Below are 144179 nucleotides of genomic sequence, written 5' to 3' on the forward strand. Positions count from 1 at the left end.
GTGATGGTTCCAAACCACATAGGGCTTGAAGGTCAATCCCAGCAACTTGAATTGTATGAAACAGATTGGGAATCAGTGTGGATAGGCCAAGACTGGAGTGATATGGTCCCTGCATCCTACTCCAGTCACCATCCTGCACCAATTGAAGTTTCTAAACACTTTTCAAGGGTAGCCCCATGTAGAGCACATTGCAGTAATCTAATCTAGATGTAACCAGGGCATACACCACAGCACCAGACCTTTTCTGCTCAGGAAAGTCTGCAGCCGGCTAACCAGTTAAAGCTGGTAAAAAGGCAGTTCTTGCCATAGCTGCCACTAGTTTATCTAGCAGTATCCAAGAGCACCCTCAGACTATGAAATTGTTTCTTCATGAGGAGTTTGTCCTCATCCACCTTAAATCCTGAGCTGGTCCTTCCACTTACCAGTAGCATCTCCATCTTGTTGGGATTAAATTTTATTTTATTAGTCTACATCCGCTTCAAAACTGCTTCCAGGTACCAATTCAAAGTTTCTACAGCCTTCCTGGAATCAGCCAGAACTGCAAGATGGAGCTGAATGTCATCCTTATATTGCTGACAACCCAGGCCATATCTCAACTCGTTTCAGTGCTGACAAATGAGTTTACCTTACTCAGGAGTTTCATGTAGAAGTTAAGAGCATAAGGGAGAAAATGGAACCTTGTGGCTCCCAAAGGTCAAAGCCAAGGGTGTGAGCAGCAGTCCTCCAGCACCCCTTTCTGAATCTATCCCGCACTGCAAAACGGTGTCTCCCAATCCCAGACCAGAGAGGCAGTCCAGAAGGATATCATTGTCATAGGTATCAAAAGCCCCTGAGAGAGTCAGGAGGATCAACTGAGTCTCATTCTCTGTCTTCAGCTCAGATCATGCACCAGAGGGGCCAAGACAGTTTCAGTCCCATAAGGCCTGGAACCAGATTGAGAAGGAGCCAAACAATCCTCTTCATTCAGGAAAGCTTGAAGTTGTCCAGCTTTGAAATTGAGTTCTGGAGGACAAAGATCTGGGAAACGCCTAGGTTGGGAAGGGTTCTTTAAGGAAAATTCTGTAAATATGTCAAGTCATTAAAGTAGTCATGCTGTTAAAACTGGTAATGAGGCAAAAAATGACATACAAAAAGAGAATTTAGAAAGGGATGTAAGTTTCTAGTCTTTTCCACACTGGGCGTTTCTGTCGGTTCTGGCCCCATAGTGCATTGATTTCTCTCTTGAGTTCTGCATGCATGGTCAAAATACCCCGATTCAATCTCTAAACTGCTTTTCAGATGTTTTTGTGGTCTGCACAGTGAAAAGCTGCAGAGGTGATTTGTCCCTGGGTTTTCTGCCTCTTTCTTTTCTTTTCCAACCATGTTATATAATTGGCATTTATAGATAAATAACATTCAAAATGTCAGAGTTTTGTGGCACCTTTAAGATTAACACATTTACAGTACTATCCTATGGACAGTTACTCCTGTCTAAGTCCATTGATTTCAATGGGCTTAGACGGGAGTAACTCTGCATAGGATTGAGCCGTTGATGTGACATAATCATGATGAGACAGAGCCCACTACATCTATATATTTCATGGGCAAGTTTCAATACCAGGAAACGTTAAATGGCATGAAAATGAAGAAACATAGGTCAGATTTTCTCAAGAAAGAAGCAAAATTTTAATGGCGCTCATTGAGTCAAAAAAGCAGGTGAGAGAAATTCAGAATCATCCCTAGTTTCCACAGATCCAAGCTGCTTTTTTATGCTTTAAGTTGCATCTCAGTGATTCCACCAAGAAATATGCAGTACCAAGTTCAAACAGCTCTTTAGCAATGCTACGGAAAACCTTTTTTCCCATCATTAAACTTCAAGGAAGATGAATCAGAGATACTGTTGTTACCCACTAAGTGCCAGGCATGTTTCTACTAGAGAAGCACTAAAGTATTTAAGTGAAGAGTTTCACAAGTACTGTGTGGCAGCTATTTAGCATTCATGGTCTGCACAAATGAAATACTTTGAATAGAGTACTTCAGATGGTGTCCACAATACATTTAGATCTCCACAGTCTGTTTAAAACTATGAAAAACAAGTGGAAGCAAGAGGAACCTTTTGGAAGATACAATGTACAACAACTACAATGAATGCTGAAAAGAATTCTTTATATCCAAACAGATCACAAGTTCACACACTGTGACATATGCTGGAGAAATGTCAATTCTCCGAGAAGATAAAGGATTTTTTTTCACATATAATCCATAAATATTCCCTGTCAGAAAATGTTTTTATATGCAGCTTTTGTTGATGTGTCATCAATTTTCCTCTCCATAAATAGGGAGTGGCTGTGATTCTAACTTTTGTGTCTGAACATTGGCCACAAGCTACTCTTCTGTATGTTTTTATGAGGGTCTATTTGGACCAAGAACAAATATTTGGCAAACATTATTCCTGCCATAGTGGTGTCAGCTGCTTTGCTCTGACTGCTTTAAATTGTGTCAGTTTTTGGATTAACTATTAATTGAGTATTTCTGGAAAAACTATTAATTGTTATGGAAAGAACCAATAATTATCTTTTTAATGGTTAATATTATCTTTTTTCTGCATTGAGATTGCTATAATTTTTGGTTTTGAAAAAAAAATAAATCAGCAATCTACAAACATGTTAGCTGTAGGTATATGTCTTCCATAAGGTGGTTAACAGCAAAGATAAATGGACTAACAATTGAAATATGCTTAGTACATAGGTGAATATTACAGAAATAATAGTAATAGCCATGACAGTAAATTCAGACATTACTGCAGTCATTCAAAAAGTGGTAAAGTAGACTGCAGTTACTGACCTTGCTTCTAAAAAAAAACCTTCTGAAAATTATTATATGAGACATGTTTCTTCAGGTTGACAGGGGCACATACAGTCTGTACCTTGCTCAGTCAGCATCCTTGCCCATGGCCTGTGAGCAGTGAAGAGCCCTGTAGCAATGACTTTTCCATTAAAGTTACACAATCAACACCCAGCTAATTACTTGGAGTGAAATGAAAAATAAGTAGGTTTACTATGTGATCTAACTTTCCATAATTCTTGTCTGACATAAATAGAGCAAGATTTACTGCTGTGTTTTCTCATTGTTATATAGATTGACCTTCTTTGAAAATTGAGATATCTACAGTGCAAACTGAGGGGAGTTGAGATTAAACTATGAGTAAAGTGAAAATGTAAGAAGCCTCGTGGCTCAGAGCCAAGCTACAAGTGATGCCTTACACAGGTTGGACACGCGTCAGCTTACCTCAAGTTTTGATGGGAAATGTAGGCGTCCTGGTTTTACAGCTTGGCTCTCCATTACAGCTGCAAGACCGGGATGCCTACATTTCCCATCAAAACTTGAGGGAAGCTGACACGTGTCCAACCTTTGTCGGGCGTCACTTGTAGCTTGGCTCTCAGAGTGGTAAGCTGCAGTACTGCAGCCCAAACTCTGCTCACCTGAGTTCTATCCTGGGTTCTGGTAGCTGGCTCAAGATTGAGTCAGCCTTCCATCCTTCCAAGGGTGGTAAAATGAGTACTCAGTTTCCTGAGGGTAAAGTGTAGATGATTGGGGAAGGCACCCCATAAAAAGTCTGCCAAGAAAACGTGATGCGACGTCCCCTCATGGGTCAGTAATGACTCGGTGCTTGCACCTTTACCTTTTACCTTTTAAACCTTTTAAAGTGAAAATGTATGGAATGTTCCACATATATGTACAATGCATTAACATGGCAATTTTAAGTTACTTGTGATCTCATAAAAAATGTTCGACATCTTAGCGTGCATGAATGACGTATATGCTCTGAGCCCTGGAATGGCACCTTTGCCATCCCATTAGCATATCCGGATTTAAATATAAATGAACTTCTGGAAGGAATCACAAATTCTTTTTTCTAGCCTTTGTATTCTACCAGATTCTTAGCCTGTAGTCTTAACAACCATTAGGCAGTAAGCACCATAGAATTGAATTGGACTTACTTCTGAGTAGACCTACTTAGGATTGCTTTTTTTTAGCTGTTTCCAGGAACAGCTGAAGGTATGCAAAGTGATTTCTAATTGTCTGCAAGCTCACCAGATGGTGAGGTCTCTCTGAAGTATCAAATATAAAGAAAGGAGCATACCAAATATTTTCCTAGTGGCATCCATCTGATTTTTTTAAAATTTCAAGTTTTGTTTTTCATTTACAATACTGTCAAACACCTCCCGTATAGCCATATACCAATGCTTTCCTCTAGCCCTCAAAAGAAGGGGAAAGATTCATTGTATCTGATCAATTAAATATTATTATCCCCCCACCCTTCACTGATCAATCCAGTAATTCTGCTGTCCAAGTGTCTACATGTGGTGGAGTTTTAGCTTCCCAGTAGTGAAGAATGACACTAAAGGCAGCCTTTAAAATTCAAGGTTTCTGGTAGTCTTGTGCATTTCTTTCCATCTAGGCCATTCCTTGCTTGTCTGTCATCCTGGCATCTCACCTGAGCCACTACAAATTCATTGCAGTGCCTTTTAAGACTGAGAAGGCATCCCCACCCCCACCCAATCTGTTAGGCGTGGTGGTTTCTTATACGCTATTTTTGATATTTTGCCATTTCGTACTCTCCATATAAATTTATGAAATGTGGAATCTGAATGGTGCGATACAAATTGGAAGTCCCCAGATAATGGTCTCTTCCACGTGGAGCTTTTTTTATGGATTCTGGACATATACTGCATTGATTTTTCTCCAGAGTTCTGCACGCACAGTCAAAATACCCAATTCAGTCTCCAATCTGTTTTCCAGACTTTTTTTTGCATTCTGGGCAGTGCATCAGCCACAGAGTTGGTTTTTCCCTAGATTTTTCTCCCAGTTTTTCTCCCTGCACACATACCCTGATCCTCCCCCCCCCCAGCAAAGTCAAACCAGGGCTTTTTTGAAGAGCAGAATGTTTTCTTTCGTGTAAGGCTTGGCCCTGATCCTGCCTTTTACCCTCCCCTTTATTCACCTGCATCCTGATTGGTTGAATAACAACCAAGCCGGGTTTTTTCCCCTGACTTAAAAAAATAAATAAACAGAAATATTTCAATGTTGGTGCCTTAAAAAAAACAACTTGCAGCTGATGGGAAATGCTGTAATATGTTTATACAAAAACCCTGCAGGGACCCCTGAATCCCACTTAATATTTTAAAGTTTCGCTCCAGAACACTTCAGCCAATCAACACGCAGAAATATGGCTATTTTTTATATGTGTTGTGTGTGCATGCTAACCTTGGCAGTATGAAATGAATCATCTAATGAATTACTAACACAAGGAATGTAGGATGACATTTTGTACAGGAGTCTCTGTGTTTCCTGAACTTTTTAGGTTTTTTTTCCCCCTTGCTGTTAAAAGACATTAAAAGTGACTATGTTGCAAGGTTGGTGTCCTAAAAAAAAATCTTGCCAATTACCACAGTGGATCAATTGATGAAACTGACATGTCCTCTTTCCTCAGAAAATGTGCAGCAGAAATGAGGCAATTTTCTCGTGCAGAAGAAATAAACACTTTCATTCATTTCCCTCAAATGCCCCAAATGGATCTTAGGGCCAAGCTACAAGTGACGAATGACACTTGAATGGCAAGTGGATTGAGTGGAGGGCAAGTGAACAGGGAGAAATACACTTGCCGTTCAAGTGTCATTTGTCACTTGTAGCTTGGCCCTTATCTTCACAGATCAAATACCCAGAAAACCCAGTGGAAGTGAAAATGTTAATAAAATCAGAGAATAACATTCATTTTCTTATGTTAATAAGATTTAGGGCAGGGGTTACCAATTTCTTCTTTAACAAGAACTACTTCAGCTAAGCAGAGCTATCAGCTAAGCAGCACTATGAAATATTGTTTTTTTAAATAACCTAGAGCAAATCTCTTCATACTTTTTCCTGAGTCTTTTAGGGGAAACACAAGCTATTCTGCAGCAGCCAGTGTGCTACTGGTAGTTCATGAACCACTTGTTGGAGACCTCAAGCTCACACATATTTAGCTGCCTTCACTAGGCTATTCTGCCTTCAACTTCTGATTTAGGTTATTCATCCAGTATTTTGTAGTACACATTAGGGGTATGAACCTCTCAAAAAAATCCCAAAAAGCAGATTCAGCCTGCTTTTCTTACTCAATTGTTCTGAATTTTCCTCTCTTCTATGGGCCCCATTTAGAGATGAGCATGAACCAGAATAAAACCAAATGATGTGGTTTGTGGTTCATCAAATTTCATGAACCACAAACAACAAATTTTCACAAATCTGCCTCTGGATCATGAACCGGTTCGTTTGGTTCATGAAAACGTCACATCCAGGTCAGAAAATCATCACTTCTGGGTCAGCAGGAGGTCTGCAGGAAGTCCATCCCCCTGTTGCCTAGGAAACTGATTGATTGGCACCAGGCTGTCTGCAGCGATGAACCAAAAAACGAACCAAACAAACCAACTTAAAATTCATGGCGGTTCATCAGAAATGGGATCTGACGAACCGCTGTTTTGCAAACCACGAACCGGCCTGGTTTGTGCTTAATTTTGGTTCGTATTTCAGTTCGTGCCCATCTCTAGTCCCATTCCACATAATTTTGTACTTGCAGGTTCCACGATCCTTAGCATAGTTTTGGTTCCACGATCCATCCTATCTTTTTCATAAGCAAAAAGTTGACTGGATCCAACACAGTAGTTTGTAAACCCTCATATATACACAACACAGTTATCAACAGATAGTAATTTGGAACTACTTTTTTTTTGCAGATGAGCAAAATGCTCTACTAGAGTTTCTTAATAGCAAGAATTACATTCTTCCCTGCCCTACATTTTTTATATAAGCAGGTTTTTTCTGTTGATGATATAAAACTAGGAATTTTATTCTGTTGGACATTCATGTTTTGGTTTTCATGTGGTGATTGAACTACTTTAACACTTGAGTGCTTTACAAGATGTCCCTTCAAAGTACAAATGATATAAAGTGAGCCCAAAGTCAAAAGGTCTCTGGAATAGAACAATACTATATACTACATTGAAGTGGATTTTGTCTTATTCAGAGAGAACATGAAATTCTTTAACACAAAACATTGCCTGAGAGTACAAAACAATCACTTATGTACTTATTTTGTAAAAGAATAAATGTAAACTGTTGATATTTTTGAGCAATGTGTACTTTAAAGAATGCTGCGTTCTCTCCCTTCCCTCCCCACAGCTGATTCATTTCACTTTTGCTTTTCTGTGTTTGCTATGCTTGATACAAATATATGTTCAGGGATAAATTATATGAGACATGGACATTTCATGGTTGGAACGCCAGATGGGTCATTTGGCCCTGAAAAGCAACCCTGGGGAGACTCATCCTGGATGAGGTCTGCAGCACCTTGTGTTATTCTCCCAATCAGAAATGCTTCCCTGGGTCAAACAGGTACACATATTCTGTTTGTATCATTTCTTCTTACTGAGGTTTAAAGCAGCCTAGGGAAGGCAATTTCTGGTCAGGGAAATTTCAAGACTGTGTGTGTTAAACCACCTTCTCCAGCTCCATGGTTCTAATAGCCCCCAGTCATTTAAGATTACTTACAATGCAATGCAATTTGGTTTAGAATTGTTCTGCCAGTCTTGGATCGATTAAACTCCCACCTAAGTCACCCTTTTCATTATTTCCCACCATTTCCTTTTCATAATTTATTATATCAGTGTATGACTGACACCTGTCTGCTCACCACTGGAACTTCTTCAGTTTCTACTAAGGACAACTTCTGATGTTGAAGAAAGGAGAACAGGAAGTGTTTTTACTTCTCCATATCTTCCCATGTCTTTCCCTATGTTCATGCAATAGGAACATGCATCTCAACACAGGCAGACAAGCAAGGGTTTTGCTTTATAGAGAAGTCTTGTAGAACTTATAGAGAAGTCTTGTAGAAGACAGAAAATGTAAATTATATGTGGTTCTTTTTTTCCTATGTTTCATTATAGAAAGGACCATATATCGCTTGTATTTCCTGTATTTCCACAACTTACTTAACATCTAAAGCTTCCTGCACACAGGGCAACTCTCTTTAAATTGACTTACTGGAAAACCTTGCCTTCATCCTTATGGTTTTGGCATCTGTGCTTACTCTATAAGACCCCTTTCTACCCCATACCTGAGCAATCAGCAGCTTCTATCTCTTTCCCAACTATAATGTGCCCCAAAGGCACTTATGCAGTGTACTTGCCATGTGCAAGGTCTAACTAGTTACAGTCATGCTATTGTCTTGTTCTGACTATGCTATAGATGGGATCAAGTCCAATAATGACAAAGGACAAAGATATTTTCTCTCAGTTAGTACTTAAATGAAGAGGCCTGATGTTTAATAAACAAAAAGGTGCAAGTACAGTTATTATTTTTTTACTATGCTCATTCTTTCTCATATTTACATTACATAAAGTACTGGCAGGCAGCTTAGCTGAATGCGCTGTGTGTTTTGTGGGTTTTTTTTCATTGTGCATGCTTTTAATTCTTGATGGATCAAGGCAGTGTGGGAGTGTTTGTCTTTATATAGTATCTGCCTTTTAGTGGCAATGCTGTATCAGTGATTTTTAAGTTTTTAAAACCTGTTTTAGTGAAGATGGTTTATTCTCCTTACAATCTGCTGCATTTGTTTGATTTTGGGTAAAATATATTGTTCTAAAATGTAAAGTATTATGAATTTTTATCCTGCCCCTCTTCTAAAATGCTCTAGCTGATGCATATGATACTGCCTTATACTGAATATACTGGTCCATCAAGATCAGTGTTGCTTTCTCAGATGGGCTGCAGCTATAGGCAGAGGTATTTCATATCACCTACTACCCGATCCTTTTAAAACTGGAGATGCTGGGGATTCTGCATGCCAAACGGATGCTCTAAGACTGTACCAAGACTTGTATACTCTTGTATACGATACTTGTATACTCTTTCAGAAACACTGTGAGGTAGGTTAGGCTGGTTGTCAGTCACCACATGAAGTTCCCAACAGAGCCTGCATTTGACCATTTAAATGTGTGGTTTCCAATAAATACTCATTTCATTTTGTTCCTGATATAGATATCTGTGCAATCCAATGTTGATCTGAATCACTAGATTCCCATTTATTTTTATTCTCCATGTAATTAGTGTAGATTCCTCACAGTAAATTCTATCCGTATACAACTACTGTGCATGTAATGGGGTCTCTAGAATTACAGTTAATGATCTGGAATTATTTAGAACATTTAAATATAGATACATAACATGTAATTCTCAGGATATAGTCAAAGATCTGTTCTAAATTTTGCAAAAAAAATAGACTATTATAATTGTAATATAGAATTTTATTTGTAACTGAGAATTCAAAATCAGTTAAGGGAATTTTAAATATATACTTCAGTATGTTTCCATTGTCTTTAATGGACCTTGAAAGAAATGTAAAGCTCTGATCATGTATGGAATAAGCTATGGTAAAGACTTGCATGTAAGGGCATCTTTGAAGACCACTGAAATCCCCAGCTGATTCAAAATCCTGCAGATAAGTCACTGAAAGGGAGATGTTGTATGAGCATGCAATACAGGGTTACAGCTCCGGGTTGAGAAATTACTGGAGATTTGGGGGTGGATGTTGGTGAAGGAAGGTTTTGGAGAGGAAAGGGAGATCAGCAGGGTATAATGCCATACAGTCCACCCTCTGAAGCAGCCGTTTTCTCCAGGGGAACTGATCTCTGTAGTCTAGAAATGAGTTGTAATTCCTGGAGATCTCCGAGCCCTAATACAATGCTCATTTTGACTTTGGTTTTAAATACCATTTGAAGCCCTGGGTTTTATCCTCTGTAGGCCTAACTGCTGTTGGTTTAAATTGTCTGACTGGAACATCTCTTGCCCCTCTTAAATCAGCTACATTGGCTACCAGTGTAAGCTGCAAGCATTTTAAGGGGGAGTTATTTCAGGTTTTATTGTAGCCTGTGTGTTTTACATTTAAATTCATAATCCATTTTGAGCCATGGGCAAAAAAAGGTATAAGTATTTTAATTAATAAATAAATACAAGGTACCTTGGACCAGGAGGGAAGACTGCCATGTGAGTCTGCCTGTCTACTCAAATCTTCACAGACAGCCTGTCTCTGGATCCCATTATCCTTGGAGATGAGGCAGGTAAGTGATGAGAAAGAAGGCATTTTCTCTCACGGTGCTGAATCTTTACAATACTCCCCCAAAGAAGTCTGCCAAGTACATTTGTTGCATTCATTCAAACAACATGAAAATGACCTGTTTATTTTCTAGTGTCTTTGGTTAATTCTTATTTCTGCTCTCACTGGAGAGTCTTCTATTATTCCTTTCATGGTCTTGTAATGTTTATGAAGAGATTTATTGTATTGTATTCTATAGATATCATTGTCATTGTATTGTTTGCCACTTTGAACATTTTGAGGGGAGCATAATTTATTGTTAATAATAATAATAAGAGTAAATTTAATCTAGAACGTACAGATGACTACATTTTGTAATATGAGTTTATTAATAAGAGTTCTATACTAATTGATGGAAATAGTGAATGTAAAAAAGGTTTCAAATTGTCATTTAGTTGCTTATTATGATTGGATGCTATCACCCATGTGGTGGCTTCACACACACTTGTTTGACTTGCTGAAACATGTGGTGCAGTGTTAACACTATACTACAATCTGCCAATAGTTTAAAATTCCCAGTGGTGTACAATACATCATGCTTAGAAACTAGATTTATTTGTAAATATATTAGTCCAATTAATTTTAAGTAGGAAAAATCACAATCAAGAAACAACAGTGGCAAAAAAGACAAAATTATGCTACCATCTTGATCACTTTCCATAATATATTTCCCACAAAAAAAGATTTAAGGTTGAACTAAGGTAACCATAAAGCACAGTTACTTTTAAACTAAATAAACACTACTTTAGCTGCTGAGTCAGTAATATGAATTTCTCTTCAGTATGTATGGTCGTCTGGCTTTGTTCACATGTAACTGCCGTTTCAGAATGTAAGGAGTTTTTCTCTTCATCAGGTCTTTATCTTGACTTGAATTCTCTGGATCATAAATATCTTGCTGAAGTAACTGTTGGTAGTAAGAAGAGAATATGGAAGTTTTGTTTTCCAGTGAAATGGTGCTATGTAGGGAGCAGCACATCCTAACCCTTTCAAACCTTTTAAAGTTTTGACACTCTCTCTTCTATAATGAACAAATTATTACCTCTTAACCACCCCCTTCCAAATACTTGATTCTCAGGTGTCCAGCTTGTTCAGAAGGACCATGAGTCCATTCTGTTTGCTCCAAACAGTAGTTATAAAGTCCATAGCAATGTGAGTAGAATATAAAAATATTCTTTAAAACAGATGATCTAAACATGAAAGCTAGCAATATAATGATAATAATATTTAGCATTTATATAGTGCGCTGATATTTTACATACACTGGTTTAGTAGCTATCATGAAAAGTAGAGAAGAATGCAAATGTACAAAAGGAACTGCAGTGTATTCTTCAAACAAGCAGATTTCATTGCCTGCTTTCCCAGTTGTACTGACCAACAAGAACATTAACAAACTGAACACTGGGTCAAGTTGTCAATCTTTCCCTCCCATTCTCAGTGATACCCCCTTTTGTGGCTCTGTCTGAGGAAATGGCACTCTTGCCTGCAGAGTTAATGTTTGTCTGTTGGAGATGGACAAGATGGAGGAGTGTCTAGCAAACAAAAGGTGAAATATCTTTTCCCCTGAAATTGCTACTAAGTGCAGTAAATTGGGGGGGGGGAGGAGGGGAGGCATGGCATATTTTGTTTGCTTTTGTTTGCTAATTACAATCTCCTACCACTGAACTTGGTTGGGAAAGTGTTCTCTTCCTCCATCGTCCAATTTTACAGCCCTATCCAAACCAGGCCTTCTCCCATGGCTACTATTTTTACCCCCCCCCCCAAAAAATACTTTGGGATATCCTACTTAATGTGTTGTTTGACCCATTTGTTCAATATCTAAAAGAATTTTGTCCAGATGTCACACCCTTTTCCTCAGACATTTTTGTACCTGTTCTATATATTTAGGGATTATCTTTGGTTACTCAGAAGAAAGCATGTCATATTTATTTAATGCCTTGTACAGCAGTATTTCCTGTTGGACAGATGGCCAGCAATACACAAACAATTTCATAAGATTTAGGTTCCTTTTAAGTCCCATGAAGTATCTCTAATACTTTAGATTTAAAACTACAAAATTCCTGTGAGCATTAAAAATGTATTGTCGAAGGCTTTCACGGCCAGAGAACGATGGTTGTTGTGGGTTTTCTGGGCTGTATTGCCGTGGTCATTAAAAATTTAGTTCTGGTAAAACTACGGAATATATTTTGCAATACATTCCTATGTATAATCTAAATGAAATAGAAAATATTTTTCTAATATATTCTTTCCAAATAGCTCAAAATGTTCTTCTATAGTAATATAGGAACACAGTAATATAAGACAAAACTTGTGTGATAAGTATCCTAGCTAGATTTTACCTCCCAGTGCTGAAAGTTTCTGCTCTGGCAAACTTTTTGAAGCTGATATAGTGTCAACATTGCTTCCATACTGAAGCCATCAAGAGTAGCAGGGAACTGCCTTCTGGAAAGGAGGTCCTCTTCTGTGGCCTCACCTGCTTCCTCGTCTTGGTTGTTTATGTTGCTTATAAGGTCACAAATATTTAGAAGGGTCATTTTCCACTGAGGAAGCTTTGCCTTGTTTATCTGAAAGATTCAAAATGCACAGTATATAAAAGGACCATCATTGTTTATTACCAATTAAATGGCAGTCATATTGTCAAGATAGAGGCTACAGCTGCTAGCAAACAAGGGGTGGAATGGCAGTCCTGCACAGGAGAAGAGGTCACATGGATTCTTGTAGCACAGGATGTGCTAAATGGAGATCACCTATGGATACTGCGATGCTTCATTAATGTTGCCAAAAATATTAACCCTGCAAATAACAATCGTAGGGGAGGGGCTGATAACAGTTAATTTGCTAAGTAATTCCTCTAAGTCCTCTAAAAAAGAATAAAAGCCAGGCAATGCATACTAAGTGGCCCAGCTCTTACTGTACAGAAGTCTGAAGGCTTTCTCTCTACAATCAAAAAACTATGAACAGATTGAAACAGTGGCTAGTGGTTAATTTTCTGTGTTCCTTCCATAACAGAGACAAAGAGGGAGCGAGCGAAGCAAGAAGTCAACCAGTTTTTCCTTCCATAAATGCAACTGAAAGGAGCGCAAGCACTTTGAGCCCTTCCATTATTATTTATCTATAGATAGGAAGTCCACAGGTATACCCAACCCAACAATGAGTTGTCAATCAAAATCTAGTGATTCCATGTGCCATTATGTAGATTCCATTTCTTTATATTTCAATCCTTTTGAGCTTACAGGCAAGCCTGGTGATGGACATTTGAGAAACCTGCACAAAACAAAGCCAGGAAGAATATTAATTTTTGAATCATATTTTTGAACATAGTTGCTATGAAGGTGAAACTCTATTTTTCCCAGTGCATTCTGTCTTTGTTGCCCTTTTTTTTGCATTAAGACACATCTGTTACTGTATTCAGTGATATAATTAAACTGTCAAATTATCTTGCAAGGCTACAACAAGTTTAATACCAAATTAACCTTTGTTTGAAATGTCTTTCTTAATTATTGAAAATTGCCACAACATGGGCAGAGAATCTGAATAAGATGTCTACTGTAATTTCAAGCCTCAACTTCGTTTCTGAACATTAGTCAAATGAAAAGGTGAGGGCAAATGAGCCGTATCGATTCATGATACATTCAGGGGGGAAAATTCATACATTGTGATTAAACGCAGTGGGGAAATTATTCAGCAGGTGCATTCATGTCTGCAGAATGGGTAACAGTACATTCCAAGCCTTTGCCCAATCAAGGACAAGTAAACAGGCAAGAAATGTTGTCTGTGGGAAGCTATGCTGGTGATTCACTGGGGAGAGGCCTTGGATGCAGTGCACCTTTTCCCAAATCTGTCTGCTTCCAGTGTAATCGTGGATTACGTGTACAAAAACAAGTAAGAAGAACATAAGAGCAGGCATGTTGGATCACAATAACATCCCATCTAATCAAGAATCCTATTTTACACAGTGGGTCAATCAGATGCCTCGGGTGGGAGGGGGTCCACAAGCAGGGCAGAGAGCCCAAAGCTTTCACATGTTGTTTTCTACCAGCACTGGAATCCAAAAAATTTCTGCTTCTGGAGGCATGTACCTTACCTTAGGAATTTCCTCCAGCCTAAATTGTTCTTCCATTGGATTAAGAGACATTTACATTGGAGGAAGGCTCCTTAGGCTTTGCTTAGTTGACTAGCAGGATACATGCCAGAGGTTCTGTTTAGTTAACATAGCTCATAGCCATTGATGGGTCTTTCCTACATGAACATGTCTGATAATGCCCTTCTAAACCAATTGATTTCAACAGAATAGTGTAATTCTTAGGATAGCACTGCAATAACCTTTTAAAGCCAAATGAACTAGTGGCCACCTCTACATCCTGAAGCAGTGAATTTCAAAAGTTAATTACTTTTTGAATGGAGAAATATTTCCTTTTATCTGTCCTAAAGTACAGGCAATATATAATTAATTCATTCCCCTCCCATAAAATGTTTATCAAAACAAGCAACAGAACCAACTATTGTAGTCACCTTTCCATCCCTCCTCTATCACCATACGCATATTAAAAGCAGGCTTTGTTTTAATCTGTATAAAAATCAAAATATTCCCTTAAAATTTTCCAGTGTTGTTCCACATGCTGAGTTCACACAAAAATTCTAGAATACTTCCCTAATATTGTTTTGGCTTTCTTTACCTTTACTTTTATGTTTGCCCCCAAGGCAAATAGCAGCTTCATAGAGCCAATTCAAGTCAGGGAATGGCTTAATCCTCCTTCCCTCGTTTTATGGCCCTGATTTGAACTAAGCATGCACATACCCTCTACTTAAAGAAAAAGCAAACTAACACAAGTGCTGCCTTCACAGAACTTCTTCTGTCTAGTTTGACACCCAGGGGAATGTATGATATAAAAGATATTTTTCATCAAACAATAAGCAATGTTACCTTTCTTTGAAGAAATATGTTTTTGTTATTTAACTTTTTTTTCTTTCCCGAGATTCAGACTGACTGTATATGAGTGTACAAGAGAACCCAAAGAAGGGGTGTCAAGAAATTGTTGAAAGTTCTTGGAGAGGGAAAGATTTATATTCAAAGATTTGGAGATACTTTATCTTTGCCCATATCTTCTTTGTTAAAACTCTTTGTTAGGAAGGTCTTGAAATATCAAATATTAAATTATGTCGGTAAAGTATTCCGCTCTCCACCTCCCAGATGAAGAAGGAGTTTGCTTGGACCTCTAGGAAATGCATGTGGTCACATCCAATGACCTATGGAGCATTTAAAGTGAAGTGTCCCTTTGCAATAAGGCCCACACAGTACAGAAGAGACACCTAAGAGAATTGGAGCTCCATAATTCTGTTGTGTGCATGGAGTATGATTCAACTACATTGCAGTTCTTTTAAAGTTGTGCCCTTGTTCAGCCCAAGCTCATGTGTCATGTAATCCTTCTGGGATCTAGAAGCAAATGTGAATCCTCAAACTATCCTGCTTTTCCAGGACATTACCTCACTCTACACAACAGCACACCATTTCAATAACTCCTTCCTTTTGGTCATTTTCTGAGGACCAACCACACATGAAGTTGGAGCTCCCAATTTAAAAACAAAAATCAGGAATGCAATATGAACAGAGTGTGTGGCACAAGGAACAACAGTTCAGTTCTTTCTATTGTACAATTTCCATGATAGAAAATGCTGCCCCCAGATTCCCCCCTCCATGCCAAATCAAAAATGAGCACAGGACAGGGTTGAGCTTTTCTCTCCTGATACTGTAGCCCCAGTCCCTATTACAGCAGTCCCATTTTTTGTGACTAAAATACCTGTGGGACCCTATCATGAATCCCCTACATTCTCAGTGTCTAATTTCACTTGCAGTGTGTAATCCACCTTGGATCTCAGTGAGAAAGGTGGATTATAAATAAATAAATAATCTGATAAAGAATGAAATCAACAGTTCACTGCAAAGGGTTTTGGGAAGGTAAAACAAAGTACAAGAAACCCAAATCATTGCTTAATTTTCCTTTTAATAACAGTGTGCTTATATACCACCCTTCTGGATGGATTAGTGCCACATTCAGAGTGGAAAACCAAGTCAGTGTTGTTATTATCCCCACAATACAGCTGGGGAACTGGGCTGAGAAGAGTGGCTTGCCCAAGGCCACCTGCAGATTTCATGACACTAGTAGGAATCGAACTAGCAGAGTGCTGATTTGTCATCCTTAACCACTTAACTACTATGCTACAGCAGCTTTCAAAATGTACTGTGGCAGTTTTCACCCTTTAATGAATAAACACTCTCGGTTTAAATCAGGAATGGAAATCATGTTTTTTAAATGAAATTACATCAATTAAACAAGTGCTGATTATCTAATACAGTAGCACTAAAATCCAGAACAAAGGGCCTTGGTTGGAATAAGCATGTTGCAATCTATTACAATGACATACAAGAATCACACAATACCCTTAGGTCCCATGTGTTAAAAGTTTGAAATTTCTCAAATCATATATTCATTTGTGTGAAATGAGTAAAGGGGATTGGAGAAACCACCAGCAAAGAGCTCTTGTACTATACTTTAGCACTGCATGAAGTAACTAGAAAGTGCGGTGACTTACCATCATAACTGAGCTATAAATGTATTAAAAGCACATTTTGACTAAGGGTCAGATCAGATGAGATGCTGAAAGTACCATGATTAGATCCAGATCTTTTTCAGCTTCCTCACAGATTCATGTGAGAACCTATCTGCTCTCTGCTTTTATTGCTGAAAGCAAACTGGATTAGTCCTATGAAAAATCATAATAATTACTGCACAACTGCCAAAGCTTGCAAAATCCAGAGAGATCATGTTGCATTCAGGGGAGCAACACAAAAAGGACTTGCTCTCTTGAGAGCACCATCGGTGTCACAAGAATTGCAGGAGCTGGATGAGTGTTGTGCATTTTCTACAAAAAACTCACCCATATGATGTTGCATTTGGTGTATTCTATATTTTTGTATCTTTCAATGGAGCTTCTATGCCCTTCCCACTCACTATGCCTATGGTAAAAACAAAACTGTGAAACAATGGAAGCTGTAGACTGATTTTTTAAAAAAAATGTGCATTGCTCGTATCCACTATGGGATTTTCATACAACCTGGGTTGGATTCAAGGTAGTTACTTAATCCCGGAAAACAGCATTACCCTTGGGGGATGATAAGGCAACTATTTCTGTTGATTTTGTTGATTAAGATATGTATTCACAGCAGAATCATAAAAAATTACACTCTTAATATTGTTCTGTATGCATTATATTGCCCTGATTTAAGCCTGAGCAATTGTTTAAAACTTTATTTGTTTGAAAATGTAAGCTAGCTTTCTCTTGCAAAGTCTGTTATTTAATAGCAGAGTGGTAGTAGCATGTATATTGTCAAAGATGTTGACAGCTAGTAAAGAGTTTGTCTGTATTTAGAAGATAGTGGTCTGCAAACATTCTTGAAGGCCAAGACCAAAATGACCAAAATGTGCTAGATAAAAACCCAAGGGTTAGATAAAAACTGAAGTTCATTGCAAAATATCATTACTCCTAAATGCTTTGCAAATTGTTAATTGGTTTTCAAAAGCTTGCAGTGTATAGTCAGTAAGGTGTCTCTTTGATGCCAACAACTTGGTCTCCATGAAATGCCCATGACCTTGGTTAGAACACTTCTATGGGGGTGGTGCTGACCTGAACACAAAAGATGAAGATTAGCTCAAAGGGAGAGTCTCCCATGGAAAGTGAGATTCTGCATTTTGACAGTTGAGATACTGAATTGATTTACTTAACTGAGAATGCCTTCTCATCACAGAAGTTTTTTGGATAAGTTACTTTCGCTTTAAATAATCAAACTATTTTAACTCAAGTTCCTAGCAGGTTCTCCTCTTATTTACAAGGCATGAAGCTTTCCTAATACCATCCAAGCTATTATCAAGGTTTCCTGTGTCACTTACAATTGATTAATGTCAGTTAAAAAGAAACATTTTAGAAATAGTGTGGCTGTAACAATAACTAGCATTTTATATTTAGGTTGCATGCTGAAAAACAAAACAGAATGAAATGTAGCTTGGCCCAGTTGCTTACACCCAGTTCTGCTTTGTGAATTTCAAACTCTTCTTCAGTAATAGCAGAACATTTCTTTTTCATCATCAAACAATAAGAAAGTATTCCAGATTGAACCACTTTGATAGGATTGATGTGACTCTTCTGGATGTCTGCAAAGCTGTTCTAACCTGAATAATTAGAGGCCATCGTTGTTCTGGTCTGAAGTTTGAATCATCTTTTCTTAGTTCATTTTCCAGCAGCATCTCCATAACAGAGTTAGGCCCTTTCTGCTGTTGAATTCATAAGCTCACAAAGGTTTGTGAATAGAAGCAAGAGATTTCATCCAAAGAGCATACATATAAATAGGAGTGATTTGCCTCCTTAATGCCATCCTCAAGTATATTTTATTCCTGAGCTATTCCCAGTTTAATCAAAGAGCTAAAGGGAGAGTATGGAAGAGGTATCATTTGGTCATAACACACATGCTGTTCCCAGTGCCATTTTTACTGAATTTTGTACTTGTCCTTCAAAAATCTGATTAGAGGTGACAGTGGAGAAAAGTGAACACCTACACAGTAGGTAATAAGGCCTCTTTGATCCTACTTCCAATCTCTAAAAACATATAGTTCCCTTCTTCCCAATTCCTTCTTTATTATGAATCCACTACATTGCCTTGTGCCAGTGAAATTTCCTGTAGCAACACCAACCCCTGGATCGAAATGTATTATCGTAATCGAAATATTGTATTACTCCAATATACCTATACAAAAATACATCAAACTACTGTTATGCCTCTGTTATGCAGAGGAGAGGGAGACCCGTGTGGCTCTCACTCCGATGTGTTCTTCTCAATTATGAGAGATATTTACAAATAAACCATGAAGGAGTGTGCAAGGTGGTTACCCATAGGCAGTTGAATTTGCTTTGGAAAGACAACTTTCCACATGACTCCTTTAGTTGCATTGGGAGGATCATGGATTGCAGTGCATTGAGGAAACAACTTGGAAGAAAGACGAGCTACACACTCAAGTTTGAACAACTTCATTCAGATGTACTGTGAGACTATATATGGACTAAGAGGCAACACGGTCTAATATTTGTATAAGATGGTGGTATAGTTGTATACAATAATTGAGGATTTACATGTATGCTATGAATGGCACTTTACAAAATCTGAAGGAATATTTATACAATTTGAATGAATATTTTGGCATAACAGTAGTTTGATGTATTTTTGTATAGATATATTGGCATAATACATTTCGATCCAGGGGTTGGTGTTGCTACTGTTTGCATATTCTTCTGAGTCTGCCTCTCCCTCCCTTGTCTAGTGAAATTTCCTGGGCATCAATATATTTTTTCTGGTTTTCTGTAAATTTCATAATTTTCTTGGCATTTTATATACATTGGCTGTAAGTATCAAGCTATAAAGGCTTGAGCTTGTAAGATCTGGCCCAAGAGAAAAGCATGAATTCCCTTTCAGCTGATATTTGTTCATCTCCTCTAACAAGGATGAGTCTCAAACAAATATGGGAAATTCAGCCCTGTTTAATTGCCCAAATGTAGGTCTCGTCTGTCTTATCTGTCTAAAATTACAGTGATGACATCCTCTTTGAAATAATCTGTTCGAACAAGGTCACTTCCCCTGTGGGCTAGGTTAATGCCAAGAAAGTGAGGAATGCCCTTTTTTAACTCAAAGGACAGATATTATATTAAATAAATTAAATCTTTCGCCAACACTTCTGCCTCTTCAGATATTTGAAGAGATTGCTCAGCCGATGGTTTCCTATACATGTAGAATCATTGAGTGGCTGAAACCTTTCGGTTCTCAACAGATAGTGATGTGTTGATTAGACAAATGAATCAAGATACAGCCAAAACATTAAGACTTTTTAAATGCTTATAAAATTAAGACTGAACTTGAACATAACATATGAAAATGGTAGTGTTACACTGATTAGGCTCTATGACATCCATTTCTCACAGGGAAAGAAGTCTTTCTTGCTGTGAAAGTGCAGGTTATAAAATCCAAATGTCCTGACAATTTGTATGTCAGTGATCATGTTGAACAGCACAAAATACAAAAGGATGTGCAAAATGATGAGAATCTATGCTTTTCATTTAAGCATGTTCCAATCCTAATCCTCATAGCTGCAAATCAAATCATGGAAACGTGTTGAGGGATTCTGCTAAAAATCTTGGAAATAAAGAAAACCTCTGTTTATCTTCACAGGGGTGGAAGTGGTCCCTCCATGGTAGTTCTTTGCTTACCACAATAGTCAACACCTCCATTTGTGCCCATACTAACTCTTTTTCTTTCAGTCCTCTATGTTCCTATAAATTCTTACCAACCAAGCCCTCTCATTCAAAACTGTCTAAAACATATGAAAATGAACCAAAAACCTCCAAGCATAATGGTGCAGCTGTGCAATTATATGAACTAGGTACACCGGCTAAAATCATCAAGTGTATACACTAATAAGTGTCGATGACTGGGGAAGGCAATGGCAAACCACCCCATAACAAAAAGTCTGCCAAGAAAATGTTGTGATGTGATGTCCCCCCATGGGTCAGTAATGACTCAGTGCTTGCACGGGGGACTACATTTACCTTTTTTATATAGTAATAAGCAACACCACAGGAAGACGATGATGATCAACATCATCATCATGTTCATATATCACCCTTCTGGACAGATTAGTGTCACTTTCAGAGTGGTGAACAAAGTCAGTGTCATTATCCCTGTCTGGGAAACTGGGGCTGAAGGAGTGGCTTACTCACGGCTACCTGTACACTTTATGGCAGTAGTGGGAGTCAAACTAGCAGAGTGCTGATTCACATTCCAGCCTCTTAACCACTATGCTACAGCAGCTTTTATCTAGCATAAGTTCCAAAGCTGTATTAGGGTTTTACCATGATGAATTCTCCAAAATAATAAAGTACACAATAAAATGGTACACAACTCCCACTAAAGTACACAAAAAGTACACAACTCCCACTAAAAATTCCATTGCTTCATTAGTGGCTGGGGAAGATCCAACCATCCATCAAGAACAGCCTTCCTCCATCCTTAAAAAAGGGCATGCAGAAATTCAGGTGCCCCAAACCAAACTGATCCTTGAGCCATGAACACTCAAAGAAAGAAAGAAAGAAAGAAAGAAAGAAAGAAAGAAAGAAAGAAAGAAAGAAAGAAAGAAAGAAAGAAAGAAAGAAAGAAAGAGAGAGAGAGAGCGAGCGAGAGAGCGAGCGAGCGAGCGAGCGAGCAAGCAAGCAAGCAAGCAAGCAAGCCTGTGCGGAAAAGGCCCTCGAGTCACTTAAGTTGGAGGAAGGCTCCTTATGCTGGAGGAAGGCCTCATCCTTTGCTTATTAGGACAGGGTTAGGGCTCTACCCTGCTATATTTATACAGGGCTGCAAAAATATACCTCTGCAATGGCAGCAGGCAAAAGCAGTGTAGAAGAGGGTGGAAATGGCATTCACACAGATGTGACCATTATATGGGCCATTCCCCCTGAATCCCTCTTTCTCTCACTTTTCTTTTTCATATCAAGCCATGCTGTAGTAGTTGGGCCCTTTAAAGGGATAGGGGAGTACACGGTAGAGAGCTGTCTCACAGTAGAGATCCAGTTTGGTGTAGTGGTTAAGAGCACAGGACTCTAATCTGGAGAGCAGGGTTTGATTCCCCACTCCTCCACTTGAAGCCAGCTGGGTGACCTTGGGCTAGTCACGGCTCTCTGGAGCTCTCTCAGCCCCACCCACCTTACAGGGTGTTTTGTTGTGGGGATAATAATGACATATTTGTAAACTGCTCTGAGTGGGCATTAAATTGTCCTGAAGGGCGGTATATAAATCAAATATTATTATGTTATTATTTTGAAAGCAGAGATTAGCTCTGGCCCCTCCCTGTAGAGGAGTCAGACATGCCCACAGCTTATCTGAAGGTTCCCTATTAAAATTAAAAGGGAAATTTGTCTACAGTTTAAAAGAGAAAGCCCAAATAGAATGTCCCAAACAGAACCTTGAATGTGCATTGTCATGCAAGCTTTCTGCTTTCCGTGTGGGAACAATCCCTACATGGAACCAACTAGTATTACTTTACTACAAAGCATTTTGAAGAAGTTCACCATCAAGAGATACCAAGAGAAATGGCAAAATATGAAGAAAAGATTTCACATTACAAAGGGTTAGAGTTTTTTTCTCAAAATGTGAGATGAAACAAATAGGGTTTAATTTTCTGTGAACCATTCCTCTGGTATAATTTTGCTTGGGTCTCCAGTAAAGTACAAAGCCAGAAAAGTCTTACATCAATTTAGATGAAATTCAGGTCTTGACATTTCATGTATGGATTGTGCTGCCAAGCTGTTACATTCAAATATTATACTCTAGATATACAAAAAATCTTTCTAATTAGTCTAAAAATACTTTGCAAGCTATTTTTACTGTTTCATAAACTAATTTACATAATCTGGCTGTTTTAGAGTAAATAAAATGACAACAAGGGATTACTATTTATACCATGTCTTGATCAAGCCAGGATCCTCTTGCCTTTGGCTGGTGGACTCCAGAGTAGAGATGGGCATGAACAGCAATATGAACACACACAAAAAGCCACGAACAGCCCAATCTGCTGTTGACGAACAAGCTGTTTGTGAGGCCCTATTCTAAATGAACAGGTGGTCGTTGCAATCCTTGTTTGTTGCTGTTCATTGCTGTTTGTCAAGCCAGACAGTCTGGCACCTGCAATCAATTCCCTTGGCAACTTAGGCAGGGATTGTCTGAACTCTGTCTGAACTCCTGCTGTTGCCCTGGAAACCCCAATCTAAGTCCAATTTAGCTTGACAGGCAGGTCTTCCTTTCAAGTGTGGAGCTCCAAATTTGTTACAACAAGGGAGCAAAGAGCAGGGGTGAGGGGGCTCCCAGCTCTGACTTTGCAGACAGTGGAAAGACAGTTGATGTTGGCATTTTGATAGAGAGAGTACCTTGGAGCTTGAATTTTCTTTGTGTGTGGTGGGGTAGGGATCTACTCCTTCAAGTTCCATGGCTGCTGCCAGGCTCTGTGGCCAAGCTATTATTTATTATTGGTATCTTTCCTGCTGCCTGCTCAGGTAAAGTTTCTAGGAATGGTGCAGTAGGGATCTTGACTTGGATGATGGCTGGAGGAGAGCCTGCTGGCCCCCACGAACAGCCAACCACGAACATGTTCATGAACAGGGCTATGTTTGTGGTTGTTCATGAGTCCCTGTTCATGGATGGCAATGAACAACGAACATCACGTTCGGGTTTTTTTTCTGTTCGTGCCCATCTTTACTCCAGAGACCTTTGGTTTGATTTCAAAGTTCTATGGACTGGTCATATATCAGATGATGTCTTGAAAAATGATAATATTGAATATTGGTCTCCAAAACTTAAATTTATCTTTTCCTTGTTTCTAAATGTATCTGCTGAATATTAAGTATACCATATTTAGTCTGTGAAATAAATCCTTTGACAGCACAGTATTAGGTTTGTGCTTTCATTTCCACATATATAGGAGATATTTAGGTATGCATTTTGGCTACAAGCCTGTCATAGCATGTGTTCTACATTGTGACATGTTTCCTGTTGCATACTGAGATTGTGTATCAGAAATAAAATACAAAAGGATGCCTCATTCCCAGAATGAAGGAACCATACTTTACTGATCTGGTGCCTTTGGAACTATTCTTTCTGATGATTATTACACGTATGTTGTTATACAAGTAAAGTCAACTGATTTTGTGCACACTTTATTAGCTAAGTATGTACACTTTACATCTGGAAAAAGGATATTATGTGATTTGGCATTAGTTTAACATTCATCAGACTATTCAAGCTTGAAATATTTTTTCCTTTAACAGATTTACATAACTTAATACTTCCAGCACAGATGGGCATAGAAAAGTTATTTAAATAATCTCTTCCCCTAGATTTGTATTGTCTCCGAACTGGGGTACAATTTTGTAAAATTAGGAATATCTTGCAATAATGTTTAAGTTTTTGTTGCGTCTTACAACGGTGTGTCAAAGCAGTCATATATGCAGTAAGAATTCAAGCATTCTGTGGCTAAAGAGGGATTTGAGCATTACCTTTGATGTATACATATTGGTCAATAAATCTGCTTCTAAGGCTTTCATTTCCTCTTCTGAATCTGCAAGTTAATCAGAAGCACATGTTTACTATTTCATTATAAATCACCAACATTTGGATTTCAACACATAGGATTTAAAGATATCTTTTAGAGAGCTTTCAGGGTTAAGCACTGGCAACAATAAATGCTTGGCAAGTGTTTTGTTCTTTAATATATGTTCTCTGATTTATATACTCTCTTGGGGAAAATGCAGTTTAGCAATGAAAGTAGCTTATTATTGATCAACTTCACTATTCTAGGGCTTGAACATCAGCAACAGAGACCCAAAGGAACCTACTGGTTTTGTTGGGTAGGATTAGGTTTAGCGTTAATTATTTCAAGTTCCTACTGAGTTTAACCAGTGTATAAAGTGTTAAAGGCAACTTCTGGGGTTTTTTGTTTGTTTAATTTCAGTAGTTTGATTTATTTTGAAAGCATTTCAATGGATACCAGTGGGCATTTCTTCTCAGAGAAAATTTGGATTTTTTTTTTTAATGTGCAGATGCTTAATCTACTTAAGGAGATCCAAAATCATTTTTTTTATCAATGCATATGAACAAGATGGAAAGAGATTTACGATTGCTATGGGACTTATGTTTTTTTATTAGAATGTGTGACCCTTGATAGTCAGCATGTTAGCAAATCTTGAATTGTACTTCCCAAGGGAGGATCAGCCTGAAAAGGAAGAGCTGAATTGTAGAAGCAAGTTTTATTATATTTCAAGACCAAAAATCTAACTTTACTGGCCCAATTAAACCAAGAACAATTGTGATTAAGATTGCAATAGCATAAACATGTATTGGCAGTAAGTTAAATTTAAATCTTTGGGACATTATAAATATATAAGGATCAGATTTCATGTCATGTTAACAACTAGTTCATTCCATTAATTTCAATGTGGTAAGTGATGACTGACTTTAGCTAGATTGAGGCCAAAATGTGTAAATAAAATTAAACTGCTTAATGCATTATTTGTTGATACAGCTTTTCAAGATTATCAATCATTGCAAAGAACAGTCATTGTTTGCAGTAACCAAGACATATCTGACTATATCTTGGTTATATTTGCCTAGTTGTTAAGTTCACACAATTACTATGCATGGTATCTCGCAAAATTGTTATATGTTGGACTTTAATGTCAATAATGTGTAACATACAGATATCAACCTTTTTGATGCAATTTCCATGTCCTTGAACTCAACACAAACACTTTTATTGAATATAATGGTGATACATTGCTTAAGGAACAAATTCAGAAAGAACCCTCAAAGTATGAGAAATGGTCTTTATTGCCCATAGTAGATAGATAATCTTAGTGTCAGGAGTCAGAAAACATGGCATAGAATAATGGGAATTGTTTGAGGTTGCTGGTAGGACATAGTAAACAATTAAAGAATAATGTCTTTGAGACAATCATTTTGATCAGACCAATCAGACTAAGGGAAACAAAAATATAAGTGTAGGAAAAGTGAGGAGATGCTAAGGGAATGCAGCTCAAAAAGGCTCAAAATATGAAATTCATGATAAGTAAATAGGTATACAGCAAAAAAATTGACAAATTTGCCAATGATATCTAAGAAGGACACTTATATTTGCAATGCTCATTAAAAGAAAAGCAGAATAGTTCTTTCAGTCTTCATTGTCATGTTATTTTTTTGGATCACTTGTAGGATTTATTGAGAGAAATGATACTTTCAGTCATACTGGAACCTGGTTCTCATCTATTTAATCAAAAGTAATACTGCCACCAAGAAATTAGAAAAAGATGGAAACTTAGAAGGGCAGTCATAAATGAACCAGAAAATATCCTTAAGTGTAAGGAAGTGTTGCTGGATACCAAGATCAAGATAATTTATACTATGGTACTCTCCATTATGATACCACAAACCATGAAGAAAGACAAATAAACGTGTTCTAGATCAAATCAAGCCTGAATTCTCCCTAGAAGCTAAAATGACTAAACTGAGGCTATTGTATTTTAATGGCATCATGAGAAGACAAGACTCACTGGAAAAGACAATGATTCTGGGAAAGGTAGAAGGCAGTAGGAAAAGAAGAACATGAGATGGATTTATTCAATAAAAAAGCAATGGCCTTACATTTTCAAGACCTGAGTAAGGCTGTTAATGATAGGATCCCCATAATTCGCAAGCAACTTGATGGTACATAACACATACAGAAGTCCAGTTTACTTTTCCCCCTGATTCTGATCCAGACCCCAGTGAGGTCAATGGCAGTTGGTCCAAGATAACTTCTTATCATCCCGGTAATTCCAAAGAAAGATTTATCCATGTGCTGAATCTTGCCATTGGAATCAATAGCTGAAGAATGCTCAATGTGTGATCAGGAAGGAAGAACTACTAGATTCTCAGCATTCAAATATTGACGTGCCCTTAGAACATGGACAATTTCTCCTGTTTGCTCCAATCCCTGTCATTTTTATTGGATCCAGTCCTTTTTTCTTATGTAACTTGCTTTAACAATGCAATCTACATCACAGCTATTTTTAAAGCTGAGATTGTTTTATTAACATATGCAGAATGAAAAAAAGTTTTATATAAATACTTGCTTGGCATCAGTCTTCAGATAAGAGTACATGACACATTAATGATGTTTGATTAAGATAATTTCATATAATTTTGAGTTAGCAATACAATCCTAAAATACACATTTATTTTTGATGTCTCCTGTCCTGAGCCAAAGTTCAGTACAGAGTCTGATGTATCCTGTTTCAATCAAAGTGTTAGTAGTTATAATTGTATACCAAATTGTACGTTTTTTCTTCAGTGATACACTGCATATGTTATGGTGAAGATTATACTTCACAGCATAAACGTTTGAATTTGTGATGATACATAATTTTGCTCCTGAAAATGTACTACGAGTTTTTGAATTAGAGATGGTATTGTTGCATCTGAAAAAGTTGTAGCTTTGCTCCATTAAATGTTTTATGAATAGCAATAATGTATTTTGAAACACATGGAAGCCTGATTGGAACTAAATCCATTCCACACATGTAGCCACATGTATAATGTGTACAATAGGACCTATGTACACTATTTTACTATATTCAGTATGTGTCTCAAGAGAAATTATGTCCTAAGGGAATTTAAAAACAATTATTTGAACGTTACCTGCAGGAGATTGATTTTAAGAATTATCAAATTATAAATATCACTTAAATTGCTCTTTCTCTTACGTAATCTTCACCCACCTTTATTCCAACCAACAGCTTTTCATTCCCTTTTAGAATATTTGTCTCTGGTCCTTTAACTTCCCATGAAATAAAGGTCATTGATAGGTTTTCAAAACTGAAGCATGTGGAATAAACAGCTCAATGTTGCAATTAATCTTACTTGCCCACAGTTTTAGAAAGGATACTCACTTTTGTTTAGCATGGCAATATTCCTTACTCCTAAGCATAAATAGGTAATAGCACATTCCATATTATCCATTCCCACAATCATTTTTGAAGCAGAGTATTACTATTTTACAGTGAGGCAAGTGACTGTACAATCCAAAAAACACTTTCCTGGGATAGTTTAGGTGGGTAGTTGTGCAGGTCTGCAGTAGAACAGCAGGATTTAGTTCAGTGGCACCTTAGAGAACAACAAGATTTTCAGAGTGTAAGCTTTTGAGAGTCAGAGCTCTGAAGAAGGGACTAAATCCCTACTTTCCTGGAAGTAAGCCCTATAATATACCTGACCTGAGTAGCCCTGTTTAGGATTGCTGTTCTGGAAAAAGTATCTTTCTCCAGGCAAGTACAAAAAAGAGAGACGTAGACAGCAATCCAGAGAGAGTGAAAGTGTATATACATATACATATACATATACATATACATATACATATACATATACATATACATATACATATACATATACATATACATATACATATACATATATAGAGAACGAGCATTCCCTGTGCATGCCTGCGTGGGTTTGGTTGATATGGTTTATTTCATCCACAGAACTCTTTTTTGGGTTTGTAGATGTAGATGTGATTCATTTTCCTAGTCCTGTAATGATCTTCCTTGGCAGAATTAAAATAATAGGACTGTAGTGTAGTAGAAGGTTTTAGCGCAGTCAATCAGTTTTAAAGAGTTGCAGATAACTCATTTAAAGACTTGGTAAAGAAAATGCAGAAACACAGCAAGGAAAAATTTCTTGGGAAACTAGGAAAGAGAACCCAGTTCCTAAAAACTGCAGTTTTTTAAAAATGCACGAGGTAAATTGCTCCTTCCAGAGGACTCGGGAAAGGAACTGCAGATTGGAGTTCCTAACCTTTGAAATTGACAGCCACATCTCTTGTTCCTGACCGTACAAACTCCTCCCATTCTTCCAGCGCGTCCAGCTTAGCCAAATTGCTCAGCGTCCTCCTTAGCAAGACCTTCCTAATCAGCGGGGAAGCTGCAAAAGGAAGCTTACCTGAGCACAAGCTCCAAGAGGCGAACGCCAGCAGCATCGCGCACACCAGCTGCATCCTCATCTTTGTCATCCTCTCCCCTCTAGAAAGTAAAGTCCATACAAAGAAAGGAGAAGAGGTGTGTGTGTGTGTGTGTGCGTGTGTGTGTGTGTGTGTGTGAGAGAGAGAGAGAGAGAGAGAGAGAGAGAGAGAGAGAGACGATCAGAGGCGAAAGAGAGAGCAGAGGACTACTGCTGCTGCTTCCCGCTCTCAATAGCCAGGAGCTGATTTAGGAAGATCTGGACCATAAAGGAAGCACTGGCCCATTCCCGAAGTATATAAGCGAGGGGGCTGATGTCACAAGCGCACATCAGCCGCTTCCTTCTAATGAGACACCCACCCACACCCACCGCCTGCCCCTCCTCCCCTTCGCCTTCCCCCTTCTCGGAGTGAAACTGACGCGATTCACTAATTGCGCTGCGCTGCTTCGCTCTTCTTGACGCAGACCCCGAACCGGGCTGGCTGGGGGAGGCGTAAGTGTTTCCGCTGACTGAGAGAAACAGAGCCAGATGAGACTTTTCCAACAGCACTTAGCATCCTACCCCAAATCCATTCAGAGGGATTTCTTCCCAAGTTAAATTGAGGAGGATTGTGTTTATTAGTCTGGGATTGCAGATTTACAGTGCAGTCCTAAGCAAAATCCTGCTATTCTAAGCTCATTGACTTCAATGGGTTTACAAGAGGTAACTCTGTTTAGAATGGCACTGTTGGGGGAAATCGTACTACATTTTTGGCTGCTTCCTCCAAAGAGTTTGTGACAATGGGTGTAATCCTACTCAGAAGTAAGTTCTGTGTTATGCAATGAGGTTTACTCTCAGGAAAGTGTCCTTAGGATTGAAGCCTAAATCTCTTTCTTATTGTATTCTTATAACATCCCTGCGAAGTAGGTTAGGTTGATAGACGGTGGTATTCTTCGAATCTGAGACTTTGGGGTCCTAATCTAACTATTACATCCTATTGGTTTTATAAACTGCAGGTTATGTATTCTTCTTACAGAGTTAGATTATTGTTGTGCCTCCTTATGTGTGTATACACGTCCACATGCTCCCATATAATACATATGATATATTTCTGTATCTGTAAACTGGATGACTAAAAGAGGGATATGAAGAAAACAGCAAAGAAAATATACACTTAAAAAGAAAACATTTAGTTTCTGAAAAGATAACTGTTGGGCATCTGCCTTGCCTAGAGAACAAATACTGTTGGACCTAGAAGCTTCCTCCATCTCCAGACATCCCATCACTCAGGACATGCATTGCAGACATTCTCAGAGATACTTATATTCCAGAGTTAAATTCTAATGGGCATTCATTATAAGTATTCTGAACTTTAAAAAGAATGAATTTATAAAAGTCTGTATATGAAAGGTGTTTCTGAGCCTTTAGGCAAGCTAGAATTTCAAAGAAAGAAAAGCATGCCTCAGAGCTATTTCCCCTAAGCCTAGGTACTAATGGATTAGTTGTTTTACAGTGAAATCCTAAGCAGAGTTACTCCTAAGCAGAGTTGAAATCAATGGGCTTAGACTGGAGTAACTGCTTAGGATTTCATGGTTACTCAAGTATTAAGAAAAAATATACTCTGCACATGAACAGATGTAACCATCTTTTTGTATGTCCCTAAAGTACTCTGAACAGGTTCTATGAGTTGTAGTGTGATCCTGAACAGAGTTACACCATTGAAGTCCCTCTTGCTTCAGTGGACTTAGAATGATGTAATTATATTTAGGACTGCACTATCAGTTGCAGAAAGTTCCCAGTAATATTTCAAAGAGTCCAAGGCCATGTCACCAAAGGCAATTGAGAAGCTTATCTGAATATGCAGATCACAAACTGAAAATTCACCTCAAAGGTTGCTATTTATCTTCATTGTTAGAGGAAGCAAGAATGAAATGAGTTTGTGCAGTTAATGTATTAATCTCCTAATTAAAAAAAAAGTGGTGTAAGCATGGCTCTTCTGGAAAAGAAATAGGAGTCCATTTGATTATTTGTGTAATCAAACATCATTATTTAGCAAAAAAGTCTCTTAATAATAGTGAATGAAATAACAGAGAATATCGCAGAGAAACTCTATTTTTGCCTCACAAAAGTCTCACATTCTTAAGCAGAGACAATATTTCAATAAGGATAGTCTGTTGCAGCAAAACAGGGATCTTGTCCAATCATAAAGACAGACTAACAACATTTTATTCTAGCATTAGCTTTTGTATGTTGCAGTCCATGAACATTTATGTTGGAATACAATCTCGCCAGTCTTTAATGAGCCACAAGACTCCATTTAAGTAGCGGGATAGATATGCTTGTTTACGTTTTTCAGCCTTTCTACCTTTCATCCATTAGGGGGCATAGTGGAAATACAAGAAAAAAGTCTCCCATGTGTAGTTTTTTCTCCTGTTGTCTTTGTAAAAAAATTACACTAAAGATAATGAGATGCAGTTTGCAGTGGCTCATTTCCTGTGTTACGTTTCAGATGCTCCTTTATTCCTGTTTGCACTTTCTTAGAACTTATTTTAGAATCCACTTTGTGCTGGGTAAGATTATTTATAAGAACAAATCTTATAATGGTTGTTGTGGGTTTTCCGGGCTGTATTGCCATGGTCTTGGCATTGTAGTTCCTGACGTTTTGCCAGCAGCTGTGGCTGGCATCTTCAGAGGTGTAGCACCAACAGACAGAGATCTCTCAGTGTCACAGTGTGTCAGGAACTACAATGCCAAGACCACGACAATACAGCCCGGAAAACCCACAACAACCATCGTTCTCCGGCAGTGAAAGCCTTCGACAATACAACAAATCTTATAGTTTATTGCAGAAAAAAGGTAAAGGTAATCCCCTGTGCAAGCACCAAGTCATTACTGACCCATGGGGGGACATTGCATCACGATGTTTTCTTGGCAGACTTTTTGTTACTGGGTGGTTTGCCATTGCCTTCCCCAGTCATGTACACTTTACCCCCAGGAAACTTTGTACCCATTTTATAGACCTCAGAAGGATGGAAGGCTAAGTCAACCTTGGCTACCTGAACCCAGCTTCCACTAAGATTGAACTCAGGTCATGAGCAGAGCTTGGGCTGTAGTACTGTAGTTTACCACTCTGCACCACGGGGCTCTTTTATTGCAGAAAGGTCCCAATAATATTTAAAAGGATCTGAGGCCATATCACCAAAGGCAACTGAGGAACTCATCTGATAATTCATATCAAATGTTGTGCTCTAGAAAGAGGGTAGACTGAAAAAGACAATGAATGGATGGCATTTTTTCTCCAAAAGACTAACAGTGCCATCCTAAACAGATTTACACCCATCTAATTCCATTGACATCAGTGGCATAACTCTATTTAGGATTGTGCTGTAAGTGGAATCAAGTCCATGCATGGACAAAAATCTAGGACAAGGCCACAGAATCACAGCTACTGCTTGCCACCCCCTTCACACCGAACCCAAGCCTGGGGTCTTGCCTACCCCTAGAAGTCAGCTACCCATTCTGAGGTGGGGGCAGGTGCAAGCAGTGGCAGAAGCCTGCTCTCCTTCTCCTTTGGGTGGTGGGGCCATATACAGTCTGTGCCACAAAATGAGGCCTAGAGCAGCTGCCCGTGTTGTCCATTGGCTAAGACCACCCCTGAGTCCATAAAGGGTCTGAGAAGAGATCTGTTGTGCCAGGGTTATATGTGGGGTAGGAATAACACACAAGCCTGCCTACAGAGAAACTGTTGGCCTCAGAGGAATCACACCTTCATATGGAATCCAAGCAATAAAATCCTCTGGAGAGAAATCACTTCTATTTATGGTGATGGAGGGGGGGCAGTAGTGCATGGCATGATTGGTCAAAGGCTACTGTGATGGGAAGGGCCAGTACTGGACTGGGCACACCAAAATCCTTCTTTGGCGGGAACAAAGAGTTAAATATTCAGCTCACTCAGTGTGGCCAAGTCCAGGGGAATGAAGAGGGACAGAGGAAAGTTGGCACAAATGCTGAGATAGATGTGTGGGGAGGGGGGAGGGTGCCTTTTGCATCTACTTGGGGAAGACTGGGGATGTGCATCTAGAAAGTTTCAGTTTTGGTTCCAGGGTTTCCAGGAAAATCCTGTTTCATTACTAGTTTGTTCCAGCTGGACCAGTCCTGGCTTGGAACTGATCCTTTTGGATTTTTTCATTTCTGTCTATTTTGTGCACTTTGGTTGCACCTACGGAAACGCATGCTGTTCTTTTCAGTGGGGCTGAGGAAATGAGGCTCTGGGGCAGCTGTTTTCATGCTTAACAAAAAAAAGCATCAACCGTTAGTCCCCCTGCTAGTCTAATGATTGATCCACTGAGTTTTTCCTCAAGCACAATAACACATACACAACGCAATACAACAACAGACCCATAGAAAGCGAGTGTCAGTGGTTGGAGCAGCGGCAGCAGGGCATTCCCAAGTAGGAGAGTGCTGCGACAAGTGCAAAAAACTAGTCTGCTTCGTGTTCATTTTTTTCTTATTCTATAGTCCCAAATTACTTATTACCTTTGTATCCTGCTGTGCCTGTTGGTTTCATGTTTCCTTGTTCTTTGTTCTCACGAGGAGTGAATCCAAATCCTTCCTTTTGATGCTGTGCAAAACAGGGCATTCTCGCTACCAATCTTCTCCATCACCCAAGGGCAGGCAGGCAGGCAGGCAGAAAGAATGATTGGCTGAATCCATCCCCCAGACACACGTTTTCCCCATAAGTTTTTCTTTTGCTGTGGGGGCAGGTGGGATTGTTTTTGAAAGGGCAGAGCAGTCAAATGGCTCACAGGATGAGGGGGTGCAATCCCAAAGAGGTATACTCAGATGTAAGTCCCATGTTATTCAATAGTGCTTACTCCAAGGGAATTATCTTTTTAATTGCAGCCTCTGACTGAAGTCTCACTTCCAAATGTTTTCAAAAGTGATAGGCAGGGAAGGGAAGGGTCTCCTCTTGTGAGGATCTGATTGGCAGGGGGACATGCACTCAAACACATTGGTCTCATTCCCTCTTCCTGCCAACAGAGTTAATGAATAATGTAAAGTCTTTCTCCCCTTGGGATCTGATTGTTGCTGTTCAGGAAAACTAGCTGCTGTGCTGCCCTGCAATGCAAGTCTGCCCAGTGCCAGAGGTATGAAATGAAATGGAACACAGAAGAGTCAGTTTGGTACAGTGGTTAAGAGCTGCAGGACTCTAATTTGGAGAACTGGGTTTCATTCCTCATTCTTCCACATGAAGCCAGCTGAGAGCTCTGAGAAAGTCACAGCTTTCTCAGAGCTCTCAGCCCTGCCTTCCTCACAGTGTGTCTGTTGTGGGGAGAGGAAGGGAAAGTGATTGTAAGCCCCTCTGAGACTCTTTTGGGTAGTGATGGGTGGGGTATAAAACCAACTCTTCTTTTTTATTGGGAGGGATTCGTTTCAATTTAGTTCCCCATTTTTGGTTCAACGTTCTGGAAGCTGCTTTAATAAGCCAAACCAATGACTTCTGCGTAATTTCTGCTAATTTTTCTGTTATGCACATCTCTAGGCCAGACCCTTTCAGAAGTGAATGGAAAATATATGTGGACAACTGCCAAGATTATTCTTTTCTTTATTGTATGGTTTGCATTCATTTCCCCTAGGGGAATGCCAAAATAACTCACGAATCAATGAAACTTAGGATGCTGTTCTAACCTTTTATTTTTATAGTTGTCTGTAGTACCAATACTCTGTTATGATAGGTACATACAGTTTCAGATGGGTATTCATGTTGGTCTGCAGGAGAGCAAGATTTGAGTCCAGTAACACCTTAAAGACCAACAAGATTTCCAGGGTATAAGCTTTGGAGAGTCACGGTCCCTGACTACTATAGCACAGTGGTTAAGTGGTTCAGCTGCGAATCAGCACTCTACTGGTTCGAATCCCACTACTGCCATAAGCTCAGTAGGTGGCCTTGGGTAAGCCACTCCTCTCAGCCCCAGCTCCCCAGTTGTATTGTGGGGATAATAATAACACTAGAGATGGGCACGAACTGGAAAAAAATGAACTGTGCGGTTCGTGGTTCATTGCATTTCACAAACCATGAACCATGAACTTTCATGAATCTGCCCCAGTTCATGAACTGGTTCATTTAGTTTGTGAAAACGGCACATCCAGGTCAGCAAATCATCACTTCCAGGTCAGCAGAAGGTCACTTCTGGGCCAGCAGAAGGCCACTTCCAGGTCAGCAGTTCTGCAGGAAGTCCATCTCCTGTTGCCTAGGAAACTGATTGATTTGTGCCAGGCTGTCTGCAGTGACGAACCAAAAAATGAACCAAACAAACCAGCTTAAAGTTAATGGCAGTTCATCAGAAATGGGCTCTGACAAACCGCAAGTTCATGAACCACGAATTGGCCTGGTTCGTCACGAATTTTGGTTCATAATTCATTTCATGCCCATCTCTAAATAACACTAACTTGTTCACCGCTCTGGGTGAGGCACTAATCTGTCTAGAAGAGCAGTATATAAGCACAGTTGTTATCATCATCATCATCATCATCATCATCATCATCATCATCATCATTATTACTACAAAGGGTATATGACAAAGGGAGCCTTGACTTTTGAAAGCTTATACCCTGGAAATCTTGTTGGTCTTTAAAATGCTACTGGACTCAAATCTTGCTATACCTGTACAGATTTCCAACCTCTGTGCTATTAATCTGTAAAGAGCGTGTTTCTTAGTAATAAAAATCTTTTCTCCTGTAAAGATCTCAAACTGCTTTTAAACCCAAGAGCATAGCTGCTCATTCAGGCAGAGATAACAAACACTTAGCCAGGTTAGAGGGAATTTCTGGGGCTGGGAGGAGAGAGATTAACTATCCCACATGCATGCATGCACAGAAACCCTAATTTTGGTGAATTAGTCAACTGAAGGAGTTTGGGGTGATACACAAATGTCTGACTGATGGCAGTCTATGGAAAAGATAGAAAAGAGGAGTACTAGGGTTCCCCATCAGGGGTGCAAGTCACCTCACATACACTGACACCCCAGCCTCTCAGTCACGGATTGCCTGGAAGACTGGGGGAGGGGGGCAGGTAGAAAGTCAAGGAGTTGTAGGATCAGGAAAGGATCAAGTTGAGGGGAGGCAAAAAAGCACACATCCTAGATGATTGGAGCAAATGCATATCTTTACCTGTTTAGTTCCGCTTCCCTCCCTTCCTTTTGTTATCTCCCTTATGTCATATTTCCTATTGTAAACACGACTGGGAAGGATACTTTGTGTCATACTCTGTAAAGTACCAGGGAAGTAAGTCAAGATGGACAAATAGGTAAATAGAAGCAGATATAACACTTTTTGTGGCATATAGTTAGACTGTTTTGAGGTAAAAACAGTCCATTATCCTCTTTCTCTTAGTTTCTTCACTGCTGTCAAGAGGCTATTGCCAATTCACACCAATATATAAATGATATGATACAATACAATATGATATGATATGGTTTGGTTTCTTGGCTGAAGTCAGCATGAATTGATTTGTTCAGTGCATCACTCTTTTGAACTGTATGAAAACATTTCTAAAAGTAAGCTGTACACAAGTGAGGTTTCTGGTGGACACAACTATTCAGAACTCACAGTGTAGCTGGAAAAGATGGGGGGGTAACCTTTAGCACTTATGATCTTTTGATTCAATAAGTATCAGCTGACTATTGCTGGGTAGAGAGGGAAGTAAAGCCTGAATCTCTATTCTAGCAATATTCTTCCCATCCTAACTAGCACACGTGCAGTCCTAAATGCCAGAATCACTCAAGCAAACACGACTCATGAAGAATATTCTCCCAAACTCCTGACTCCCTGCTGTATGATAAAGGAAATGCTTGCTATGCACAGGAACACAAATTGGTACAATACTATTTGGATGAGGCTGGATGAGGTGCCTGTCTGGCATATGTCTGTTGAGTCACTCTCTCCTCTTGGTGACTTTCCTCCCCCATTGTCACCCCAAGGAAATGGAAAATTAAAGACTGCTTAGGAAAATGGAAAGTGAAGGTAGACACTGATAATGTTTGAATGCGGCCTATTCACTTCCTTCATGGAAACAAAGGCAATTCCATTTGGATTGGTTACTGCAGACCACATACATGTCTACATAGGCCTTGCCTATGTGATCTGTCCCCAATGGAAAGAGGATGAAGAAATTATATGAGCAAGGGCTATACATATGAGTTTGGCTTATATTCACAGTCCAGCAAAAGTTATGTCCTTTTGAGTTTCATTCGTTTGGGGCCGAAATCGGCCTGCTGCAAAGCACGAGAGCACTCCCAAACCCATTATGCCACCCTTGCAGCGCTCCCATGCTCCGCAGTGGGCCAATTTAGGCCCCAAATGGGACCAATTTGGCCCCAAACAGGCCAAAATCATCCCAGTACAGAGCATAGGAATGCTCCTGGGGTGGCACAAGGCACTACATGATGACATCACTTCCTGGAAGTGACGTCATCGTGCAGGCAGGGAGCATGTGTGAAGGCATCTACAAAGGTAAGTGCCAGGTCTCTTGCCTCCCACCTGGAGGGTGAGAGGACCATGCAACCTTAAAAGTTGCTCCCCCCCCCCCAATTTACCACCAGAGTTAATTGCCTCAGTTGGCTTCATGGTACAGCTGGCCCCTTCATAAAGTTTCATAAATCATACCTAAAACAAATAGTGTTTAGAGGACGCAATCTGTAGCTCATTCTCATGAATCTATTGGTTTATAAAATCAGATTACGTAGGCAAAGAAAGCCAAACTTTATCCCCATTGCTTTACGTCAGTGCTTAGTTGTTTAAAACTCTTCCTCCTTCCCCGAACCAATCTTCAAATGACTATTAATTCTGTCTAAAGTGAGAATGTGTTCTTCTATCTCTCTGAAAGCTGAAGGAAAGATTTATCATGAAAGGCATGATCCCTGATTATTTCATCCCAATTACTTAGGATGTAAACAAAGTTATATGAAGAAACGAATAAAAATTTCAGTAGCAATTTCAACCACTCACTGAACAGTATAGGATCCAAAATAAATTATCCAGATCAGAAAGAAATAAAAAGACTGTACCGATTCCTATTTTATGATCTCTCAAAAGACTTATTAATAACGGATGGTACGACTAAGAACCATCAATTCCCCCACTCCAAGCAAGCCAATACCGATTTCAATGACGCAAACACAGTCATCTGATACTCAAGTACAGACTCTCTTCCCCAGTTCTAGGTTAGCTTGGGCCTCCTCAGTCAAAAAAATTATTAGTGCACAACAAAAATGAGGTGTTCTGGGGACCATTCCAGCTGGACACTGAGCATGAAGGGAATCTGCAATACTCCTTAGATTATGACCTGCCCATATCCACAGACAATACCAATAGCATGACATTGGGGGGGGGTCATCTGGTGGGTCAATTTCAGCTATTTTTATTAGGTATTATTTATTAATAATATCCATGCTCTTGATCCAGCTACCCAGAACAAGTAATGATTCAGTCTATTACGTATTTCCTTTCAGCTATTATTTGGCCTTTTCTTCTATTTTTAGCCCATGCTTGGCAAATAAGTAGGCAAGGCCACTGATGATGAGTCCAAATCCAAAGCCATCGGCATCTTCACTGCTTGTTCAAAAATGTTCAATAGGTCATTGACATATTTACAAGGGCTTGGACGTGAGATGTGATTGATCCCTGAAGAAGTTTTATCTGTTCCAGCTTGAAATGGAAGAGTCTTTTTTTGCTTCTTAAAGCATTTCAATTTCTGTTATTTTTGTTGCTGTTGTACAGCCATTAAGAATACTCAAGGGTTTCTACTCTATACATGGACTGGTACTCTTTTAAAAAGCATCATGATTAAGCCAATGTTGCATAGTGGGCAGAATGGCAGACTAAGATCTAGGAGATCCAGATTCAAGTGCCTCGTCTGTCACAGAAATTTACCTTTGGTCAGTTATTTTTTCACAGTGCAAACCTACCTCACTGCCCCCTATGGGTATTTTTGCTATCAAAAGTAACATGGAATGGAAGAAAGGGAAGGCTGTAGCTCTTCCTGCCTCCTCACAATGCTCTGCAGCCAATATGCATCCTATTTTGAAGGCAAGTCCAGGTTAGATATGAAATGCAAATAAACCTGTCTCTCATTTCATGTCTCGTATAATGAGACCCTTGATTGGCTTTTCCTCCACCTAAGTTGGAGGAAGGCTCCTTAGACTGGAGAAAGGTTTCCTGAAGGATGGATGGATCCACCCCATTCCCTGGGCTGGATAACAGTGATTTATGTGTTGCATAGATGTATATGCATGTATGCCTTTTGGGTCACACTAAGCCCTTCTTCTCCACATTTGCACAGAAATATCTGTCCCTGGTCATATGTAGGGAAATCAGTTGTGCAACTCAGATATAGTTTTTTGAAGGGAAGCAGGATGACCAGGTATGCTGCTACCTGGAAACCTCATACTCTCTGTGACAACCTCCATGTGAATCCCTCCTAATCCAAAAGGCAGTCAAGGGAACCATAAGATTAATCCAAATCAGCAACCCTGACTGACTAGCTGGTACAGAAATAATATGCCCCCTTTACAAATCTGCACTAGTCATAGGGGAAACATCCATCTGCTTGCATGAAAAAAAAGGGGAAAGGGCACAAATGCAGTGAGAGACTAATATGGTACAAAGCCATTAGACCAAAGGACAAAAGCATTCCATCAGCAGAGAGTTCTACAGAGTCTCATATGTTTGGTGGAGAAAGAAATGGCAAGTATTGTTAAGCAAACAGAAAGTTTGGGTTACAACTCCAGACAGAATATCTGTGGAGGAGGAAGAAAACTAGAGCTCCCAGAAGTTCCTTTGCCTGGGGACTCAAAACACTTGGCACTGCCCGAAATAAAAATGGTTTGCTTTGGCAGGACAGTCTGAAGATCAGAGCCTTAATTTCACCATTTTTTTAAAACAACACTGCAGTATGCAAATCCTCAATGACTCATTCAGTAAGGGGTAAAGTTGCTCGGAATATATTCAAAATTTAGGCATGTTTTCTAAATAACTGTTTTGCACACTTATGATTTATTATTTCATTACTTGTTTGGAAGGGTGATTAGTCACACAAAGCACGTGTTATTTCTTGAATGCTCTTGATTAGATAAAGTTTTGCTGTTATAACTTAAAATAAGATAATGCCAAGTAATTACAATGAAAGTGAAATGCATCCTTGCCTTATTCTTGGTTTTAATATCCCACCTGTGTCAAGGCTGGGGAGGGGAAGAGTTTTTAAATACCAGCCACTGGATACATTTCACAATGTCAAATAGAATGGAGAGACATTCAAGTCACTCTGAAGCAGTCATAGGCTGAATGGATTAATTCAGCCTCCAAATATCACATAATCCAAATAAACAAGCACATGATGCTAATAAACCTTCCTCTGGCCATAATGGCACCCCACTTGGCTTTTTCTTGGTCAGTCTTTACTGAGCTGGCTGTGATGGATGCATCTTGAAAGGTGGGGTATGGGAACAAGGAATATGATCGCTCCTCCTGAAAGGTTCATTCATATCCATCACTTTTAATCTATTGATCCTTGCATAGCATGCATGCTTACTCTGAACAGGTAGTTGCATTTAGGGGAGATTTGAGTTCAAAATATCTCAGAAACAGAATAAGCCATGATGCAATTTGTGCAAGTAATGGGAGATAATTGGGAAGTGAGGAGCCCTTTGGAAATCTCACCTCTTAATCACAAATTTATTTTTATGTTTAGAAATGTATCCCCCACTTCTCTCACAAATGAGGACCCTAAGCAGCTTACAGCATCAGTATTCTCTCTTCCATTTGTGTGTGTGTGGGTGTGTGTGTGTTATGTTAGGCTGCAAGAATGATACCCCAAAGTCATGCAGCAAGCTTCCATGGCGGAGCAGGGATTCAAACATGTTTCCCAGATCCCAGAATGACACTCTAACCACTATTCCTCAAATAGGGGGCAGCCATGATTCAGGAAGAATGAAAGGGGGCAGGAATGCTCTCTCTGTGCATGCTTAAAGGCTGAAGCTTAGTTCTACTGAGTTTATCTCAGGCCATTCTGGCTTACCTAACCTGTATCCTGTCCAGTGAGGCCTCATTTTTCAAAAGAAGCACAATCATCATAATAGCCACTTATGGCTGCCAACACCTGGCCTTGAAGGATGTTCTGTATCCTTAGTAACTACAATGGAGAGGCATATCTGCAAGCATTGAGATGGGAGAGTACCACCTGGTAAACATTTCCATTGCAGGGGACTATTATTAGACATATAGGAACTTTCTTTGAAGCAACTCTGCAGCCAGTTAGTAAACAAGATTACCTCACAGAAAGTTGCGATTCATTTGTGAGAATTTTTGTCTTGAATCAAAATTCTGTGATTGTTGACAAATGAAAAATCTTTGATCATTCATGGCAGTATTTTTTCATATTCAATTATAATATGGTTGAGTTGGAATTTTTATTTTAAATATGTCATGATTCGTGGTAACTTAAATGATTAAAATTCAATTTCATGATTGTTTTGTGTAAGCTTTTAGCTAGAGTGTTTACCAAGTTTAATTAAATCAATTGGTAGCCTGGGGTAAAAAAGAGTCTATTTTCCTATTGGATAGATTTGTGATGTTCTATATTCTCTTACTACTCTAAAATGTTACTAACTTATGAACATACTAAAGCCAGAATGTACAGAAGTTGGCAATTCTCCCTTGGAAGCTGTGATTGCACATCCTTTCCAAAATTGCTGGTTATATCTTGGCAACCTCACTGTTACTTAAATGAGTACTAACATAAATTCCACAGCCTTTTAAATTATTACTGTTTCTCAGGCTAATTGTATGAAGAAATATGTTGTCTCACTCTGAAGGCTTCTCTGGCTTTGACCAGTGCCTTTGCACATACTGGTTCCAGATGGTATGGCTCAGGTTCAAGTCCTAGAGCAAAAGACTTAATTACTTTATGAATTAAATACTCATTGAAATCTCCTGGGTTTGAGCTACTGAAGCTATGACCAACAGACCAAAAAGAAAGGCTCAGAATTCACCCATATGTCTCAGGCATGTTACCATCTTGCTATGCAATGCCAAATGCTAATGGAGGTTCTCCTTTTTGCTTCATTAAACATATGGGGGATTATGTATTTAACGTATTGGACATGGACTGTTCCATGGCATAATAGCTGAAAATAATGTGCAAAGAGTGACTAGCTATGTCTATCATATATCAGCATAGATCTCATTTATTCAAGGGCCAGTTGGGATGTGCCTTTGAAATAAATGCATAGGAAAAGTAAAGGACTAGATGGTGTGTTCAGTTGCTTTCTCTCCCTCCAACATTTGTAAAAGGTAAGTTTGTTTGTAAGCTGATATCACATCAGATTTGTGATCCTGTCTTGGAATGTGGGTGCAACAAGCTTAAACTGTTTTGTCCAACTGTGCTGCCCTCCTTGGGCTCCATCCCAAATCTCCCAGATTTTCCCTACTTAGGTACTTTTCACACTCGGATTTTAAAGCATGTCTGTACCTGTTCCACGTCCCATGTTTGCAGGGGTTTCACACTTGCAAGCTAGTCATGGGACATGGTGCCGCTCTTTCCCCCCATTACCCCGATTTTTCTCCCTGTGAACATACCGCAATGTTAATTTTTAATCAGCTGCCCAGTTGGGGCTGGCCCAATTAATGCCAATGTGAACACTTTTGCAACGCTTCCCCCCTCTCCTTTTCCCTGGAGCTGATTAGTTTGTGTGGAATTAACCACACCAGCCCAAGTCAGCTCTCTGAACTCCTTTTCCGCCATTTTTTTGGCCACTCTGCAGCCCTCCTGGGCAAGTGGAACAGACTTGCTGCAGCTCAGCTGGGGCAGCTGCTCTCCTCTGCAGCCCTCCTGTCAACCACCCTCACCCCACTTTTCCCAGTGGTAAGGCAGGACTTACATTTGTACATCACCTTTTTAAAAAACTTTAAGCATGCGTAGTAACATCTCAACATTACTACATCTTCTGACTGACAAGCCTCCCCCATGCCCACCTTTCAACCACCCACCCCCGCCACACTCTTCCCAGGGGTAAGGCATGGGGGGGGGAGCAGACTCATACCGAGCCCCGGCTCAGCTGAGATGTGCTGAGTTGGGCTTCGCTGGGGCAGCCACTCTGCTGCTCCACAGCCCTCCCACAGCAGAGTGGCTGCCCCAGCCGAGCTCAGCTCAGTGCATCTCAGTGCTGGGTACAAGTCTGCTCTCCCCACCCCATTGTGCCTTACCCCTGGGAAGTCCTGCCTTACCACTGGGAACAGTGGGGTGGGGGTGGGTGGTTGAAGGGTGGGCATGGGGGGGCTTGTCGGTCAGAAGATGTAGTAACGTTGAAAGGTTACTACGCATGCTCAAAGTTTAAAAAATGGTGACATACACTTGAAAGCCTCTAAACACCACAACCAACTCTGGGCTTCCAAGCAAGTATGAAACAAAATGCAGGACACCAATTCAAAGCTTTAGCTAAAGTATGAAATGCACGGGTGCCAAGATGAATCTGCAGTGATCGTGGTGACTGCTTGGAAATGGCATGTTAAACCATGAGTGAGAAAAGTACCTTAAAGTTGGCAATCCTGCCTGAAGTATCTGTCTACTGTGATACGAACTTGCAGGGATTCTGAAGTGAACTGAGGGTGCCTTGGAGCAGGAATTGGCAGTATCTGAGGCCAGGCCCCATGGACTCTTACCACAGATTCTTGTTTTTTAAAAAAAGACTATAATTTTCCATGTCCCCCCAGGCTGCAATTAGCATAATTCCTACAGGCCTTCTGACATAATCTAAAAATATACTAGTTCTAGAAAGCTTTGAAAATTAATTATTTTATATGTTATCCCGAGTTTCATGGTGTTCTGTTATGTTTTAGTGATAGTTTTGTTTAGACTGATAAACAATATTTTAAATGGAATATTTGGTATGATTATTTATTGCTGCTGACTTGAATATTTCTATTAGAAAAAAAATAAAAGTAAATTCTTTAAATGAATAAATAAACTGAAGTTTGTCATTCCTTGCATAAATCATTAATTTTCTGATTAACTTTCACATCATATTCACATGATGGGAAAGGGAATGACTCTATCTTCCAAAGCTGTTAACAAGATAATTTACCGAGTAGTAATGCAATATTTTTGAAATGGAGCAGATTTTTTAAACACTATTTACTATATATATTAATTTTTGAGTAGCATATATGTATGCTGTAAACTGCCTCAAGCACTAAACATGGTAGAGAGGCAGTATATAAGTTAAATAAATATACAATAAATGTATTTTATTTGTTTAACAAAATGTATATTCCTCCTTTCTGCTCTCAAAAAGGCCACCAAGGTGACTAACAATTTTCTACTTTCTGCTTTCTGTTCAAATGCACACTCCAAGCAGCTTATAGTAAGAATTAAAATACAACGATCTGGACAAAATTTTTAAAAATATGTTATTGTGCAAATGAAAGGCTCTACCTGTCAAAAAAAAATCTGGCATTATTTATGTGTTACACAATAATGCAAAAACAGGAATGTTCAGTGTGTGAGTATTGATGATACTAGGCATACATTTACGTTGCAAATGTTGTTTTTAATGTCTGTTTTGGAGTACTTAATATTTGGGTATGTCCATTTTTTGCATCCATAGGCACAATGAATGTATGCATGTATGCAGAACTGTATTTTAACTTACCAAATCTAGCCACAATTCATAGGGAGAAAGTCTACTTGGAAGCAGAGGTAGGCACGGACCGGAAAAATCCCATTTACCATCAGCCTGTGGTCTATCATCATGGCCCCTTCGCACTCAGAGATACCAAACTCACAGTGAGGCTTCAGCAGGCTTTCCTCCAGCTACCCTCCAAGTTTGGCCTAGTTTGCATTTCAAAGGTCTGAGTTACAGACCCCCAAAGCAGCTGCCCCCAAGAAACTTCCAGTAGATACAAGGAATCGCAAATTCCAATTGACTTGCATTGGCTTGCAGCACCAAAAAGTTGCAGTGAAGCAAAATCAAACAGAAAAGGGTGGGGGGAAAGCCCCCTCACTCACCAGTCACCACACAGACACCTTCCCAGCCATTGCCTAGGGAATTAATTCTTGCTCCTTGCTCACATATAGAAGAATGGGAGCTCTCTGGTTGGCAGCCAGAGCTGCCTATCAAGTTTTTAAGGGGTGGGATTGGTGTGTTCCCAGGGCTGCTTCTGTTGCCTAGGGAATTAATTCTTGCTTCTTGCCTGCATAGAGAAGAATGGGAGCTCTCTGGTTGGCAGCCAGAGCTGCCTATCAAGGTATTGAGGGCTAGGATTGGTGTGTTCCAAGGGTTGTAGAAGGTCTGCAAACATCCATTCCATTTCCTAGGGAACTAAAATATTGGCACCAGGAGGTCTGGATTCATGGACCATGGACCGGCAGACCAGCCCAAATGGACTAGTTTGTGAAAAACGCGAGTCCCATGAACCGCTTGTTCGAACTGGCCTGGATCGTGTCAAATTTAGGTCCATTTTGAAGACCATTCCCACCTCTACTTGGAAGGAATCCCAGTGTTATTCAATGGGACTTATTCCCAAGAAAGTGTCATTAGGACTGCAACTATAGTATGATAAACAGTTAATAATATCTAGTATTAATAATATCTAGTTTTAGTGTTTCACATACATTACTGTAATTCTTACTTGTATAGTAGATTAGTATCATTAGCTCCATGTTGATGTTGAAGGTTTCAGATTGAGAGCTAGTTTTCGTTGATAAACTTGTTTTGGCTGTACTACTTCACAGTGCAGGAAACTTACAGTCAGCCCAATGAGAACTTGCATATTCTCCCCCAATGAGACAACTAGTAACTTCTTGGGGCCATTTGAGGCCAAGAAATCAATATGGGCATGGGAAGTGTTTCCTCTATATGTTAGCCCTGATTCAAACTGGGGCTCTGATCTATGGCTGTTGAGAGGAGGGATACTAGGAGAAAAAATTCCTGGGGTGGGGGCGCTAAGAGTTGCCAATTCCAGTTTAGGAAACTCCTGAAGATTTGGGGTGGAACCTGGGGAAGGCAGGATTTGGGGAGTGGAGGGACTTCAGCAAGGTATAATGGTACACCTTCCAAAGCTGCCATTTACTCCGGGGAAACTGATCTCTATAGTCAGGAGATCAGTTGTAATTCTGGAAGATCTCCAAGCCTCCCCTGGAGGCAAGCCTATCCATGGTGATGAGCAAGACATGTGATTTATCCTCATTACATGTTTGGGTCAGGATTGATGGTGTGAGGGTTGGCCCCAGATAGAATCTTCATCTGGAGGCCCTATGAATAGCTTTCCACCTATCACAATGGTGAGAAGTTGGCTTTGAAGAGCCAGTTACCAATCTCCTACCATTTTGATTCATTTGGCTCTCAGTATCTTAGCCACCAAGCTACATTAGCTCTTTCATTTCAATTTGTGTAGTAGCAACTGGCTAATTGTAAAAATGTAAGATAATCTGTAGGTATTGTAACATTATCATTCATCTTTGTAATGAGAGAAACAAAGTGCCATAAAGGAAAACTGCTGTTGAACCAATCTGCCTATAATTTTTAAGCCAGACAAAGAAAAAGTGTGTGTGGGGAGTTAATGTGTATTGGAGAAATTCCCAGCTGTGGAATGAGGCCTTTGTGCCAAGAAAAACTGGCAAGCATTTCAGATGGTTAGGAAATATTTGTCACCATTTAATGGAGAGGAAATTCCCTCAGGTTGAATTTAAGTTTTGCAATTCCAATAGAAAGATTTCTGTATGAATTATGAAGTGGAATGAATTGAGCAAAAGCTGGGTATAGGGGATCCATTTGGTTTTAATTTCTCAATCTATTCTTTAAAAATTATCTATTCACTTTGTTCAACCCCCTACCCCCCTTTTATTTTTTTAGTCAGAGAATTTATTGGCATGGGACTGGCAGAGAGTGAGCAGGGCATTCCCAGGACTTTACTAATAGGTAATCCATGGAATGAGCTTAAACATTGTTCCCTGAGGGTTAATGAGGAGCAACAAGAATGATTTCTGTTAGATGTATTAGACAACAGACACTTTCATGCACAAGTTAGATTCCTGTTATGATTTTATAGAAATGTGTGTGTGTGTTTACTTTAAAATACTCAAGATCAAGTTACACCATCAAATAATACGTTTTAAAAGAAGTCAATTAAAAAAAAACCTATAATGATGTAAGTTACCATACTCAAATATGAACTACATTCAGATTAAAGTATGTCAGAAATGGGAAAGGTCATGAAATTCTTAATCATTGTTTCCCAACTATGGAGCTACCACTAAGAAGGCCCTTGTCTGTGCATGTTTTTTTTTAAAGAACAATTCAGAGTAAGCATTCTCCTATGGAACTTGGTGCCGGAAGCTACTGTGAAAGGAGATGATCTCATGGGCACAATAGTCTGGCTTTTGTGGTCTAGTATATTCAATGCTGAGTTGAGTGTGGAAGTTCATATCTCATCTACAAACTCACTAAAAAGATCTGGGGAGGCACAGACCCTGCTTCTTTTCCCTTAATGTAAAAATAAAAATGGCAGTAACTATTCTCTCAGGATTGTTGAGGATAGATAATGATATCTGTGATCAGATCCATGGCATCATTGTACATTATCTGAACACCCTTGCACAACAGAATATACTCATGTGCTACATCTCTTGATTATTTAAAAGCTCAGGTGATAGGTCACTTTGTATGAGTAATATACAGTGTAATTCTTAGCTGAGATACACATCCTTGTAAGCCCATTGACTGCAATGGGCTTTGAAAGGTGTAACTCTGCTAAGGATTGCACTATTCATGCTGAATATACATGATCCTGCATACCAGCTTCCATGAGCTCATTTTCAGAACAAATCCTCCCTTGAAGCTTGCAGGAGAGAATATAATATACATAGCCATCGCTGCAAAATGGTCTCTCAGAAAATTTGTCCCATATCTGAGGGCTGCTTCATATGCTACAAAAATTCAACATGGAGGGTGCTTTTGTCTGATGTACAGTTCATTGTTAGATCATCATAATTGGCTACATTTTTGCACCCTAGTTATGTTATTTCCTATATGGAAATTTCTGCAATTCATGAAACAGTTCTCAGAGTTAAAGAGGTAAAATGTACCTCCTGACTCTCTTTTCATGTCACAAAAGCAACAATGGAAGAAGAAATGATGGAATCTAATTTCAAGCATTTTTTCAGTTTAAGTGCTAAAGAAGTCTATAAAAGTGACTATAATAATACCAACCAACAAAGCAAAAATTGGTCAAATCTGTGATATCTGCATGCCATTATAATTTTTATACTTCTGTTTTGCACACAGAGACATACAATTGTCTCAATTCTTATTGATTTTGCATCCATTGTGCAGTCCAGAACATTCAGTTTCCACAATGATCCTTAAAAGAGGCTTCAGTCCATGTTTGTCCCCACCATTTGGGATTTCTGTGTTGGCTTTGAAGAATGAACAACTGGTTTCCCAAAACAGATTTCCCTAGATAAACGGCACCTGGTTCAAGTTGATGACCTAGTGGCATGTGCAAATGTTTTTATTCCTTTTCATTTGTTTTTCTTTTCCCATTGGTTCCAGGGAAAAAAAACATGAGATTGAACTTGGGACTTTCTACATACAAAGCAGATACTGCCCCTTCCCCTAAATGTGATCACTTGTTCAGGAACTACAGCCATCACTGAAGGGAACATATCAGCCAACTTTAGGTGGATCCCCTTTTTAAAAAAAGACAATTTAAGTGGGAGGTTTATAACAACTTTACTTTCAAAGCAGGACAAAATTTTCAGTGGCTGTACTCCTTATTGTAGGATTGTCTCACAATTGAGTGTATTTCACTGGGGCAAGAGAGAAATTTGTGCTGGTTGCTAATCTTAGGATTTTCAGCAGGGGATCATCCAGTGTTTGCACAGGCTGAATCTTACAAGGGAGATGAGCGCTCAGGATGAACACTTCCCAAATCATTGTTGATGTCCTGTAAGCTATGCAGCCTGCTTAACAGTGCAGCACTGAGCCCCACGCCTGAAGCAGGGTGGTGATGACATGTGGTTTTGCTAGTAGCCCATCCCAAGTGATTGAGTTTCCTCAGCTGTGCCAGGGACTCCCTTAAGGGCTGTCTGCATGCTGTCCCCAAGTAAGGCTTGATCAGGGCCCCTGATTGTTATAGCTGTGCATTGCAGTTGCACGATGCCATTCTCTGCCGACTTCCTTGCCCTGGTATTTGTGTCTACTAGTTTTGCTGTGCTGTGTCTCACTCCAGTCTGTCAAGTTGAGTATGTAGTTAGATGATTGCTCTCAACTGAGTGTGATATGGGTTTCAGTCTACCTTGAGTGTGTGCTGATCAGCCTGCTGTTGGCCAGTAGGCATGCTCTTGCTAGCAGCATCCTGGATGGGAATTGAACCCATGGTCCCTGTTTCCCATATGGGTGCCTTCAACAATAACATCTTGCAGTTCCTACCCATATCAGCACCATTTTTCTTTCCTCCATCTCCTGTGACCACCATCCTCCATGCATACAAATGAAGGGCTGTTCAAAAAACAACTGTGATATGGCAATTATCATTTTTTAAAAAACCTGAAAAAGCTCTTGGACGGCAGCTGAAATGGACTGAAGCAAATTACCATGTTGATGGTCTATCAGCACTGCAAATGCCTCTGTATTCTTAGAGGTAATGGAAAAACAGTAAATCATTGTTGTGTGGAAGCAGACACTATCACATTTTTACACACATGCACAAGAGTGTACATAGAAGGGAAACCATAGCAAACTATGCTTGGTTTAGTTTTGTGACAAATTTTAGAAATTCTCTGAGTTTAATCAGAGCTACTGTTAGCTTCTGCCAACAGTAGAGAAGCAGAACCAAGGTAATCTACCCACCTGGAGAACTGTACTATGGGAGCCTTCTACATAACCGGAGGTGTCCTATATTATTGGCACATACCACAGAGGTTCCTAAGTAACTATCAATGTCAGGTGTCATCATCAGAGGGGGCCTAGAAGCGGCTCTGGATTTTAAAGATATGTGAAGGTACAGGGAGACTGAATGACTTCTGCTTCCTGTATTCACAATATCATTAATTTCCAAAGCCAGGACTCATACCACTTCCCTGGGAACAGATGAGCATGCTCTAAGTCTTAACCACATCAGAAGAAGAAGGAACTCCTCATTGTAACTGCCTGCATTTGCTCTATTAAAGTGAAATCCCAAGTACTGTTACACCCTTCTAAAGGGTTTAGAAGGGTGTAAAGCTCCTTAGGATAGCACAGTTAATGTCTGAAACTGCTCTACACTGAGAGATTCACTTACCCTCCTCATCTCTCTCTCTCTCTCTCTCTCTCTCTCTCTCTCACACACACACACACACACACACACACAGCCCAGGCAGGAAAAAAGTGCCTAATGAACATATGTATGATGCTTTATAATTTTTTATTTATTAAATACTTGATTTCATTTCTTTATCCATTAAAACTTTATTTTCAGTTAGGTTCGGTTTTAATGGGAAATCCATTTCTGACTGTTACTTTTCTCATATCTAATGGAGACAAAATTTTCAGGGTTTGTACCCCTTATCCAAGGGATCCTACCAAATATCAGTTACAGGGAAGGCATGTCTGTTTGCTAAGCAACAAATGAGGAATTTAACTAACAAGTGTAGAGCAGGTGAGGAATTTGACAATCTAAATGATGAACACCATGAATAACAAGTAGGAGACTATCAAGGACTTGTGGGGGATATCTCATTTCTTCTCTGCCACTATTTTCTTTCTGTTCCCTAAATGCCCCCATAGTTACTCTTCTTCTTCTGTTTCCTTCTCACCCCCAGTCAACCTACCTTTCTCTCCCCTCCTGTCTTATGCGCTCTCTCCTTCCCTCTCCTTGGTAGACCATACCTATGGCCCAGTTTCACAGTGCTGGCTGCCAGGCTAGCCCCAGTTGCACAATGGGGAACCTGCAAGAACCTGTGCATGTGATTTTCCTTATATCCCCTTCCCTACACTATTTCTTCTTACCCTCCTCCTGGAAACCTCCATATCCTCATCTTTCCCTATTTTCTTCTGTCCTTTCTACCCACCCACCAAGTTACGTTTTATCTGTCCCCTCATTTTCAGCTATATTTCTTATTTATTTACTTTGTTTACACTCTGCTTTTCTTCACAGCAGCGACCCAAATCAGCATGCCTCCTTCTCCTCTCCTCTCCTGTATTTTATCAATAACCCAGCAAGGTAGGTTAGGCTGAGAATGTGTAACCAGCCCAAGGTCACACACTAAGATTTCATGACATGCCAGGAATTCAAATGTGGGTCTCCCAAATCCTGTTTGGAAACTGCAACCACTTCACTACACTGGCTTTGTTGTACAAGCAAGTCCTGGGGGAGTTATATATGTTGTATAGTAGCAAGTTGCCTGGTAGTTGCTGCTGCACCTTACTCTCAAAGACCAAAACAGCCCTGGAAAGGGCCTTTTGCCCTGAGAGAAACCAAGCCTTGAAGGCTGACAAAATATTACCCCCGTGTTTGTTTCTTTGTAGATTTCAGATCTCCCCCTTGCAAACTTCGTACTTTTTTCAGATTCGTAGAAAGATCCGTCTTGTCTGTATACGGTTCCTGTCTCTGGATTTAAGTAGCCATGGAGTTGGTAATATTGAGAATTAAATATATTGATAAATACAGAGATCCTGTCCATGTGTTCACATGTAAAGAAAGTAGGTGTGACTGTGTGCTTTTAAATGGGTCGTGAAGGTGAGAGCAACTAACCTGTGTTCTGGTGCTTGGTGCAGTTTTATCCTAGCCTGAGTATGACACCAGCATTGATCTGGGCTGGGATAAAAATGCTGAAAAAAATAGAGCTCAGGGCGGAAAGGTGTAGGAGGAAGCAACGTTTAGTTCCCTCACTTCAATATTCCAGTTTTGTTTAAAAACACAGCCACAGACGTTTTTATTATACGTCTCTAGCTAATTTCTTTGTTGAGAAAGAAGGGGAAAGGCAAACCTTCAACAATAAAAGGGGGCAGAGACCTTTTTTTCTTTCTTTTTCTTTTTTAAAGCTGGGGATCATGAGGATTTGGTACTTAAATGATATCCTATTCCTTTTTTAAAAATACCTCTTCCCTACAAATTGCCCACGCCCACAAATTGCAGATGTGTTAGTCTGTTGCAGTATTTTTTTTAAAAAAGAATTTGAATTTTTCACCATAGTCGCAGCCCATAGTCCTTGCATTTTGTGGCCTTCGTTCTGACCGTTTACGTCTGCTTTCTTGCATGTGACCAAGTGGTCTCTACTCCTCGTGCCACTCTGAATCGTCCAGGCGCCACAAAACTGCTTTTCGTCTTCGCCCACGTCTCCTAAAGTGCCGCAGACAGAATGGGTGTAGCACGTGGCTGGCGCTGGCCTCCTTAACTTGACCTTGTAAACTTCCAACGAGAGTCCTCGGTAGGTTTCCAGGTGGACTGAAACGCGACCACCGCCCTTCTTCCGTCCGCGGGACCTCGCTTAGCGACAGCCTGGCAAACAATTTTTCAGCACAATCGCCCGACCTTTTCCCCCTCTTTAGGTTTGTTTCTAGCCCTCCCCTTTTGCCTGCTCATAAACGCCTCCTTCAAGACAGCAGCTGGGCAGGACTCCAAAAAAGCAACCAGGCAAAGAGCTGAAAGTTAGCCGCGAGTTGCACAACTTTTGACGCTGGGTGACTATGCACAGGCTCGCGTAGCAGCAGCGACTCCAGCAGCGGCAGGGAGAAGGGACTTACTCCAGCCTCCTCGGGTCGAAGGCGGTTGATGTAGGGCTTCACATTTGAGGACTTACCATGGCTCCCTTTGGAAAGAACCTCTTAAAGACCCGGCACAAAACTAGGTAAGCGATGAGTCGTGTGGATACACACACATGTATATTCGAAGGTACCTCTTTGATTGCCGCCCTTGGCGAGAAACAAGCAACCTCTCGCTGCTTCTTCCGAGGCTTTGGAGACTATTAATGTGGGGCTCCTGCTGTATGCTCAAAGTTTAGCTTCTGAAAAAAATCCCTACAAACTCATCGGCATGTGTCTCCTCCTCCCCTTCCCGCTTTTACCTGCCTTTTTGAGGCACATGAAGTCGCTTTCGTGGACGTTTCGTTTGCCTCCCCCCTTGAGTAAACACGTATGATCACGTTACGCTTCCTGCAGGCTGAGCGTGAAAGAGAATGACATTCCAGCGCAGATGGTTTCGTGGCTAGGAGTGGGGACGGGAGTAATTATATTATAGAGAGCTACAGCGCCCCTTCTCCGAAAAGAAAATTAGAAGTTGCAGCGTATATATGGGCTGCCTCCGCGCAAAGCAGTGGGCACTGGCTTATTGAAAGGGTTTGGGGTAAAGTGAAGTGACTCGTCGGCACCGGAGTGACTGAAGCTGCCCCTTTCCCAGCTCTCTCAGAAGTTTGGTTGCTGCTGAAAAGCTCTCGGGAATCAAATCTTGCTTCTACAGGCGGCCTTCCCTTTTCTCTGTAAGTTTCCTAGGCTAAAGGGAAACTTGAGGGTGTGGGGGATATCCATCTCTTCTAACGCTAGCTGGATTTTGAACTGGGATTCCGAATTTTGGGGGCTACTTTGTCAGGGAGTACGGGGTATTTTTGAGAGTTCTGCTTGGTTGCTATTAGGGGCAACTGTTGAGGTTTTTCAGGGGCTCCTTCCTCAAATAATTGTGCATGTGTCTGCATGTTCCTTACCAATATCATCAAGAGAAAATTATATGCTCTGGAATTGTGTAATTATTTTTAACTGCTAGTGTGTTGTTGCATTTTAAGTGTAAGCCTCCTTGAAGGGAACATGATATTTCCAGTCTCTTTGGGAATTACAGTGTCTCAGACAAGGCTTTTGAACTTGATATGGATGGCTAAAGTGACTTTAGGAGTTCTCTTTTGTTATACCAGTTTGTGCTTCTCTGATTTCTGGGATTGTGGTTACAGGTGTTTGTAGTCTTTTTAAAGTAATCAACTTTTAGTTTACAGCTCTCCAAAGCAAAAGATCCATTTCCCCCTTCCCGTTACTGTAATATTCCCATCATGGTTATGTGGCATGACTTATCTTACAAATCATGCTCATGCCTGCAAATTATAAAGCCAAACAACCTGAACCGTCCAAGGCCGCAAATATGAAGCATCACTGGCTGGTTATCAACCAGGATAGTATGGTGTTATTTAAAAACTGTGTTTAGGAAATCAGCTGAAGACCAAACAGAGTTCTTTGAGACAACAGTCTATTTTGATGTTGGAAAACTGTAACTGTTGCAGAAGCTGATCCAAAACACAAGGGTAGCGGGAGAGAAAGACCCTGCAAGATTTGAAGATCTAGACTTGGATACACCCCCAACTATCAGAATATACACATGCACATACATGATCCTAAACTGGTGGAGAAGAAAGGCAGAGGACTGCATCCCCTAAACAGTGTTTAAATTCCCTGGAAAAAGAGTGTTAATCAGAAAATCCACAGTGGATTTAGCTTGTTCTTACTGGTGCAGTGGGGTAATTGAAGTGGTGGAGAGCAAGTCCTGGCACAGGAACAAAGGGGAGAAACTGGAAAAGAGACAAAGCCACCCTTCATTACAGCATTGGAACCAAAGGGACAATTGTGCTAGTTTGCTCCTGGTGGAGATTTCCGTGTGACAACTCAAAGGCTGCTAAAAGAAATGGAAAAGTGATATTGTAAATCTGAAATTATGCAATGAGATAGGAATAATTATCTTGTACTTTCTCTGAATGCTTGCTATCTTTGCCAATGTACCTCAAATCGTGCCCTTAGTGCGGTCTGTCAAACTTTTAATTGGGACATAATACAGGAGGCTGGGAATTGCAATTTTTGCTTTCTTCTCCCAGCTCTATTGCTTGCACTCCAGAGTAATAGTGCCTGCTAGGCCTTCTTATAGTTCGGGACATGCTCACAACAAGCTCATTTGTAACCAAGGCCTGTTTGTTTCTGAAGCTGGAAGGCTCAAGGAACTGCTTTAAAATACTGAATAACAGTTCCTAGAAATGAGTAAGAAACACAATTTGAAGTGCTCTACAATGATAAAGTAGGTTTAAAAGAGTCCTTCAGAGTTGCCTTGGTGAGAATCTTCTTACCGTGACATGATTAACTTCATTGAAGACTGCATTGCTAAGCACACATTCTAATAAATTTTAGTAAATGGAGACATTTACTTCCGAATAAAACATGCTAGAATTCATTTAACTGGATGAGAAGAACATTTAGGGTTGGATCCAACCAACCTTTCTGCTAGAGGATAGGATCCCCTTTGATCATGTGACTTGCATGGACAAAAGCCATTAAGATGCTGAATTGCATGAGATTAAGTGAAAAAACTGACTGGATCCTCATCCAGCCATTAAAGAGGACTGCTGGATTGGAGCATCTAGCTCCGCATTTGGTTATTGACTGGCCAGCAATGGTTAGCCAAATAATTCCACGTTGGTTGTATTCAAGGCAGAAATACAACAGTTTTTCTCTCTTGTGGGCCCCCAACATCTTGTATTCCGAAGTGTACTATCTGTAACCATGTAACCATTTAGTTTTTACAGCTAATAAGCATTGTTGCTCGTGGCTGTACATGATATTAAAGAAAGGGTTAGAAATAGGATTGCCAACCTCCAGGTAGAGCCTGGAGATCTCCCACAATTACAACTGACCCCCCCCCCCACAGACAACAAAGATCAGTTTCCCTGGAGAGAATGGCTGCTTTAGAGGGTGGTCTCTTTGGCGTTATATGTGGTCCTTCCCTTCACCAAGCCCTGGCCTCCTCAGGTTCCAACCCCAAATCTCCAAGAATTTCCCAAATAAGAGTTGGCAACCCTAGTTGGAACTGAAGATTTGTTGCTTTCAGACCTGTGCTTAAACTAACATGGATATTAAGTGTTTTAATATGAAAATGCATTGGTGGTTTTGTAATGTGCTAAGAACAGTAGACACATAGTAAGGCTATTCCTTATATATCTCATCTCTTGAGTATACTTGTACCCTGGGAGCCTGCTTGCACATATGCACACAGCAGTGTGTATTGAAGCTTGGTTCAAATCATTTTCTAGACAGTTACAAACTGGGTTGGTTCAACTATGGCTGTTGCCAAATACAGCTTGGGAAATTCCTGGATATTTGTGAACAATGCCTGGGAGGGTGGAGGTTAGGGAGGGAGCTCAGCAGGGCTGTGGTGACATACAGTCCACCCTCCAAAACTGCCTTCAGAACTGGTCTCTGTAGTATAGAGGTCAGTTGTAATTCTTGGAGAGGTCCCATCTTGAGGCAGGTAGCCTAAATTGTGGCAGCCACTGGTGTTCTACAGAGATATTCATTGGATTTTGGTGAGTATGTAGTACTGGGGACAGACTATTTGGCATTCTTTCTTGAGGCTGAGATGGCCTTTGGTTAGAGCTCTTTTCCTGAAAGTGGAGTCCTGTTCACAGGGGTCATTTCGTAGAAAAAGAGCTGTGGAAACTCATTAGCATAACTCATTAGTATATGCTGCGCCTCTTGCCATCACTGGAAGTGTCATTGGCATAATTGATTTGCATATACTACACCCCCTGACACCTATCCTGGCTGTTTTGGACCCAATCCTGGCCATTCTGGGCCGAAATTGGGCTGAAAATAGCCAAAAAGGGGCCCACAATGGTCAGGATCGGGCCGCTGCTGAGTGGGAGAGTGATCCACCACCCATCAGAGGCCTGATCTGGGCTGTTTCAGCCCCAATCCAGGCTGAAACAGGCCCAAAATGGCTGAAAATCAGGTGGGCGGGGCCACCTGACATGTGACCTCTTGGGAGAACTGCCGGAACTGCATTCTTGCATGTTCCTCCTCAAAATGAGCCCTGCCTGTTCATGAATTCATTAATCAATGCCAGTTAATCTCTGCATCCAAGAGGGTGATAGCTAGGATATTTTGCCTTAATCAGCAGCATATGATATAACCAACTTGCTTGATCCATCTATTTATCTTCTTAGATGCATTCCTTGCCTGTAAGGCCTTGCTAACCTCCTGTACCTCTGTCTGTTTTCTGATGGCACACTGTAATTTAGATGATCATAGACTGTGTTCTTCTCTTGCATGGGCTAATCTGTTAGGAATGTTTGGTTATGGAGGAGTAGCCTCCTTATTGCAGTGGGTTGCACTGTAAAAATGATTTTTAATGTGACTCTTAGTCCTAGTTTTTAAGGCTTTGCTCATGCATATAAAGACAAACACAGCAAAAGGTAAATTGGTTCAGATGATCAAACAAAACTAATTGTTGTGCATTTGTGAAACTTCTGAGTCCCATTAAAAAGAATTCCACAGGAAAAAGTCATAAAGCAAAAAAGCAGCTGCCTTTCCACAAGTGGAAATAGCAGATGCAAAAAGAAAAGGGATAATACATGACCTGCATAATGATTGCACCAAGTTTGGGCCTGGGAATAGTGGCTTATTCTTGCCTGTAGGGGTTGCGCACTAGAGAGGAATGGAGATGCTTATAGCTTTCGTCTTGTTTACTTAAACCCTCACTATACATTGTACATAATGGTAGTGTAGCAACCTCTTCAGAACAAAATAGTCACACCCTGTGAGGCTGAACAATGCCATTTGAAACCTTATGAGAAAGAAATAGGTGACTTTCAGGGGGAAGGGGCATCTCTCCCTTCCTCTTGTACTCCTGATTTACTACACTTGAGTGAAAATGGTGTGTTGGTTTTATTTAGTTTTAAATTTTATTGTTTTGATTATGTCACATCAATTTTATTCAAACACATATTTCTGTTTTTATTCTTGTTATATGTGATTTGTAATGGCCTATGGCTAAACACAATAAACCTTTTACTTACTTTCTACTACACTTGAGATGAATTTTCCTGTTCTGAAAGCACTGTCAGATGATCAGTATGAGCATATCATGTGTAGAAGTAGGCCTCCATTTACCTGCTTGAGACAGCAAAATACCCGTCCCCAGCCCCAATTTCCCACCCCATGAGGAACTGAAGAGTGGAAGAAAAATGGCCTCCACATAGTGATGCTCTAAATCATCGCCCAGAAGTGACACAGCTTCCCAACTTCTATTCTCCTCAAGCACACCCCCACCCCAAATCTCCTGGTGCTCTAAGGTAGCATTAGAAACCTTAAGTAGAACTTGAAACAATGGAATTGGCATCTAGAACTTGCTGTTCAGAGTTTGTTTGTGTTTTCCTTAGAATATTTAGGATACAAATATTACTTATTATCTCCTTGCTTTTCTACTATTTCACATGTACATGAGAGAAAAAACAAGTTCTTGATCTCACACATACCAATAGAGTGGATACATCCATTGCCTGACCTTTCTCTGCTTCAATGCACTTCTTCAAATCAGGTACAGTAAGTATCCACACCTCTGTCTACTGTGCTGGTTCTTCTTTTCCACATCAAAAATAGCCCCTTCTAGACACTTCTAAAGGTGCTAGAAAGACAATAACAGAGTGTAGAAAGGTAGCCAATGCCTTATACTCTAAGAAAAAATAGGATTCTTTGGATGAGCCATATTTTCCTAACATGCTATCACTTTTTTTCATGGACTGCCATATGTGGGGGGGGGGGGCAGGCTGAGAGCCAGTATCTCACAGGCATTCTATCATTATTATCTGGTAGATGCAGGTAGAGGCAGTTGCAACAATGTGATCTTCATAACATGTAGCTGGGTATTTGGCAGGTGCAGTTAGAACAGCCTGTTAGCAATTATGGTCCAGTAATCTCTGGATACTGATTTGTAACCATGGGAAGAACTTTCTGTTTGTGGCAAAGAACAGAGATATTTCCCCAACAGTTAATTAGCTGCTGCACTGGGAATGTAGATAACAATTTCATTTGTGTGGTGTTAGATCAAGATGGGTAGCTGTGTTAGTCTGTCTGTTGCAGTAGAAAAGAGCAGGAGTCCAGTAGCACCTGTAAGTCTAACAAAATTTGTGGTAGGGTATGATTTTTTGTGAGTCACAGTATCTGAAGAAGTGGACTGTGACTCCTGAAAGCTCATACCCTGCCACACACTTTGTTAGTCTTATAGGAGCTACTGGACTCCTGCTCTTTTCATTTGAATGATATGATGAACAGTGTATCATACCGTGTATGGAAAAGAAAAAGAATTAACTAGGTTATTTGTTTTCTTTTCAGCAATATTTCATCTCTGTATTCCTATATTTAAATGTATGCTCCTTTATTCCTGAATTTGAATTTATGCTTCTTTTCAAATTTCTGCAGTTCATACTCTATTGTATTGTTTATTAAATGTCTCAGCTAGTGATCATATTGACTTATACTATGTAATTCGCCTTGAGTCTCAGAGAGAAAGGCAGATTATAAATAATAAATAAATAAATTTATAGTCCACTTTCTCAGTGAGGGCCAGGCTACAAGTCACAGATGACACAGGTTGGACACTTGTCATCTTCCCTCAAGTTTTGATGGGAAATGTAGGCATCCTGGTTTTACAGCTTGGCTCTCCGACCGCTGTCCAATGAACTTTTCAACTGTCACTTGTCCAACATTCCACCAAGCTGCCTACATTTCCCATCAAAACTTGAGGGAAGCTGACAAGTGTCCAACCTGTGTCATTCGTCACTTGTAGCCTGGCCGTGAGACTCAGAAGATTACACTGCACATAGGCTTTGCTAACATATAAACTTGCCTTCTGATGAATCAGACTACAGTCCATCTCACCTAGTAATAACTTTGCAGATTCTCCACGGTACAAATAACTTAAACATGGGACCTAGTGCATATCAAGCACGTGCTCCATCACTAACCTAATGGTTCTTTAGTGAGGTTTGTCTGGGATTTGAAATGAAGGTTCAAGCAGATGTGATGCTGGGAGTTCCATTCATGGTAGCAGGTAGTAGAAATCTGATTGGATTGGGACAGTAGTGTGAAGGGTAGGGGTTTAAGCCTCCCCCCACTGCACATTTGTAATCAATTTAAAGTGCTGTTTGTTCTATAGGAGTAAACTCACAGGTTATGGTACCTGTGCCCAATGGATCAGATAACAGCTCCTCAGATAACAGCTCTCCAGGGCCAATTTGGATCAGAGGAAAGCTTAGCCTTCCTTACCTTATGCTATAGTTCGACTCTGAATCAGGGTCCCATACACCTGATTTTTAGAGGAAAAGACGTAATGGGACTTCCATCCATGGGACTCTCAACATCATGTCTGTTTGAGAAACCAGACTAATGTTCCAATCTGAATTATGTTCAATCTTTGGAGAAAGGTTTCTTGCATTCCATATGACTTATTTTCAAGTAAACGTACATCTAAAAATGTTGTATGACTCCGACGCAAGAGAAATCTAAACTAAAAATAATTCTCAAATCAGTGAAACTTCCTATACATAGACACAATAAATGTGAAAAAGGCAGCAGAAATTTTCAGAAACTAATTTTGACAAAGATTACATAACCTACAAGCCATTTTTAATCTACAATGGAAGAAGTTAGTATGGCAAAAAGATAGGCCTTCTCTTCCCTTTCCAAACAGCATCAAGGACTGGAATAATTGTAGTACAAGTCTATTAATTTTTATATGAAAGATACTGCAGTTGAACATTCTCATACATTCTAACAGATAAGAGGAGAGAATCTGTTCTTCATGTATTGGAAAACCTTGTCCAAACACCTTTAACTGACTTTTTTTACAGAATTCATTACTAAGTTAGATTGGAGATTCTTACTCATGAAACACGAAATAGAATCTAGAGGTGAGCAATCTAGGTCTGGAAACCAGGAAAAAAGCCATATTTATGCTGATCTGTCTAAATCTAGCTTTCTGAGATCAGATTAGAGAATCCTGGATCCGATCTGGGAACCTGGATCAAGAAGTCCAGATAAATTTGAGTTAATCTGGGAAATGTGGCTTCAGCCTCTTGTAGCTGGTTCCTAGACTTCTCCATTTTTTTTCCAAGAAGAGGAGGAGGAATGAAGGCAGAGGCAGGAAGCAGTGTTCCTCCACTGGTCCTGGGTTCTTCCTGAGTTCTGTGATTGACACTGGTTCTGTTGGATTAAGTTACAATGGTTTCGTTTGGACGGAATTGGCTCGTTTGACATGATTCTCTGGTTTGACGTCAGTCCCCTTGCTTCATTTTGATTCTGGGTGGATTCCATTGCCTTGCTTCAGTTTGGTTCTGTTGGGCATTCTCTGAGCTGAGCTTGCATTTGGGAATGCCTTGCCCCTGTGATTGTTTTGCCTGAGAGCCAGCTTGGCTTTTCCCTACCATAGGAAACAATGGAGAGTGGCTGGGAGCATCCTGTTAAGCGGCCCATAGAACTGGACCCCAGGGTCCAACCTTTTTGAGCAGATTTCCAAACTAGAAGTGATACAGGAGAGCCAGTTTGGTGCAGTGGTTAAGAGCGTGGGACTCTAATCTGGAGAACCAGGTTTGATTCCCCACTCCTCTGTTTGAAGCCAGCTGGGTGACCTTGGGCTAGTCACGGCTCTCTGGAGCTCTCTCAGCCCCACCCACTTCACAGGGTGTTTTGTTGTGGGGATAATAATGGCATACTTTGTAAACTGCTCTGAGTGGGCATTAAGTTGTCCTGTATATAAATCAAATGTTGTTGTTATTGTTGTTCAAATCAAATTTTTTAAAAAGTTTCAGAAAATTATTGAATGCCCTAAATATGCTTATTGTATGTCCGCTCATCTGTTTCAACAGAATTCAGCTCTTCCACAGAGGTCACTGGGGTACCATGGAAATCTGCCAACTTTAATCCCCAGGTACCCAAATATGTCTTCCCTCAGCTGTTTCGTCAGTCTTGTACTCCTTCGTTTTCCTGCTACATTCTTAACAACCCAGATTTCCAATCACCTTCAACATTAGTTGGCATAGCTCAGTTCTGATCAGGACACACATCCAGTATCCCTATCAATTATCCTAGTTTACATATTATACATATACCTTTAGTATAAATGTAGCACCCCAACAGGTGCATACACCATTTTGTGTATGTGCATTTTGTAAATGTTTTCCTATTTTGCATGTCTTTGGAGGGTTTTTTTTACTTTACTATCCTGGTCTCATACTCTTCAGGATAGGTCATATGATTTATTGTAGTACCCACACTTACACACGTACCAGGAATTATAGGAATATCAGGTTCATCAAAGGAAGTCAATATTAGTACTGTTAGCAAAGTATGTGAATAGTTTCTGATCCTCTTTGATATGCAGTGCATACAAGTGAATTTTCCATTGTCGTGTAATGTGTTTTATTTTGTAATCTACCTCTTGGTTTGTGCCTGTGTAGCAGTTCCATTTTTGTTTATCTATTTTAATAAAACTCCTCTGTTGTGCTTGAATGTTCATTTTGCTGTTCCCCAAGTCTCAAGTCAATATAATCCAACCCTATCCCCATCACAATACTGGTAGCCCAACTCAGGGGACCCTGGTATATATAAGAAGAGATCTGATGTAAGTAAACCCTAGTGGTGCTGGTCTACAATCTGGATGTACTCAGAGGGATGCTCCTGGAGCCAGAGAGCAGACATGTGTAGCATTTAGGTAATTGTTAATTACCCAATTTGGGTAATTGTTAATTTTATGGAAAAAAAATCTTTAGAAATGGAAAATTTTCCATACAAAAATAAAGCACTGAATATTTTCCCCTACATCACTGTACCTTTCCTTGTTGCCACCAACCATCCCTGCAATAAAAGAGGGCTGGTTCACATGTCTCTCTCTGACAGCAATATTAGAAAATGACTTGCATCTGTGAATGGGCAGCCACTAGCAGAATTTCAATTTCACCTCACATACAATGCTTTTTAATGTAGTTCTCAGATTCTGCTGCCAGAAATCAAGTGAGGGAGATACATGTATGAACTGTGTGATGAGTTCCTTTGAAAAACAATACCTTCAAAGTAATAGGAAACTCCTTTCTGTTGTGGTGTTATACATATCCACTGTGTCCCATTCATACATCCCAGCCATCAAATAATCACATTCAGGTTAGTTTAATGTAATATGCTTGAGGAGGGGCTGCCTTTGAAAACCATCCGTAAACCTCACTTTGTCCAAAACAAGCTGGATGCAGGGATCTGCTATAGTGTACACTTCCTTGCTCACTGCTGGTCTGTGTGAGGTATATTTTTCCCTCCAAAATTGAAGAAGTTGTATACTGGGGCAGGGAAGCCTTAGGTAGCATGTATTTGGGTATAACTGTTGTCCCACACTTTCAGGACGTATATACAGTTGGATTATTGCTAACTCAGGTTTAAGTAGAGGAAAAGCAGAGTCCCATGACCCTTTAAAATGAAATGGCACTAGAGGCTAAGAAAAGTTTAAAAAGATAACAGCAGATTTATTCAACAAGCAGGATTGGTATAAAGATAGGCAGGAAAAGGAAAACTGAAGTAATTTTTTTTTTGTTGATCAGAGTACTTCAACAGCATGAGGCACAATAGTCTTCTTCAAGCTTAGTTTCAAATATTTACAGTACTTAGATATTAGAAGTTGGTATTTGGTGATTTTACATTCCAGTTTAGGTGTACGGACTTTTAGACACAGCACTCTTTTCCTTTTACTGCAGACCCACAGATTCCAAACTCTTTTTCCTGTCAGAACTGTGGCTAGATAATGTCCTTACTCCAGACTACCTTCTGCAATCAGACAAAAGCCCGTTGTTTTCAAAAGTTTACTGAAGAAAGAAAGCATTATAGTCCACGAGCCTGAATACAATATTCAGGATGGTACATGTGAATTGTTACCAATGACAGGCAAAGCATGAGGCACAAAGTAACAGATCCCAGCAGGCCCAACCTCATTGTTCTCATAACAATCCCTTTGAAGCTTGGAAAGCGAAAGTCCTTCGAGGCTGGAACAGCGGTAGCCAAAACATTCCTCCTCTGGGAGATAGGGGCAACCGGATGTGCCGAGTTGCCAAACCGAGTGCCAAATTGCCTTGGACACCAGAATGCCAAGCAGCATTCAACCACCTCAAAACACAGTTTGTTTCAGAACCCGTTCTGCAACACTCCGATGAGAATCGCCCCTTTGTGGTGCAGGTCGACGCCAGCGACACCGCAATTGGAGGCGTACTTTTGCAAAGGGGGGAGGACAGGAAACTCAAGCCCTGTGCCTTCCTATCCCGAAAATTTTCTGAAGCAGAAAGAAATTGGAATGTTTGGGGAAAGGAGGCTTTTGCTGTAAAAGCAGCTCTCACTACCTGGAGATATTGGTTAGAAGGAGCCCGTCATCCTTTCGAGGTTTGGACGGACCATAAGAATTTAGAGGCCCTATGCAGCCCCCGAAGACTTAATGCCAAGCAGCTGCGGTGGGCGGAGTACTTTTCTAAATTCAATTTCACGTTGAACTTTCTACCGGGCAAGACTAACTTTCTAGCCGATGCTCTATCACGCATGCCCCAGCACAAAAGCAAAAGGGAGGAGACAGTAGACACCGTCTTTTCGCCTACGCAATTAGGGGGTGTGGTGACCACTCGCAGCCGCACAACCCAATCCCCTCAACCCGATCAGGGGTGGAGACAAAAACTGAAAGCTGAAGTGGAAAAGGAGGGGGGGGAACATGCCCAAAGACAAACTGCAACAATCCAAACAAGGGGAATGGCTTTGGGGAGACCGCTTCTATGTACCCAAAAGTTTAAGAAAGGAAGTTTTACAACGCTGTCACGATGCCCCTACGGCAGGACACTATGGGTACTTAAAAACACTTCATTTAGTGCAACGTCAATTTTGGTGGCCAGGCATGCGCAAAGACATTTCCCAATATGTAGCGTCCTGCCCCGTTTGCCTCAGTGCCAAATCCCGCAAAGGCAAACCACCAGGACTCTTGCAACCTTTAGAAACGCCAAACAGACCGTGGGAAGTAATATCTATGGACTTTATTACTGATTTACCCCCCTCCAAGGGGCACAACTGTATTTTAGTCGTAGTGGATTTATTCTCCAAGCAAGCTCATTTTATACCTTGCACCACTATACCTTCCGCTCGAAAACTAGCTGATATCTTTCTAAAGCACATTGTAAAAATACATTCTTTTCCGTCAAAGGTGATTTCGGATCGCGGCAGACAATTCGTTGCCAACTTCTGGCGGGAGCTTTTACAAATGCTGGGTATTGAACAAGGTTTAAGTTCAAGTCATCATCCTCAAACCGACGGACAATCAGAAAAAACTAATCAAATATTAGAACAATTCCTCCGCTATTATATCAATTTCCAGCAAGACAACTGGGTCGATTTGCTCCAAATGGCAGAATTCTCCTACAATAACAGTGTGCACGCCTCCACAGGAGAGACTCCTTTCAAAGTAGTTTATGGCTTCCACTTCAAACCCTTCCCGTTTGAAGCGCTCCCTCCTCCTACTTCAGCATCCCAAGACGTCACCGAATGGTGGGGGGAAGCGGCTCAACAATGGACTCAAATTAGAAAACACCTCGACAAAGCCAAACAGGATTACAAAAAGTATGCCGACCGCCACCGTGCGGCTGAGTGGGATTTACAACCCGGTGATCTTGTCTATCTTTCCACAAAGAATCTGAAAGTAACCCAGACCAGCCGCAAATTGGCTCTGAAATTCCTAGGACCTTTTCCTGTTGGTAAAGTAATTAACAAAGTGACTGTTGCCCTAGATTTACCAAAGAATTTACGCTACGTTCATGATACTTTCCATGTCAGCTTGCTGAAACGAGCTCCTCCAGCAGACCAATGGCACACCCGTGCCCCTCCTATTCCAACTCTGATTGATGATCAGACCCATTATGAAGTACAACAAATTTTGGACTCTAAATTAAAACGAAATCAGCTCTTTTACCTCATCAGGTGGAAGGACTTTGACTCTGGGTTTGATGAGTGGGTGAATTCTGTGCACGTACATGCTCCTAGGCTAGTCAGGGCATTCCATAAGCGCTATCCCCATAAACCTGGGGGGGGAGCATCTTAGAGGGGGCAGAATGTCATGTTCAGGTTTGCTAGTGCCAAAGAGACTCCATTTTAATCCTTTCAGTATTATGAGTGCTTTCTTCACAGGTGCCAGGATGTTCCCAGGCAGCTATCTCCCAGAGGAGGAATGTTTTGGCTACCGCTGTTCCAGCCTCGAAGGACTTTCGCTTTCCAAGCTTCAAAGGGATTGTTATGAGAACTATGGGGGGAGGTTGGGCCTGCTGGGATCTGTTACTTTGTGCCTCATGCTTTGCCTGTCATTGGTAACAATTCACATGTACCATCCTGAATATTGTATTCAGGCTCGTGGACTATAATGCTTTCTTTCTTCAGTAAACTTTTGAAAACAACGGGCTTTTGTCTGATTGCAGAAGGTAGTCTGGAGTAAGGACATTATCTAGCCACAGTTCTGACATTTCCAGACACTGAGCAGGAATTATTCTTCCACTAAAGACATAGCCCTGTTCTTTTGGCTAAAGGGAGTCTCCTTTTACTGCACACTTCCTCTGCCAACCACACACTCCCCTCCCAGTGCTATCCTGTCTGAGTAATATTAGTGCTGGCTTTCCCACTTTAGTTCTTCAACTAAAAACTTTTTTTCCAACCATAAGCTGTCACAGTAAGGGCAAATGTTCTCTTCCTTTTCCTCACACAGAGGAATTTCAATCTGTCCTTCCCTGGTCAGATTCCAAGCCTAGACTCCCCCCTGATAATCCTGTCAGCTCCAATTTGTGACTTTTTCACTTGCCAATCACAGAGAGGGAGGAGCAGTATGCTGAACATCCTCCCTTCAGGCAGTTGCTTTTTAACTCTTTACTTGCCTTTCTCTGCATGCAGCAGTTGGTAATCCTTGCATTTAATGTCCATTCTGTCACAGCTGCCTGTCAGTTTCTGGACATAGTTCAAAGTGCAAGGGCCTTAAATGGGTTGTGGTCAGGGTAGTAGGAGGACTGCCACCTTCCATAATGTCCAGTGTGCTAGTTAAGATCTGCCTCCCCAACCCTGTTATCTGAGCCTAGACTGTAGAAGTGAGGTGAATGGTGACCAGGAACAGGGCTTTTCCATAGTGGCATCTTACCTTTGGAATGTCTCCCCCATGAGACTCACTTGACATCTATCTTCCTGTCATTTCTGTGCTACACTGAAACATTTTGCTTGACCCAAGCTTTAAACAAAGCATTCCATCTCTTTTAGCTGTTTTTCTAGTCTGTTTTAAACTAGAGGTCTGTTATGTAAATCACATTTTAGGCTGCTGAATGTTGTTTTATGCTGACTTTATGCCCTTGTTTATTACTGATAATTCTTACCAGTATTAACTTGTGATCTGGCTTGAGGAGGTTTCTGTAAAAATGTTGCAAACAAATTTGTCACTGAAAGAAGTATGTCCTCTGTCCAGCAAAGACATATAGCCAGCCTTCCTTCCATAATAGTATTTATTACAAAGAAGTGCCCATCCAAAATGTTCATTTTATATAGATGGGGAGGCAATTTATAGTTATTTGAAATATTTGTTCATTACAACCCAGACACACTCAGTTTGACATAACACCAAGCCATTGTTAAGGACATTTAGCTATGGATTGATGTCCCTGCATAGGGTTGCCAATCTCCTGGTGGGGCTTGGAGATCTCCTGAAATTACTACTGAACTCCAGACTTCAGAGATCAGTTCCCCTGGAGAAAATGGCTGCTTTGGAAGGTAGACTCTATGGCAATATATCTTGCTGAGGTTCCTGCCCTCCCCAAATTCTACTGTCTTCAAACTTCACCAAATCTCCTTGGAGATGCCAGGGAGTGGTTGAACTTGAGACTGTTTGCATACAAAGCACATGCTCTACCACTGAACTGCAGCCGCTCTCTTCTGTGATGTCTAAATGCGACAGCTAAATGCACTCGAGTTTGTAGTCTCTCCATAAACTGAAGTTCTAATTTTTAAGTTTAACCCCAGTTTAAAGTCCTCATTTGGACTTTAATCACAGCTGTGCTCATGCCTTATGCAGATAAATCAGGATTTAAATTCAGTTTGTTGTAATACTTGAATGCAGTCTTGGGTTTATCAAGACAGTGAGGTGCAATGCTTCTACAGTTGCCTTCATTGGTATTTCATGCAAATTAAACTAGATGTAAAGATTTAGATTTCAGCATATTGATTTGAAAGTGTTGTGATTTGTTGTTTAGTAGGTATTGTGTCTCTGTCTGCTGATATTTAAACTCCACTACTCAAGTCACTTGGAGGTAAATAATGTTTATGCTAAAATCACTTAGGTGTCCCTTTTAAAATAAATTTGTCTCTGAGTAGTCTTGTGAATTTCAGTTGGTAGTGCTCATCCAATAAGTGTGAGATAAATCAGAGGATGATTTGTATCATCTGTTCGTACCATTACATTTGTTTGCTTGGGATATTATTCTATGATCCATAATGCTAGCTTTCCACCAGATGTTGTAATTTACATGGCAGTATAATCCAGCTGTAACTCTAAAGATAAATTTAACCTTAATTATTATTTATATCAATGTTTCTGGATGAAAAAGGTGTGTATTTTGCACCTTTTCTTCCTTATGTTTACAATAATTATGAATTAAGGATTTCCTACATGGATGGAGAATAGTTTTCTGGCCAAGAAGGTATTACTTTGGCTTCTCCTAAAAATAAAAAAGGTTTATACTCAAGGAGTGGCAAATGTAATATATCTCTTTTAAGTAGTGGGAAAATATATATGAACAATATCAGCTTTCTGGTCATGGAGTAAAAGTATCTGAAATTACAGAGACATATATGCATTTCAAAGGCATATTGTCCTAGTGACCTAGAAAAAGCCATGCTGGGTCTGAGCTTAAGAACTGAGGTCAGTCCCAGTGATTTATGAAAGTGCATTTATTGTCAGGATGTCTTATATAGCCTTTGGTCACTTGAGAATAAAGGTTTGATTTTGAGGGGGGCAGGGTAAAGCAATTACTTCCTGATGAGTTTCATTCAGGATTCTGGCATTTGTCTACAGTCAAGCAGGGTCGAATCCACATTACTCAATCTAAGTCGCATGTTCCCCGCATTCTCCACGCAGTCCCAAGTGCCGGTCACATTACCTCATTAAACAGATGCATTTCATTCGCATTTCTCCCGAATATGTGGTAACAGGTTTTCATCGGGAGTTTCACGGTGAACGTGAACGGGCAAATGCACAATTTACGCGTTTTTTAAAAAAACCACCCCCCTTCCTGTCTCTCCGGCCGTTCCGAGAGTTCCTATTGGCTGATTCAAATTTCAAGTGCTCCATAGTCTGCAAAAGACTGTTTTTGACTTCATAGTGTTGGATTTATTGATCATGTTGTTTCTAAATCAAATCTGGTCGTTTGAAAAATCATTTTGGGGTGAATCCCTCCTCAGAACAGACTCGCGAAACATCCTTTTTAACTGTTTTTTATTTTTCTCTGGATTACTGTGATATCGAAATTACGGTGAATCAATCATTCGAATTTAAGAAAACACAGAACAGGACCTCCATCATGCCTCCAACACCAACCACACCCACCATCCACTAACACCCACAAAGAAATCTCCACAAAATGCTTGCCTTTTTATAGTTATTTCAAATCCCCCACCAGAAAACATGAACCATTTGCTTTCACGGCCACGTGTTATATCACTTCATTGATGTTTCCTTATAAGGCAAGATGGAAATAACGGAAAAGTCAGTTCAAAAAAATAAAAAAAAAATGTTCCTGCCCTCAAAAGCGGATATTCCAGTCACTGTGTGACCGTAGGAGTGTGCGAGAACAATACATTTGAGGATGGAATGTGAACGGAGGGGAGAAATTTGTGGATTGAAGACAAATGCAAAAATACTGGGAAAAATGTGGGTGAAAGGTGAATGTGGATTTGGCCCAGGTCTTAACCCAATAGATACAGAGTAATTATTGATTAGGTAAAACTTTCTAATGCTGTAATAGATAAAAAGGTATTAAATAAACTGGGTCCCCAGTTTTAAGGATTCAGGGAGTATAAAAGAAAATACTCATTTCAGGTAATAATTAGTTTTTCAGGATTCCTAGCTGAAGCACCAATCTGGAAACTTGTTTGGCTAAAGATAGGATTGCCAAGTGTGGGTTGGAGAATCTGAGCATGGATTTTTGGGGAGGGAAAATGCCTCATTTGGGTATAATGTCATTTTCTCCAGGGGACTGATATCCGTCACTTGGAGATCAGTTTTAATGCTAGGAGATAGCCAGTCACCATCTGGAGGTTGGCAACCCTAGCTAAAGAACTCTTTTTGTTTTTATTGGAAGATTTGAGGCAAATGGCAATGTATAGCCATAAAACTGGAGAGAACTTCCCTCCCTATTCCAATCTAATGCTCAAAGAAGCCACAAGACTTAACAGATTTAAAATGGCATGCAGTTAAAAAACATTGAATGTTAATTTGCTTAATCTTTATATTGTCCAGTCTGTCAAGATCTAGACATCTTACATCACTACAAATATATTCTATACCTATTAAACTAGGATATGACCATGAGGTAGAATGCTCTGACAACCTTATCACTTTGCTTATGGCCTTTGAGACAGTCCTTGTAATAACAATTCCTCCATTAATTTACTTTTGTTTAAAGGCATAGATGACCAATCGACAGCCCACAGAGCATTTTTAATGGCTGTGGGGTAGCTTAATGGGATGTTTGCAGTGCATGTGAAAATGTTTCAAGCTGCACAGTGTCTTGTAGTTCTACCCAATCTTGATGGCAAGCTGTGTAAGAGACGTATCTGGCCTTACAGGTGTATTTACATGCACATATCCACAAATGGCTCTGCCAGATGAGTTGGCTTTTCTTTTGCAGTTCCCTTTGAAGGGTTGCTGCTCTGTTTGTCTAGGGAATGAGGCTCTCCAAATGGGGAAAGGTTTTTAACCAAGTGCTTTTGGTGTAACACTTACATGTGTAAGGTTTCAAAGAAACTCTTCTGGAGAAACAGTCTCAAGCCACTAGAAGGCTTTCATTTGCTATATTGCCTCGTTGTATTGTTATGCAGTAAAAGTTCCAATTTTTAATTTGTAATGTCATCAAAGTTACCTAATATGAGCAAATTTAACTTTTAAATGTGGTTTACCCTTGGTGCTGGAAATGTGGTTTACCCTTAATGCTATCACGTCAAAGCTGACTTATACCCCCCGCTGGGGTTTTCAAGGCAAGGGACTAACAGAGGTGATTGGCCTGCCTCTACAATGCTGGTCTTTGTTGGAGGTCTCCCATCCAATTACTAACCAAGGCTGACCCTGCTTCACTTCTGTGATCTCACAAGATCTCACAGGCTAGCCTTACTTAGGAATAGTCCTTCAGGGTTGTGGTTTGAACCATCTTTATCTGGATTTGTAAATACTCTTTTCCATGGTTTGAGAATGGGATAGGACTGAACTTCAGCTAACATGTTTGGGAATCACTTTTACATTGACCTGCCTTGCTTGGTTGCTCAGGTAATAGTTCCCAAGGACTAATGGAATAGCTCTGTGACATTCTTTCTGCTTGCCCTCCTAAATTTCAAGGTATACCTTTCACGTAATTATAACTCAAACTATGAGGGGAAAAAAGGAGTTTTGTGGGACCTCAAAGGCTAACAGATTTTGCATGGCCTAAGATTTTATTGGCAGGATCCCACTACGTCAGAAATGTCAAGTGTTCCTTGGCAGAACACTTTGTGTATCTGTTGAGGTGGATTGCAGTGTGTGAAAGGTTCAATATAAATATAAATCTGTTCATCATTTAAGATGTCTGATACTGTTTTTCATTTTTTGCTGCTGTATCAGATTTAAACAGTTATGCCTCATAATGAAGATATTTTCCCTTACATAAAAAATAAAATAAAATCAGAGCACTTAATGTTCCCCACGTAATGTAAAACAATGTGTGGTTCTATTTCTACGCAGAAACAATCATGTTGCAAAGTACACAGATTATTATGCTGCTTCTGGAGAGAGTTTTCCCTGAACACGCCATACTTTATTTACATTCTAGAAGTTAGAAATTTTTTTCATGTTGAGCAAAAGAAAATCGTGTTTTTTAAAATAACTATTTTTTGTTCTGTCTTTAAAATATATAGAAACATAAACTGTTCCTTTCATAGTGAAATCTAATGTTGGGGGTTTTGCCATGGTGTTGGGGGGGGGGGACACTGCTAGCAAAATTAAGCTGCTTCCTTGCCTCCTCCACCTTGCTGAAGCTCACTGAGGACCCTAACCCCAAATTCTGTTCCTCGGATCAAGAGCAAATGAAAATCCTTTCCCTTCTTTGCTACTGTAACTCTTATTATGCTGAGGAAATGGCAACACCTTCGGATCCCGCTCATGTTTTCCAAAACAATGATGAGGACTGTTGTAAACGAATATAGAAACTTGTTTTGCAGATTACCTTGATATAACCTCAGATTAGTTTCTAAGCATTCTCTACATAGGATGGTTGAAAGATAAAGTGAAAAAAGTGCTATGTGAATGGTGTCTTAGAAAATGAACCACAAAGTTTCCTTAAAGGGAAAACAAATGCATTTTAATAGCATGTTTAACAACACACTGCAGCCTTCTATACACAAACTTTCCTTACATTCAGTCAGTGTGCAAAGAGGGGGAACAGGCATCAGTGTGCTTACCTCACCTTGTGTGCATGGCACCTATGCTCAGTGGACATGCGCATATTTCTTCCCCGTGGTCAGGAACACTGCTTTCCAAGTGCTCCCGCTCAAGGAGGTAGCACTAATTCATGTGCATCTTTCTCCATGTGCCATGCTCACAAGCTGGTGATTGCATGGAGTTGGAAGGCAGCACCAGTGTGCCTATGCCTGTTCTCCCTCTCTAGGCTTTAACTGAGCTCTGGGATGTGTCACTTGAAGAGGGTTTGTAATTATCCCTAAAACAAGAATTCATTTTTTTAAAAAAAAATGGGACTGGGGGAAGTCAGTTTTGATAAGAGAAACTAAATGGGGAGGAAGAGTTAAATCCCTCCTGACCTGTTGGCACTGAGGGGCACAGAAACAGGCAGGAGCCCCTCTCAAGCAAGGCAGAGAAATCTAGCAAACACTGCCAGAGCTGTCAATCTCACAACAGGCAGAGCCACACTGAAGTTATTTATAGGGGCTAGTGTTTGCAGCTGTAACAGTGACCTAAAGTGTGCAGCACTTATAGCTGGATCCTCTCCAGCATCCTGCAAAGCCTTACAGAGGATCTGGGTCTCACAGGCAGAAGAGAGACCACAAGGGGCCAGCTGTGCTCTGCCTGAGCTGAGCAGTTATCTGGGTGTTACATCTTCTCCACTCCTGGGGTTCCCATGGTGATCTACTTAGTGGGCTCTTCAGCAGCCCTGTCTCTGACTCCAGCTCTAGGCTTGTGGCCTGGCACCTGTGGCTGCTTGTCTACTGATGGATCCTGGAAGTTGGAGGGTCCAGGAACTGCAGGGTGTGTCAGGGCTTTGACCAATGCAGAGTTAGTCACCACAGCATCCTCTTCCTTTGAGGAACACTCATCAGATCTAACCCTGACACCTACTGCACACAGCCCCAGTCTGAACCAGCATGCCATGCACCTGATGTTAGCATTTTGAAAATGTTGGGAAGATCAGATCTAAAATATTTATTCATCTTGTGCAACTTCAGGAATGTAAAAGTGCCACACTGGCAAGAAGTCGGGGGGGGGGGGGACCTTTTCCACATCCTTTTGTCTGAATCCCAACATATCCTATGCCTCCATCTCAAAAGTTCAGTTCTTTATGGGTGTTTGCAGACTTTTTCAAGGGAAAGATTTGTTTGGTTAGCTTACTACTAGCAGTTGGCAGGACAATTAGGTTACTTTCGTTTTAAATTATGTATGAGCCTATCAACTTTCTTCGGTCACCTTTGATTCAAGGCATTTCTACATAATTAATTGATTCAGAAATGACTGGAGGACAGCCAACTTTTGCTGGGGTAAAAGTGCTCCTGGTGTCTGAACAGGTGCATCCATGCATACTGGTTTCTTTATTGTCTTTTGCCCTATAAGGAAAACTAATTCCAAGGACAGTTTAGAAAGCTGGATAGCACTGGATTGTGGCTTCCAATACGGGGAGATATTACATAAATGGATTAATGTGATCTTGTGCTGAAAACCTCTAATTAAATCACCGGAGAGGTGCTGCATCATAGTGATCTCTCTCTCTCTCTCTCTCTCTCTCTCTCTCTCTCTCTCTCTCTCTCTCTCACTCTCACACACACACACACACACACACACACACACACAGAGAGAGAGAGAGAGAGAGAGAGAGAGAGCAGTGGGTCCCTTGCCACACCTTCACTGTTACTCATCCCCCACTCTTCTCTTTTATTCTTTCCCGCCTCCTTTTACTCTTTTTCATCCTCCCACCCAACCTTTTCTTGTTATCCTCTTACTGCCCCCAGTTTTTCATGTTGCTCTCGCCACCCCAACCGTTCCTTCCCACATTTCCACTCTTCCCAGCCTATTACTGCTGCTGCTTCTCCCAGTGAGTCTGAGACAGTGCTCCTGGGGCCAGGCTGTTACCGCCTCCTTCAGCACCACCAGTCTCTGTGCCCTTCTTCCAGTGAGCCTTGCTGCTGGTGGGGCTGAGAAAGTGCCTGTTGTTGCTGCAACTGGTGGTTGTGCTCCTCCTTGCTATCATTGCTCCAGTATGCTCTTTGTCCCTTCCCTGGGCAGAGGCTGCTCAGAAATGCTCTCCTGAGCACCAGTGCCTGTGCGCCAGACTCCATTTTTCACTGCCTCAGCGATGGCATTACTATATATGGATGTAAAAGTTGGATGGTGAAGAAAGGTGATAAGAAGAAAATTGATTTCTTTGAAATGCGTTGCTAGAGGAGAGTTTTGTGGATACCACGGACAGCCAAAAAGACAAATAAGTGGGTACTAGATCAAATCAAACTTGAATTCTACCTAGAAGCTAAAATGACAAAACTGAGTCTATCATACTTTGGTCACATCATGAGAAGAAAAGATTCTCTGGAACAATCAATAATGCTTGGAAAAGAGGAAGATCCAAAATGAGATAGTTCAACTCAATAAAAGACGCCATATCTTCCAGTTTGCAGGATCTGAGCAAGTCTGTTAATGATAGGATGTTTATGGAAGTCTTTCGTTTATAGGGTCACCATAAGTTGGAGACAACTTGATGACACATAATACACAGTGGCGGCAATTGTTCCCTTCAGCGTGGCAGTACTTCCACAGGTGCAAATAGTGGTACTGTATTTTGCATTTTTTTAAAAGCCCCTCTTTTTCCCCCCCAACGTTTTAAGATTTTTTGAAAGGCTGGAGTGACTCTCAAGTTTGTAGAGAAATGTTACTCATGAGTAAGTGCCCCGTTTTTTCAGATATAAATACCTGCAGATCAGGGCCACTTGGCTATTAAATATAAAATACACACGCACATATATAAAATGATTTTTCACTATAATATATATTCACTATCATGTCACTACTAGACATGGGCACGATCAAAAAAATAATCCCGATTTAGCTGATCGTGATTCCGCGGCGGCTCCGAACCCAGGTACCCGAACCTTGCCGATCAAGTCCCGTTTCCGATACAGAATCGGGAATCAGGAATCGGGAAGGCCGACGCGGGAGGGCGCCCCACCACCAACACTCCCCCACACCTGAGTGACCAGGCTCTAGAGTGTGTAATACTGTGTGAGCCCTCAGCCAAGGAGGTGCCGACTGAGCTTGGCCCCAGAGCTAGACGGCAGCCCTGGAAGCAGAGAGAGAGAATAGGAATAGAGCCCAACCCCAGCTGCAACACTCCCCCCCCAGACCTGAGCCCTCAGCTGAGGTGCCCACCGAGCTTGGCCCCAGAGCTAGGCGGCAGCCCTGGAACCAGAGGAGATAGCTCCCTATTCCCTAATTCCCTATCCGCTGAAGCCCAAAGCTAAAGCTCCCCCTCTCTCTCTCTTGCACTTTCTTTCTCCAAAAGCAGCAAGCGAGAGCTCGCCTCTGTCCCACTCCACCCGCGAGCAGAAAGTGAAACTTTGTTGCGCAGCACATGGCTATTTATAAAGCCTGGGTCTGCTACGCAGGAGGGCTGTGTTTGGCCGTAAGAGCTGCCTCTCAGGCTTTGCAGGGATGAGATTCGAGTGCCCATGGCTACAGAAGAACACCCCCTTCCCCCGCCCTCTCCTCTCTTCTCCCAAATGGACGAGACGGGCGCGCGCTTTTCTGGCTGCTCCATGGTTGGAAGGAAGCCCTGCTGATCAAGGAAAGCTGGGCTTCCATTCGCATTTCCAGGGCGTCAGAAGGAGGGCAAACAGCTCCGGCATTCCCCAGGCTCCGTTTCCACAGGGCTCCGTTCCCTCGGGAACAGATGGCTGGCGCCAGACTGTCTCCAGACTGCAATCCTGAACGTAAACCGATCGATCCGATCGAGACCCGATAGAGTGCCCCACCCGACCGCTGAACCGGGAGCCATGGTCGGAACCGATCAGCCCGGTCCCGATGGTGCAAATGCCAAAATTGGGGCAATTTTCAGACCGTAATTCCGATCGTGACCATGTCTAGTCACTACTCTATTTTTTATTATGAAATATATATGTATGGAGCTATCTACCAGGATGGACTTGCCTATCTTGAACTCAGACGTTTTACCGCCTCTACTTTTCTCCTTGACTTCTTCTACCTCCTTACCTTAGTTCCACTGCATCCAGTTTGGCAAATTCCTGGAGATTTGGAGGTGGGGTTTGGAGGCAAGAGGGACCTCAGCAGGGATGTGATGCCATCAGATCCACCTGCTGAAGCTACCATTTCATCCAGGGCAACTAAATCTATGTTGACTGGAGATTAGTTGAAATTCTGGAAGAATTCCAGGCCCCGCCTGCAGGTTGGTAACTCTACCTGCTTCTGTCTACTGTGAAATCATTTCCCCATCCCCAGCACTTCCCTCCCTTGCACCCACTTGTTGCACCCAGGGCTTCCCTCCCTTGCACCCACTTCCTCTTATTTTGAGTCCTGGTCACTTTTAGGGCACCTGTTGTCTTCTCCCTTGGTTCCTTATAGAATGGGAAAATGCCTTCATTGCTATACATTACATGGAACTAATCATGCAGATAGGCACAGCTGGATGGAAGAGGATGGTGTAGGGGCTGCTGATGCCACAAAGGCAAACCAGCATTCTCAGTCTGCATTGAGGGCGGGGGGGGGGGGCGTAGAGACTCTATTGTTTGCTTTTTTCTCAGATGAAAAGGTTTCTGGCTCAAACACAGGCTATGACATCCCCTGTCTCTGTTTCAGCATCACAGAGATGTCTCTCCTGTATGGCAGGTTAAATGGTTCAGGTGGAGGAGGCAGACAGACTAATTATCATGGAAGATGAAAGTAAAACTTTATATTAAGGACACCTGAGGAAGGATTTTGCAAGCCACTTGTTTTGCTGCTTCTACAACTTCCTGGTGTTCCAGTTATTCTTCAAGTACAGCAGACAAACGTAGTAGACCTTTGATTCTTGAGGAGATCCCCCTCAGATGACAACAGCCGTATGTGTAATGGTTAGAGGGCTCATGGGATTATCATGTGCCAACTACTTTCTCTCAGACTAAGCTACTACATACAGTTCCTGTGAGATGAAAAAAAAATGGGATTACCCATTTATGTATTCTGCCCTGAATTCCATGGGGGAAGAATGGGGATAGAAATATGATGAACAAGCAACAGATCCTGTGACTATTCTCCCAGAAGGCTTGGATCCAATGAAGGATTTCTGGGGATAAAAGGTAAGGCTATTTTTGCCAATTCACCATCCCTTTGTAAATCCCCAACTCTCCTTTTATGCTGCCCACCTCTCAGCAGCATTTTGGAAGCATTTTGGGCAGTAGCAGGTAGGGAAGAGAGATGTGAGAAAGTTGTGTTCTGCTTATGGAAATCCCTTTTGTTGCCCAACATTTCTAGTGGAATCAAGCCAATGATCAGCGCTCATTAGCCATTTTAGATCTTTGCTGAGTGTATATATGTAGGGAGGAAAAATCACACATTCTATATGATGATTAGAGATGGGCACAGACAGCAATATGAACACAAAAAAAGGCCACAAACAGCCCGTTCTGCTGTTCACGAGCAAGCTGTTTGTGAGGCCCCATTCCAAATGAACATGTGTTTGTCCCAAGCCCTGTTCATTGCGTTTGTCAGCCGTTCGTTAAACCAGACAGTCTGGCACCTTCAATCAATTCCCTTGGCAATGTAGGCAGGGACTGTCTGAACTCTACCTGAACTCCTTCTGTTGCCCTGGAAACCCCAATCTAAGCCCAACTTAGCTTGATAGACAGATCTTCCTTCCAAATGTGGAGCTCCAAATTTGTTACAAAGGAGCAAAGAGCAGGGGGGAGGGGAGTCTTCTGTAGCCATAGGAACACCAACCTCATCCCTGCAAACCCTGTTAGGCAGTTCTGACTGCCAACCATAGACCTCCTGTTTTGCTCTATGGGAACTCTGGTTATAAAAGGCACTGTGCTCGCAGCTCTGGCTTTCAGTTTCAGAAAACAGTGGAGTAGGAGAGAGCTGTTGCTGGCATTTTGAGAGAGAGACAGGGAGAGTACATTGGAACTTGAATGTTGTGTGTGTGTGTGGTGGGATAGGGATCTACTCCCTCAGATTCCAGGGCTGCTGCCAGCCTCTGGGGCCAAGCTCAGTGGGCACCTCGGCTCTCACAGTGATTGTTAGTGCCTGTCCTGCCTGATCTGGTTAGTTTTCTGGGAGTGCTGGGCTAGGACTCTACCCCCTCCCTCTGGTTCCAGGGCTGCTGCCCGGCTCTGGGGCCAAGCTCAGTGGGCATATCGGCTGAGGGCTCACAGTGATTGTTAGTGCCTGTCCTGCCTGATCTGGTCAGGTTTCTGTGGGTGCTGGGACCCCTCACTCATCTCCCTGGCTTCGCGATGGTAGCCTCTTTGAGGCCTGGTGGGCAGGCACATGGGGGGTGCTGCCGGCGTGCGGCCAACCCCCCACCCCCTAGAAAGGGAGGTGGCCCACCACAACCTCCCTGAGCCCACCAGGGGTCTGCAGTCCACCTCTTGAAATGGGGCCAAAGTCAACTGATGGCTCCTATTGTATCAGGTGAGAGTTTTCTGGGGGCACCTGCTTGGGAATGTATAACTCCGAGCTCCGTATTGCAATCTTGACCAAACTTGGATGATGGCTGGAGGAGAGCCTTCTGAACACTCCTTGCAAATATGGGCATTCTAAGTCACAAGGGGGTCGTTCTGGCACCAACGAACATCCAACCACAAACATGTTTGTGAACAGGTCATGTTCATTGATGTTCATGAATCACTGTTCGTGGATGACGATGAAGATTGTGTTCAGGTTTTTTTTCCTGTTCATGCCCGTCTCTATTTATGATCATGTATTTATGTAATGCTCTGTGTAGAGTCTTTACATGTAGACAGGTAGGGTGCTCTCCCCCCGTTTTTTCATCTGAGGCATATTTTTTTCTGAATTAAGTGATCCTAACAATTGCTAAAGAATATGAGGCATACTACTGATTCTAGCTAAGATCTGCCTGGTTCAAGATTCTTTGCAGGAATCCCCTCTCTCAGTGATTCATCGAAAGGAAACTAGCTCATAGATAGTGACATGCTTCCTACCTGTTTCTATACTAAGTGAAATATTAAGGGCACTTCTGTCACCATTTTTCTCTCTAACATGGAACATATATTGCCCATGGTGTCTATTGTTTTCCTGAGTAAAGGCTATAGCAGTGGCTTGGAAGCCACATGTGGCTCTTTGAAATGCCACCTGTGGAAAGTGGTAAATTTCTTTAGAAATTGGGATGATTGTATCATGATTATGGGCTCAAGATAAAATTAACAGCTTAATTTTTTAAAAACAAAACAAAATTCCTTGTAAGTAGAAAACAACACAGAGAGAGCTTCTAAGCATTCCTTTTACTCTGGAACTAAACTTGAAGGGAATGTTCAATGCAGAGAAGCATTTGAGTATTGGAGAACATGAAAGCTTGCGCACTGTTCTTCTCCCCACTCTAGAGATGCAAGAGCTGGCTAAGGTTCAGCAGTAGTAGAGAGAGGCAGGTCTACATGCTTAGAAGTACTTTGGTTATTATGAGAAAGATATATAGGCTTGGAGCAGTGAGCAGGGCATACTAGCTATTTTGGTTGCTGGGAATTGCAAATATGGATCTCTGCAATCCACAAAGTGAGTTCTACTGGGCTATAGGACCTTCATAGTAAAAATATCATTGATTGATCTGCAGATGATTTATAGTTCTTCTGAAGTCTCATCTTCCCACAGACCTCTCTAAATATGTTTTTATTTCAGTGTTACTATTGTTACAGTTCTGCTTCATAAACTGGACTTTTATACATGATACAATTGGGCCCTTCTCTCTCTACTTACAATGTGAAAAGGCAGTAATACAGGACTGGCACGTCATTCTAGCTATCTCTTGGCATACTGTCTCCCTCAGAAGGTGATGTGTGGAATGATTGTAAGTTACCTTACTGATGCTGACAGGTGGTTGGATTTGAGCTTCAGGTAGAAGTTACAGAGAATCACTACCCTGAGGGTAGTGGATACCTAATGTAAATAAATAACTTCTGTGACAAGTAAGGTAAAGAAGATTAGGTTTAGCCAAGCAAAGTCATTACTGCAGCATTACTGCAGACAATTATTGCATCGTTTCACTCTCAGTTTGTAAATTCTCTAGACAGTCATTTTACCATACTTTAATTGAGAATCATTTCCATCTGACACTAGAAAGAATTAAGTTCCCCTTCTTTTGTCATCTACGCACTATGTCAGTCTGAGAGTTCCGGCAAATGACATACACAGACACCATTGCTTGGTTGGAATTGCCACAACTTAGATTACAGCTAGATGGAGCATAGGCCAGGCAGATGGGCAATTGGATCCCCATTGGCATCAGAAGACCCTAATGCTGTCCAATGCATAACCAGTCCCCTTGCTGGTCTGCCACAGTAAGTGATATTCCACCACAAGCCATGCTGGTTGGCGCTTGCCTCCCAATCCACTGAGGTGAGCTGGACGGATGCCCCACTCACCCTTTTAGGATTCGGCCCAATGCCTCAAATCGTTACAGGGGGAAGGCAAAAGGCCTGACTCCTGCCAGTGCTCTGACAGCTGTATCAAGTTGGAGCCACAGACCCCCAAGTGGTCCCCAACGTCGACACCCAGAGGAAGGCGAAAAAACCCTAAGAGGCCCAGCCAATTTGGCCCTTGTGGGAAAAATTACTTCCTGACCCCTGCAGGTGACTGGCACAACTGGCCCTGGGAATCTCTGCCATAACTACCCAGGGGCCTGACTGCATCCCCCCTTGCCCTCTGTCTCTTGACCCGTTGTTGTGATCGTGCCTTTGTGGCTGAGGGACGCTTCTTGTAACTAGAAGAAACAGACTTTAGTGCCTCCCTCCCTCCTGACATAGCCCATGTAGGCCCTGGATGCCCAATGGCCTATGGCTTGTATGCACTCAGCTGACAGCCTCACATCCGCTGCTGTGGTAGCCGCTCAGATTTGGAAAGAGTGAGAACCATATTCCCCTGCTGGGAGCCCTGCTGACCACAGGCTGGACCTCAGTATTGCAGTGAACTGGAACCTGGTGAATAGTTTCTTGTCGATGTGCACCACAAACTGGCCTGAGACTGGGGAGTGCATGCCCAGGTCATCCCTGACAGCTCAGACAGGGCAGAGGACTATGTCCTTTACCACTCAGAGCTGGACCACTGTATCCCATCCCTGCTAGTCAGACTTGAACTGCCAGATGTTGATCTCTGGACTCCTGGCCCCAAGCTCGATGTCTCCCACCACCAAGACCCTACCCGATGAGTCCCTGGTCAATGCTGCCATGAGTTCCCTCACCCTGAAGGCCCCATAGAAGGCCAAGGTGAAGGCCACCCGGAACATTGTGGCCTCAAATGTGAGCGACTCACTCTCTGGAGTTGCCCGAGAATGCTTCGCAGCACGTTCCTTATGATTGGTTGCCTGGAATCCTTGTGGGGGGAGGGTTTGCCTGTGAGCCCAACCCACTATGGCGTGGTGGGCCAGGAAGTTGCTGGTGGGGTCTTTTCTACTTGTTGCTCTGCAAAAGAAAAAGATGGCTGCTACATGTGTTTTTATGGTCTTGAGTGAGTACTTGCTCTTGTCCAGCCTCGCTAGGTATTCTAGCAGAGCGTCCTCCGGTACCTCGCCCCCAGTGTGGCCTGATCTGCTTGCGAGGAAAGCTGTGAAAGCCATAACCGCAGCTGAGTATGTTTGCCTGGTGGATGCTGCCAGTGAATTTAATACCCTCTGGATGATGCATTGCTCCCAAGCTCCCACAGCCCTTCCAAGAAGGGATTTGGGTGGAGCTCGGTATTTGGTGCCAGGTCTTGGAATCTGTCCTCCTGCAAGTGAGAAAGACGATGTTATGTTGCAGGCAGAGGAGGACCAGCCTGCATACCAACTGCATGACCCACTCTGATCGAGATGACTGCTGGTTCACCACCACATCACGGCTTGACTGTCACACCAGAAGAGAACTTTCTTGTTCCGGAACTGGTCAGCCCAAAGGGTCACCACTACCATGATCAGGAAGAGTTCCCTGAGTATACCGCTGCCCTTCCAGCCTCCGGCCATGTCTTCGCACAACAACATCTGTTCCATTATACTCCAAACCCCACGCCCCCTGCGGCATCAGAATGGACCTGGAAGGCTGCCCCTGTCTCCAAGGGCTCGCACCAGAATGATACACCATTGTAGTCTGCTAGGAAGGTTCGCCACACCTGTCCTCTCTTATTTTGGAATTCGGCTGGACATTCTATTATGTAATGTCTTCCCCATTTTCTGTCTCAAGTTTTATTACATTGTTAGTTCTTTATAAAGGTTAGTTCTTTATAATGGAATAAATATTGGAAGAGAAAATTGTCAAATAACTGTTTCTAGTCATGAATTAAAGTTGCCACAATCAAAGAGCAGGATTAGACCTAATGGCGAAGTGTTCAGACACATACATCTATGTGTTGCTGTTCAATATTATAGAGAAAAATGATATGTTCCATTTAGGGACACTTGGAGGCTTGCCAACTTTCAGGTGCAGGCTGGGGTTCTCCCAGAATTACAACTGACCTCCAGATTAGAAAGAGCAGTTCCCCGGAGAGAAAGGCAGCCCTGGAGGGTGGACTTAATGTAATGACATCTCTGCTGAATTCTCTCTTCTCTTCAAACTCTGCCCTTCTCAAGCTCTGCCCCCAAATCTCCAGGAATTTCCAGTCAGAATTGGCAACTGTAGACACTTAGCATACAACAGAGGCAAAACCTGGCCATGGTGTGCAATGGGTTGCTGCACACAGAGAAATACTCACTCCCTTTTGGACCCCTGCAGTATCCATTTCTTCCCTCATGTTCATTGTTACGCCAGCCTTTCATAATCTTGAATCTTTTTGCTAGTATATATAATGAATTTGATTAATAGTGCTACCATAATATAGTGATCAGAGTCTTTGACTATGCTTGGAAGTCTTGGGTTCAAATCCCTGCTCTGAAGCTTTGCATGTGATCTTTGATCAATCACTGTCTCACACTGCTGGGGACTAAATGTGGGAAGATGTATTTAACCTTCAGTTGAATGGAAGCAGGGAGGAATAAAATATTTATACCCTGCCTGTTTTTTATCATGGAATTGTGTTCCTAGGAGATGTCTTAGTTGGGTAGTAACCTGACCATGGCCACCCCAAGCTTCTTTAAGGAAAGGTGGGATAAAAATATAATAATTAAACCCATACTAGTGTGCAGGGTTGCTGTGAAATGTGCCTTCCAGTCATAGCCTAAGTCACTTACGGTGCAATCCTGTGCAGAATTCCTTCAGCCTTAAGTCACTGAAATCAATGGAATCAGACTGGAATAACTCTACACAGGATTCCTCTGGAAGTATTGTCCACATTTTCTGGCTTCCTTGTCCTATATATGTCTGTAGACTCTCTACTACTTGTATCTCTTGCTTTTCTATGAAGGTTCATAATCCATTTATCAAAGTACGTTTATAATTTTCTCTTGGTTGAAGTACTTCTTCGTATGAAGTGGGCACTTGTGAACAGGAGGTCATAGTCCTTCTCTATACTGCCTTGGTCAGGCTGCATTTGGAGTACTGTGTGCAGTTCTGGAGGCCTCACTTCAAAAAGGATGTGGACAAAATCGAGAAGGTGCAGAAGGGAGCGATGAGGATGATCAGGTGTCTGGGGACTGAGCCCTACAAAGAAAGGCTGAGGGCCTTGGGAATGTTTAGTTTGGAGGAGATTGAGGGGGGATGTGATTACTCTCTTTAAATATCTGAAAGGCTGTCATTTGGAGGAGGGTAAGGACTAGAAGCTGTTCCAGTTGGAAGTAGAGGATAGGACCTGAAGCAATGGGCTTAAATTACATGCAGAGAGGTACTGGCTGGATATTAGGAAAAACTTTTTCACGGTCAGAGTAGTTCAAAGGTGGAATCAGCTGCCTAGGGAGGTGGTGAGCTCCCCTTCACTGGCAGTTTTCAAGAAGAGGCTGGATGAATATTTGTCAGAGATGCTTTAGGCTCATCCTGCATTGGGCAGGGGGTTGGACTAAAAGGTCTTTATGGCCCTTTCCAACTCTGTGATTCTGTATGTACTTGGAGATTTTATTTAAAACAGTGGAACTTATTTCTCAATAAATGTGTGCAGAATTAGAGTGAAGGAGTGCTTTGATCAGCTCCTCTGCCAAGTGCTTATTGCATGCTCTTTGTTCAGAATGGGTTTGGTTGAGTGGCTGCATTTTCCTGGATAAGTCATATTGAATTTTCAAAGTGCCAATATTTCAAATTTCTCTTGTGTCTGCCCAGATAGTAAACCTAAAATGGAATATACTCCATCAGAGGTCAGTGTTTTGTTCAAACTTGCTCTTTTCATGTCACCTAAATGTTCAAGCTTCAGTTCAAGGCTGCCTGTAAAAAACTGAGGCCTTATCTTGTGTGCTGCAATGTAAATTATAACTCACTTATCTATTAAGAGTTCTCTTTGGTTCATTATTTATTTCCATCATCTTCCTATAGCCCATGCTACATTCTCTTTCCCATGAGACAGGTTACTTTGTTGGTAAAACTGAAGAACTGTCTGATAATTCAGGAAATGAAATAGAAGAATTAAGAATAAAAATTCACAGGGTTGGAGTCCCTCAGCACTTTTTCCCAATAGAAATGCATTATTAGCCTTTACTTGTTATAGATCTGCAGGTGGTGTTTGAGCTTGGTAGCTGGAGTCAATCTTCATGAGATGGAAGTTATTTCATCCTTTCCTCTCCACCTTGAGGTAACTAAAATGAGTTTCACAAACCTGTCATAGCAATCTTTCCTCCATTTTTGTTCAGCGACATGGACTGAGGGCAAAAAGTAAAGTAAGCATATATGTTTACTTGCAGTTCCATCAGATTTGTCTGTGTTTATACCTAGAGCATGAAATAAGGTTTGAAAATGCAATAAAAATGCCTAGTATCCCTAGGCTTTATCCAGAAATGTATCCAGGACTGATCTTTGAATTTCTAATGAAACTTAGAACTTGAAGAGTTCTGCCCAAGGGCTTTTGGTAAAACCATGTTTTGGTAAAACCAAGTTTATTAACATTTCAAGAAAAGGAAAGGAGTAAGGAAACTCTTACTTGATTATGCCTTTGATTTTCATAGATAGCAAATAATAACAATCTCTTCATAGAAAACTTACTTTTAAACTGCTGTTTAGTGCTGCCATATGTCTAAAAAGATATCTATTGACTGGCCAATGTCTGTCGAGAGGCTGTATTTTCTGATTGGATATTTCCTAATTCTGGGTATATTGGTACTGCCTGTGGTTACTCACTGTTGAGGGAAAGATTCTTGTATCTTTTGTGTTTCACTTCATTATGAATTGTGATGGGCAAACTCCCTCAGGCACAGTTTGATATGGAGCTGGCAATTCTGACTGACATCAGAGAACACTGAGGGGGAAAGTTTGTGTTTTCCTTCTAGATAGGTTCTAAATTTGCTCATACTTGCTGCAGTGCTAGCCTTGCTAGCCCTCAAACCCATGAGCCGCCAATTAAAATTTGAGCCAGAGAAGCACTCACAAGGCTAGCATGTGGTGATTTTATTAAGCACTAAAAATCACTCGTTGTATTACTAAGAGCTGCTCTTCATTTAGACTTTCCCATGCAAAGACAAGCAGTGTGTTCATTTTTTATCTTTAAAAAATAATTCAGCACTTAATACCAAAACCTATTTCAGTGCTTGTGGATTAACTGCTAAGAAAATCAGAAATAAGTTGAATGTGTGGAAAAGCCTTAGGATAGGCAAGACCTTTACCAACAGTCTGAAAACCAGTCAGATCCATCAGGTTATGGGGGCAGACCATCTTAATCAATCCCCCAACCCTGCAGAGTCTTGATATCCCTGGAAGTCAAACCTTGGCAAATAGTGATCTGCCAATGACAATGGGACTGTCTTCAATCTCCCCAACTTCAGATCATTTTCTTCCTGCCCACAGCAAGACACAAGGTCAAGAATATGACTTGTGCAGTGTGGGGGGCCTGTTTATTACCTGAGACAGTGGTTGTCATGGTGCTCATGAAATCCTGAGGAACTCCTAAAATGGTAGCCTCAGCATGGCTTTTGAAGTTCCCTGAAACAACCAGCCTAGGAGTCCTCAACACCACCTCCGAGACTACCTCCACCGGTTCAGGCAGGGAGACAACTCGGCATCAGGGAGGGTGGTACACCGACATAATCCCAATCCTCTCTCCCACTTCCAACACTAGATATACTCTCTTAAATCTAGCAGAGTCCTGGACTAGGCAGCAATCCTGGGGCATAGAATCCCGATATCTTACAGTGACACCACCTCCCTACTTGCCTGGCCTGTGCTGATGTATGACAGAATACCCTGGGTGCATAGTTGGGAGGTTAATTCCTCCTCCCTCTCCCCAGCCAGGTCTCAGTGATACTTGTCAAATCACTTCTGACATCTAAAATTAGATCCTGGATGGTTGTTGTTTGGCCTGTAACTGACCTGGAGCATTTAAAAGCAAGCTATTATAGCCCAGTGGGATGTTGAAATCATCGCAAGCATCACTCTGACTGGAAGAAGCACAAGAAGAGGCAACAGCATGCAAATATCTGCTTTCCCTTCCACTTACACTGCCTGTTCTTTTACCACTACTCTCTCTCTCTCTAACCCACACTCTGTTTATTGTGGAACCCTCCCCCACCTCATTCTGTTCCCACCAAGGACACACAAGGACAAACAACCACACTTAAACACTACAATTCAGATGCCAACTTTCACATTGCTCTGGATAGGACAAACAAGTCCAGTGACCATCTCTCACCTGGTTCTGGACAAGACAGAAACACAAAGACTACCAGCTCTCTCCTGATATAAGACTAACAACAGAATGGCAATTGTCTTCAATAGGCTTGGCTCCATGTAGGGGTAGATGGATCATTCATCACTTTACTGTAGCTCATCACACCCAGAGAACATCCAGGGTGTTAGAAGAACATCAGGTTTCCAGGTTGCTAGCCCCAGGCTAAGAAACACAGGGCAGGATCCCTTTGGCTCTCACCCTTCAGCTCGTACCTCAACCCAAGCATCTGTTTAAATAGGCCGGGTACCTGTAGACGTAGTTAGTAGCTGTCCTACTTGTGGTTGAGCTCAGTCTACTTTTGGCTTAGCTGTATTTACTTGTAGTTGGATCTATGATGCTGAGGCGCTGCTTCCCAGCCCCTTTCCTCTATGTTTTATTTTAGGATGAAGAGTGCTGTGTTTTATTCAGGACATATAATAAAACAGCTTTTATAGGTTGGGCAGGTCCAGAAACACTTATTGTTTATGAACATCCAATTCTTAAAGTGATCCCCAAATAGTGATAACACAGTTTATTCTGAATGTAATGGGGTAATGCCATGATAATTTTAATTACAGAAGCTCACTTTTTTGACAAAGGAAAAATGTTTGTGATGTTAAAATAGTTACTAACAAGGAGAAGCTTGGCTCAGAGCATCCCTGTCGGGATATTGGCAGAATTAGAAGTAATTGAAGAATTATGATGTAATTTGCCTGAAAGGACCATTTGATATTAGAACGAATTGGCTTAATCTTCTGAAATGTGAGATGACAAAGAACAGATGTTTGAGATATTACAGTTGCATGGTACTGCCTGATGAGCTGGGAATTCATAACTTGCTTTAGATGAAAGAAATTATAAAGCAAACCAAATGACAATTAATATACATAGTGACTGATAACATTAGCCTGTCCACAAATCGGACAGAAGAGGATCACTCCTAAATCCCTCATGGGGAGGGGGTAGTATACCAATGTATTAGTGGCATGGCTATTTATCTACTTGATTTATAATCCATCTTACATCATTCTGCTCATCTTTATTTTATTCTTGTAACAACCCTGTGAGGGAGGTTAGCCTGAGAGGGTGTGTCTGGCTTGAGATCACCTAGTAAGCTTCCATGGCTAGTAGAAGACTCCTGCAGTACTGCAATACTCTTATAAAATGTCAAGGGTGCTCCTCACCAGTTAATGGGGGGGGGGAAACCTGGGCAGAAACCATAGCATAGTAAAGGACGACTGGAAATTAGTTAAAATTCTGTTTGTTTGGGAAAGGGGGATCAATCCTACCACCAGTGATGGCATTATGTTCCTGCAACAAGTAGTTAAATATACCATATGAGTTATTCACTGTGAAGTGATTTCCTGAAGGTTATGTCTAAAAGACTCCTCAGGTATAAATGCCCTGGAATTTCAAATTCAGATTTAAATATCAACTATCCTTACACTTGACCAAATTCGCTGTTATTACATATTTTATTCCTGCGAGAGATGCTAGCATGCTTTTGGATAGCCTTATCTTATCTCACTCTCTGTTAAACAAGGTCAGCTACTTTTCTGAACGCACTTGTATAATCTTCAGTTTACAATGTTCAGGCTGTAAGTGCAGGAGATTCACGGCTCCTGGAGTGTCGGCCCTTATTAGTGAATATTCTAAACCTCTCTGTCCACAGAGATAAACCTTGGTGCAATTAATCATTTGCACAATAATCATATTTAGCATTTGTTAGGACAGCTGGGGAGGAAGGACAGCTGGGAGAGAGTGGTTTGCCTAAACCCAGCCAGGCAGCTCATAAATGGGCTGAGAGCTGAACATACAACTTCAGTTTGGAACTTGTGTTCTTAATTAGAACTTAATGATGGCATAAGCAATCTTTTCTCTTTTTTTCTCTGTGAATTTAATTTCATCAGTGTAGCATTACTGTTGCAAGTACTATACTCTTTAACTTGATTTTGTTTATGACATTTTAAAAGTTAGGAGAACTGAAGTAAATAATGACTAAAATCCAGATTTAGGATGTGCTGTTTTGGGATAGCTTATAATCATAGAACTGGAAACTTGAAAGGAACCAATGACTCATCTGACTCAAGCCTGTGCCCTGAAGCAGGACATCCTCTGTATAAAGCATTTCCTGACGGCCGTATGCCCAGTTCTTGCTTGGCTATTTCCATAGAAGGAGATTCCAAAGTCTTTTTAGGCAACGGATCCTGTTTTGCCTTAGAATGGTTCATGAAAAGATGTTTAAGAATGCAACGTGGTACATCTTAAAAGCATAACATACTGCAAAGTGAAACCTTTTAATATAAGTGCTACTGTAGAGAGAGGATGATACTTGCTTCTATCTTGTAATTGCCTGCTTTTTTCATTCATTATTTATATGTGTTGCCTCACTGGTTGATTTAGATATTGATGTGTTACTAAGTTTCTAGATTAAGTGAAATGTTTAAAAGCCCAAGGAATTCTGTGAGTGAGATTAATAGCTGGAACTATTGCATATACAATTGAGTAGGGGTGTGTACTAAAAAAAAAAAAGTCTGCTTCAGTTTCAGTTCCAGGGGTCCTGGAATCATTCAATTCCATTACTGTATGTTCTGAGTGGGCCAATGCCGGTTTAGAACTGATCCGTTTGGTGTTTTTTTTTCTTTCTTCATTTTACTGAGTTTCATTCTGTTGAGCAGGCATTGACTGCATATGCACAAACGCACACTGATCTTTTCAAATGGAGGTGGGGAAGGGATACTCTGGGAAAGATGTGTTTGCACTTAACCAAAAACAGCATCAACCATTATTGGTCCCTCTTCTAGTCTAAACCATTGATCCACTGAGTCTTTCCTCAAGGACAATAACACACACACACACACACACACACACACACACACACACACACAGAGCAATAGACCTGTAGAAGGCGAGTGTCAGTTGGTGGGCCAGCAGTAGCAGAGTGCTTTCAAGTAGGACAGCACTCCAACCAGTGCAATGCAGAAGCATTAAAAACAATCCTGCTTCGTGTTCACTTTTTTTCTTTTTCTATAGTGCCAGTAATGTACTGTCTTTGCATCTTGCTGTTGCTGCCATGTTTTTTGTGTTTTTGTAATTTTGTTTCTACAATGAAGGGTGAATCCAAATCCTTCCTTTTGATGCTCTGTGTTTTGCTGCAAAACAGCATGTTCTTACTGCCAATCTTTTCCATCGCCCAAGTGCAGGCAGAATCACTCCCCCATACCCACCCACCCACCCAAACAGACCTATGTTTTTATCTTAAGTTTTCCTTTTTTTGTGGGGGCAGGTAAGATAGTTTTTGAAAGAGTGAAGTAGGTACGCATTTGCCATTTGACTCAGAAAAAGAGAGCACCTTGAAAGACTATGGAAGCAATCCTTAACAAGTCTACTCAGATGTAAGTCCCATGTTATTCAATAGTGCTTACTCTCAGGGAAATGTCTTTCAAGTTGTAGACTATGATTGAAGTCTCCCTTCTAAACATTTCCAAAGCTGGTAGGAAAGAGGAGGGGGGTCTTCCCTTGCAAGGATGTGATTTGCAGGGAGGGAGAGAATGCCATTTCCTAGGTAGTGATGGTGGGGGAAGATCATTCATGTGCATTGGTCTTATTCCCTCTTCCCACTAACAGAGTTAAAAAATAATGTGAAGGCTCTGTCCTTTTGGACTCTGATTGGTGAATACTGTTCAGGAAAAACAAGATGCTGCCTTCTGAGGCAAGCCCAGTGCCTGCCTGCCGCTGCAAGGTATGAAACAAAATGAAACACAAACTTTTTGGTGGGAAGAACTTGGAACAATTTAGTTTCCTGGATTTGGTTTAGCATCCCAGAAGCTGTTTTAACAAGCTGAACCAACAATTTTCAGCTCACTTTTTCCCATTATGCACACCTGTACAGTTGAGCATTCGATTTGCTAGGCCGCAGAGTTTAGGTTTTGAATCCTTATTATGCATATTTGTTCATTGTTTTAATATTTTTAAAGTAGCTTATAAATGCAGTTAATAATTCAAAGTGAGGGGAAATGTCCCTTATTCATGTGCAGTTCAGGTTTTGTCTAATAGTATTTATTTCAGTAAATTAGATTTAGCCTGGAAAAATTAGTGTGTGCCAAGAGGTAGCCTTCAGCTAATTTAGACATTTAAAAATGCTTATTTTGATTTAAATTAACAAAGTTTCATATTTTTTTTCAGCATAATTTTTTTTTTAGAATTGGAATGTATATTTTCTATTTTGCAGAAAATAGTGGAGTGGGTTCTCCCCTTTTCTACCATTCCACTGAGCAATGTTTGAAGCCTTCTTCCAATTTTTAAGTGGCTGGAAGAGCCACGTAATTTGGAGGAATGCTGCTTAGGTTGGAGGTAGGCTCCTTGGAGAACTTTTGGATCCACCTCACTGAAGCTTTTATAGAACCTTAACTGCAGCTTCAAAGGTTTCCAGGATCTATGCAGGGGTATGCAGCACTGTCTTAATGCAAAAGTGGCATTAGGCTTGTATGTGCATGTATGGTTGGGCACTAGATTCATAGGAAGAGTCCTGCTGGATCTAGGGTTGCTAACCTTCAGGTGGAGGATGGGGATCTCCTGGAATTACAACTGAGCTCCAAACAACAAAGATCAGTTAATCTGGAGAAAACAGCTGCTTTGGAGGGTGGACTCTATGGCACTATATCCCATATAGGTCTCACCAATCTCCCAACCCTGCCCATTCCAGGCTTCATCCCCAAAATCTCTATGAATTTCCCAACCCAGAGCTGGCACCCCTATGGATCAGACCTATGGGCCATCTTTTCCAGTATCCTGCTTTCCAACCAAATGGCACAGAAACTGCATCAGCAGGGGCACAGAGGCTAAAATCTGTTATTGCCCTCTAGCAGCTTGTATGAATCAGGAATATGGGGTTTCTCTTTAACCATCATGACCAGTAACCTTTGGTGAATCTGTTCTGCATAAGTTTGTTTAATCAGCTTTAAAAGTCACCTTATTGTTGATCATCACTACCTCCTGTTGTGGTAAAAGGATATCAGGAAAGCTCTGCTAAAACTATGATCTTCATTTCTGACACAACATAGGAATGCCTGCTGCCTGTAGAGTATTTGTATTAGGGAAACAGGAACTTGGATGTCGCATTTGAATAGCAGAACTAGAAAAAATGAATTTTTCAGTGCTACTTAATTCAACATGGCTAATTCTGGATATTTTCTGGTAGATTATTCCTTTTTTATTTTTATCAGCACCTGACATACATGTGAAACTCTTGGTTGTACCTGGTAACTATTGTGTTAATGCCTATAATAGTGATAAATTACTTTGCTGTTTACTGTAGCTGTAAACTACTTTAGTATCTTTGATAATGCTTGTTTCAGTGTGAGTGTTGATGCTGCTACTTAAAACAAATGTTACGCTCCAGAGTTTGTTGACATTTTATTGCTGACCTCTGTTGCAATCTTCTGTTCATATATTACTTCAGTTTTAAATGCCAGTGAAAGTTAAGAATTCCATTTCAATTTACCTCTGGTACTATGTAAACTGAAAGGTGCCAGGTATTTACTTAGTATCCAGTGACACATTCTGAACAAATATGATCTGATTTGGTCATTCTCCTACTCTTTGTCCCTTCCCATGTTTGGAATTCATGCTCATAAACAGATGGAGTTTTTAGTTTCATTTTATAAACCAATTTGTTGCATTGCTTATTGTATGTATTTTTCTGTTCTCTTATTACATTGTTTAATAATTTTGACACATACCTTCTTTCTCAATGAGAAGGACGTTTGAAACATGACGTAAAATAAATCATGTAACAGTTTATAAGTTGAAATATATCAGTTTATACAGAACCATGTGTTTCAGAAACTCTAGTCACCTTTCTTGAGGAGTTAGCCGTGTTAGTCTGTAGTAGCAAAATCAAAAAGAGTCCAGTAGCACCTTTAAGACTAACCAATTTTATTATAGCATAAGCTTTCGAGAATCAAGTTCTCTTCATCAGATGCCTGATCAAAACTGGGCAGATACAGAAGAGGAGGGGGAAAGAGGAGGGGGAGAACACTTCAATCTACCAGGACATTCCACCAAAGACTTAAAGGTCGCTGTGGTTCAACAGAAACCTTTCAAAAACAAAATCCAACGGGAGGCTGCTGAATTGGAATTCATATGCAAATTTGACTCTGTCAAGCGGGGACTGAATAGAGACTATGAATGGTTATCACATTACCAGAGGTAACAGATTCTCTTTACAGAGGCGTGATCTGGGGGAGCCCAGTGACGCCTGGTGTGGGCTTTCGGGGACCACAGTTCTCTTTGTCAGATGCAACTGGCAGGGAGAGCTGTGGTTACCGAAGGCTTATACTACATAGGAATTGGACACCTTCACTGCTACAAACTGACTGCACACCAAAAGGAGATGTTTACATTTCCAAGCAAAGGAATGTTTTGATTGCCTCTATGCTAATTGCATTCTGCCTTCTTGTGATTTATGACCCCTCCCTTTTCTGTCTCTTTCCCCCTCCTCTTCTGTATCTGCCCAGTTTTGATCAGGCATCTGATGAAGAGAACTTGATTCTCGAAAGCTTATGCTATAATAAAATTGGTTAGTCTTAAAGGTGCTACTGGACTCTTTTTGATTCTAGTCACCTTTGATACCTCAGATCATTTTCTTACATGCTGGTATATAGGCATATAGGGAAACATGAATACCAAATTGTTGAAATATCTTGTGAGGATGGTCCATAAAGTCCTAAAACTCTTTTGAAATATGAATTGGTACTTTTCTTTAGGTTCAAAAGTTTCTGTAATTTGAGAGTATGCAAGTGCAGAGGTACAAGGAACTGGTAAGGCACATTTCTTCCCCTGCAGAAAAAGCAATCTGTAGCTATGCAACTGAATTTCAGGAAAGGTAGAGGCTGAAAATGAACAATTGGGACATATTGTGAATGAAGTCTGTTTGCTGGGAATTGTGTGGTTATTTTTGAAGCTGTGTAGGAGGAGGATGTTATCAAGACGTTTTAAAATCAATTCTCTGTAAAGTGATAGAAGAAGCAGGTGCATATACTCTAAGGATATTTATTTATTTATTACTCTTTCATCCTACTCTTCCTCCAAGGGTAAAGGAAAACCCCTCCCCTAACTACCTAAGGCCTGTGGAAGGGTATACAACACTCCCTGCTGCCAATGATCCATCAGACTTAAACAGGTCTTCAATGCATTCCATTTAAACAAATGAACTTGTAAAATGAGTCATTTTCCCCTTGTCTTCACCTGTTACATATTTGTAGTATTTACTGCAGCATAATTTTTCCACTGGTGTAGTACCCTCCATTTCTCTGCTACCTGCTCACGGCATGTTACAGTTACTACCTGGTAGATAGATTCTCAGTGCCAGTCTCAATTCCTTAGGCATCTAGAAAGAACTTTCTTCTGCCTTGGTTGTTGTGGATTTTCCGGGCTGTATAGCTGTGGTCTTGGCATTGTAGTTCCTGACGTTTCACCAGCAGCTGTGGCTGGCATCTTCAGAGGTGTAGCACCAAAAGACAGAGATCTCTCAGTGTCACAGTGACACTGAGACACTGTGACACTGAGAGATCTCTGTCTTTTGGTGCTACACCTCTGAAGATGCCAGCCATAGCTGCTAGAGAAATGTCAGGAACTACAATGCCAAGACCACGGCTATACAGCCCGGAAAATCCACAACAACCATCATTCTCTGGCCGTGAAAGCCTTCGACAATACATTGAACATTTCTTCTGCCTTCTTCTTGTAACTTGATCCAAAGTTAAACAATAATGGGCGTACATTCCAGTTATGCATTCGTAACTGTTTTTGAGCTTGTGTGCTATTTTTCTTCCCATTAATGTTGTCTTAAGTTGGGTGGTGTTCAGCCTGTTAAGTACCTCAATTGTGTATCATATTCAGTGCCACCAAGATGAAATTCCTCTATAATGTTTCCTTTTTTAATTCTAGATCTCCAGTGAAAGACATGGGTACTGGTGAGCGAGAAATCACAGTCTGGGTTTGCCAGGAGGAGAAAATTGTAAGTGGATTGACGAAGCGTACAACTTGCACTGATGTCATTGAAGCATTGCTTGAAGAACATCAAGCCACTTTTTCAGAAAAGAGGTTTCTCTTTGGACAACCTAAGGATTACTGCATAATAGAGAAATGGAGAGGTTCAGAACGAGTTCTTCCACCTCTCACAAAAATACTGAGACTTTGGAAAGCTTGGGGGGAAGAACAAATTAATTTGCACTTTGTGCTGGTGAAGTCAGATGCCTTCCTTCCCTTTCCACTGTGGAGGACAGCTGAAGCTAAGATGGTACCCAGTTTAGAAAGACATTGGGACCTTAGTCCAGCAAATTACATGAAGATGCTGCCAGTGGACAAGCAAAAGAGGATTGTCAGAAAAACTTTCCGGAAACTGGCCAAACTTAAACAGGAAGGAGTTCTGCAAGAGAGAGATAATATAGAAACACTCATCCACCTGATCCTATCTCAGGATCACACCATTCACCAGCAAATCAACAGAATGAAGGAGCTGGATTTAGAAATTGAAAAGTGTGAAACGAAGTACCACCTTCATTGGGTTGAAAGCGAGGGAGAAAATTATGTCCAGGAGTCTTACTTAATGACTTCTAGTAATTCTGAACAGCAAAAGGATCTGCTGCACAGCCATCAACAAGTGCAGGAAAGCACATGCAAAAATGAGGGCGTTTTACAGGTGGAAGAAGGATTAAAACATCACAAGTATTTGATTGAAAAACTCTCTGCTGAAATCGAACAAGAGCTTCAGGGGATAAAAACAAATGGAGATGCACGGACAGATGAAGCCTCTAAGGGTGAAGTGGAAAATTCTGATTTAGACAGTGTCAAGAATGAATTGGAAAGCAGCATGAAAGATGCCTTAAGGATCCATTCTCAACTGAACTGCATACAGCAGGAGCTAAAATACAGAGACTTGATGCTTCAGAAGAAGGAAAAAGAATATCAGCTTCTTGTGGATGAGCTTAATAATCTCTATGCTAAAGACAAGATTGAATGCAGGCATCCATCCAGTGAGGAGCAAGCAAATGGCAATGAAATTGCCACTAAGACTTTCACAGGGACAGATCTTCTTAAGGTGACTAACTTAGACATAAATGACACAGACTCTGATACTGGAATAAGCTCCACTCACAGTCAGGACTCAGAGACAGCATTAGGGGACATGATACTGTTGGCCACATAGTTGAATGCTGTTAAGATTTACCGAGGAAACTGTAATATCCTTTGAGAGAAGATATTTGATAAAGTGGCATCTTTATTGGTTATACTGCTGGTGGTGTGTCATAACTTCCAGGTTAAAGAGAACTCCATCAGACAACAGGAAAAAGTAGCTAATTCTCAGCTGTGGAAAGAGAAAAGGGAAAAAAATACTGACATAACTAACATATTATCTTCAGTCTTATCAGAGTTCATATTGAACATTTCAAATGTACTAATTTTTTTTTTTAAAAAAACAAGGCTAACTAGGCTAGCTATAAGAAACCAAAATCTAAGTCCACTGACTTGTATAAGTGACTATCCTGTTATTTTTTTATCCACACTGGGTTTCCTGGGGGAATATTGCTTCTGTTTATTTTACATACCCATCCACTGAAAAATGCCACTGCAATGTATTTTAGCACCTCCAGGGAAGGTGCCCCAGTCACTGTGTCAACCAAAGCATCAATGTAACTATTAACCTGATATAACAAGCTTTGAAAGCTGTTCCCTGTCATTGGTGCAAAAGGAAGCTGTCTGGGCCAGGCTTTGCAGTGGAATGGCTGTCCCTTTTTGAACCGCAGACCTTTTAAATGCCACAGAGTTTGTTACTCCTGAAACACAGTTTGGGAGTTATTATAATTTTGAGTTGTTGTAGCTACATTTCAGCATTGCTTTCCAGAGCTTCAATCAAAATGTTACCTTCTGAAATTGATGTTCTGTCTGTCTGAATCTGATGTATAGTCGTAAGATTCTCTGCAAAAAAATAGCATTGCTGGAGACATGAGGCATTACAACAGTTAAATGGGTTTGACATTGCCATAGGACAGAATGAGTACATAATACCTTTTATTTGATATATCTTTTATTTCTACCAAAACCAAAATGTGTTCTGTGTGTCCATATGTACATATATATAAGCTAAGCAAGAATATTTTCAGTCTAATTAAAAAAAAAAAAACTGGGCCTGCCAAATATACTGGGCTCGCAGGCTTGAAGTAGCACGCCTCAGACATGATGATGTGCTGTAGCCCACCAAACTACTAGTTGATCTCAGTAAATGGGTGCCATGAGGTCTCAGGAGACTCACCTGAGAGAGGTCTGTTTTCAGTGATGAATAAAAGGGCAAAAGCATAATTTGTGTTTTGCATTCAGACTTGGTGTTTCCCCCCCTTTAACATCAACTTTTAAAAAATCTGGAAGAGACTCACTTTATGAACTTATAAATATGACTTGGAATCTTTTTTCCTGGATTCTGCAGGCCATAATTTCTGGATAGTATAGTACACAGGTATCTCTGTTGACTGCCTCTTTAAAAAAAAAAAGTGTGGCTGCATCATATGATATTATTTTAAATGCTTCAAGACAACATTATTTAGTTCCAGAATGATTGTAGCAAAAGCACAAGGTAATGTCTGACTGGCTATTTTACATTTGTAATAATTTATTAATGTTCCTTGGCATCTCAAATCTTTAATGTTGAAAGTAAATTAATGCCTTTGTTTCCATATTTGAAAAATTCTATCTTTTTGTTGTTTATTTTCAGACTTCACATCTCTTACAAACTGTCGATTACTAGCAAATAGGGTTCTGTGTGCCTCTTAAGTGCAACTTCCGTTGTGGATGAGAATTAAATGTAGACTAGACTTGTGAGAGAACTTGTTAGACCAAGTAACTTTCTATTATACTGCTGGTCTGATTTAGCAGCCAAGCCTATGTAGGTTTACTTATAAGTAAGTTTCACTATGTTTAAGGGACTTCTTCAAGGCAACTGTGCATAGAATTGCATAGGGCCTTTGCCTGCCTTCCATACCTTCCTGTGCAGCATGCCAAGTATATAGTTTCTACTTCTTGGCTCACAAGGAACAAAACACTGGGATGTTCTCCATTTCAAGTCCTTCTAAACTATATGGGACTTGTACGTGTAGCGATTGTCTTCTGTCACTCCTGTCACAGTATATCATGTGCTGATGTTTCTACTTGGAAGACCCCATACTTTGAAAGTTGTTGGATAATATCTAATATTAAATATATTTTTCTCTGCTCTTCTCGTGAAGTTACGTATTTTGTCACTCCTTTTTGAAAAAGAAATAGGGATGAAGTGGCTCAGTAACAACTATGCAACGGGAAAAGCTCAGCCAGATGTTGCTATGGCATTTTTGTGTAGGTGCAGTGTCATACTAGTCTCCAAAGGAAATATTTTGTTTGTAAGAAGAATAAAATTTGCACCTGCTTGACAGCAGCTGTCTCTAAAGCTATTGTATGTAATCCAGCAAGCTCTAGTAGTGGTTTGCTTTATACTTTCCATGGAAGTGGCAACAAAATAGGCATGAGTGATTTGTACTTCTTCCTTGTCCAAGGTCTTTGCTGTCACACATCTCTTCTGTTAGATCCAGAAATGAGAAGTGAGTTCGAGGGGGCATGAATAATCCACATTCCAGTGCATGCTGATTTATAAGAAGGTTTGACTGAATATAAGGGGGCTTTCTCTCAACTCTCTAACTATAGGGTTGTGTACATCAGATTGTAGCCTAAACTTTTAACCTAGGCATTTTGATGTCAATAGAACTGAGTCATGATGAGTAGCTCACTCAGTTGTGCTCATTTGTTTTTGAAGGAGGAAGCATATGTTTGCAGACAGGAGCTATCAATTCAGGAATATGCTGAATTTTCTTAGGCAGTTTGTACTTCACTTACACACAGTACAGTGAAGGCGGTAGTGAGTTCCTTCTTTTCCCTGACGTGACTTTGGGATCAGGCACCAGGTTGCTGCATAAAGGAAATGATGCTGCTCCTTCTGGTATGTGAAGCATGGACAATCTTGCCAAAAGACAAATGGGGGTGGTATGATGTTTGGAAAGGTTCGTATATTTTTTTTTCTTTGTATTACACCTTGCATTTAATGTAAAAGTAAACTCTACATAATTTTGATGGACTTGCTTCCACAAAAACAGTCCTGCAGCTCAGGTACAAATCAAGTGGTCACAGTCTCAAAGGAGTTACAGATCTTTGGGCAAAGTCATATGTATTCAGGAACAGGACTGAGGAAAGGCACTGTTGTAAAAAACAGAATTTGCTGTTACAGGACAAAGAGAGAATGTGGGGAGAGTGCCATTAGACTCAGTGGAGAGACAGGCCCCAATCCAAGTGAAGTGTTTCAATCTTGTAGAAAACAAAATCAGTGTGGTTTAATTTAGGCAAGACCAAGATATTCCATTAAATTTAACAGCCATTGAGTTCAAGTGTCTTTGGAACGTTCATACCAAGGGTCAAAACCTCTTCACAAATCATCACTTCCTGCATCTGTGTTCTCCTCCTGGAACATGTACAAAATAATGTCTTATTCTTAATTTCTCTTTCTAGACTAAAGAGGCATTTAATTTAAAATATTTATGTTCACTGACATATCCTAAGGATTCCTTTTTATTTAGAATACAGCCTCAGAACTTAATGGTCGTTCAGTCACATAGAAATGTACATGGTCATGTAACTAGAGTTTGTATTATATGTATTTTTCAAAATAAAGTGACTAAAAAATTGAGGTTCTAAGAACTGATTTAATTTTTTGTCTCTGTTTTTGCTTCTTTAACTTTCCTTCTACTCAATTGTAGCAGAGAGTGTGTTGCATGCTGTGCAAGAAGGAGTATTTATCTACCTCCATATTAAGCTGATACACTCCCTGTCTATTATAGGGATCCCAGGCAAGTCCCCACCAGGAGGTTGAGGTGGCCTGGCAACCCTAGTCTATTACCATACCCCTTGTAGGATGTTGACAGTTCTTCCAACAAGTATAGATTGGTAGGGTTGTAAAGTGGAATTCTCTTCATTCCTTTTTGCCAAATTTCTCCCAGAAATCCATTTCTATTCCTCTTTTCAGGAATTTGTGCCAATTTTTGATCAGTTGTTTTTTCATAAAGAGGAAGATTCAATTCAGATCTTTAAGAAGTAATTTATTTATTTATATACTACAAGTATGGTTAAAAAATTAAGGTAAGCTATTAAATAAATGCAATCCAGGACTTGTCTGAACATATCCTTGCTGCATCAGACTACTTTTTACTCTTTGTATCATGTTACAGTGGCACAACAGGCAGAAATCCACAGGTGAGGAAATCTACCCTATCACATGATAAAAATCAAAAACAACCCCCCCCCTCTAAGATAAATGAATGAAAAATCAAACAGAATTCCTCTTTTGAAAGAGGAAAAGAGAATAAGTGGGACCAATTGCTATATCTAAAGAAAAATTTGGAAAAAAGAAATCCACCACCCCATAACTACTGTAAATTTGGTAAAAGTTAACAACTAAGTATGATGACTTTCAATATAAGAGAATTAGCTTGTTACCTGTGCTTCACAATGGTATTTAACTACTTTAAATCCAGTTATTATAATACTTATGGGTATGTAACATTTTTTGCTTTGTAGGGTTTTTTTAGTTGGTTTTGTAGTATAATAGCAGTGTCAACTGTTTCAGGGGAGGGGATGAGGTGTGGAATGTGAGCCCCAATCAGCTCACATATGCAAATAGCCTTGAAGGGCTGGCCCAATCAGGGAAGAGTGGCCGAGCTGGCAGTGGGTGGAGGTGCAAACAGGCAGCAGCCTGCCAGCCACATAGGGAAGCTGTATCCCTTTGGGAAAACACATTTTCTCTCTTTTTCCCCCCTTAGGGGGTGGATTTCTTAAAATCCCTTCTTAGTGGGTATTTAACTTTTTACATCATGAAAGCAATGTTCTCCCCAAATTTCATGTTTCTAGGTCCAAGGGGTTTGGGCTGAGCATTGGTGAGTCAGGACACTTGTCTCTATATATGTAGAAATTATGCATTTAAGTCTATCAGCAGTATAAGTTATGACTTATAGTGCTCATAATGGACTAGGTTCATTTCTTTGTTTTTTGTGTGTAAAATACACACACACACACATATATATACTTATACACACTGTGGCATAGTACACTAAGATCAGAGCGGGGGTGGGGGAGATCTGAGTTCAAATCCTCACTTCTACCACGGAAGTTGCCAGGTGACCTTGGGCCTATCACAGACTCTCAGCCTGGCCTACTTCACAGGACCGTTGTGGGAAACTGGAGGAAAGAATGATGTTATAAGCTGCATTGAGTTCCCAACTGAGGAGAAAAGCAGAATATAAATAAATAATTGCAAAATGCATCATTGCTCAATTCCAGTGTGCTAGATTCTCTTCCTTCTTTATACTTCCCCTGTTCCTCCAACCGTTTATTCCTATGGTGAGAGAAATCTACATGCATAGATGGCTCCAGCTATGATTTTTTATCATTCATAATGCCTAAATTTACATTTACCTATATGTTATCTGTCCCAAGATTTTGAATTGAGGCTTTAGGTCACCAACCCTCCTGAAAAAATAAATAATACAGAAGGTTATTGTCTTTTTTTTCTCCTTCGACTTTTTTGAGGAAAAGCATTCCAATACTACACATGTCCCTTAAGACAACTGCTTTTAAGATTTCTACTGTGCCATCAGGAATGTGGCCTTGCTGGCCCTGATGAGGGCAGAAAGGTAGGGTATATACATTTTATAAATAAACATAGTTTTGCAGCTACTTTCATCTGTAATGATGATGCTACAGAGCCCTGTAGCATGGAGCATACATAAGTATCCCTGTCTCATCTCAGTGGTAAAATCAAATGACTCTTAGAAGGATCTACCTGTGTTGGGATTAGCCAACTCCCATTGCAATTACTCACAATTATTACATCTCATCCCTGAGTGGCTCAGTTTACACAAAATGTCCAAACCATTGTTAGCTATTTGTATATGAGCTGTGGTTTTCCTCCTTACTCTCCATCTATGTTTGAAGTGTCTCTTCCTATTTTTCAATAAACCATGGGCTGCCATTATATCAGAATCAGGCAAATCAGAGTTTGTCTGAAACACAGAATTGCCAGTCACAATCATGGTTTGCATTTCTGGTTTCCAGGCGAACTGTGATCTGGGTAAACTAATTTGCCTGGTCCAGTTGATTCCACCTTGCTAGCTCCACAGGGGTAAAGTCTCTCCTGCATGGGAATCTTGTTATATCTCCCCTCTAGCACTGTGGATGAGAAAGCCCTCCATCTTGCCAGTGAAAAAGCTCGCTGCTGGCCTGGAATCTCCAACAAATTGAGATAAGGGTCTGGAGCAACAATATATCAAAAATTCTCTGTGTTCAAGAAATTTGGGGCTCTAGTCAAATCTTCCTGTCATTCAATATCAAACAGTCTGTTTAACTAATGTTTTAGCCCCAATTCTCCATACCAAGTAAGAGTGGACTGTTACATCTGAAGCAATTGACCGTTACTCTAAGGCAAAAACTGTACAAATGGGTGGTAATTTTTTTTTAAATCCAAAAAATATTTTTTTTATTTAATTGCCAATTGTTAAACTGCAGTAATATCCAGGGTGGGGAATCCATTCACTTGCTTTTCCGAAACAGCTCAATATTAGCAGGCATAGAAGAGATTATCATTATTTCATTCACTGTATTACAAAATATATAGATTTATATGTCAAGACCCTTAATTAAATCAGGGTATGACAGGATGAATAAGTATATTTTATACAGGCCAGCAATTGAATTGCCTTATGAACATATTGCCTAGCTCACCATTGCTAATATAAGAAAAACTCAGTTATTTTAAACTGAAGAGTAGGGGTGTGCGCTTTGGGTATCCGATTTGTGTAAAATACCTGAATCGGGCCCAATTTGGAAAGCTTCAGTATTTCCGAATTGGGGCCAGCATGCTGGCCTCGATTTGGAAATCCTGTATCAAAGTTTCCCGAAGCATTAGTAATGCTTTGGGAAGCTTCAGGGGCCTGAGGGTTAAGTTTAAATGGCCCTTTCGCAAGAGGGAGGGCCCTTTAAACTTCAACTGGCAGGCAGGGGGAATTCTGCCTCCCAGCTGAAGTTTAAAGGGTCCTGCCTCTTGCAAGCGGCAGGAAAGGTCCCTTTAAACTTTCCCATTCCCTACCCTTACCCCCACCCCCCACTTACCTGCCACTGTGGTGGAGGAGGAGGCCCTCCTGCCTCCCTGTTGGCCTCCGGAGGCAGCAGCAACACTGGCCATCCCTGCCGGCTGCATGGCAGTGGCAGAGGGGAAGGCCTTCTGCCCACATGGACACGCCGGCAGGCCATGGCAGCGGTGGAGAAGGCCTCTGCTGGCCAGTTGGCCAGCACAGCAGCAGTGGCTCCAGCCTTCCACCTGGCCAGGTAAGTGGGGTGGGGATGGGGTTTAAGGGTGAGGATGAGAATTTAAGTATGTGGGTGGTAGTTTAAGTGTAGGGGTGGGCATATTTTTAGGTGCACACCCCTACTGAGGAGACTTACAATTCTGATAACTATGTTCTCTAATATTTCGCTTTCATGGAAAATAACATGTCTGCTCTTGTAATAGCTTAAGCATATGAATTAAAGGCTGAAATAATTCCAACACTTTCTTCTTTTTAAAAACCTGGTACCAGTGGCTTGGATGCAGCGTTCAGTCTCAAAGAGCAACAGGCATTTGGAATGGGACTCCAGTCCTCCCCCTTCCCCATGCAGCACTAAATTTGTCCTCAAATGCTGCTTTTCAACAGTAAAAATATAATTTGGAAATCCAAACCTTAATCTTATTAGCAACATGGTGAGAATTAAAGATGAAAAGAGAGTCAGCAGATAGTACAAATTATTTTTGAAATGCTTGAAAAACAAACTCAAACTATTAGCATGGCCAGTCATTTAATGCCACCAATGCAAAATAGTTTGAGTTCTTATGCCTTTAGTGGGCATAAATGCAGTTTAACTGGGCTGACTGCAATAATGATACTTAGCATTTTTACAGTTCAGCCCTGTGCAGGGTTATTTATATCTGAGCCCATTGATTTCATTGGGCTTAGGTTGGGATAACACAGCAAAGAATTGCACTTTTAGAGTTGAAAGTGTATTGCAAACACTATCACACTGATTCTTACAAGAACCTTGCATAGTAGATGTGAGCTAGAGTGCTCTCTTGCTGTCTCTGCATGTGCCTTCATATGTACTAGCATTTTCCTGAGTGAGTTGTTGCAGCACTGAGTGAATGAGCACTTGTTAAGGTAAATTCCCCCACTGTGCATCTGCCTGTAAGTCTGTTCTCACACCCATGACCCAACATGTGTTTAGCATATTGTATAATTACTATGAGTGTGCAAAATAAAATAAGCTAGAAATACATCCAGAATGGGTGCAATTGAGCAGCATGAGGCCAATGCTCCAATGGCTATAATCAACAAAGCTCTGGCCTCTTTTCATCCAAAGATGGTGTGTTATGTATTCATTGCCTGGCACCAGCCTCACATCTAGCCTATACAGATGCAAAGGTTGTTAACTGATTTAAAACAATTTAAACTCTTTAACCACACCATTAACTTAAGAATAAGCAATATCAAAATCTGTCCAAAGTTATACAAATTTAGGTAAATTGATTTCAGCTGGAGATTTAATCCTATGCTTTCCCATTGAAATAAATTTGGACCTAAATGTGTTTAAGAACTGGCTGGATTCTGGCCTGTGCATTTTTAAATATGTAACTTCTAAGGATTTCTTTATTATAATTCCACCTAGTTTTCTTGCCTTTGATGATATCTATGTAATTTCATTCATCCTCCTAATATTCTTTCTGGTTACTCTTCTGACTCATGTTCACTTAATGTTCACTAGTCTGGGCTAAGGAGATTTCTTAATATAGTAATTAAACTATTATTGACAATGAAAATTGCTTATGTGCTGATTTTTTCTTAAGTGTTTTGTTTTGTTTAGGCAGTGGACAAACTGGTTCTTTTACAATGCTTGCAGTCAGATGCTGTCTTGATAGCAATTAATTGGCTAGGGCAGAAGGCTGAATCATAAGCTATAAAAGACACATCAACAGATCTTCGTATTGGACTGTGATTTATTTGACTATCTCCAGAAAAAACAAGAGAGAGCATGAAACCAAACAAAGGGAAGATGAAAAGTGAGGATAGTGATAACAATGCAGTACAGGAAAAAAAAGCTCAACATTAAGTGCTTTTATAAAAAGAAATCCAGCCAGGTAGAAATCATAGGTGTACTTCAAAATCTTTGATTGTTATCAGAATCCAAGTACCTCTTCACGCCCATGGAACTTTGGGCGTATGACCCTTGAACAGCAAGCCACCACACCACATTGAAAATTGTTCTGAAAATGGGACTTCCCAAAACAGATTTTGATGTGGCATAAGGGTCTGTTCTTTAAAGGCAAAAAAGCCTTCAAAATAGAACTGTTTTGCCAAGTTCTCTAGTTCACTTGGAGCCTGATTTTATCCTTAGATCATGGGTGCACTGTCGACCAGGTCCAGTTGTCAGTGGGTATTTTCAAGAATGGCATGCTGGAGTTCAGCCACTCTGTATTTGGCATAGGATAGTCCACTTGGGCACACAGAGAACTTTACACACAATGCTTTGGAGGGTGTTCATCAAAGCAGGAAGGAAGAATAGTATAGTACATGTCCCACTGCTCACCACAATTCACAGGCACATTACTATGTGCAGTCAGGGAGAAACATATACTTTATAGTGATCACCATAAGAATGTGACCCCCTTTCCAATTCCTTCAAATCCACAGCAAAATATACATGTAAGAAAGAAATCTCAAATGACCTGCTGGCTTAATTTCTATGTCTATCTTAAAAGGTACCCCCAATCTGGGCAGTGACACCTACAAAGGGATTAGCTCACAAAGTGGCCAAATTCCTCTATAAATTGGAAGAAAAACTCTGGCTAGAGTAAAATAAAGCATATATTGTTGATGATGATACAATGACTGGAATATAAAGGCATTGCTTCTTTGTTAGTTGCTATCTTGAAAATGATCCAAACTTCTTACAGTTTCTCTCATGTTTGTTTCGTGCATTTTGCCTTATTAAAGGCCAAATACATTTTTTTTAAAAAAGTTTCTTCAATCATATCCTCCTCCTTTGAGTATAAAATCACTCCTGTAAATTCACCTGTTTGTGTGTCAGCTGTTTCAATCACATTATCAAGATAGTTCCTTGGTAATGAGATTTCATTTCATCCTTACTTACATAGGGGATGGTTGTTGTGGGTTTTCCGGGCTGTATTGCCGTGGTCTTGGCAATACAGCCCGGAAAACCCACAACAACCATCGTTCTCCGGCCGTGAAAGCCTTCGACATTACATAGGGGAGTTTAGAATGAGACATATTAGCCCCCAAGAAAGAACTATTTGGTTAGTGTACTAAAAGATGATTTATAAGGCTTTAGGAAAGAGGAGGCAGCTAAACTGCAGATAAAAGAAAAGCACATTGCACTGTTCTAGAGGCCAGAGTGTCTTTTTCCATTGCAAGTATTGTCCCCTTATACCAAAGTGATGAAAAAGAAAGATTCCAACAATGCCAGGTATGTAATGACAAGACTGTTAAATTTAGCTAATGGTAGTGACTAGTGAGTTCATCCTGTATCATTGGAGCACATGATTCTCTCTTTGACTGCTCCACAGACATAGGCCATTGGCTAGATAAGGGCCAGGGTTAGCATAGAATTATCTGCAAATTGACAGAGGTAAGTGTATTTTTGTGATAATGGTACCATCACCCTCCCGAAAATCCCTTTCCTCTATTTTCTAAAATGGAACTCCCCATCTGTGTCACCACCAGCCTCATGATGGAAGGAAGGCTTGGTAAGTGGATGGCCCTCCAGAGAAGAATGGCACAGCTGCCCCAAACTTGGGCAATGTCTGACTACACTCAATAGCCTTGGCCATCTAGCATGAAAACCTGTGAAAAGTCTCCAGGAGTCTAGATTGTGTTTAGAACTCAACCTGAGGCTAGGTGAGAGAATGAGCCCCTTCTGTACTTTCCTGCTGGAAATGTGCCAGTAAGGTAACTGGATTTTACAATTTAAATAATCTTTAAAAGGGCCTCCCAGCTTTTTGCTTTTTGTTTTGAACAAGTTTGCACTAGAGGAATGAGGAAGAAGGCTGAACTGAACCCTAATGCTTATACCACTGGCCACAACAAGGTATTTAGAGTATGCTAGGGAATGTGTTCAGCTAGTCTGATGTGTTTCTGCTTATATTTTCCTTTGCCTGTGTGCTTCACCTGAACCAATTGACTCCCATATTCAGGCTCCACTTATTCCAAATTTCACTCATGCTTTAAACTTTTGTCTGCAATCAAGTCCTTTTCTGTTATCTGGAATAAGCTGTTGCCATGTTTCTTTGAACGTTCAGATGTACCCCTCAATATACTCAGTATCTCATGAAAGGAAGGCAGGTTAATTTGATGTAAGAGTTTGCTTGCTTGCTTTCTCACTAACACTTTCTCACTGAGACTCTTCTTTACCCACTCCCAGCTCTGGTGTATATGTGTGTTCCTGGTTCCAGGATTAGGTCTGGTTAGGTTACCACACCTCTGCACAAAATGGACTCTCAAGCATGTCAACGTTTCTTTAGAGGAACACACATTCAAGCCAGGTGATATTGTTTAGGCCCTGGAAAATATTTTGAGGAGTCTGTTAGAGAAGTTCATTTAAATGTGTCTAGAGTAAATGTCAAAAGCTTTAGAACAAGATGCCATGGGGGTATAATATTGATGCAGACCTTTTTAGCTCTCAGGATATTGATTCCATCTTAGGTGCTTGCACTAAGAAAGAAATCAAGAGTCAGCAGGGATGGAGATCCTTCATTCTTAACACCAAGAATGTTTCCCTGCAAAACAATCTGCCTATGGCTTCTCTCACAAAAGCGCCTTCCAGCAATGAAGCAAGCAATGAAAGTTTGGAGGTGGGGTTGTCCTTGTTTGCTTCCTTGGATTTTAAATTCATCTAAAAAAATCTATGGACGGGTGAGAAGCAATGCATTAAAGCATCACAAGTCTTTTGGGGAAGAACTCTTATATATTAAAGAATATTCCACAGAACAGAAAATTCTAATTATATATATTTCTATTAAAATACTATAGACTATACCTTGCATGTAGTTCTATGAGAGTTTCCTCATGGTTTGACTAATATGACAGCATTTAATGAGAGATCAGCAAAACAGGACTGCTTACCATTTTCCCTGCCAGCCATTCCCCATTCAAAATTACATTTCCCCCAGCTGTTTCATTAGTTTTTTTAAATATATTTTTACCCTGCCTTTCCTCCAAAGAAGTATAGTCATTGTATGTCATTCCTCCCTCCTCCATTTTCTTGTCAATTCAACCCTGTGAGGTAAGCTAGATTGAGAGAGAATGACTGGTCCGAAATCACCCAATAAACTTCATGGCTGACATGGAATTTGAACTCAGGTCTCCCAGGTCCTACTCCAACATTTTAATCACTACACTGCTTTGGCTTTCCAGCCCTTCCCAGCCTGCAGTCCTGGATGCTAAGGCCGGGGGCCGCCTTTGCCACCCTGAAGGGAAAAGTGGCAGGGCATGCCTCCAGCTATCTGGGCACTCAAGAGGTAGGGTGGAGCTGAATGTCTTAAAAGGCAGCTCCAGCCTTTCAGTGGTCACCTTGTGCTTGGCCCACCTGCCCACCCTGTAGCAGTGCCAGTTTCACTGGTTGCTGGTTGCCAGGGCCAGGTAGGAATTTTTCCCCTTTCCTCCTATTGACCATTGAGGAGAGGTGTTTTTTCATCTACCTGGTACTGCGTACAAGTGTCATGGCAATTGATTCAAGGTGGAGCTGTGAACAGGTTGTTAGTGGCAGAATAGAGTTTGGGAAAAGTCAGCGAGCTGGTGAGCACCCTTGGCGTGTCCTCATTGGTGGGGAATTGGGGTCTGTTGGGAGTGGCTGACTTCTTCATGGCCCAGTTATGAGGACAGTTTGCCTGGCGGGGGACCCCTGGACAAGCTGTTTCTCCCCCAGGCTTCACGGCTTGGGTGGTTGGAGCTTTAAGGGGGGGGTACCATTTTGCCTGGCTGGCTGGGTCCCAGCCACGTGCATGGATGGTTCACACACAGAACAACAGGGGTCAAGGTGGTGGTCCAGGGATGACTCTAGGGCCTGTCCTGTACTGCTAGTTAGGCCTTTGCAGTATTAGAGTTTATGTTGTTGTCAAATAAAAGTGGCCCAGTAGTACCCAAGCCTTGTATCTGCATCTTTATTCCAACTGGGGAGGGGTTAATCTATTTATTTGGGGGTTATACTATGGAAAGAGATAATGCTTCATCTTTTTCCTCCACTGGAAGAACTGCTGAGGATGGTTTTCAGTTTAGAAACAGCTGACTTGGAAAGGACTGTTTCACCACCTTTCTAACTCTCCACTGGGCTGCAAACCCAATCTTAGGTGATTTGCAGTTTAAATATTGGGGTGGGGGACTGGTACTCAGACAATATATTCGGTATATAGAAAGGTCAATGTAGTGTTGATCAACTGTAGTAGGGCTGCCAGACCCCCGGTGGGGGCGGGGGATCCCCTCCCCCAACCTCCCACCCCCGCCCCCACTTACCTGGCCAGCGGGGGAGCACGCACCTTCCATGCGTGCCCCCCTGTGGTGCTGCGTGCCCCCATGCACAGCAGCCCCAGGATCAGGCCTGTTTTGGCCTGGATTGGGGCCCCTGTGGAGCACAGGAGTGTTCCTGCACTCCGCAGGGGCCCACAATGGGCCCAATCCGTGCCAAAACGGGCCCAATCCGTGCCCGTTTTGGCACGGATCAGGTCCGTTTTGGCACAGATTGGGCCCATTGTGGGCTCCTGAGGAGCGCAGGAATGCTCCCACACTCCACAGGGGTCCAAAATGGGCCCAATCCATGTCAAAATGGACCCAATCCGTTCCAAAACGTGCGCGGATTGGGCCCATTTTGGCGTGGATTAGGCCCGTTGTGGGGCGTGGGAGCATTCCCCCACTGATCAGTGGGGTTGATCAGTGCCCCAACGGGGGCTGCATGATGACGTCACTCCCAGAGTGATGTCATCACACTTGCAGGAGCACGTATGCGCTTTGCGCGAGTGCACACACACACGCTCCTCCAGGATAATAGCCAGGCCCCAGTCTCCCGCTAGGAAATCGAGGGGGCCTGGCAACCCTAAATTGTAGTGTTGATTTATACTCTGTCTTGATCTTAACAACGTTTCATAGTTTGTCAAGTTAAATAATGTGTATTCATATTAAGGAGGATAAAATTACTGAGCTGTTCCTTTGAGGGAATCTGGAACTTACCTTAACTTTGTAGATACTGCTGCTGTCTCTTTACAATCATAAATACTTAATCTTTTAAAAGCAGTTTTTTTAAAATGAATTTGCAGAGTGAGACAATTCATTGGGTCAAAGAATGGGAGTTACAGTAATGACAGGAATACTGGTGAATTGCTTTCTACGGGCAACTGTCAAAAGATATTTTCACCAAGATCTTATGTAGTCAGATGCATTATAAATTAGCCATTCCCTGCAATAACAGATGGAACACCAGCACTCACAAGATGTCACATGTGATCTCAGTAGAGGTTTCTAAATGATATTTTGGCTGAGAGGGAAGCTCTAAAATGTGCTTGGATAATAAATATTTCTTCATAAGCTGTTCCATTTTTAAGTAATTTGTTCAGTTCTGATTTGCTTGTGGTTGGACATTTGATTAGCCAAAAACAGGTAGTTGTATTGTTAATGCTGTCAAATAATCAATACTAGCAATGCAATCTTAAGAATCACTTCCTGGGAGTAAGCCCCACTGAATGGATCTGAGTAGGATTCTGCATAGATCTGTATATACTTCAGAGAATTATAAAACATCCCAAATAATTGGTGATAAATTGACAATATTTCACCAGAGAACAGTATAACTAAGTCAAAACTTATATTACCTAATGGAATGGGTCCTTATTGGAGTTTACATCTTTTGTAGTTGTTCCATGAAATGATGCACCGTGTTTCACAAAGGTGTTGAAAAATCAAGCTTACTTTCTTTGCACTGACTATTTTAAGTCAAACATCTCCTTCGATCACCTCAAAAATTTGCTCACGTTAAAAATGAGTAGTATTTGGGAGTGGGGTAGCATCTGTGCAGTGGTGGAACTAAATATAGTAGCCAACTGAATAGCTGCTATTATGTGTACTCATCTTTGTGTAGATTATCGATAGGTCTGGATCGTATTTAGTTATTTAGGATATTTTATGCCACTTCTTCTGAATTCCAAGTCCTGACACATCCAGTTTCTCAAATGGGATTCTCTTGGTTCATACAGACCAACAATTAGGTCCTCCTCTCATCACTACTGGAGCTCAGACCTTCAAGGGTTTCATAGAGAGAACTCTTATGATTGAGTTTTATCACACAGCGATACTCGCTCATAGCTTTTCAAACTGGCCACAGTCATACTGAAAACGTGTGAAATTGTAAAGCTTGATTTGGTTATGTAAAACTGACAGCCCAGAGAATTTCCAATGAAAGTTTGTATTACATTGCTCCAGACCTGTTTTTATATATTTATTTTGTTCAATTTATATCCTGCCCTCCCCGCAAGCGGGCTCAGGGTGGGTCACAAAGAATTCCCTTCATTAAGGCTTTTAAACCTTTTCCATATCTGGGCAATTTAGATGATAGTATTTAAGTACAAAGTATCCTCTGTAATAAAATTCTAGCTCCCTTAATATTTGTAAGCTAAGAGGAGCCATCAACTTAAATGTATTTTTCTTCTAATATACCTTTTAATGACACTTCTGTAAATAACAGATAGGTTGCTTCCTAAATGTATTATTTATTTTGTTTGATTTCTTTAGAAGCACAGTTTGACAATGATTTTCAGGGGAGAACAGGTTCTAGAAACAGTGAGGGGAAACAGAGAAAAGTCAGGACAACAAGGGACTGGCAAGGAAGCTGTAGGGAAACAACAACAAAAAATGGAAACCAAGGAAAATATAGGTGGGACATTAAGGCTGTCTGGAATGTGCCCTAGTCACAGCTTTGCACCGGAGAAGAACAAATGCTATGGAGCTTGCAAAATCTTTCAGCCTATGACTTCTTTGAATAAAGAAAGAAAGAAAAAGCTTGCAAGTTCAAGTCCCTGTGTGGTATATATATAGATTCAATCTCACCTACGGAACTTCTGGTGATTAGGATAATGGGGATTTGTACTTTTTCTTCCATTTTCCCTAGCACTCACAGAGAAAACTGATGGGGAGGAAATCAAGTGGTAGGAGTACACACATCCATAATCTTCTGATTTGGAAAAAGTCACCTCCCATGGTTTTCCCAAGGAATCCTAGTTTCCACCAAATTAGGACTCCCCCATCCCTGAGCACATACATGTGTGCATTTATGATCCAGTCCTTTCAGAAAAAGCTTAGAAGACACTGGAAGTACCTTATAAAGCACCTTAGAAAACACATGGGCACTCTTTTTCTATGATTCATAAATTGTAGGATTATGTACTCTTTTTTAAAAAAATCTCTAATGTTCATAATTTCAATGGGCATGGGTAGTGGCACTTGATGGAGAAAGGGGAGAAGAGTTCTCTCTCTATTCTTGTCAAGTTCAAGTTCAAATTAGCCTTTATTGGCATATATCAACAATTCAAGTTATCCACTTACAAAAAAAAGAAAAATAAAGTTAAAAGGATACTACATTACAAATACATAAATACAATTATAGCTTATTTCTTGTCATTCTGGTCCTTAAACTTTGCAAACATCAATGGAAGATCATCAGGCTGAATCTCCAAGAGAAGAGCAGGATTAAATCCCAAACAGGCTTACTCTGGAGAAATCTAGTAATTTTTATAAAATATTCACTCTGTAGCCTTAGAAGGTAAAGAGGCTTTCCTGTACTGGGATGAGACAGGCTGGAGCCACGGATGTGATTAATAATTTCCAAAAGCACAAGAAGTTCCTACTGGCTGGTAGTTAATCACACACATAACATGCAGAAGAGCACAGCCGACAGTACTACACAACTTTGTTACAGCTTCTATGATATTGTAGAAAGAAAGAGAAAGGCTGAGAGAGAAGAGGAAATAATTGTGAAAATCTTTTTTGAAAGGGATAAAATTAAGAGTGTGCACCAAGAAAAAAATCATTACAATTTCAGAGCTGGGGTAGAGGGAGTTTTTCCCTTGATTGGTTATTTCTAGGTAGGACATTACTTGTTCAAGATTCAAATAAATGTAATTTCTTCAGGTTCTGGGGTTTAAAACAATTAGATTCAATGGGGAATGTCTACAAGGGTCTGAGGAAGCTGTTTATAAAGACAATGGCACAAAAATTGCACAGAACACAGGCCTCCCACTAATCTAAAGACCCCTCAGTTTCAAGGAGACTGAACAAAAGGGTTTTGTTGTTATGAACCCTCAATATTGGTGCCTCTCCGTGCAGGCATACTTCTCTCTACTGATTCCTAAAATGGCAGACAAGTGGTAGCCTAGTAGGCAACTGTCATTTTAAAAAAGACAAAAAACTGACTGCTCTGCATTTGTTTCATTTTCCTACTCTTACAGTGACTGAGTGACAAACTTATTTTATTTTTTCCCTGAAAACTCTGTATTTGCCATCTTTCTTTGTTGTGGTCTGTTGTTTGTTTCCTTTCACAAAATAAGAAAGACTTCCTTTGCAAACCCTGTGCCCCTATCCCATCCTGCCCTGCAAGACTATCATTATTCCCTATGGAGGACTTCTCCCTATGGGGCAGGGGGGGAGAGTGGCTGTTTTTCAAACAAATAACATCAAAATTGCAGGTATCCTAGTTTTGCCTGTCCATTAAATATCTGCAAAATGTCAAGTGAATTGGACCAAGGGGTACAATTCTATCAGCCCCCGTGCAAGGGTCCTCCAGTCATCATTAGACATGGGCATGAATTGAAATACAAATCAAATTTTGTGATGAATCAGGCCAATTCATGTTTTGCAAAAACGCTCTTTGTGGGTCTGCGTTTTTCACAAAATCCATGACTTTGGGGGCTGATTCATTCAACTTGTGAATGTGTCATGATGTCAGACAGGCTGGCACTGATCCATTGATTCGCTAAGCAACATAGGCCCAGAATGTCTGCAGACCTTTAGTTGCCGTGGAAATCCCAATCTTAGCCCACACAACCTTGCTAGGCAGCTCTCCCTGTCAACTTGGGAGCTGAGCAATGCGGATCTGCACAAGTTTACCTTGGAACTGTAGTTGGAGACTCCTTCCCCACTCTGTTTCCCTTCTCCATTTTTTAGAATGGGATGGCGGAATAGCAGCAGCAGTGGCAGCCTCAGTAGCTCCTTCTGCCCGTGTTTGCTGCTTGCCAGCTTCAGGAACCCTTCCCTGACTCATCCTCCTGCTGCTCTGACATGCTTTCCCACCCTCCACCCCCAAGCTCCCCACAGCGGATCTTGAGCAGATCTGCTCTGCTTGGCTTTTCTTTCAAGAACTTGGGGGGGGGCATGTCAGAGCAGCAGGAGGATGGGAGGACAAGAAGGAAAAGTTAGCAAAGAGAACCTGAAGAGAGGAAAACCCAAGGAGATTCGCTCTGCTTGACTTTTCTTCCAGCAGCGGCAGAAAGCAGGAGGACAGGAGGGAAAAGTCAGCAAAGAGAGCCTGCAGAAAGCTACTTGGAGGGTGGCTGGAGGAGAGCCTGCTGAAGTATCCCTGCGAGTTTGGCATCTCTGGGTATGAAGGGGGCCATTGTGGGGCCCTGGGATCTGACGAATCACAAACTTAATGAATCATATCACGAAACGGGACAATTTAATGAAAGTTCATGGTTCATGTTTTGTGGAACGTGACGAACCACTAAACACAGGGATCCTTTTTTCCCCATTTCATGCCCATCTCTAGTCATCATACTTACGAAGAAAAAGCAAGGAGGGAAAGGAGGAAGGGAAGGAGAACTGCGGCTTGTCTCCAAACATGATCGACTGGGAGCTCTCTGTGTTCCTCCCATGCAAGTATCTGATTAGAAAGGGAGAAATATCATTGGCCAGGAAATCAGTAGGATCAAAGGAAAAGAAGACACCTTATAATCACTCAAACACAAAAATCAACATGGATTTTTCATGGAGGGGGTTTTCACAATATCTAAGATCTCTGAATTTGTATTGCTGTTCCAGAAAATCATTTTAACAACCAATGTATATTTTAGGCTCAGAGATTTCATAATGCTTGACCCTAGATAAAAAATAGAAACATCTAACCACCAAAGGCAAGATTTCCTCTGCTGGAAAGAAGGGCTTCCTAGTTTCCAGAAGGATCACACATCAAGTTCTGGAAACAACCAGCTACTAACTGGGCACAACCAGTTGTGGAACTCAGACAGACAGCACACACCATATACAGGTAAAGGGAATGGTCTGCAATTCCCTGAGTAGTCAACCTCCAGGAGCTTCACAGGCATTACTATTTTTAAATAACATACAAATCCATTGAGCTCAAAGAAACTGTTTTTAAAATCATATATGCACTCACAATTACTTTGAAAAGGTATTAAAATGCACTACCAAGCAAATATTTTGTTCCTGATCATTAGAGAATTAGATTCTCATAAGAAATGGTCCTTCCTAGTATGAAGACAAAATATCTACTTACTGTGTTATTTTATGAAAATATGAAGTGCCCTGTCCTAGGAATATGTCGTTTGATAAGCCAGTTTAACATATAAGTTCTTCAAAGGAGACTCTTAGCATCATGCAGAACTGTATAATATATGACTTTTAAAAAATCAACACATAGTGACAGATCTCCTGAAGATTTTAATGGTGCCAGATTGTAGTTTTGGTTTTTAAGTGAGTGATATGCCTGACTAGCAGCCAAATTTAAAAAATATAGTGCACCAAATATAGTAGCTGACTGTTTGCATACTGCACTGATACTCATATCAAGACTGCAGTAGTGCAAAGATACTCTTCTACTCATGAATTCCCTAAATGATTTGCTGTTATATTTCCCCCAATGCATAGTTTGCTGCAGACCTATATCTTTGCTTTAATTTGTTATTCCATTCACCAGAAACTAACTTTTGCAATGAGTGTTATTCTGCTCAATGTCATTGAGAGTCTTACCACTATTGCAGCAGCTACCTGCTTTCAGAATTATTGTTGGGAGAAGAAAGTTCACTCACCACTATATAAATGGCATAAAGGGTAGGGGGGGGGGGGAATCTGTAAAACTGATTGTTGTGACATTAATTTATAATTTGGGTTAAAACAAAAATTTCCTAATTGCTAAAAATCGTAGAGAATTTCTATCAGCATCCAGTAAATGTAATAGCACATAAAATAGCAGCAAAGAGGTTCCATGTCACCATCACTAAAAGTATACTTGGATGAAAAATAACAATGAAGAGAACCATGACTGAGATTTCAAACATTGTTTCTTGGTTCTCAGGGTTAGTAGAAAGGCAGACCAAGAACTTGTGATCTCTTTTGTCTTGAATGAAATTATACTTCTCTTGAAAAGTCAGGTTCACAGCTTGGAGGTGCTGCTTGACACAGCAGTCTCCTTGGAAGACCAGGTGGCTTCAGTGGTTCAGAGTGCTTTTGCTCAGCTTCAGCTGGTGAGTTGGCTGCACCTGTTCCTGGCTTAGATCTAGCCACAGTGATCCAGGTCTTAGTTATGTCTTGAGTGGACTATTTCAATACACTGTACTTGGCACTACCCTTGAAGGGTGTTCGGAAGCTGCAGCTAGTGCAGAATGCTGTGGCTAGACTGCTGGTCGGGCCAGGTATCAGGATCATCATGACCCTAATATGACAGCAATTACACCGGCTACTAATCTGCTGCAGGGCACAACTAAAGGTGTTCGTTTTGGCCTTTAAAGCCCTCCATGGCATGGGACCAGTGTATCTGAAGGACAGTCTTCTCCCATATGTTCCTGTCCAGGAATTAAAATCACAGGGAGAGGCCCCCCCTGACTGTCCCATCAGCTAAAGAAGCTCACCTGGTGGGTACACGAGAGAGGGCCTTTTTGATGGCAGTCCCACAATTATGGAACAGCATTCCCAGGAAAGTGTACCTGATCCCTTCCCTATCAATCTTCAGGAGGCAGTGGAGACATTTTTATTTAGATTGCTTTTAATTAACTTCATTTTTATGTTACTGGCAGTTTTAAACTGTGTTGTTTTAAAGCTTTGTTCTTATCTGTGATAGTTTTATTTATTTTTTTAAGCCACTTTGACTTCCTGCATGGTAGAAAAGCAGCCAACAAATGTAATAAATAAATAAATATCCAGAGGCCTATTTCTCTGGTCAGCTTCTGCTTGTGGTACCTTCTTCCCAAGGTAGATGTTCCTTCTGCATTTGCAAGATCCTTTTTGAATATGGGAATGATTCTTCAGAATGGCATTACAAAGAAGGTTTGAAAGGCACCAGCTATTTTTGGGAAGAGGTCCATCCTCTGTCAGAGGTTTGTTGTTGTTGTTGTTGTTGTTGAAGTTACTTTCAGGGGACTGATGTTAAATACAGTGAGAAAGGAGAGTTGTTTTTTTGGCCAGCAGTATACATAATAATGGCTTATGTTTTGATTATTTTATTTTCTACCCTTGTTGACATTTGATGGCTGTCTTGAAAATCTGGAAAAAAGTGAGATATAAGTGTTTTAATAAAGGATACCACCCATCTTGATTTAATTTCACTCCTATGAAAAATGAATCTCTCTCTTTCCTCATGCCTATTTCCCCCCATTAAAATTAACACATTTTAATCTGGTGTTTGTGTCAATAAACATGGTGATTAAATAGTATATAACATAAATGCCATACAAGAAACAAATGTGTCATTAACAACAACAGTGAAAATTAGTCTAAGCAAAGCCAATAATATCAATTTCAAATAAGTTTCAAATAAAAAATTAAAAGAAACCTCCCCCCCCCCCAATAATATATAAAATCTACTAGAACTTTACATGGCCGTATTGGCGTTCCCTGTCTACAAACACTAAGGTTGAATTAGCAGCTTTAAATGACTTCATATCTATTCAGGAATTCTGCACACATGCATAGATATACTTGCATCACAAGATCACCCATTTCTTTACCTCACCAGCTTGAATATCTTGTAACACACTTTTAGTTGCCTGTCTTTTTAAAAACTAACCAGCTTCCCAGGATGCTCTCTTCCTTTACTGAACTTCAAGAAGCTTGTGAGCAGGACTGCATATCCACTTATTCCACATAGCTGTCATATAAAATCTTCCTCCATGGGACTGCTATCTGGAACTGCATAAAGTCACAGTTGTTTCTAGCTTCTAGCTATGACATCATTGCCGTCTGAGCAGTGTTGTGGAGTATACTACAGCTTGAATTGTCACGCTGCCAGTGGTTACCTCTGACTAGCCTGTATACTTATGGTCAAGCCAAACTAGAAATGAACATGGCATGATCCAATGTGTGACAAGACAAATACCTATTAAGCAGGGCAGGATTAAGGAAGCTTAAAGTGACATGGGTAGAAAAGGCAGAGGAAGATAATTTGTGCCTTTTTCTCTCAAACAGTTTTTATAAAGTGGACTTTGGGGGAAAAGTTATTTTTTGCTCATGGGGGAGAAAAGGAGAAAATACAGGTAACATAGTTCTGGGGGTGGGGTGGGGTCAGTCCAGTCTATGAATCCTTTATTCTAAAATGCCCCCTTCCCTTTTTAGAGCATCAGTGCAGTTCCCTGGTGGTACATGGATCTTCTGCCATTAGTTCCAGGTTGGTCATCAAATTATCACTGGGCAAGTGTTATGTCTTTTCAGCAATAGTAATTTTATGGCCTAATGCCTTTTTCCAGCTTCAGAAGTTTGTTTTTTACTTTTACTTTTTACTCCAATGGGGACCCAAAATGCCTTATACTATTCTCTTTCTGTCCCCCAGTGAGCCTACATGGCTTTGTCTTTTGAAAAACAGTTCCAAGGTAAAACCGCATCACTCACTAGCCACTGGAATGAATTTCTGTGCTTCAGGCGAAAACAGCCCACTCAACGAGCAAAGCCATGTCCAACAGCAGAGCAGCAGTGAATCAAAGAACACACATATGATCAGAGCTGGATTCTGAAGTACCCACAAAAGTTCACAGGAGCTTGATCTGGCTCCAGTGACTTCTAGAGCCAGACTGAGCCCTTATAATGACAGTAGCTCTAGTATCTATGTCAGGTTCCGGTTGCCTGGTCACTAAGGTTGAGTAGCTTTGATGCCCAAAAGCTTGTACTCCATTGCAATTTGTTTTTTTCCAGGCAGGTTTGTTGGCATCCCAGACAGGATATTGTAAAGCTTTTGGAGGAGATCATAGTAATTCCTTTCAGGGGAGGGGGTAGTACATGGAGGAAAAGGGCTCTATTTTCTTAAGGATTCTGACTGTGCAGAGGATTCTGTTTATTGGATCTAAGATGAGTATCCGTCTTGAGGTCCATGGCCACATTACACCCTACATTGCACTTTCTGTCTCTTTGAAGTGAGTATCTTCATTACTGTTTAAAACCAGATTCTCATGACTATAGACATCAAAGTGAGGCTCTCCAAGAACCCATACACAAATTGATTTAATTAACATTGCACACCTAAGAATACTTTCCTGGGAGTAATCCCCTTTGAGTAGACTTCAGAAGGCTTCAAAGTAGACCTGTTTAGGATTGTATAGTTAGCTTGACCTTAACAATAGCCAGCTATGGGGGTGGTGGGGAGAACCTTGACATCAGGCTTGTTTTATGGAGAAAGAGCTCCTGAAATTCTCGTAAGTTGAATGATCAGTCTATAATCAAATGGGAAATAAAATGTTTTTAAAAAAGAGAAATATCATAAGACATGAGGGCAAAATAACAAAAAGAATTGGCACAGTTTTTTTTTTAAAAGACACCAGGAAGCAATGAATAGCTTGCAGTTAACTCCTGCCCTTAGACATTCCATCTTTTTATCCTGTGGCCTGCTAGTTCTATCTTTGAGTTAATTAAGTGGTTTCATCTGCAAGTGTGTTCAGTTTTTCTGTGGTCTACATCAGAAAAATAAATCTGATCCTGCTGTTCTTTTAACTATGAATTTTGGGTCAAGCAAGGAAGATCATAAAAGAAGGTTAGAATCACAGAACCAGAAAAGCATCATTTTTATTGCACTGTGTTGCTTCATCCCTCCTCCAAAGTCAATACTAAGGATATTAAAACAGGAGAAAGAGAGGAAAGGAAGGAACATACCCAATCTAAAGATTGATGAACTGGAAACATAATAGAATGTTGAACAATAGGGCACAATGGAAACTCTGAGAGTCACTAGAAATGACTTTCTTAGGAAAGAAGAAATAAAAAACTCAAGATCAAAGGGTTGGCAAGGTGGAAAAAAAAGACAGAAAATGTTGAATTGTATGCATGTCAACAAAAAAAGTCGATAATACTGCAGTGGTCAGCAAGAATATTTTTTCTGCACCTTCCTCAAATTCCAATGAGGTTTTCATGGTATTCGGGGGCAGCAACACAAATTATACAATAGCCAGCCTGTCCAATTAATCTGTTATTTTAGTATCCATTAATGACTTTCTTTTTCTTTTTAACATGCAAGTTTGATTTCAGTACTTTTATTTCTTGTTTAAAATCACCATTTTGAATAACGATTTCTTTCATACAACTATTGTTACTGGAGTTTAAATATTATGCTATATAAAATATATGAAATTATGAAAAGATAAATTGTTAGGTCAATTTTTTTATTCTTTGCCAGCCTAAAGTAAAACATTGCACTTGCTGAATTTCCCAATATTTGGTCCAGTTTGTAATCTAGTTATATAGAGGTAGTCTGAACCTAAAAGAAATGAATGCATTTGCTTTCAGTGGGATTAATACTCTGTTGCAAAATTCAGTCCTTTGAAATACACACAGAAGTTCTGCTGCTGGCTATTGTAAAGTTGTTAATCCAAGTTTGTGATTATCAGAGCTCTGCTGCTGTGTCACATTTGGGACTTGATCTCTCTCTACTCCTATGGAGTCAATTAATTTTGTGGAGCATAATCCAAGTAGTAAACAGAACATTTCCATAATGCAACATAAACCAAAGGAAAATGTTTTCCCCACCTACTGGGAAGTGTCATGTGTGCACACTTCCAGGATTCTACAGTTCTTGAATAAAATACAAACGTGAATTTACTAAGCCTTCAAAGTTTCTACCAGATACAAACAGGTGGATTTGTTTTAGATTTTAGGTGTTTCTGCTGTTCAAGGATAATAAAAAAAACTACCCAAGTTTTCATTAAAGTTCTCTAATATGATGTCAAATGTGATATTTTTAACAATTAAGGAAAAATGGCAGGGGGAGCAGAATGTGCAAACTTGGCAAGACTGATCTTAATTTGGTCATGAAATTCAATCTAATTGGATTTCATGAATATCCCTAAAAACACTAGTTTCTAAAGTGCTCTTAATGGCTCTTCAGTGATCTCAGATCACATGCAAAGTACAACATATCCTTTTATGCATGAACTAATATTTCCTAATATCAACAGAGCTAGATTGTAAATGAGCATCAACACAAACAGCGCAGTTTCCCACGGTTTTCCTGTAGACTTTTAATGTATTTTTGCTCCAGCTGAACTTTCACGATTTCATACAATATGGGAACATATTTGCCTTTCTGTTTCTAGCAAAGCACGAAGAATCCCATAGCTGTTTCTCTTGTTATTCAGCTTGATCATGACAATGATGCTCTGAGGATTATTTCTCATCTAAATCAACTTTTCAAGAGATATTTTAGTGACATTGTATCAAAACAAGGAGCCGATTAGACTGGAAGGGCAATTAAACCTGCAGCCTAATTCTGAACCTGGAGGAGCTGGCTGTACAAAAGGCATCAGAGTTGTGCCCGTGCGAAATCTGTGTATGAAAGATAAGGCTCCAGCATAAGAATGCTTAGACTAACACCAGGCTCTGTTTTTGTTGATATCAGTATACTACAAAGGCACAGAGCAACTATCCTAACATCTAAGTACTGAATTCAACAAGAAACAACCTTTACCAACACGTCATTTTTTAAAAAGGCCTAATAATAGTAACTGCAGTGTTTTTAGATGAACACGTAATTTCCTTGTATTGATATTTGTATGTCTATCCTATAATAAGAAAGCATTTGTCAGTTACAGCATCCTTACCACTGAGACAACACTAACTTCTGGTCTTTATGATCCTTCCGGACAGACACACAGATGCTCTGTTCCCTCTCAGTTCAGTTATTTTCTGGAAAGAACAGATACGGTTTCAATTTTATGTCTCCATCTGTGTATGTGTGAGTTTTAATCAGTAATAAAAACCTAAGAACATGTGATAGAATTTATGCCTTATTAGTCTGCCTTCACCGATTCCTTCCTATTTTCAATTGTTTCACCTCTCTCTCACCTCCCTCCATTGGCTAAATTTGGACTTTAAGAACTTCAGGAACTGTCTTCTGCATATATTTCTTTTTAAAAATGTGTGATAGCTAAGGCTTGCCTTAAAATGCGTCACTTATATGTTCTCTTTTTAAACCAAGCTATGCTGCATATAGGCAATCTGTTTTAATTGTGTAAATTGCATGACTTTTAAAAAGAAAGGATCATGAAGTTCAAAAGTCCTAAGAAGAACTTTTAAATGAGCAAATATGACTCCATAGTTTGGCTTCAAGCCTACCTACATTTGATTAGAGAAACTCATTCCATCAGCAATACTCTATCTAGGGCAGTTTACATAAGTATTTTTGTTCAGATCTTTGCAGATGCCTCCGGTTGGGATTTATGCTTAATAATGCTTTAATATTAATTTTGAAGGGAGTGGTATTGGCTAATATCTAGTTGACGTGCAGGAAACCAATCCTGTAGTTAAAAGAAATAAAGGATTCTTCAGTAAGAGAGAACTATAATGGGTCCAGATAAAGTTTGGCAGATGATAATGAGGCATTGATTATAAGAACACTGCTGTGAGCTGTAGTACTGCTCTGGTGCAAGCTGAATCAGCATTGTTTGAGATTATGAAGCTTGATGGTTTTTGGTCATTCAGATTATGTGGAAATTCCAGACCTGCTACAATAATGGATTCTGAATTAGAAGCCACCCTTACCTTATGCACCAAGGCACCAGGACTGAATAGCATCTCGGGTGTTTAGGACATAACATAACACAGATATTGGGACAAACTCACGGGATTAAGAAACAGCTTTTGTTTTACTACTCAGAAACTGAGCTATTTACTTCATTTATATCCCACTTTCTACCCAATGGGAACCCAAAGTGGCTTGTATCATTCCCCTCTCCTCCATTTTGTCCTCATAACTAGGGGTGTGCAATTCGGTTAACATATAACCGAATAAATACCGAAACAAACCTGTTTCGATTTGTTTCGGTATTACCGAAACTTTTCTCGATTACCGAAACGTTTCGGTAATACCGAAACAGCGATTACCGAAATGTTTCGGTATGTTTCGGTAATCGTTTTGGTAAGCGAGAATCTCCATTTTGATTTTGCTAGCCGTTTGCATTATAAGCGTCTAGCAAAATCCTGCAGGAAGGTACAGCTTCCTGCAGGCTCTTTGAAGAGGGGAGGGGAGGAGAAGGAGTGAGTGACTCACTATCTTCTTTCACCCCTCACCCCTCTTGCAAAGGAGGGAATCCTTTTGCTTTGCAAATGCAAGGTGCTTGATTGCTTGCTAGCATTGCACTTTGCATTTGAAAAGCAATGGAAGCAAGCAGATTCCTGCCAAAATTCCCAGGTAGGGGAGGGGGAGCAGGAAGGAGTGATAGAGTAGGCGTGTGGGAGAGGTAAGGCAAGGGAGGGGGGACTTAGGAGTGACCAATCCCACTGCTGCATCCTTCTTCCAGCCAATAGATTCAAATCTTTGGCAGAAGCTGCATCAGGGGATTTAAATTTGTGGCAGGACTGGGTCAGCCTCTGTTGCTGCTGAGAGAGGAGAGAGACTGCTTCTTTGCTGCCTGCCTTCGTGGACCTTCTGGACTGCACCTGGTGGACATCTGCCTGGACTTCTGCCTGTGGAGGATCAACTGTGCTGGACATTCATCAGGGGAGAAGGACTGGTAGGATATTTTTTTTTCTTTAGGGGAATGATGGGAGGAAGGGAAGGCACAGAATTTGTTTTAATTAATTGATGCTGGGCCAATTTGCTGGCCTCTGCTTAAAAATATTTCAGTTTAGTCTTGTTTTCTTATGGCTTGGCTTGGGTTACTTTTTCAGGTTGAGAAAGAGGATAATTTTTGGGGGGTGGGGGGTTTTCAACACCGCTTGCTTGAATGTTTCTTGCCTTTTAAATCTCTGGCCTGGCTCTTCACTGTGCTGCCTTTGGCCCACAGGCCTGCTCTGCAGGGTGGGCCTTTGTTTTCCCCCTGGCTTGGCTTCCTATTTCTGCTTGAGAAACAGGATGATTCGCTTGATTGAATGTTTCTTGCCTTTTAAATCTCTGACCTGGCTCTTCACTGTGCTGCCTTTGGCCCACAGGTCTGCTCTGCAGGGTGGGCCTTTGTTTTTCCCCTGGCTTGGCTTACTATTTCTGCTTGAGAAACAGGATGATTTGCTTGATTGAATGTTTCCTGACTTCTAAATCTCTGGCCTGACTCTTCACTGTGTTGTCTGTGGCCTACAGGCCTGCTCTGCGGGGTGGGCCTTTGTTTTTCCCATGGCTTGGCTTACTATTTCTGCTTGAGAAACAGGATGATTTGCTTGATTGAATGTTCCCTGCCTTTTAAATCTCTGGCCTGGCTCTTCACTGTGCTGCCTTTGGCCCACAGGCCTGCTCTGCAGGGTGGGCCTTTGTTTTTCCCCTGGCTTGGCTTACTATTTCTGCTTGAGAAACAGGATGATTTGCTTGATTGAATGTTTCCTGACTTTTAAATCTCTGGCCTGGCTCTTCACTGTGTTGTCTGTGGCCTACAGGCCTGCTCTGCAGGGTGGGCCTTTGTTTTTCCCATGGCTTGGCTTACTATTTCTGCTTGAGAAACAGGATGATTTGCTTGATTGAATGTTTCCTGCCTTTTAAATCTCTGGCCTGGCTCTGCACAGTGGCTTTGGCCCTGTGGGCCTGGCTAGGCTGAAACCAGGCCAGGCTGTACACTGCAGGGTAGGCCTCGCTTTTCTTATGGCTTGGATTACTGCTCCCTGTTTCATCTTTCTGGACAAGCAGTGGAATGAAACTGTCTGGGAGCTTGTTTACTGGGGGGGGGGGCACAACTGTTTGCATGTCTCCTGACTTTTAACTCTCTGGCCTGGCTTTCCACAGTGGCTTTATGCCTGTCCAGGCCCAAAACAGATCTGGGCCTTTACTTTTTAGGGGTTTAAAACAGTAAATAGGGATCAGCAGGGCAAGCATTAGTGAGAGTTATATTTGATTTTTATATATATACATATACATATACATATACATATACATATACATATACATATACATATACATATACATATACATATATACATATACATATACATATATATATACACACATACATATACACATATACACATACACATACACATACACATACACATACACATACACATATACATACATACATACATACAGATAGATAGATAGATAGATAGATAGATAGATAGATAGATAGATAGATAGATAGATAGATAGATAGATAGATAGATAGATAGATAGATAGATAGATAGATATATGTACATATGTATAGCTGTTAATAGGCTTCCCGTTAGTGCCCCCATAACTAGGGTTCCACTGCCCATCTCTGGCACCCATGGTAGAGCCAGGCCGGCCCGGGCATACTAGTGTTGTTAGTATATAAGGCTTTCACTTGTTATTGGGGTTTAGGGCCAGCTCAATTCTGGAGGAATTCAGCTGTTTGTCAGGTTCAGGTTCCCAAACATAAATAGGGTTGCTTAAAAAGACATTTGAGTGTCCGTCTCCAAGTAATAGAGCCACAAGAAGAAGAGATTTAGAAGTAGGTAGATAGGTCTTGAAAACAAAGTGCACCTTTGTTTTCCCTATGTTTCTGAGTAGTCAGTGTAGCTTCCGTGAGGGGAAAGGATGGCAGAGAGGAAAGCAGAGAGGGGCCCCGGGGGAAAGGCCAGAGATAAATCTAGACAGGAGGAGGGGAGGGAGAGGGGGACTGCTGTGGCAGCCCCCCCATCTGAGCAGAGGAGGCCCCCCCTGCGCTGCTGCCATTCACCAGCCTGGCTTCTGGTGACAGTAAGAGGGTTCACAAGGCTCTCTTTACTGAGGCAGCTGCTGGGGGGCCACCACCAACCCAGGTGTCTGAGGCAGGGGCTTGCACTGGGCAGGGGCCTGCTGCTGAGGCTCCTCCTCCTCCAGTGGTTGAGACCCAGCTGCTGGAGGAGGGGCAGCATGTGGTGTCTCCTGGGATGAGCGCGGAGCACATGACGTTCCCTGCGCTTCCGCTCACCCCAGGAACCCAGAGGATGTTGGAGGAACTGCCCGTGAGACCCCCTCTGGGGCGGTCCACCCCAATTTCTTCTGAGACTAGCAGCAGGCCTCTCGTGGCTGTGCAGGAGGAGAGGGTGCAGGAGGAAGAGGAACAGGTGTTTTAACTATTTATCAAGAATTTATGTAAAAGCAGCCCATTCTAGTTATTGAATGTGCTGCTGTATTTTTTTCCAGACAAATTTCTTATTTTTCTGACAGTTTCATAGCTGGAAGGGGGGAGAGGGAAGAAGGGCTAGAAGAGTCCTGGCTAGACATGGGCACGAACCAAAAAAAATTAATGAACCAGTGGTTCGCGGTTCGGTGCCAGCGATGATCCCGAGATCGCGAACTGCAACAAACATTTTCCGTTGCTGAACCGGTTCACAGTTCGTTGGGCATGGAACGGCCCCCATGGCACTTACAGAGCCCATATTCCCGAGGAGTCCTTTGCATGCTCTCCTACAGCCATCACCCAAGTTTGGACAAGATAGCAAAAGGGATCTTGGAGTTACACCCTCTCCAATCGAAGGCCCCCAGGAAACGCCCACTCGATACAATTAGAGCCACCGGTTGATGTTGGCCCAGTATACAGAAGGTGAGTGTTGATGGCGGCCACTGGGCCTGGCGGGCATGGGGAGGTGGGGGGTCTGGCTGCTCACCAGTGGCACCTCCCATGTGCCCGCGCTGGTATTCCTAGCATGGGTGGGAGATGACATGACATTCAGAGGGGGTCCTGATCCCCCAGCAACTGCGGGTCCTCACCACGGGGTTCCACTAAGGAAAATTTCAACAGCAGCCGACAGTACCCACCTTCCTGCCTTGCCAGAAAGGATGGGAGGGAGGGAACATGTCATCATGAGGCGGGGGAGGGGGAATATCCCCCAGCATCCGTGGGTCCTCACCCGAGGGTCCCACTGAGGAACAGTGCAGTGGTGGCAGCCAACAGTACACACCTTCCTGCCTTGCTGGAAAGGATGGTAGGGAGAGGACATGTCATCATGAGTGGGGGTAAGTGGGAAGATCCCCCCTCAACCTCCAGGCCAAAGAGGAGCATGCTGGTATTCCCAGAGTGGGTGGGAGAGGACATGTCATCATGAGGAGGGGAGGGGGAAGATCCCCCAGCATCCACGGGTCCTCACCTGAGGGTCCCACTGAGGAAAAGTGCAGCAGCGGCAGCCAACAGTACACACCTTCCTGCCTTGCCGGAATGGATGGGAGGGAGAGGACATGTCATCATGAGGAGGGGGAGGGGGAAGATCGCCCTCCCAACCTCCAGGCCAAAGAAGAGCGTGCTGCTATTCCCAGTGCGGAGGGGCCGGGAATCTATATCTGTCTCTACATACAGTTCTTTGCGGGAAGGACATCAGTTGAGTGACCCATTCCCCCCTGCTCAGAGGGCTCTGCGTTTGCAATGGATGGGGGCACTGTGCGGCTTAACTATATGTGAAACAGTTCCTGAGCTGCTGCGCAAGTGCCCAAAGGAGGCTGCCATCAGCAGCATCACCCACCTTCCTGCCTTGCCGGAAAGGATGGGAGAGAGAGGATCTGTCATGTGGGAGGTAAGTGGGAAGATCCCCCCTCAACCACCAGGCCAAAGAGGAGCACGCTGATATTCCCAGCGTGGGAGGGAGAGGACATGTCATTCGGACTGGGGGCCTGATCCCCCAGTCACTGTGGGTCCTTACCCAAGGGTCCCACTGAGGAACAGTGCAGGGGCAGCCGCCCCCTGAGCTATCAGCCTCGAGGTTGTAAGTGGCGCTGTCCCAGACCCCAAGGGGACAACCTCCACCAGCGCGGCCTGCCGGAGAGCTCTGCTTGCACCAGCATCACCCTCAGGGCAAAGTGATCCTCCCACTGACCCCCGTTCAGAAGAGCTGGTGGCCCCCTTTCTCCCCCCAATGGATGTTTCACTGGGTGAGGAGGGAGACAGGCTCGGGTGGTGCCTCTTCAGGTGGCGAGTCAGGACCGTTGAAGACAGGTGCTTTGGGTTTTTACCCCTGCGCACCAGGACATCACAGACACGGCACCGCACCACATGGGGGTCATCAGGAAGGGCCCGAAAGTGCCTCCGTACGGAGGCGTTGTAACGTCGACCGCTAACTGTCCCAGGGGAAGGAAGACGAACGGTTACAGGCTGCACTGCAGGGCTGGACATGGACAACGGGGTGAGGGGTGGACTGCAGGCGGGGACACCACCAAGAGTTTGGGATGGGGACAGGAGGGATCTTTCATAACACACATACCATTCCTCCAGGGATCCATCGCCCACCCACCCCTCCTCAAAATGTTGAGAGAGATTCTCTCCCTCCTGCGCAAAGACCTCTTTGGCCTCCTCCACAGCCCACACAGGTGAATTGGGGGGAACGGGAGGACTCTCTGCGGCCCCCGAGCCACACCCAATACTGCTTTCCACAACTGACCAAGAAGGACTGCCATCACACTTCACTCACAACCACCCTTGGCAGCCAACACAAGAGGAAGACTCATTGTGCCACCAAACTAGAATTGAGGAGGACAGGAAAGGAGATGACTCTGTGTGCCCTCCGCCGCGATGCCCACTGAGCTTGGCCCCGGGGCCTGGCAGCAGCCCTGACACCAGAGGGAGGGAGGGACTAGAGCCCTAGCCCACCACGCCCACAGACCTGACCCAATCAGGCACTGATTAATAATAATCAGTGTGAGCCCTCAGCTAAGGTGCCCATTGAGCTTGGCTCCAGGGCCTGGTAGCAGCCCTAGCACCAGAGGGAGGGAGGGACTAAAGCCTTAGCCCACCACTTCCACAGACCTTAACAGATCAGGCACTAATAACACTGTGTGAGCCCTCAGCTGAGGTGCCCACTGAGCTTGACCTAAGGGCCTGGCAGCAGCCTTGGCACCAGAGGGAGAGAGGAACTAGCGCCCTAGCCCACCACTCCCACAGACCTGACCCAATCAGGCACTGATTAATAATAATCAATGTGAGTCCTCAGCCGAGGTGCCCACTGAGCTTGGCCCCAGAGCTAGGCAGCAGCCCTGGAACCAGAGAAGATTGATCCCTATCCCCCAAGCTGAATTAGTCTCTCTCCCCAAAGGTTACCAAGTGGCAAGCAATAGCTCTGTCCCACTCCACTGCTCACTGAAAGTGAAACCCAGCCTGGGATCCCACAGCTATTTATAAGCACAGGTCCCATTGAGCAATGCAGGAGGTCAGTGTTTGGCCATCAGAGCTGCCTATCAGGGTTTGCAGGGATGAGATTGGAGTGCCCGTGGCTACAGGACACTCCCTTCCCCCTCCTTCCCCTGAGTGTCTTCTCCCAACTTGTAACTGCTTTGCAGCTCCGTGGTTGGAAGGAAGACCTGCTGATCAAGGTATGCTGGGCTTCCATTTGGGTTTCCAGGGCGACAGAAGGAGTGCAGACAGAGTTCAGGCATTCCCCCGGCTCTATTGCCAGGGGAATTGATTGCTGGTGCCTGAGTGTCTGGCTTCCTGAACCACGGCCGAATGCACCGAACCAGGCTTCTTCCAAACTCTGGGTCATTGGCCGTGGCTGATCACGAGCCGCTGGATCACAATCGCGCGATCGCCATTTTCGTGGGGTTTTGAAGTTTGTAATGCAGTTCGTGCCCATCTCTAGTCCTGGCATCTCAAAGGAACATTTCTAACAAAAGCAGATTATAATTTTGTTTATTTGAGTATCCCAGAATTGCACCATCATTCCTCAATTTGGTGAAGAAAATTCCCTTGAGAAATAGCTTCAGAATGTTGCTTTTTTAAATTAACATCTGTTTAATTTATAAATATTTGTAACTTCATGACATTTCCTTTCCATTTGTTCATCATATCATTTTTTTCTCCTCATATATATATATATATATATATATATATAAATTACATCTGTAGCTCCTGGGCAAACAGATTCTTTTAGACACTATGAAACGTTCATTGTGTCTGGGAGAGAAAAGATGTTCTCATTCCCGTTTTTTATTGTTCTGTGATTACATTCTGCCTTGAATCCCACCATTCTTGAATTCTGGTTTCTAAATTTCTGAAATTAATTCTGAAACTGGAGTAAAATTAGATTTTTTTTACGTTTTCTTTCTTTTTTTGCAATGTGCAGTGCACACATGAACATCAGTAATACAGAGATGGAAGAAAGACAGTTGAATGAAAGGAACTGAAACTTATGGCAGACAGTGCATGCACCGACCTCTGTGCAGACTTGGGAACTAAAAAAAATGCAATTTCTCCTGTATTAGAAACTAGCGTTTACTCAGAACTCCAAAAACTGGATGGAAATTCAATGTTTATCATCTGTCTTCGAGAATACTTATGAAGATATTTGTGAATATTGATAATGTGCTGTTCTCCTCCCATCCTCATGGGTTTCTTTGCTTCATCAATGTGCATTATGGTTTGTTTGCATCAGCATGAGAGGGGTGCCTGAAAACAAACAGAAGGAAATTAAACTCATGGCACATGCCTTCGTTCTAAAAGTAATGTAGAAATTGTTAAATCAAAAAGAAGATGGAGAACAGTGCAAGGCCAAATGAATCCATGGAACAATATAGAATCAGGAAAATCTTGTAATCTCTACTATGTGATAAAGTAAAATCTCCTGGCAGTGGTCATTCTGGGGAGATCCTTTTGGAAAAAGAGTGTTGTGATGGACTGCACTTTTTAAAAGCTTAGAAGTGCTGTACAGACAACTGAAGGACTGTGAAGGGTTAATTCTTCACAGAAATAGAGAGCCTTGAGTGACAGGCTATTCCAAGGAATCTGATCAAATAGCATGAGCTGAACAAAGAAAGATTTCTGAACTGGATGCTGGGGAGAAGGGAGTCTGATTTCAGCCCTAGCTGAGACGAGTTGAGTACTGATAGTTTTGAGATTCAGCCCTGACTGAGAGCAGTTTAACGCAGACAGAACTCAGGGAGAGTTAGCAAGGAAGTTTGGGAAGTAGGCACAGACTCACATTCAAGCCAAAGAAAGGGGATAGACTTTCTAATGAGAGGACAATTTCCCTACTCAATCAAACTGTGAGTTAGCTCTGAAGAGTGAAGAGATCCCTGGTCTAGTGTGGTTAGAAACTGCCTTAAGAATCAGTTAAAAACTGAAGATGAATAATAGCGTTTCAAGAAAAGGGGATTAGGTACTGAAAAGAGGATACCAGCCTTCTTAAAAGCAAAAAAGAGTAAGAAAATATTCAAAGAAAGTGTACTAGAGTGAATGGGAAAGCACTGGAACAAATGCCTCCTAAACAAAGATTTAAGTAACTGTGAGGAGCTTAAGAAACTCTCATTAGTCTGAAACATGTACTGATTTTACCACAAAGTTATCTATACTGAGTTACCTCGGAAATTTTCAACCCTTGATTTCACCTGACCTTTCCCCTCTATGTTAAATAAAATATTTTGTTATTTTTGAATTTAAAAATGCCCCTAGTGCATTTAAGTTGTTTAGATAAAAAAGGGAGGGGAATACTTGTCCACACAATCCAGCAAAAATTTAGACGTGTTTCTACATAAAATCCACAAAGATTTTATGGGAAAGAGAACAGAGAATACGGCACTCTCAACCGGCAGCAAACAGCCGCTGCGGCTGGAGGCCATGTTTTGATCCTCCAGAAGGAGGAAGAGGCAGCTTCGGCGCTCGCCCTGAAAATGGGGCTGCGTGCGGAGGGTGGAGCTTAGCCAAGCTGTTTCGGCCTCTCCGCCCTTTTGGCGTTCAGTGCGCCTTATGCTTGGCCCACCCACCTCTCCCTATTTCAGTGCAGGACTAGCCGTTTGCCGTTTGCAGGGCCAGGTAGGATTTTTTCCTCTTTTCCCTTATTGGCACCGGGGTTTGGAGTTTTTCGCCTACCTTGCACTGTTAGGATGAGGGGTAACTGGCTCAAGTGGGTTGAGTTTACTATCCCTTGGCAGGTTAGGAGTTAGGAAAATTGAGCGGGCCAGTGACCACCCTTGGCATATCCCCATTGGTGGGGATCGGGGTCTGTCAGGAGTGGCTGGCTGCTGTATGGGCCAGTCACGAGGTCAGATGCCCTGGTGGGGAACCCCTGGACAAGCCAGTCCCCCCTGCAGCTGTACAGCTGGATGGGGGAACTTTAAGGGGGTAAACCACTTAGCTAGGCTGTCCGGTCCCCAGCTATACCATGGATGGCTCGCACCCGGGGCTGTCGGGGGTCACCCATACAGGTCTTGGCGGAGGTCCAGAAGTGACCCCAGGGCCTGATTTGTACCACTAGTTAGGCCTTTGCCGTGTTGACAAATATGTTGTTATAAATTAATAAAGTGGCCCTTTAATCCCAATACTTGTATCTGCCTCTTCATTCTGACTGGGGCGGGGGCAAACTCCCTTCTGTAATAAATTACTGGATCATAATAGGTTCTTCCTCTAAAATCATGGCTTTTGGGAAATCCTGGAAACCTGTTAATTGGATTGTAAAACGGAGAGTGATTGAACAGGTTAAAAGCTTTAGATACCTAGGAATTAAATTTCCATTATAGAGCTAGTTGGGTAACCCAGAAAAAGGAAATGATAAATTCTGTGAATAATAATGTACTAGCGATCATATGCTTCTTCTATACTAAGGGAAATCAATATGTACCTGCAGCCCTTAGAGTGTTCAATCATAAAATTAGTACTAGATTGCTCTATGGCATCCCAATGTGGATTACAGCTTTTAATAAAGCAGTGGAACTAATACAATCTAATTTTCTAAGGAAAAATGTAGGGCTGCCAGCATGTGTGCCTTATGCAGCTATATGCTTGGAGACCAACCAAAGATGGTTGGAGACAAAAGCATGGATTGTAACAATTAAATTTTGGTTATGTCTACACTTTACGAGCAGCCCCAATAGCCTCATTGCACACATGCTAACTGATTACCAGTGATCTAGTTGGCTAGCCGATATAGGTGGAAAAATCTCTCTAATCGGGCTTAACCCTGATGAATTAGTTTATCTTACGGAGAGGTCTGCATTTGCTTCAATCAAACAAAGACTCATAGATATTGAGACACAAGAACTGAGAAGCCTTGCCTCTGGCAGATGCTCCCCTTTGAGATGAGGGATCTTTCCTAATGGTTCCTTGGCAAAGTATTTCTCTTGTCTGACTTCCCCTTACCTTTGGAGAGCATTCATGTTAGCTCTATTTAATGTGCTTCCTTCTGCCGTATTGTATGGGAGGTTTAAGAAAATCCCATACTCCACTAGGCTATGTACCTGTGGTCTGAGGGAGGTAGAAAGTATTGAACACATTCTCCTGTATTGTTTATTCTGTTGTGATATCCGTGCTGGATATTTAGAACTGAGATTTAGGGACCACTCTCTGGAGCCAGTTGTAAAAAAGTTCCTCCCAGAAGGCACAGTCAATTTTTAAATTGTTCCCCCCTAAAGGCAGAGCTGGTCACAATTACTTGCTGTACCACAGAATCCATCCATAGGGGATGGGGAGAGTCCTGCATTCTAAAGTACACATGTACATAGAGGCGAGAACACATCAGGCATTCCCGACAGTGTGGTGTAGCACTAGAGTGATGGACTAGGATCTTGCCAACCCAGGTTTGATTCCCTGCTCTATCCTGGAAGCTTACTGAATGACCTTGGGCCAGTCACATATACTCAGCCTAACCCAGGGCTTTTTTTCAGCTGGAACACGGTGGAATGGAGTTCTGGAACCTCTTGAGAATGGTCACATGGCTAGTGGCCCAGCCCCCTGATCTCCAGACAGAGGGGAGTTTAGATTGCCCTCTGCACCACTCCAGCAGTGCAGAGGGCAATCTAAACTCCCCTCTGTCTGGAGATCAGGGGGCGGGGCCACCAGCCATTTGACCCTTCTCTCCGAGGGCAATCCACTGAGTTCCACCACCTCTTTTCCCAGAAAAAAAGCCCTGGCCTAACCTACTTCACAGGCTTTGTGGTGTGAAAATCAAGGAGGAGAGAAGAATGATGGTAGAGCCACTTTGGGTTTGCATTGGAGAAAAAGGCGAGGTATAAGTTAAGTAATTTTTTTAAAAATCCAGTACTGAACATAAAACTGCTACACAGCAATCTGGTTATTGTCTTATGATATTACAGGCAAGGGACAGTAAAATACATAGTGAAGTGGTTATCTTTTTGTACTTGTATTCTAAAACTGCAACCACTGTCAGTATTCTCATTTAATACTTTACTAGATAAAGGTGTCTGCAGTGTAGATACCTAAACTAGTTGCCATAGCTTTCAATGCACTACAATGTAGCACAAAAATGTTTAAATAGCTAAGCTGATAGGGGATGCCACTTCTCAAAGGGCGGAAAACTTTCTGGAAATTGGAATGGATGAAGCTGACTAGGCTCATTGTGAGAACTATGTTTAAGAAAATAGCAATGACAACTCTTTGGGTGGAATCCTATGACTCCTTTCCACTAAGTCTTCCTTTAGCAAAGGAAGGTTTCCTTCAACAAAGAATTTTTTTCATCAGAGGAAGTCTTTCTACATCAGAAAAAAAATTCTCCACTGGAAGATGTTGTTCTTGAAAAAAGACTCGGTAGAAGAAAGCCATAAGTTCCATCTTTGTGAAACAGAGTCATAGGATCCAACCCATTGTCAGTAACTTTAGGAAATCTGCCATGATCCAGCATGAGATCTCCCAGGCTGATCTGCTTTCTTACTGCCCAGCTACACTGAAATGTGCATATTGAAAAGAGCTCTGTTGAGAGGATTAGAAGAGTATCTTAGAGTATCTGAGTATTCCAGGTAGCTTATTTATCAGGAGATAAAATGAAAGAGGCCACTTACCTTGCAGATTAGATGTCTTTGATATTATATAAAGGAGAAGATTGTACAGTAGATTCACTTTCAGAGTAATTCACATGATCAGAGTGGACTTCATTAGGTAGTTGTCCCATTGAAATCACCAATCAAAATGCATACAAAGGCAGTAAATGAGATATTACCATAACTATATACGTATAAATGAAATCCCAAAGAGCATATCTTTTCAATTGCTATTATATTATAAAAATGGGGTTTCTTCACCAGACAAGAGAAAAATCTAGTGGCACAGAGGGGAAAGGGAGGCAACATAATAGATAATGTTGCACTTACTGGAATTAAAGGAAGTATTCAGATCCTATTTAAATCCTTCCTGTGCTAGGGAACAGTAACCCTTTATGCTATACTAAATAGAGCTGGGTCTTTGCTATTGATTTGTATATTTTATTTAAAAATGAAGAAGATGGGGGTTAGAGCTGGTTAGAAGGTACAACTGCATGAAGCATCATTTGTCTCTTCCATGATATAAGGTTCTTAGGACATATATATCTTGATCAATGTACTGTATTCTGTGTATTTATTTATTCATTTTATTTCATGTATATTTTGCATTTCTCCCCAATGTGGACCCAAAGTGGCTTTCATAGTTATCCTCTCCTCCCTGTTTTCCTCACAACAAACCCTGTTAGGTAGGCTAGGCTGAGAGTGTGTGACTGAAACAAGGTCACTCAGCAAGCTTCCATGACAGATTAGGGAGGGATTGCTCAGGTCCTAGTCCACTCTAGCTGCTACACTTGCTCTCTGGAATCCCTGGTGTGTTCTTGCTTATATGTAAATATATACTTTGGAATGCAGGACCCCAACCCCCAGTGGATGGATTCTGTGGTGTAGTGAGTAATTGTGACCAGCTCTGCCTTTTGGGGAACACAGATTTCCCAGATCCTAGTCTAACACTCTATACACTATACCACGCTGGTTCCACTTATGGGACTCTCACATTTTATCATACTCCTGTCTCTATGGTGCAGAAGCCCCAGAAAAATGGCTGTGACTGTGGTATGTCAATTCAGAGATCACATTAAACCATGGTTTTTCAATAGTTATTGCCAGATCTCCTTATCCTTCCAGTGGGAGCGGTGAGGAACCTGGCACTCACCTTTAGAAGGTCTTTGTACATGCACAAAGCATACACACACTCGTAGTGTGGCACAATGATGTCATTTCAGAAAGTGATGTCATCACACTGGCCGGGGGAGTGTTTCTGTGCTTCATGCAGTTCCAATTTTTAATGAATTGGCCCATTTGGAGCCCAAATTTGCCCGACATGAAGCATGGGAACACTCCAGTGGCCTGCACAATGACATCGCTCCTGGAAGTGACTTTGTTGCTCTGCACCAGGAGCACATCCAGGAGGCCCATTCCCCCACCTTTTCTCCCCACCAGCTAGGTGAGTGGTGGTGAGGGGATGGAAGGTAGGAACAGGAGATTCCCCACCCCCACTCAGGGACCAGAAACCCTAGAAAACTGCTGCCTGTCAGCTACAAAACAAAACATTGTGTCATTTCTTTGTATATCTTAAATTTCACCTTTGATCTTCCAGATAGGGGTTCTTTTTTTGGGGGGGGGGATAAATAAGCAATTGCTAGTTAAGCACAGAAGTGTCTGTTTGTGTTCTTCTTACAACAAAATCTGGATGACGGGGATATAAAATTGTGCTGTGAATGTTTAGAAGCGGGTCTGTATTAATAATCTTTAACTGCCCAGACCAAGGACCTACCTTTAATCCATATACAGCACAATGGGGCCTACTATGCTGTAATCTCATAATATCCCAGGAAAAGAGTAGACAGAGTTATGACCTCACTGTAGGTAAGGCCAGGACAATGGGCAGCAGACCAGGAGGCAAGAAACACAAGCTGAGTGTCAGGAGGGGAACCAATGAGGAAGAAGCCAATAGTAGAACCAATGAGGAATTCTCTTCACAGCTGTGAGATCTTTATTCTCTGCTTTTCTGCCCCTGTTAGATTGTATATAAATTGAAGCAGGAGATGTGCATCCTTGTTCTTTATATGTGCACATTAGTTGCGGGCCCATGCAAGGAGAAGCAAAATAAATATGCAGTCTCAATAGGAGCAGGTTGGGCCCATGATTTACCTGAGGGTCCTGATCCGATGATTGAAGACCACTAGTTTAGATGATTTTCACAGCAATGATTCAATGGTGTCAGTGTATGATGGATTTATGTACTTACTTATAGTCTGTTTTTCTCATTAAGATCCAAGGCGGATTACACAGTACAAGTGAAATACAATATAATCAACAGCTAAGACAATCACTAAGCAAAATACCATAATGAACAACAGGACATTCAGAGAGCAGATACAATAGGGTATGGTAGCAGAAAATTTGAAAACAATCATAAAGCCGAGCATAGAAATGAAATCGTTCTGAAACAAAGCATAGCTAATTAACATGGCATACTTAACAAAGTGGAAACTCACTAAAAGGAGTGTATCTACATCTGCAGACTGTACCCAATAGCATAGTCTATAGTAGAGATGGGCACAATCGGCATTACGATAGAAAAATACTCATGATAATGGCGTTCGCGCGATCGGGACCCGGTGGATCGGTGCCATCCACGGCGACCAATCCAGTGTTCGGGAGGGGGGGGCGCTACATTGGGGCTTGATCGGGGCGATCAGTATCTGATTGGAGATCCAGTCACTCCGGCGCCAGTAATCTATTCCCCTGGCAATGGAGCTAGGGGAATGCCTGAGCTGAGTTTGCCCTCCTTCTGTCACCCTGAAAACCCGAATGGAAGCCCAGCTTGCCTTGATCAGCAGGGCTTCCTTCCAACCACGGAGCAGCAACGCACTCACCAGTTGGAAGACAGCCAGGGGAGGGAGGGGGAAGGGGGTGTTCTGTAGCCATGGGCACTCCAAACGTTTTTTGCTTTTTAAAAAAACGGGGCTTTGTAGGAGGAATGGCTGTTTTTCTGTCTGTCACTCTCTGTTTTTAACCTGCTTTTAAAACACTATATTTTGTGGGAAAACCTCATTCACAGCTCTGTGTGTGTGTTTAAAATATGCTTTTGGAAGACTGGCTGCTTGCTTTTAAAATTGGGTGGGGAGGAATGGAGGATTCTGTCCCTGCTTTTTTTAAAAAGCTGGCTGAAACATGTGTGTCTCTCTCTCTATTTGGAGAGGCAGGGACGGGTTAAAAATTACCCCCTCTGTTCTAAGTGTGTGTGTGAACATCCCCTCCCTGAGAGGATGCGGCTCGTCATGGGGTTAAAAACTTCCCCCCTGCTCTAAGTGTGTGTGTGTGTGTGTGTGTGTGTGTGTGTGTGTGTGTGTGAACGTCCCCTCCCTGAGGGGAGGCAGCTCGTCGCCAGGTTAAAAACTTCCCCCCTGCTCTGTGTGTGAACATCTCCTTCCTGAGGGGAGGCGGCTCATCGCCGCCCCCCCCTCTGCTCTAAGTGTGTGTGTGTGTGAACATCCCCTCCCTGTGCCCGCCAGACCCGGTGGTCGCCGCCACCACCCACCTTCCCACATAGCTGGGAACAGTGGGGCGCCAGGTTAAAAACTCCCCCCTGCTCTGTGTGTGAACGTCTCCTTCCTGAGGGGAGGCGGCTCATCGCCGCCCCCCCTCTGCTCTAAGTGTGTGTGTGTGTGAACATCCCCTCCCCGTGCCCGCCAGACCCGGCGGTCACCGCCACCACCCACCTTCCCACATAGCTGGGAACAGTGGGGCGCCAGGTTAAAAACTCCCCCCCTGCTCTGTGTGTGAACGTCTCCTTCCTGAGGGGAGGCGGCTCATCGCCGCCACCCCCCTGCTCTAAGTGTGTGTGTGTGTGAACATCCCCTCCCTGTGCCCGCCAGACCCGGCGGTCGCCGCCACCACCCACCTTCCCACATAGCTGGGAACAGTGAGGCGCCCCTCTGCTTTGGCCTCCCCAATCCCCGATCCATGGATCGGAAACGGGAGATGATCGGTGTGGATCGGTGATTTGGGGTCGTCACCGGTGCTGATCCCCTATCAGCTTGATCAGTAATTTTTTTTGGATCATGCCCACCTCTAGTCTATAGTCCCTGTCCCTACCAAGGCATCTATGAGCTATTTTTTATGACATTGCCCCAGATGTTTAGAGTTGGAACCTCTTGGGATGAAAATCTTTTTGGGAATTGGGAGCTAAAATTCCAGGGGAAACTTTGTGTTTAGTGGGGTAAGATGTCATTTAAGGTCAACTAATTTTGATCACTGGCTAAAAAAGAACACCCAGGAATCCTTAAAGAAAATGATTGTCTCAGCATTAGCAACTGAGCTTTTAAAGATCAGACAAGATTATTAATGTAGAATTAATGTAATCTGCCATAAGCCTTTATTGCCTTAAATCTATCCTAAGAAGCTTTGTTTCCTAATCTTTAATTTGCACCCCTCAGGGTTTTCTTGGTTTCTTTTTTTTTCTGAGGGAAAGCTATAGTTGATAAAGCAGTGATATAACAGAGAAATAATGGGAAAGCCAAAGTGCATATTGAGAAAGACATAAGCCTGAGCATCTAGAAAACATGTCAGGCAACGCCCCTGGGAACTGAGGATTAAAATCAAACCAGAAGCATCCTTGAATCTGCAAATCCATAACTGTGTGGGTCCCTTCTCCTCCCAATACAAGCAGTTCCATCTTATTTAGATTATTTCTGGTTATTCTCCTGTATCTAGTCCATTTCTGATTTCAGCCCACACTAGATGATACTGCTATACATGTAGAGCTCAGTGCCATCAATGTGCTGGTGTCACAGCTCCAAATCTCTGAATAACTCTCCCAATGGGTTATTCTGATCACTGTCTCAAGAGATAGCTTGTTTAACTTTTGAGTTCCAGCCCTCTAATAATATTTACTTTGTCCTGTGTTCGTTTAAAGTCTGAAAATGATCCTATATTAAAAAAACAGTCACATCTACCTCAAAAAGCAATAGTATATTATTTCCATAGATGAGGATATATCAAAAGTAAACATTTGTTTGTTTTTGTTTACTTTATTTGTACCCTGACTTTCTCCCCAGTAATGACCCAAAGCAGCTCAAATCCTCTCCTTCATTTTATCCTAACAACAACCCTGTGAGGAAGGTTCAGCTGACAGGGTGTAATTGGCCCAAGGTCACCCAGTGAGCTTCCATGGCAGAGCGGGCTTTGAATCTGAGCCTCCCAGATTCTAGCTTGACAGTCTAACCCCTGTATCACACTGGCTCTCATATGTAGTTATTTCCACAACTTGGTAGTCTGCAAAGTTCAGAAGAGCAGGACTTTACTGGTAGGAAGACTGCAAATAAACTACAGTTGTTTGAGAGAACATACCCCAAATTCTCGAACCAGAAACTTCTTCACATTCCTTTCCAGGTAAACAGTTGCTATATGTCTTCTCATGTTTTTCTTAGATGTTAAGATCTTCAGACCAGGAAAATCCATTCAGCTTCTTTGTTGCAAATACCTGCTCTCATGGGTCATGCTGTGTAAATCACGTATACATATTGAAAGCCACACTAGAGAGACCAATATCTACTTCATGTGTTTGCTTATCAAGCTTACATAGTTCCAGCTGACTCATGAGTTTTGGCAGCTCTTGCTAGTGTTGAGTGCCATGATGACACTGACTGCCAAGGTTCTTCCAACTTGAGGATATCTAGTGGAATTTGGGATTAAGAGGCTCGTGTCTATTGAAAAATAATGAACTGAAACCTCAAACACATGAGAGTCGGGTTTTTTTTAAGCATATAAACTCACTAACTGCTTATAAAATCAGATGCTCATGCTCATTGCCTCTCTTTTTAGAAATAGTTTGGGGACATATTTCCCTTGTAATCCATATGCGTATCATTGACTCTTTCCCTCACTTTCAACACTGCTGTTAACCTATCTTGATTTCAGCCCACACTAGATGTAATATATACCAAATAGATGTATTATACCAAATAGATTTACTATACCAAAAGGTATAGTAATATGATCAATTTTCCCCTCTTCATTTGTATGTGAAATCAAATCTCACCCTTCTGCTTATAGCATAACTAGACTCAAATTACTCCATGAGGCAAATCATTACCATCCACATTCTCCCCCCCCTTAACATATTAATGCAGTCATTAATGGATGAATGAGGGCCAAGCTACAAGTGATGAATGACACTTGAATGGCAAGTCGATTGAGTGGAGGGCAAGTGAACAGGGAGAAATACACTTGCTGTTCAAGTGTCATTCGTCACTTGTAGCTTGGCCCTCAGTTGAAGAGTATCATTGAGCTTTATTTAGCAAGTGCAGTTCAGGTCCACAATAACTGGGGCTGTGACCAAGGACATTGATTGGTAGTTCACACCACAGAGTTCCATGGAACAGTTATCAGATTATCAAACAGCAAATGTTCCCTGTTTGAACACTTTTATATCCACTTGTTTTTTTCTGAAATTCTCTATTTGGGCTGATGGTTTTGTAGATTCTTGAAATTTCTGTATTTATATTGGTTTCATACATTCTTTCATACAATATTTATATAGCATTTACTCTAACTCTAGCACATTGCTCTGGCAGAATAAACTTTCACCAGAGGAAAGCTCGTGAATTAACTTAGGGCCAAGCTACACATGACGAAAGACACTTGCCTGGCAAGTGGATTGAGTGGAGGGCAAGTGAACAGGGAGAAATACACTTGCCATTCAAGTGTCATTTGTCACTTGTAGCTTGGCCCTTAGACACATTTGGTGTGAGAAAAGAGAAAATGGCACAAAAATAAGAAATAAATTGTTGTGAACTGTGTACATCATAGGTAGTTTTAAAAGGCAAGGAAGGTAGGCTAGGATTTGCAAAGGACAGTGTATGAGAGAGAAGTAACTTTGAGTGACATATTGAGAGACAGTCGGAAATGAAATGTTCTGATTGGATGGAGGCAGAGGAGGGAAATGTAGAACAACATAGTAGGGGTTGGGAAAGAATCACAGAGTTGGAAGGGGCCATACAGTCCTTCTCGTCCAACCCCCTGCCCAATGAAGCCTAAAGCATCCCTGACAAATATTCATCCAACCTTTTCTTGAAAACTGCCAGTGAAGGGGAGCTCACCACCTCTCTAGGCAGCTGAAGATGATCACAGGAAGGGCTACACTAGATAAAAGGTTTTTAATGTGATTTCTAATAGTTAGGGAAAGAATTAGAAAGGTTTAGGGGGTTCTGTTGTGTATTTTGTAACTTTTCGCTTGATGTGTTTACCTTTCCCCCTAGTATTGGAAGATGAGAGAAGTGATCGAATATTCTGAATATATGATTTTTAAAATAAATTTTGTTTTTATTCATTTTGTTTGTACAAATGTTGTGTTCTCAACAGTTCTTCACCTAAGATTAATAGTTAATTGAACTCATACTGCTTGGTCTCAGCAAAAAGAGGGTTTTAGACGATTGATCTTGAGTAATCCTGGTGGAAGCAGAGTTTGTTGTAGTCAATGAGGAAGGAAAAAAAATTCTAGGGTTGTCAGCCTAGAATCCCCCCACCCTAGCTGTCGCCCCCTGCTCCCTGCCACACTCACTTGGCTGGGTGAGGAAGTGTCAGGAGGCTGGCTGGAGCTGCTGGAGCATGTGCCAAAATGGTGTACATGAGCTCTGTGACCTTCTGCTGACATCAGTGGAAGACCTCTGGAGCATGCACATGCAAAGTGCACACACAAACAAGGAGGACTACCCCTCCCCCGAACACACACACACCCCAATTTGAAGGTAAGGGGTGGTGACAACCCTAAGAATTGCCTATCAAGCTAAATTGGGCTTTGATTGGGGTTTCCAGAGCAACAGCAGGAGTTCAGACAGAGTTCAGACAATCTCTGCCCAAGTTGCCAAGGGAATTTATCGCAGGTGCCAGACTGTCTGGCTTGATGAACAGCAACGAACGAACAGACGAACGAACAGCAACGAACGAGACTTGCAATGACCACCTGTTCATTTAGAATGGGGCCTCATGAACAGTTTGTTCGCGAACAGCAGATTGGGCTGTTCGTGGCTTTTTTTTTTGTTCATATTGCTGTCCGTGCCCATCTCTACTCCTGATACAGAAAGAAACAAAGTGTTACAATAAGGATTTTTGAGCCAGGTGAATAAAAATATTCTTTGAAGAAACTCTGAGAGATGTCCGATCTGCACTTATCTACAGTATGCATTATACGCCTCTTCATCTTATAATTAATAGGAAACATTCAGTTTATTGTGCTGGGCAGGTTTAAGATGGCAAACTAAATTTAGCTTGTTAGAAGTAAACTGTGCTGCACAGAAACTACTATTCAAAAACTGCATAGGATTTTTATTGTAGTGATACTCAAGACTGCTTCTAGGGGTTGGCTTCCCAGGCAGTCTCAAGTTCCTGGATTATGACCACAGAGACTGTGTGCGATCATATACTGTATGAGGAAAATACAGAGAAACTCTCCTCTTCTCTATGCAGTTTTTACCATCAGAGAACTGTATCCCTTGAGCTTCTTAATTACAGCATAGGAATGTTACTTATATGCTGCTAAACTGCACATGTAACTTTGATATAAAGTCAGATGGAAAATAGACTAGGGTTATTCATTGATGACTAAAAAGCAAACAAGTTCATGAGCAAGCGCTCTAGTGTGACATTTTCCCACTTGAAGGGAGCATTTTTCTCTATCTTCCAAAGCCAGATTGTAAATAGAACAAAAGAGTTCATTTCTTAATGAAGTAATCACATGTCATCTTTGCATTGCAGTGAATGACAATGGTAGGAGCTTTATCACAAGTGCCTTTTATTATGGCAATCTCAATGTATATTGCATCATTTCCACTAGCATATCATGTTCCTCAAATGGGAGCCTTGACCAACAA

At 41.4% G+C, this 144179-nt stretch overlaps 2 protein-coding genes across 3 annotated transcripts; one reads left to right on the top strand and one right to left on the bottom strand.

The window, feature by feature from the left end:
• Positions 1–10538: 10538 nt before the first annotated feature.
• NTS (neurotensin) lies at positions 10539–29044 on the bottom strand. The gene is made up of 4 exons (XM_054988997.1): positions 28770–29044; positions 24302–24363; positions 12502–12726; positions 10539–11069 (listed from the first exon to the last, which is right to left on the bottom strand). The coding sequence occupies exons 1-4, from the start codon at positions 28837–28839 to the stop codon at positions 10923–10925; spliced, it is 504 nt and encodes a 167-aa protein (XP_054844972.1). The 5' UTR covers positions 28840–29044; the 3' UTR covers positions 10539–10922.
• Positions 29045–52495: 23451 nt separating this feature from the next.
• RASSF9 (Ras association domain family member 9) lies at positions 52496–99820 on the top strand. 2 transcript variants are annotated; one of them, XM_054989317.1, is made up of 3 exons: positions 52496–52647; positions 61462–61523; positions 95007–99820. In XM_054989317.1, the coding sequence occupies exon 3, from the start codon at positions 95023–95025 to the stop codon at positions 96265–96267; it is 1245 nt and encodes a 414-aa protein (XP_054845292.1). In that variant the 5' UTR covers positions 52496–52647; positions 61462–61523; positions 95007–95022; the 3' UTR covers positions 96268–99820. The 2 variants fall into 2 exon arrangements, with proteins under 2 accessions (XP_054845292.1, XP_054845291.1); XM_054989316.1 differs by lacking the exon at positions 61462–61523.
• Positions 99821–144179: the final 44359 nt, after the last annotated feature.

Source organism: Eublepharis macularius, chromosome 9, assembly GCF_028583425.1.
Source record: "Eublepharis macularius isolate TG4126 chromosome 9, MPM_Emac_v1.0, whole genome shotgun sequence".
Lineage (NCBI taxonomy): Eukaryota > Metazoa > Chordata > Lepidosauria > Squamata > Eublepharidae > Eublepharis > Eublepharis macularius.

Bases quoted from the DNA above. Each gene is read 5' to 3' on its own strand.
- NTS (XM_054988997.1), bottom strand. From the start codon at position 28,839: ATGACAAAGATGAGGATGCAGCTGGTGTGCGCGATGCTGCTGGCGTTC. The intron at 24,364-28,769 runs GTAAGCTTCCTT...ATTAACTTGCAG, and splicing joins CTCTTGGAGCTTGTGCTCAG to ATTCAGAAGAGGAAATGAAA. The intron at 11,070-12,501 runs GTAAAATCTAGC...TACTACCAACAG, and splicing joins GAAACTTTCAGCACTGGGAG to TTACTTCAGCAAGATATTTA.
- RASSF9 (XM_054989316.1), top strand. From the start codon at position 52,601: ATGGCTCCCTTTGGAAAGAACCTCTTAAAGACCCGGCACAAAACTAG. The intron at 52,648-95,006 runs GTAAGCGATGAG...TTTTAATTCTAG, and splicing joins AAGACCCGGCACAAAACTAG to ATCTCCAGTGAAAGACATGG.